Source organism: Sceloporus occidentalis, unplaced genomic scaffold (genome assembly GCF_023333645.1).
Source record: "Sceloporus occidentalis isolate IW3139 unplaced genomic scaffold, rSceOcc1.0.p SCAF_126, whole genome shotgun sequence".
Taxonomy (NCBI): Eukaryota; Metazoa; Chordata; class Lepidosauria; order Squamata; family Phrynosomatidae; genus Sceloporus; species Sceloporus occidentalis.
The window spans coordinates 2394406-2538584 of NW_028317106.1; the positions used below are offsets into that span (position 1 = coordinate 2394406).

At 42.0% G+C, this 144179-nt stretch overlaps 6 protein-coding genes and 3 non-coding genes across 9 annotated transcripts; 4 read left to right on the forward strand and 5 right to left on the reverse strand.

Moving 5' to 3' along the window:
• Positions 1-15173: 15173 nt before the first annotated feature.
• Positions 15174-15280, reverse strand: LOC149281960 (U6 spliceosomal RNA). The gene has a single exon (XR_016278006.1). It is a non-coding gene; the product is annotated as a U6 spliceosomal RNA (small nuclear RNA).
• Positions 15281-16051: 771 nt separating this feature from the next.
• Positions 16052-16123, forward strand: TRNAQ-CUG (transfer RNA glutamine (anticodon CUG)). The gene has a single exon. It is a non-coding gene; the product is annotated as a tRNA-Gln (tRNA).
• Positions 16124-16935: 812 nt separating this feature from the next.
• On the forward strand, positions 16936-17007 carry TRNAQ-UUG (transfer RNA glutamine (anticodon UUG)). The gene has a single exon. It is a non-coding gene; the product is annotated as a tRNA-Gln (tRNA).
• Positions 17008-19146: 2139 nt separating this feature from the next.
• LOC149281963 (nuclear prelamin A recognition factor) lies at positions 19147-26905 on the reverse strand. The gene is made up of 11 exons (XM_089498779.1): positions 26879-26905; positions 25488-25568; positions 24637-24780; positions 24423-24555; positions 23760-23894; positions 22088-22206; positions 21603-21732; positions 21181-21253; positions 20272-20406; positions 19796-19953; positions 19147-19388 (listed from the first exon to the last, which is right to left on the reverse strand). Exons 1-11 carry the CDS (start codon positions 26903-26905, stop codon positions 19147-19149), a joined length of 1377 nt encoding a protein of 458 aa, XP_089354905.1.
• Positions 26906-29125: 2220 nt separating this feature from the next.
• Positions 29126-30866, forward strand: LOC149281964 (cytochrome b-245 chaperone 1 homolog). The gene is made up of 6 exons (XM_089498852.1): positions 29126-29210; positions 29327-29368; positions 29898-29971; positions 30275-30371; positions 30511-30655; positions 30743-30866. Exons 1-6 carry the CDS (start codon positions 29126-29128, stop codon positions 30864-30866), a joined length of 567 nt encoding a protein of 188 aa, XP_089354978.1.
• A 1595-nt stretch (positions 30867-32461) lies between these two features.
• On the reverse strand, positions 32462-36548 carry LOC149281965 (hexosaminidase D-like). Its single transcript, XM_089498853.1, has 13 exons — positions 36541-36548; positions 35764-35881; positions 35331-35440; positions 35014-35101; positions 34762-34926; positions 34445-34628; positions 34216-34287; positions 33939-34134; positions 33702-33784; positions 33418-33496; positions 33106-33207; positions 32781-32870; positions 32462-32630 (listed from the first exon to the last, which is right to left on the reverse strand). The coding sequence occupies exons 1-13, from the start codon at positions 36546-36548 to the stop codon at positions 32462-32464; spliced, it is 1464 nt and encodes a 487-aa protein (XP_089354979.1).
• A 99-nt stretch (positions 36549-36647) lies between these two features.
• LOC149281966 (2-oxoglutarate and iron-dependent oxygenase domain-containing protein 3-like) lies at positions 36648-61689 on the forward strand. The gene is made up of 9 exons (XM_089498854.1): positions 36648-36727; positions 37372-37592; positions 42213-42288; positions 42869-42911; positions 45227-45291; positions 45941-45997; positions 49244-49397; positions 55380-55503; positions 61553-61689. The coding sequence occupies exons 1-9, from the start codon at positions 36648-36650 to the stop codon at positions 61687-61689; spliced, it is 957 nt and encodes a 318-aa protein (XP_089354980.1).
• A 12200-nt stretch (positions 61690-73889) lies between these two features.
• Positions 73890-74975, reverse strand: LOC149281967 (urotensin-2 receptor-like). The gene has a single exon (XM_089498891.1). The coding sequence runs from the start codon at positions 74973-74975 to the stop codon at positions 73890-73892; it is 1086 nt and encodes a 361-aa protein (XP_089355017.1).
• Positions 74976-122173: 47198 nt separating this feature from the next.
• Positions 122174-123241, reverse strand: LOC149281968 (urotensin-2 receptor-like). The gene has a single exon (XM_089498892.1). It carries the CDS (start codon positions 123239-123241, stop codon positions 122174-122176), a length of 1068 nt encoding a protein of 355 aa, XP_089355018.1.
• Between the last annotated feature and the right edge of the window lie 20938 nt (positions 123242-144179).

A 144179-nucleotide genomic window follows, 5' to 3' on the forward strand; every position in this document is an offset into this window, starting at 1 on the left:
TCCCAGTGACTGGCACTCCCGTGCCACTCTCTCCCAGAGTGACAGCTACCCCCCAGCACCTTCCTCGCCCGGTGACAGGGCTTTCCCCAGGGCCCCTCTCGCCCAGTAACGGCCCTCGTTTCCCAGCCCCTTCTCTCCCAGTCACAGTTACCCCGGTGCCCTACTTTCCCGGTGACAGCCACCACCCCCGGAGGCTTTCCCTGCCCACAGGCCCGCTCTCCCGGTTCTCACCTACCGCCTGGCAGCCGTTTCTCCTTCCCTCGACTGACTGGAATACCGCTTTCCGGCCGACAAGCAGCGTCCGACGTCACACCCAGGCGTGGTCTCAAAAGTGACGCGAGCTGTGAAGCGCGTGCTCGCCCAGGGGAGGTCACGTGATTAACACCTTCCTGGCCGGAGCATATTAATACAGCTACATGTAATCCCTGCACATTAACATACATGACAGTTACATGTAATCCAAGCACATTAACACACATGACAGTGACATATTATCCCTACACATTAATATACATGACAGTTACATGTAATCCCTGCATATTAACATACATGACAGTGACATGTTACCCCTACATATTAACATACATGACAGTTACATGTAATCCTGCACATTAACATACATGACAGTTACATGCTATCCCTACACATTAACATACAGGAGCCGTATATATATATCCCATGCATGTTTAATACCCTCACTGTATTACCCTCTACCACGTCTGCTGGAAGGCTCTTCCACTTATCTACCACCCTCTCAGTAAAGTAAAAACCATCAAAAAATGGATTAAATATTGCAACGCGTCTGTTCGGTTAAAAAGAAAAGATGGTTGAAAGGACTGGCAACTAACCTGTTAATTGTCCCCAGTCCTGATGGAGGACAGACACCCAAAACCTGCCCTCAAACCTCAGAAGCCGGTGACGGAGCAGCGAGGATTTATTTTTGAGGAAGAGACTCGAGTTCCTCTGAATCGCAGGAAACGGGACAGGAAGGATGTGAAACATTTTTTTTTACTTTTTTTGTCTTTCTTTAATAGATTCTCCTTCCTCTGCCTGTAATCCGCGCTCTGTACTTACTGTTACTTTTTTATTCTATTTTTTGGGGATGATCGCATTTCCTTTTTTTAATGTTTGGGGTATTTATTCCTCAAGGGTGCCGAGAGTGTGTAATTAAAACAATTACATTTATATCTAAAAATATTGTATAAATAAATGTATATAATATATGAGAATATATATGTATATAATATTCATATTATATCAATAAAATAAAAATTATATATATCTAAAAATATTCATATTATATAAATGATCTAAAATTATATATATCTAAAAATATTCATATTATATCAATAAAATAAAAATTAGATATATCTAAAAATATTCATATTATATATATTATCTAAAATTATATATAAAAATATTCATATTATATATATTATCTAAAATTATATATATATATATATATTTATAAACATTTGCATTATCTAAAAGAATATATGTGCATATTTCATATTTATATTATATCCATAAAATAAAAATTGTATATCTAAAAATATTCATATAGAAATTATATAATAATCATATATTATTATTATTATCTATAGTAATATTTATATTATATCCATAAAATAAAAATTGTGTATCTAAAAATATTCATATAGAAATTATATAATAATCATATATATAAATATAATAATAACAATAATAATATACATATATATTATTATTGTTATTATTATTATTGTTATTGTTAATATTTATATTATATATGAGAATATATGTGCATATTTAATATTTATATTATATCCATAAAATAAAAATGATATATCTAAAAATATTTAAATAATATAAACTGTATAAAAATTATTAATATATAAATATTTTTTATTTTCATCAAGCTGCTATGTTTAAGAATAGTCCGCGAGTCACAAAATGATTGGGGTCCCCGGCCTCTGCCCCCAGCCTCCCGACGCATTTTACTGCATGGCTTTTAACAGAAAAATGGACATAATGGGAAAATGAAAATGTATTTATGGGGTGAATTGGGGGATTTACTGTTAACCCCTTATATATGTAGTTAAGAGGGCACTTTAGGGGCCAGCCACTTCCATGCTTACCAAATGGCACTAGAGCTTCGAACGTCATCCCATTGTACAACGCTGCGGTATACGATGGCGCTATAAAAATAAAATATAATAATTTCTTTTAAAAAAACCAAAGTATTTATTACAGGGAAATATCGGGTATCTCTATTCAGGTCACGTCATCGGCAGACATGCTCGTTTACTCTAAATTTAGTCTGTTACCTGAGGATAAATTTTGATATTTTAACAGCGTAAGAAAACCTGTTTGGGCCAAAAAATTGTGGCAAAAAATAAAGGTCGCTTTCCGGAAGGAATCAGAAGAACGTGACTCACGAGGAAGAGGCCGCTGTAAAAATAGCAGGAGGATTCGCAGAATAATCGTTTTTTACGTTTTATAAATAAAACTAATGGAATTTCCAAATAGAAAGTGTGAGATTTGGGCAGTTTTGGGAGTTTACGTAATATTATGATCATTTTTTGTGCCTGTAAATGATTTTACCGATAGACCCTCCGGAGATAAGCAGATATGACGCTCGAAAACGTTATGACATCAGCAGGAGTGAATGTGACATCATAATATGTAATGTTACCATATATGGTAAACGCTGGGACTTCTGTACAGGTAAATCTGGCCGACTGTGTGAACGGGAACCCTTGGGGTAACTGACACCCCAGGACAATGTTTTTTCCCACGGCCGGTCGTCTACCCAGAAGCCTTTATTTCCCCCGACTGTTCTCAGGGCAGCAAAACAAAAGCGTGAGATAAAAGCCCCCATTCATCCCGAACGCAGGGTCTTTCTACGAGGCCAGGCTGACGGGGGGAGAACTCCACAGCGCTCACCCACTTAGCATCTCCGCCAGACAGCAGTCTCAGATCCGTCTAAGAATATAGTGCAAAAAATCATCCGAAAATGAATAAAATGTGAAAAAAAATTTGCTCTTTGTTACCCAAGTATTTGGAATGGGGGAAATTGATTAATGGATGAATAATAATTTTAGAATCAATCAGAGGTCACGACCTCCAAGGCAAATACTGGCAAAGACGATGGCGGAGATTCCTTCGGTTTCGGGTTCCACGGAGGTGAAGAGGTTACCCGTTAGCTTGTCTCGGCCTTGGGGGGCAACAGCGTCCTTGATGCCCCCTTGAATCCCCCCCAGCTGTTGAATGTCCATTTCAAACTAAAGTAACAGAAAAGTATTTATTATTATGATTTATTCATTTATATAGCGCCATCATATTCCGTAGCGCTATACAGGACATAAGAAGTAGTACATGACAATTTGGGCCCTGCTCAGAAGGAGCTTACAATCTAGAGGGCGTCAGGGTCTGATAATGTTCTGTTTTTGGAATGAACCCAAAATGCCTTATAATTCTCCATAATAACAATTTTTATTAGCGGAAGCCATTTTTTTTTGGAAATATGTAAACCGAAGAGGAGGAAGAACCCCTACGGGGGGGGGGATGGGGGGGGACCTCTAATCAGACGTCTCATTACGGAATTTAGGAAGCGCGTTAAGTATTATAATTACAGACACACCAGCTGCCTTCTTGGAAACCATTCCCCCCCCGCACCCCACCCTGCCTATGGTCCGTGTTTCCATGGAAACGACAGAAATATCCTGATTTGCTTTTTTTTTTTAAAAGCGTTTCGCTGTGTGAAACAATTCTCACATTCCAGGAACGAAGCCGTCACATCGTATCACATCGTATCACATCGTATCAATTCCATCTGATTTTGCATAATATTTTAAAATATTCAGTGTAAAAAAAAAAAAAAAAAAAAAAAAAAAAAAAAAAAAGGCAAAGACAAAACTTTGAGGGATTTGCATTTTTTTTTTAGCTCTGATAAATTAAAATATTGAATTGGAGACGTCACATGCAGCAAAGGAGTGGAATGCAATTTTTTTTAAATGGTGAGCCAAATGTATGAAATTTATGAAAAAAATGTATTAAAATAATAATAATAATAATAACAATACTATTAATACTATTTTTATTATTATTATGTATTGTTACTATATTATTATTATTATTATTACTATATTATTATTATTATTATGTATTATTACTATATTATTATTATTATTATGTATTATTACTATATTATTATTACTTTTATTATTTATTTTTTTCAGTAGTCAAATTATTTTATATAATAAAAAAATGTTCTATAAAAACAAAGTGATACATTTTTGCAACAAAATAATGCGATGTTCTAAAATAATATTTTACCCTCAAACTGTTTGTAACAATATTGCCTGTATATAATTATAGCTAATTTATTGGATACAGTTTAACCTGTTCGGTGCCGGGACGGTGTCGCCCATTCCTCTGATACTTAAAGAGTTAAAGTCTGTGACGAGCAGATAATGTCCCCAGAAGAACTGGCCGCAGAATGAAAAGTGGGTTCACGTGCGGAATGTGTCGGCTGAACTGTCTTTCGGAAATGTTAATAACCGTAATTAGATTGTCTGCAGCCCTCTCTGTGCAATACATTTTTACCCAAAAGAGTCTCCATTTGCGTTTTTTTCCAAAAAACATAAAATTTCAGGTTTCACAAAATTTTTCGGGAACCTGGTGGAATATCACCCTGAGAATCTCCCCCAGTCACCCCTAATTTTCCCCATTAGCCTTGAGAATCCAATTGCCCTGATAATTTGCCCATTCACCCTGTTAGTCTACCCGTGACGTATGATGTCATATCTCTCATGGGTCTGGAGCCAATCACATATTGCTCTTTATTCATTAACTGAGATAAACTAAATAAATTGGTTTTCTAGCTAATTTTTCCATTACAATTTATTGCATTGCTATTCAATTACCTGTGATAGGTTTATCAAAGGCTTAGATTGAATGTAAGGAAGTAGATAAGTGGAACAGCCTCCCGGCAGAGGTGGTAGAGGGTAATACAGTGAGGGTATTTAACATACATGCTCCTGACATACGGCTCCTGAATCTAAGACGAGACCAACGACTGATTAAGGTTTGAGTCTTTACAGCAGGAGAAACGGGCGACTAGACAGGGGCCGAATGGGGGCCGATCTGCGAGCAGGTTCTAGGTTTCTTTTTTCCAGAGTTGAATTCAGGCCATAAAACAGATAATTACAATTTTTTACATGAAAACATCTGGTGGGGGGGCAAGCGACACATTCTATAAAGGTGGATTATGTCGCGTTCAGTTGCTGCCACCTGCTGGACATCCTGTGTAAGCGCAATTTAGAGACAACATTCCCAACTGCTCTAGAATGGGGGGGGGGATCCTCATTTTTTTCCTTCATCCAAATGGAGGACTAACATTAATGCAGCCGTCAACATTCTGGGGCCCACTGGCAGCCATTAACGTGACAAGGGGTCTTATTATAAAAATAAATAAAATAATCATAAAACCATCACAGCCACCAAAAAACTGTCACTGCTTGCTGGAGCGTTCCATTGGTTGCTATGGCAATAAGTCCCCTTTTAGCATTACCGCTTACATGGGATGGGACCGGAATCCAGTGCCGTCTGATGCTACCGCTGTCCTGTTTCCCCGTTTCATTTTCTTACTAAATTAAGACCAAAAAAAGACAGATATCCCGCAATCTGATCCAGGAAGGTGGCTATGAGCGCTTCTAGGTCATGAGAGAGAGAGGGTGATAGATCAGTGGAACAGCCTCCCAGCAGAAGTGGTAGAGGCAGGGGATAGGCAAAGAAGACCTCCTACTAAATTATGTGACAGTACAGAAAGAATTTGACCTTAAATCATAAAGTCCGGAAAAATCCCAGTCCGACCAGTTTCAGAAGCCGGTTACCAGTCTCCGCATACTGAAGCTTTTATTACAGCTTTTTTGGCTGAAGGAGACGTCTGCATGAATGGCCCCTGGCCAAGCGCCCAATTAAGTCCAGCTTCAGGGTGGGTGAGCCGGAACCGATCGATTAAGGGGTATCTTAGGTGGGGAGCTGGGGATTTGCTACAATTACATTGGTATTGGGCTAGAGTGCTAGCCTTCATGACTACTTGTAACCAAAGCTACGTGACCAACCGAGGACCTCACAAGCATCCTGCAGACCAGCGGCAAGGGCTTATGTATTTATAGCGCCATCAGGTTCTGCAGCGCTGTACAATGGGTAAGAGAGCTTACAATCCAGAGGATATTCTGGCTGAGCCTGCTGGGGGTTGTAGTTCATTACAGCTGCTTGGGGTCGGCTTCTGAAGGCACCAGGGGCTTGAGATCCGAGCAGCAGGCGCTCCAGCCTGCCGTGACCTCCACCAACTGCCCAGCGTCCTCGCCATGACTTCAGCGGCAAATTCTAAACACAGATAAAAGGGTTTTATTAGGAAAATATTCGGTGTTTAGTAAACACGTTCTCCACTTCGCTGGCCGTGTGCGTAACGGGCAGAGATTTCATATCATTTCCAGGAATCCTCCGGTCCTCTCACCTCATCTTCACAGCCACTGCCTCCTGCCGCCTCCAATGAGAGAGGGGGGGGGTATTTTCAGGAGTTACCCAATCCCCGTTTTGCCCTCTGAATTTGTTGGGGAACCAACTGTTGCCTTGGTGGAACTTGGCTTCTCGATGTCTTCGGCCGGTGAGTCAATCGACCCTCAATGGAGTTCCAGACTCTGCTGTTTGCCTGTGAGATCATCGACGTCTGCCTTACACATTTATAAAGGGCCATTGGAACACAGGAGTGATGGGAGTGATAAAGGGCCATTGGAACACAGGAGTGATGGGAGTGATAAAGGGCCATTGGAACACAGGAGTGATGGCAGTCATAAAGGGCCATTGGAACACAGGAGTGATGGGAGTGATAAAGGGCTGTTGGAACACAGGAGTGATGAGAGTGATAAAAGGCCATTGGAACACAGGAGTGATGGCAGTCATAAAGGGCCATTGGAACACAGGAGTGATGGGAGTGATAAAGGGCTGTTGGAACACAGGAGTGATGAGAGTGATAAAGGGCCATTGGAACACAGGAGTGATGGGAGTGATAAAGAGCCATTGGAACACAGGAGTGATGGGAGTGATAAAGGGCTGTTGGAACATAGCAGTGATGAGAGTGATAAAGGGCCATTGGAACACATGCATATGTATATATAGAGCCGTGGTTATTGAGCCGTTGCTCGGGCCACACACCCCTCTTTTCGATTTTATTACAATGTAACAAATAAAAAGCTTTTCTGCCCTCATTGTATCTTCCAAATGATGTAACAATGTTATCAGCGCGGAGTTATCTCTCGTTCCATCTGCTGTGTAACCAAATGTAAGAGCTGTTTGCTGATTGGATCCGCACGATATAAAAATAACTAGATCTGTTATTTTGGGTCTTTCAGAGATTAATAATCACAAATAGTTAGACCGGTTTATTGCGGTTTCCATCGAAGGCCCTCCGCGGGTGTCCGGTACCTTCTTACATCACCTCCAATCACAGTGCTTCAATGGCGGGGGAGGGGCAGCATGTTCCATTGTCTCTTCCCCATCTTGCAACCCTCGATTTGCCCTCTCTGCTACATTTTGCCACCCGGTCCCTTTCTCTGTCCAGGGCCCCTGTTCCCCTCCCTTTAACCCCTTCCAATCCCCAGTCTTTCTGTAAAGACTCAAACCTTAATCAGTCATTGGTCTCACCCTCACTGTAATACCCTCTAGCACTTCTGCTGGGAGGCTGTTCCATTTATCTACCACCCTCTCGGTAAAGTAAAAAGCATGCATTTAAGAAGCATGTAGAGATGGGTACCTCTATTATTAATAAATCTTACTATTACAATGTATGCCAATAAAGGTAACAACTTCACCACGACAATGATGCTTATTCTTTAATAAATTAATCCGTAAAACATTCATATCCAAACTATGTGATTTTAGTTTTCAAGTCAGACCTGGATCTGGATATGTTTTAAAACATACATGTATAGGAGATCTACCCCCCCCTAGATACACAAAAATATCTAAAATATAATATATAAATATAATATATAGATAATTTATATAATACACAACTTATATAATAGATAGATAATATATATAATAGATAGAAATATATAATAGATAGATACTATATAATACATAGATAGATAGATAACTTTTATAATAATAATATATATAATAATTAGATAATATATATAATAGATAATATATAATACATAGATGGATAGATAGATAATATATATTATCTATATATTAGATATATAATAGATAGCTAATATATATAATAGATAAATAATATATATAATAGATAAATATATATATAATAATTAGATAGATATTTATAATATATAGATAGATATATAATATATTATCTATTATATCTATCTATAATATATAGATAGATATAATAGATAATATATATAATAGATAGATGATAGATAGATAGATAGATAGATAGATAGATAGATAGATAGATAGAATGGATAGAAAATATATAATAGATAGATAATATATATAATATATAGATAGATATAATAGATAATATATAATAGATAATATATATAATAGATAGATATAATAGATAGATAAATATATATAATATATAGATAGATATAATAGATAATATATAATAGATAATATATATAATAGATAGATATAATAGATAGATAATATATTTAATATATAGATATAATAGATAATATATAATAGATAATATATATAATAGATAGATATAATAGATAGATAATATATAATAGATAGATATAATAGATAGATAATATATAATAGATAATATATATAATAGATAGATATAATAGATAGATAAAATGTATAATACTGTTAATGCTGTTAATGCTGTAAGGGTTAATCTAAGAGATTTCCCATTCATGTGTCACACATGAGGGAAGGTGTCCTCCAGGCTCACGTGGAGGAGGTGAGTGAGCTATTGTTGGGTTGTCTAACCAGAAGGGCCGAGAACACCTCCTTTACAGAGGAGGAGAGGTGTGGCAATGAAACTGACAAAACCCCGAGCAGAAGGGCAGACATCTCCAGTTCTGGGCGCATCTTCAGGCTGTCTGCTGCCGGAACCCGGAATGATGTCCCACTCTGTCCACAGGTAAGTATCCAGTCGCCACTTATTCAGCATGTGCCGGAATTCCGGCTGTTGTGAGTCTTCTGGGCTTTTATGTGCACAACAGCTGGAATCCAGGGGTAGTTTAAACCAACTAAGTGGACCAACCATTGGAATGATCCTGGAGCAGACGCATTCCACAAGTTGCCGCAGCGACTGCACCAATAAACATAACCCCTGTGTCGTCTAACCCAAGTATTACTTTTTCTATAATCATTTCTAACACCTCTACTGGGAGGCCGCTGCGTAAAGAAATACTTGTCTCGGATTCTTTGTGTCCTCATGATCATCTGGCACGCCTCTCTTTGAACTGTACTATTAGCTTTCCTTAAATTAGGAGTTTCTTGGGAAATGTCCATGTTCTCTCTTCTCCTCGCCCTCCTCCTAGTTGGGAGAAGCAGACCAAGCTGGGTACGGGCCACACATGACATTAGTGTCACAGGGTGATGTATGAGATGCGACCAGGTGGTCAGTATCAATATATTGACTCTTCTTACCAGTGTCAGGCAGATATATGTTACTCCGCCAAATAGAGTGCAACCTTGTTACAATATGACCGCGTCCTGCTCGTAGCGGAATGATGTCCCACTGGAATCCAATCCAATTCAGTGTTGGTTACAATGTATCATTGAGTCCGTGTGATACGTTCTACAGATGGAGAGATATAAACCATATTTCCCACTGTGCTCTGTCTTAGGTGCGCCTGGCCAACCGGTCTGTGATCATATTCCAAAACGTGTTGCCATTTCCATCTGGTTTTATGATTCATGGCGTTCAGCTTAATTTTTGATGAAAATATTACATATCCCCCTATTGCAAGGTTCCGTTCAGAATCTACAGTTTCTGGTTTGTTTGGGACTCTAGAACCCTTGAGCCAATGGCCACACGGGATTTTCTTGAAGGACCTTCATGGTTGAGAAGTCCATAGACCTCACTAGAACCTCTTCAAATTAGTAGGGTTGAGATGTCCCCGATGATTTAAGACCCACCACCTGCCAGAACAATCTTGATCAAGTATCTTTCGGGAATTGTTCCTTCACTGGTAACATTGTAGCTTTTGTTCCATGCGTTGCATGAAGTTAGAGAACCAGCTGTGGTTGTATCTCTGCTCCTGGTCTTCACCGTCCTGGGTCAACATTATTCTATACTAATCCCTTTCCGGAATGAATTAGCCTGGATTCTTGTTGTAGCTAAGGATTACGACTTGTTGACTTGGGTGTGTTGTTTTGGTTCACTTGACATAGATCTCCTCTGGAAATCAGCCAGTTTATCTTGTAAAACCGTCTTACGTCTTCTAGATAAATAGATATTTCTATTATCTGGATGAAGATACCCCGTGCGCGGAAAACCCGCAAGGATCCTTTATAAGTCTAAACACCTGGGTTCTACAAATGTAAATGAAGCCGCATTGTATTGTGTCGGCTCTCGCATTTGCTTTCTTTAACCCTTTCCTATGCGATCTAGCCTTGTGTAACCCGAGTAAATGTCACTCAGACTACAGGGGCATAAACTTTGTCACCACCCTTGGGATTCAAAAAAAAAAAGGGGGGCCTGCTCTGGTGCCCACAGGGTCACCCGTGTTAAATGCATCAAGATATGACATCATATCATAGAATCCTCGATGGCCTGTATAATGTATAGTTAAATCTGCGGGCTGGCCCCTGTATAATGTATAGTTATATCAGTGAGACGCTGTGTATACTTTCAGTATATTTTTTTTCCCCGGGGTTATTTGTACATCATACATTCTCACGGGAGACAACTGCTTAGGTGACGCGTCCCTTTAAGGTTAAACTTTGCCAAGGCTAATTTTTGGCTTTTGGCGAGCCGTCCCTCCCTGTCCCTCCCTCTATGGAAATATCCGTAACGACATTCCCGAGTCTATCTGGAGCAGCAGCCCATCCCGCCGCTAGGTTTCTGTGTGTAGCGCCAGGCGGTTGTAAGCTCTTTGGCCGCACTTCACTTTCCATGTCACAGACAATGATTGGCCGCTCGCCACGGTACGAGCGACGTACCTGCATACTAGAACAGCCACGTTACCCCACAGCTGGCGAGTAAGGACATGGACAAGTCCCGTGCTCCTTGCCAAATCCAGCCGCCGGACAGACCCACGAAAGTGGTTTTGATAAGAACGGGAACGGCCGACGGCATTCAAGGACAAGTCAACCAATCGCGACACAGAACCGACCAAAAAAACCAAACCTCTGCTTTCTAATTTATATTTATTTCTTCATTTTCAGGCCAACCTGACGGAGCTGAAAGATCAATAGAGACTGTTGGCTCTTCTGCACAGCAACGAGTAAGTCGCCGTCCGACTGTCGGCAAAAAACAAATTCATTATTTAGGAGGGGGGAAAAAAAACAACCAAGAATCTCGATTTGGCTGCTGAGAATAGGATTTGGGTTAAAATGTTATTTAGTGTTGACGGAAATGATTTACAAGAAGAAGGAGGTCCTCCTGGTAGCTGCTGTGCGAAGGGCAAATCCTTACCGGGTCTAGACACTGTAGGACACAAATAGGGGGGCAAGGAAAGATTGAGGGTGTATTCACTGCCAACCCCATCGTCGGGAGACAAGCTAGAAGATTCCACTTACGTCTGCCGGGCCGGCTACTTGATCTTCCCCACTGGGGAGGACCTATTCCTAGTGGCACCTTGGCTATTGTTCTTGAGATGGCAAAATTAGCATAACAATTAGTTTTTTGAGCCTTAAGCCACCTGCCTTCTCCCTCCTTCCTCTTATAAAGACTAATAGAAGGAGAGAAGTGTCTCAAAACACATTAATGGGATAATCATGAAGATCCTGAGTAAAGGAAGTAAAGATGGCTGCTCCCATGATCTATATATTAGTTGGCTTCCAAGACGTATATATATATATATCGCTTACATGGCCCTCAATCTACCTGAATATTATAACAGTCTTGACGATTCTGTGATAAAATACAGATTATCGACTCTTTTTTTCCCCAGAAGGTTGTCAGAGGTGGTGGCCATGTCTGAAGAAGACACCAACAAGGAAAGTCCGCCGAATGAGTGTCCCGTCTGCTATGAACGGCTCCAAGCCCCTTCTATTTCAGAGAGGAGGCTGAGCTGCGGCCATTCCTTCTGCCACGATTGTCTGGTGAAGTATCTTCTCACCGCCAAAAAGGAAGGGACCATAAAAAAGAACATAATATGTCCTCTCTGCCGCTATGTGACGTTCCTCAGCAAGAGAGGACTCATTTTGCCTCCAAATCCTGGAGAACTTCACCAGATCTTGGAAGTTCCTCTTAGTCCGTCATGCCCAAGGCATTCCATTGACCTTGGGTCACCAGACACATTGGTGATCTCCACCTCGGGGATACCCGAGGCCAACAATCATCAGGACCTTCCCAGGTGCACGTGTCACATGGACCCAGAGGGGATGAGCCACTCTTGCGGCTCTCAGATCTTCATTATCAGCGAGCAAGGGCAACCGTTGGACGCTGAGGAGGTGGTCACCCCTCAAACAGTTCATCATATGGACGCCAGGGTCAGCTGTTGCCGATCACCCTCGTTAATAATAATCCTCTTATTGATATTCCTGGTGGCTGTCCTAGCTGCTGTTCTTCCATGGATATTATTGGGTAGAAAGACTTGACCAGGACTGGTCCGATAGCCAAAAAAAGGGCAACAGGTCTTGTTGTTTTGATGTCTTCCCAATAAACTAACAATTGGGGAGATTCATTAACAAAAAATATCTCTCGCCTAAACAACGCAGGGATGTCTTCAAGCTTTGGCTATCCTACGTTAAAGGCCTCCACGCTTTGGAACCCTTGGCACATCTTACAGCGCGGTTTCTGACCTCGATAACCCTCGGCTTGACTCATTGGATGGAGATATTTTAGTATTAATACTATAAAAATGTATATTTTCATATGTTTATTGAGCCAGTTTTCATTATATGAGCGAGCATTAAGGTGGAGAGTATGAAGTTGAACCATACAACACAGAAGGAGATAGAACTTTGGAGCCGACCAGAGTCTTTTGTTACAAAACGAATATAAAGATGATGAATATAAAGTTAAAATATATACATAAAAAAAAACATGAAGGAATCAAAACTGTGAAAAGTATAAATTTCTTGCTTAATTTTTTGTTATTAAGTTGTTACAATAAAGAACCTTTCATGAGCGATGATTCTATTTGATGGCAAAGATGGCAGGTTTGGGACAAGGGTGGAGTAGATGCATCTAACTACAGCGAGGTATGAATTCAGTATTACCATCCCAAATATATTAACCGATGATTGCTTTAACCCCTTAATGACAAAGACCGTACATGTATGGGCTCAAAATGCATTGTTTTCAATGGGTTTAGGGACCGCCCATTGTCCTTAAGGGATTAATTTATGTTCGGCGGGACAGAAGCCAAAGTTATTGGGTAATTATACAGAAAAAAAATTTCCAAGATAATTTTATAATTTTTAGTATAATTTAATAATGCAATTTGGGAGATTATAGTGAAAAAAAACCGGAGATACAATTATTATCTGAAATAAGTTGCGCACTAATGTTTTTTTATTTTATTTTAGAACTGGTAATAAAAACATTAGATGTTACGTTTTGACCTTTTTCTGCAGGTTTTGTTGACAATATTATTATTTTAGAAACATTTGCGTGTTGAGAATACACACTTAAAAAAAAATCACCCTTGAGATATTTTTTGGGTGTAATTTCATTGGTATTTTGGGTGTGTTTGCCTTTAAATACAGCACAATAATTTATGGAATGTTGCATAAGTATTAGGTTTAAAAAATAAATAAATACTACACATATATCGTAGATTTTATTAATATATATATATATATATATATTTGCATATCTTTTAATGTAATAAAAATATAACATTGAATTAAAAAATTAAGAAAAATCTGATTGTGCTTAATATTTGAAACCAGAAAATCTATAAATTGGTTCTACTACCTTACAGATCTCTGGCTGGACCTCATCTAGAGTAGTGGGTACAGTGCTGGAGACCCCGGAAGGGTAATGATATTCTGGAGCGAGTTCAGAGGAGGTGAACGGTTTGAAGGAGTGAAGAGAGTGAGAGGTGATGGCAGGGAGACATTTAAATACGTAAAGGGATTTAACAAAGTACAGGAGGGGAGTTTATTCTAAAGGAGGAACAAGAGACCAGAATTTAACACTAGAGGGTCAGAGGCTGAGATGGAATGGAAGGAGGTTTTACTGTACTGAGAGGGTGGTAGATACGTGGAACAGCCTCCCAGCAGAAGCGGTAGAGGCTAATGCAGCGAGGGGATTTAAACATATATGGGATAGGCATTTAAATAGGAAAGCAGTGGCTTTGATACCATCGACTGACCCAGATTGCACTGCAAGAAATGCACAAGCCGGGACAGGATATACTTAGTGAATAAATTACTGCGGGAACAGGTTATTATTAAATGCAAAGAGATACTCATTTTCCAAATGCCGCGTTGGGTAGTAATTACAGCATTTCCAGAAGGTGACTCTGTTTTATTCTGTGTTGTAATAATCCTCACCGTTTAATTACATTTCATTTTATTTATAGAGCAGATTCTGCCGCACGGAATATTTCCAGAATTATTTATATGTTTATGTGATCTGATGCTATTGCGGCAATAGAATTCCGTCATTGATCCTTTTAAAGGGACAGTATCACCGAGTATCTATGGTTACCGCAAAGGCAGTTTCGCATCAGGTGAGCTGGCTGCAGAGTGTCACACTTTTTTTACGTGAGCTAGCTGCAGAGTGTCGCACTTTTTTTTGAGATGGCTGCAGAGTGTCACATTTTTATGTGAGCAGGCTGCAGTGTCACACTTTTTTATGTGAACTGGCTGCAGAGTGTCGCACTTTTATATGAGTTGGCAGGAGAACAGTAACAGAGTTAAAGATAAAGATACACTTTTAAGCAGGATTCCAGCATATACATTAATGCTCTAAATAAACCAAAACAATTAAACCCAGAGAAAGACCCTTTAAATCCGGGACAGAATGCAGCTCTGCAGATCTTACTAAATAAATGAGGATTTCTATTAGAACTTACATACCAAAAAATATGGAACGCTTCACGAATTTGCGTGTCATCCTTGCGCAGGGGCCATGCTAATCTTCTCTGTATCGTTCCAATTTTAGTATATGTGCTGCCGAAGCAAGCACAAATCCATTACTCACTCAAACGGTATATATACTCTACAAAGCGATAAACATTTAGGTTGTGGCTACCACAACATTTTATAAACTTCCCAGACTATATCCCCCTTCACCCAAAAACCTTCTTCTCTAGTTTAAGGTTATTCCTGTCAATCTATAAAACTGAAATCTGTCAATATATTGCGCACAACACATAATAGAGTGATTTATGCAAATTAAAAGCCTGGTTGCAAGGCACTATGGGAGCTTACGCCGCCTCAATAAACAGAGCGCGCTCCCGTGGTCACATGGTCACGTGTTACCAGACGTGCACGAAAAGGCACTGGAAAGGGTTGTAACCGCGGACATTACGGTTATGTGAGTGCCTTCCGTCCGTACAGCAGAGTGGCGCAGCGGAAGCGTGCTGGGCCCATAACCCAGAGGTCGATGGATCGAAACCATCCTCTGCTAGGTATTTTGTCATCCCATTTTAAAAATATTTTTAGTATATTCTACTTCGCAATAAATATATAGATAAAGAAATAGAGTGTATTTATACATTTTTATGGTAAATACCATTTTATATAGTGCTCTATCGGCAAACCTCTAAAGCGTTCATCCCCATGTTATGGTGAGGCAGCACCATGCTAAATTTCTGTAATTTTAGAATTTTTATCAAAGAGCACCAGAAATTGGCCAGCATTTCAATGCTTTGCTCTGTCTTATAAAGAGTTAACGTTCTTTCATCATATATAGACTACTGCAGATACAGTGTGACATTTGCAGCTTCCTACAAGCGGTTCCATGGTGTAATGGTTAGCACTCTGGACTCTGAATCCAGCGATCCGAGTTCAAATCTCGGTGGAACCTAAGCTTTTACCCCCCCGCTTAAATTATTAATTTAAACTTATTCATCATTACTGTTACCAAAACATTTCACAATATTTTACCGCCACAAAGCCCTTTTTATTTTTTTTCTACATACTTACTTAATTTCCTAAATTGGCCTCTATTCTGATGAAAACAAGCCAAGCCTTGTGTGTAATTTTTATAAAAAAAATATATAGTATTTTTGCTAATCAATCAAATAATGAATATTAAAATTAAGTATGGTTATCACATCAAACAAAAACGTATAAGAAAACACCCAGTATAAGAATGCTTCATAATATACAAGGAAACAATTCCAATAATCACAAGGAGTTAAAATAACATATGATAATAATTACATTTGTAGGACTTCTATAAACATCTGTTTACATCATGCAGAAAATCCACCCCTGGGGGTATTATATTTTTTGGCAGCTCTAGCAAAACAGAACAGTTTTAGGCAAAAACACCAACATTCATAAAAAATCTAAAGATAGTATATTGAACAACATATAATAACAAAGTCAGACCCCACATATACGCAGACCATGAAGCCCAAACACACTCAATTCAGATTGCCAACGCATTTTGCATGGTTTGGCTGTGTGAATCTGGAATTGTAGATTGTTTTACATAACATACAGGTAATAACAGGATGATATGATACGTAAACCTAACATGTACATATTGAAAAGTAAAACTGAGCTGGGTGCTAGGGTAAAAAAAGCACTTTTAGATCAATTTAATAATTGTTTTTAGGTAATATTATCGAGAGTGGGTCATGACCAGTGAAATTGCATTATTTACCAGCTGGTTCCATGGTGTAATGGTTAGCACTCTGGACTTTGAATCCAGCGATCCGAGTTCAAATCTCGGTGGAACCTTCAGAGGTTTTTTTACTAATTCCCACAAAGATTATAATTCCAGCTCTGCATTGAACATTGTATTTACATGCCTATTTTAATCCATGCACATAAAACCAACATATTAAAAAATATATTTAATGTGCATTAAAAGGTTTGCAGGGGAATTTGTGGTTGGGTAGATTTGAATTTTGCCCCCTTGACATTATGAATAAAATAAATAATAAAGTATATTTCAATGGGCCAGTGTCTCTTTTGTATATTCACCTAATTGTCTTTATAACCCTCCCCCCAAAAATATTGTGGATAACCATGGTTTTAGGTACTTTGCTCATTTCAATAAACACTAGGTTATAGAATAGTAATTTAGATTAGAATTTGATGGAAGATAAGAATAACCTGATCAGTTTTTTTGTTTCTAATCCAACTCCCTATGAACGAAAGACGTTGGGCACCTTAGTGTTTGTTTACAATATATATATTTTAAAATAGCATTTTAAAGTAAATAGTTTTAACCTTAAAATTTGAAACTTTTTTTTTTTTTTTTTTTTTTAGATGAGGAGAAAGAATCAAATTGGTAGAATTTGCATTTAAGATTTTTAATAGAGAAAAATGTCATCATACAAGAAATACGTAAATTTAAAACGATGAAGTAAAATAATTTTATTTTGATAGAACAAAAAAAGTCATATAGGTATTTTGTGCTCAGACTATACATTTTATATGGTTTTACCCCAAATTCAAATGACAATGTCAACAGATACGATTATTGGGAATTTATTTGCTGCTTGGCGATGTATGTTTTTATAAGATTAGCTAATTTTTCTTTAAATGTTACCAATAAAACAGAATTTGCAATTCGCATTCCTTCAGCATACTAAGGGATTAAAATATCACTTCCCATAATCCTCTACTTCTTTCATTCTCAGATTGACGAGAAAGACTTGAAGTTTTACAAAAAAAAATTATTTAAAAAGAACGAGGTCAGGTTTTTTTTTTTTTTTTTTTTTTTTTTTTTTTTTTAATATATGCAAACATGATATATGGACAAAGTTACAATTCTGTTAACAAAAATCGACACAATGAGTATCACATCTGCACCTATACTTATGTTTTTTTTTAATTTAATCTTTTTTTACTTTTTATGCTAAGAGTTAGCAGCACATTGTCGTAACTTAGTAAAGAATACGTTTCCAAGAATCAACATGCTGTGGCCTCTGACAGCTTTAAGGAAGCATAAAGGTTAAATAATACAGAACCAGTAGCCAAAGATTACTTAAAACCACAAATGAAATAAAACAAAAAACTACAGATTTCCCAAGAGCAGATATAAAAAGACATTTATTTTTTTTTATAAATAAGAAAATCAATGCATGCATTTACCCTAAGGGTGATGCTAGGAGAGCAGGACTGTGCCCTAGTACCAAGACACTTGGGACACATGCAGAAGGATCTTGAAGCAGTTATGTAGAGCACCATTTATTCTATAGGTAATTGAATGGACGTTAAATAAACCCTGCGACTCTCAGACCAGAGTTCATGTTAATTTATGGTTTTTTTGCCTGGATCATGCATGGCAGATTTAACCCATTCTCTGCTATTTACAGGAATGGACTGGTGGTGAAAACTGGCTCTAGCACTTTACGACTGACGGCTGATATGCACGTGGCCATGTGCTATACACACGGGGCCACGCAATACACTCTTACATTGGCTGCCGAGACCAGTTTTACAGAGTGCAGCCCTCAAAAGGACTGGATGAGCCAGATGGGAGGCACCATAGTAAGCGGGTGGCATACAGGGCACTGTGCCTGATGGCCAGCCCCGACCTGGCTGAGTATACCGAATATACTTCCAGCAAAGGGTTTCTAGCAGCATATTGTTAATATTTTCACAAGGTCATATGATCATTCACTCATTCCAGTTGCGCTTTCCGCTCAGTAGAAGACTTTCCCCAACCAGATATTAAAATAGACGCGGCCAACGCGACTCAAACATCACTCAAGCTGGCTTAGGTTGCGTCATCCTAGAACATTTGAACGCCGCCGACGACACGGTGGTACAGGACGGCCGAAGATTGTTAAGAAATCCCGAGTGGGAGACGGTACCCGCACCATTGCATAGAAAGGTCCTAATGTTGAGTATGTGGTCGATGTACCGTCACCACTTCATATCCAGTTTAGCTCCGGTATGCGTGGCAGGAACATATTTGGTGTGCAGCGTGTCCCTGGATTTCTGAGACTCTGCTCCCTCCAGCCAGCTCGTGTACAGCTCCTGAACGTGCGGGTTACTTTCAGGGCTCTGCACCGGGACGCGAGTGAAGACTTCTTCCATCTCATGCAGCAGGGCTCGCTCCGGTTTTCCATCTACGGTCTGAGCCTGACCTTTTCCATTCAAACATCCTGATAGCGGTGAAAGAAAACAACCAGCCTGCAGGGAGCTACTATAACTATCACAATGTTAATTTACCAAGCTCAGACTGGGAGTAGTATGCGTGTGTGAGTGTGTATGTGGGACTAAAAGTGTAGCTCTAAGCGAACACCAACTTTATTGAGGTCCATGGAACTAAACTCAGGAGACATTTGGCAAAAAAAATAAAAACAAGTTTCTCCCTAACTTGGGGTAATTCACAATAAAATCCCCATTTCTATTCTTGGGAACCCAAACAGGACAAGACAAATACTTATCAAACACAATCTTTGGTATATCAAACATGATGTATTTTATCATTCAGATGTGCATTTTTAAAAGAATTTAAGATTCTAAAAAAACCCCCAAAAAAACAACCGCATTGTGTTTTAATTCTTACCTCCCGGACACGCAAGGACCTCCACGAAATGGTAATGAAACTTCCCCTTGCGCAGTTTGAGGACCATGTTCTGAATGTTCCGGAAGCCGTAAGCAGCCGCAAAACGTAACACAGTTTCCCCGTCTTTTTCAAGGCAAACCTCTTGGAAGTCCTTGTTCCTGAGTAACCCAAGAAAAAAAAATAAAAAATTGAATATAGATCACATCGGAATCCCGTGTCAGCCCACACAGGAAGCTATAACCCAACTTCCTGTTCTCTCCCTGCGTTGTTTTAGCAGACCCTCCATGAGCCTCTAGCGGTAGAGATTGTTCTCAGGTCCCTCTGTAAAGCTATTATGACAAATATCTCCGGGTGAGGCAGCCATTTATTTTAAACCATGCGATGGGGCAACAAGATGGCGGCTCCCCCACACAGGGATGTGACCTTTTTATAATCGGGGGTCTCTCGCCCCGTTCCCATGAAGTTTGTTCACTTACTTTAAGGTTTTGTATGTAATCTCCTTTACATCCATGTCGAACAGCTCCTTGGCTGCATGCCTGAATACGTGTGCCAGGTACCCGTCGGAGCTGGTGCCCTCATGGCGAACGAACTGACAGGAAGTTCCACCAAACCTACGCAGGAAGCAAAGACGAAGCTTGATTCCAGAACATCGAGGGAGACAGTCGGCCTAAGGCATGAATCAATCAGCTGATCGACTCACGACACAAAAGAATGACAATGACATCCGTGACACCAGTGCTCAAGGTGATTCAATCACATGGGCCTTTTTTAACCCATAGACAGCCTGACTACATCGCTCTATCCTCTGTTGCGGAGGTAACGGGAAGAGGATTCAACCCTTTGCTTATTAGGCTCGTATGCCATTTGATTTATTGGTATAAAAAATAAGTAAAAAGCAAAAAACAAACATTAAATGTGTTTGGCTCTTCGGTGGTCTGGCTTCCACGTGGCTAGGATTCGGCACATTGACTATGTTTAGGGCATAAATGCAGGCACCAGGGGTACTTACTGGTAATGAGCCCCGAAACTCGCTTTCTATAATATAAAAGTAATAATACAAATAATAAAACATAGAAGAGAGCCCCCTCTACAGAAATGGTTTGCCCCATAAATTCCCACAGCAAACACCCTGTGATTTAGCAGTTGAACCGGTCCGCGCATGTTTGGAATTCCTGCTGCTTTCATTGAGCAGATTAACGTGGAGGCTGTGAGTATTTTCCATAGCAGCAAAATCCCCTTCAGCCTTAACTTTACTAAAATATCTCACGAACCAGACGCAGCCAGAGCTCCCCAATAGGGTTTCTACCATCAATACCCCCAAAAGGCACCCCAAAACACGCAAGCCGCTCATGAACATGTTACATGTGCCTGTGGGAATCACTCACACATTTTCCAAGGGGGATTCTTCTACCTCCTTCACAGATGTATTCTGCTGCTCCATAATCTGGATGACCTCTCCTAAAACATGGAAAGCAAATTAATAACGTTCCTCAAGAATGCAGCAACTCAACAGCGCCTTCTGCTCCCAAATTGTACGTCCAGAGTCCGTCGGGAGGCGGATGGTGCGCCTAATGAGGAAGAGGTGTATGAAGAGGCGGCTAATGATCCTCAGAAGCTCAACGTTTCAGATATCGCTTTGTCTCTACTCTTGGGGAAAGTCAAAGGAAGCCAATGTGTCATTTTATGATGTCATAACTCAGGTACCAAAGTCTCTACAGAGCAGGGTGCTCAAAATGTATTATAACACGGGATACCTCACGGCATAGACTTGCTCTATGGTTTATTTAAGAAGCTATAAGGTACCAACCTGACGTCAACACGCAGTCCACATCACGGCACTTATAAAGAGCAGTATAATAATCTTCTCTCAAGGCTTCCATCTTTCTGTCATAGCAGGGGGCCACCGTCAAGTGGAATATTTTATCAGGAGATAAATTCTGGTTAAAGAAAAAGAATTAAAAAAAAAAAAAGGGCTATTCAGATTTTTAAACATTTAAAGGCAGATGGAATACTAATTCTCAGCATCACCAATGAACACTCACAGACATTTGAACTCCTGACTATTTTCTAAGGGGGAACCAGTTTTCTGGTGCACTCTTTACTTCCTGTTACTTGTCATGTCTACTTCCTGCTCACAAATACTTCAAGAGCTAAGCCAAAACCAAGCAGGGATTTTATTTGTGTTTCTTTTTAAGGAGTAACCCCTGGGAGAAATCCAGACCGTGATTATATTTCTTATCAGATTTTGATTGTTTCACGTTGGCCGACGGCTACATGTTTCGCCCGACTAACCTTGTGGGAGGCAAAGTATCCTTTGACCAGAGATCCCATTATTTGTTGAGGGGACTTGGCCGTGCAGACGTGAGGAGTCACTGAATCTCCTAAAACCCTCTCCGCGTATTGCACCCAACCTGGGAGAAATAAAAAAAAAATAAAAAAAAAATATAATAAAAAAATTAGTTTTTAAAAAAATAATAAGATAAAATGATGGATGGAGTGACGGAGGCACTACAAAAGTCACAGCAGGTTAAGGAAGCAACGACAAGGAAAAGGAACATTTTCACGAGGAATAACCGCCTGCACCTCCATACCGCGATCAGAATAAAAATACGTAATTAGTATTCAAATGGCTAAAGGGGAGATTCCTTAACGCATTTAAATACAGAATAAATATTGGGAGTGAGTCATATAAGTTACACCATAAATAGAAAAAAATAAATAAAAAAAGAACTTATCAGCTTTGTGCATTCACTACAGAAGAGTGCATTAAAGGGCTTTGGTTTAAGAGCTTACAATCTAAGCCCCCCCCTGTTGTTTTTCTGGAGCTCTCACAGCTGCCGTTGCCAGCAGATTTCAGCTGTGTCACTATTTGCTCAGGAATGGGACTCTCCAAGCCCGGGCTCACATGACGTTCATAGCGGTAAATGTACACAAAACGAAAGCAGAATTGAGCTCACATCGGCAGTTTGGCTGCCCGGGAACGAGCGGCCGCGGCTCCGACAACAACTTATTCCAGAGCCAAGTTTCACAATGCAAAATGTCATACTGTACCCTATGACCCAGAGTGCCCATTCCAAGCAAAAAAAAAAACATAACAAAACAAAAAAACATCAACGTAACGAGTACAATGTGTACCTCGACTCACCGGCACCTCACGTAAAGACGCTTAGGGTCAGATCTGTCGTTTTACCCCAACAAAAGAAACTTTCTTATAGAGCCCAAACTTCATGGTCTAACCAGTGTCCTCTCCTCGTGTCATATAAATAAAACTACAGCTTACAGTTCCCCGGTGATAAAAAGTAAAAAAAAAAAATAAAGTTTTTATTGATTTAATAATGTTGGATAAGATAAGTAACCGGATTGATGGGAACGCGGTTGGTCTTTCTAGTTTGAGAGCTTAATAGGTTGGTGGCTAAAAAGTCTACTAATAACCAACCACTGATTGGAACGCAGTCTGGAAATAAACATTTTCTCCGTCAGGTTTCCTTAATCCAAACAGAAACCCCCTCCCCCAGAGAACAGGCAGGAAAAAAACAAAACAAAAAAACCCCGCAAACCCCCACCCCCCCCCCAATCCTGCCCCAGTGCCGCAGGTTGCCGGTGTGTACACAGCCAAACCTTTATTCCATGTCAAAGTTGCCAACCCCCAACAATTTGTTACGCCATAAACCATTGGCAGAAACACCTAATTAACAACGCATGTTAAAGGTTTCCTGGGCACTTCGACAATGAAGTTGCTGAACGCGTATATTTTTGCCGAAGACAGCTACGGACAATTAAAAAGGACGATGAATAACAAAAAAGCAATTTCTCATCAGGCAACGTGTTTCTCATTTTACGTCTTTTTTCAATATTTACTTATTTTTGTATGACCGACATGGACATAGTGGTAAAAAAAAAAATAAAAAAACATCAGGTCATGGAGAACCCCATCAGGTCATGGAGAACATAGAGAACGTCTCACCTGGACATGCAGAAGCGAACATGGGAAAGGCGCGTTCGTCCTGCGTCTGGCGTCTAAACCGCTGTATGAAATCCCTCTGAGTTTCCAGGATGCTGAAATCTGCGGCAATTGTGGTATCTAGAACATGATGGACGCCTGAGGGGGGGTAAAAAGAGAGAAATATTGAGAAAGAGTTAAATTTCCTTTAGTATCTGACCTTATAATTGAGGACTTGGAGTCATGAAAGACCCAATCAGCAGTAACCATCCAAATTTACGGGTTTTAGGAGGTCATGAAACATCTAGAACATTTGCTTTCAATAAAGCAGAATTCCAGGTGGACATCTCACTTTATGGACCATTGACTTCACTTATGGCCCATGTTACATTTTATGTATCTGATCTCTAGGAGGAGCTTTGGACACCAATTCATTGAGTTCCATTAGGATCTCGAACAGAGAATATGGGCTACAGATGTTCTACTTTGTAAAGCTGGCCACCAGAGCGATCAGCTAATGAGTTCCAGGTCTTGGTCATAGTAACGGTGGGACAGAGAACGGACAAGAAGATGGAAACCGAGCCGTGGTCTGCAACTTCAAAGACTGGCCTCAAGGCAGGGGTGACTGATGCCATCTAGAAATTAATTCAGCACGGTTTTGGAGATTTAATCCTTTCGTAGGCTTACCGAGGCTCTTTAGGAAACCGCAAAGCTTCCTGGTCGCTTCACAGACAGACAGTCGGAACTTCACAGCGAAGTAAGGCACGGACTGCGGACTTACGGACGCTACCACCAGCCTGTGCAGGGACGTGTCGCATTTCTGTGGGGATACAACGAGTTAGCGGAAGGGTCACCATCGAGAGATCCGTCTTTTAAAAGAGGAGAACTCAGCATTTCTTGCCTTATTAAGATTTAATATCCGGAAAAGCTCCTTCTGGTTCTGGGCGAAGATTTGAGCCCCTTCTTCTGATGTTACGCAGTTTCCGCACGCCAGGCAATCGCTCAGAAAGATCCGCGTTTCAGCCAGACGGTGGAACTCACTTTTCTGGTAGAGAAGATAAGGAGATGTTCCGTCAGTTCTGCTGAATATCGCTAATAAACAATACTAGAAGGACCAAACCACGAGCAGATACAATCATGTCAAAGTTTCATTCATTCATATCTGTAACAAGATTGATCTATTCTTGCCGGTAGGGGCTTGAAACAAAAATAGACACATAGGTTGGATGTCCATGTTGCCATTGCAGCAGAAAAAAAACCTCTTAATGTTCCTGTAAGTTTAATTCATGAAAAAAAATATTAAAATGACCGGGAATAGATTAAAACCTACACTATATATACTTTAAGGCATCTTATATGTAAATATAGAGAACCACTTTCAAGACAACTGAGAAGAAACAGAGCTAAGGAGGTCTACCAGGAAGATCAGATGATCAGGGTCGTTATATGGATGACCCTCTTCTTTAAATGTATCTTTCACCCATTGTACCCAATGCCCCCACACTGGATTCCACAGTCCCACAGAAATAAATAGTTGTTCCACAATCAGCTGATATGACCGTCTACCATTCTGCCGAGACACAGGGTTATATCTGAAGCGATGTCTCCAGCTTCCAAGGGCCGGGGAAGCAGCAAGGCTTGGTCATGGGTGGCAAGCTCAGATAAGTCAGGGATGGGTGTGTGTCCTAGAAGAACACACGGAAGGTCACAGATAACGGGGCAATCAACGGACTAAGTCAATCCAACTCTCACCTCCTCTCCTTCGGCAAAGGCGGCCGACAACGGGTCGGAAACCTCAGGATCCTCATTCTTCTTCTTCTTTTTACTGCATTCCTGGGGAAAGAAGCAAATTAAGGAAAGCGCTTAACCACCCAACCGCTTCTCTACCATCCAGAACAGCTTTTAGGCTCTAGGAACTCTCTTTCTCCAACTGATATTTACCAAAAATTGTCAAAAGTTACTAATTTTTGTTTTAATGAACCCAAAAAAGATCAAAGCAGGAGGGACCAGCCTTTACTTTACAGAAGACCCATCCTTACCCCTGAGTGCCCTGGGATGTTTTTCTTCCAGCTCTGGAATCCAATGGGTTAAAACTTAGCATGAAGAATAATTTATGCAAATCGCTTCTAGACCAATACTATATATAATATATATATATAAGCTGATACTATATAGTTCAATTTATTAAATACACGGAATATTTATTGTAGAAAATGTAGCTATAACCTAAAAGGGCATCAAATTATTTAACCTGCGGATAATAATAATAATATATTTAAACAAAAATGGCAGTGAACTGATTAAAAAACAGCAATTCTGAGAAAAGGCTTTTAACAATTGTTGCCATTCTAGAATCTTAAAGTATTTCCAAGAGTTAAAGAAAACTTGTGAGTCTTGACCTAAAACCCAAATATTTGCAACAAAGTTTCACATCTGTAAAAAAAAGACTGACTCCTGCATTCAAAACAAATATTTTTTTTTTATTTAAAAACAAATTAAAATAAACAAGCAAACATATCCACACGATACGTTTTATTTGCTGTCGAAAAATATTTTGTTGCTCAACCAGCCTGCATACGAACCGATAAAACTTTTATAAAATACTTATATTTCTAAGTTAAAATACAATCATAACCTAAAACTAGAAGATCTGGGACTTCAATGTATTGTATGGAGGTTTTACGTTACTGGGAGGGTGGTGGATAAGTGGAACAGCTTCCCAGCAGAGGTGGTAGAGGGTAATAAAGTGAGGGTATTAAACATGCACGGGATAGACATACGGCTCCTGAATCTAAGACGGGACCAACGACTGATTAAGGTTTAAGTCTTTACAGCAGGAGAAACGGGCGACTAGACGGGGGCCGAACGGGGGCCGATCTGCCGGCAGGTGAAATGTAATGTTGGTTAAACATCACGCCGCGTCGTACAGAGCTTTTATTACACACAGTAAACTAAAAGCGCTTCCCCTGGGTTTATAAATTACAAAAATGATCAAAAATCATGAAAATAGGCGATAAAAATAGGCAATCTTGTTGGTAAATTCAGCGTAAACTTCTAGATGGGGCATATCAAAGCTGTGAGTGCGGGAAAGGGTTAACCGGTCTCACTCAATGAATAATCCCCAAAATGTGCTCAATACATACAGTTTTGGTGCAGTTTTCGCACTTCATGGTGGCGGCTGGGCCCGGGGTCGCCTCCGTCCCCTCTCTGTTGCCCCAGGGAGGTTATTTTGGTGGGGATCAGACTGAAACACTTCCCCCTGTGCTGTCAGCTCGGCCTTTGTTACACTATCTGCCTCTCCCCCTCGTCTTTCTGCCACAGCCTGCTGGCCAATGGGAGGTGGAGGAGGCAGGGCGCTGCGCTCCAACCCAGCTGCTTTAACTTCCACTCCATGCGTGACTTACACAACACGTCACGTGAGACAGCTTTAAAGCCACAGCACACAGGCACACTTCACTCATACCTCCCCTGTGTCCCTGTTTACTTTGGCCAGTCCCTCTTTGAGCCTCAAACCTCGCCACAACTCTCTCCTTCCCAGATGCCTCTCTTTTCTAGGAATGCTTGCTGAGTATGAGAACCGTAGAGTCCTAAAAGAGAGCTGACCCCGAATTTTAAGCAAAACTCAGAGACATATTGTTTCCATGCAATTAGCTCTGTAACATATTAGCGTAGAATTCGAAAAACAGAACCTCCCGGCAGCTCGGACCCATCTAGACTCAAACCTTAATCAGTCGTTGGTCTCGTCTTAGATTCAGGAGCCACATGCCTATCCCATACATGTTTAATACCCTCACTGTATTACCCTCTACCACTTCTGCTGGGAAGCTTTTCCACTTATCTACCACCCTCAGTGAAATGTGACCGACTTTAGCATACGACCCATCCTAGCTTTACGTTATTGCCACATAAAGTGCGACCCCTGGCGGTCAGATGTTGCAGTGCAAGAGCCTGGGTGAGTCATCCACTATCCCAGCATGCCTTTGGCTTTTTGTCTCTATGATCAGGAAGTACAGCCCCTCAGTCTAGGCAGACCATAGAGAAGAGGCAGGTATGTATCTATGTATCTGTGTGTGCGTGGTTGTGTTTGTGTGTGCGCGGTTGTGTTTGTGTGTGCGCATGAATGTCTTGCCACCTGTCAGCCTGGGCTGGAATAACAGAGTCAGATACATTGTAATTGTTGGGATAGAAGTTACTTTTGTTCCAAATTCCGTTGATGTTTTCTGTATCAGTTCTTGAAAAGAAGAGGCAACCTCATCCGACTCTTATCTGTTGTTGATCGAAAGTACGGCTAGAGTCCTGAAACGGATACATTTCAATGGCCGTACATCTGGGGAGATTAAACTGGATCTAAAGGTCTAGGTGGAACCGGAAAAAAAATAGAATAATTTGTACAGTAATGACGATTATGCTTCTAGAAAGATAAACCGCGTATTGGGGGAACCCATTCCGTTTTTAAGGGATGAACACTTTAATCTGGAATGGAATGATGAGGTCTATAAAACGCATTAATTGTTACACGTAGCGTATTCCAGTTCGATGCTTCCCCTTTTTCAATTTCACAATAGGCTCGCCCATTAACCCTCGCCCGGTTTACAAAAGATTGCATTATCTTTGTGATCCATTGTGCAACCCGCTGCTGCCCCCCCCCCCACCGCAGTGGGCAATTTCATTACTCCTAAGAGACTTTTGTGGTGCTATAAGGGGTTAATAGTAGTGAAGAACCCAAACATACAAAATTGAAATGATACATGAGTCCTTGATCTTTTCATGGTAGAGTCCCTCTTAATTGTCCCCTTTTTCTCTTATTTACCACGTTCTTCCTCGTGTTTCTTCTACGTTCTTCCATGTTACGTTTTTCTAGCTTTTCTCCTCATCTAACTACTTTCTTCACCCCTTTCCTGTTTTCTGTTCCTACCTCCAGCTGTATCTCCCCCTAAGGTCTATTCAGAAATGTGTTAAGGTGAATCGAGTTGACTCTGACCAGCTCGTACGTGTTGAGTGTGAATCGACTCATCTATTCACTAATCTCGAATGTCAACTAGAGCACAGTTCGAGCTGACTTGACTCAATTCAACTTGACTGCCAACTCAAGAAATCCCTCTAGAGACCAAGCTGGTCATAGACTTGAGTTCCAAATCAGCTCGACTCCATATGAGTGGGCAAGTTGACCTAGAACCCAAACCCAACAAGACTCCCAAGCTCAAGAACAAACTCAACTACTGACTTGACTGTGACTCAAGAAACCCAAGTCAACTTTGAGACTCAGTGATCGTTTCGACGGCTACCCAACCCAACTCAAGACTCCGTGGGACTCGACTTTTTGTGAATAGACAAGTATTGTATTAGTATTGCCTCAAAGCTTCCGTTTTTCTCCCAGATCCAGATCCATCATGTATATGCAAGTGGAGAATCGGACGGGGACCCTTTTGCACTTAAAAAGGAGTCCGAGCATACGCTCCTGGTCTCTCCTAGTTGGTGAGTTATCCTATCATTTCTGTATAATTGGATTTCTTATAATTGGATTTTTAAATTAAAAACCTGCCGTTTTATGTGTTTTTTGTCCTATATTTAAATTGAATTCTCTCTTGCAGGCATCGGGTCTGTAGGTTTGGCTGCAGCTTATTTTAGCACGGGTGAGGTTCCTTTAAACTTACTTTCTTTCCAGAACAGGAACACTTCATAACGACGATAATCATAAAAAAATGGCTAACTAGTTTTGGATATTTTGAACAAAATGACTCAACCGAAATAATTTGTCCTCCTCTACAAAACCGAAATAATTTGTCCTCCTCTACAAAAGACATATAGGAAAGGCACTTATCTGCTAAATGTTGCCGAAGGGCCTCGTGGAAGCTTAAAATTGTATCACATCAGCAATAATGACAACATTCGATCGTTGTCATGTGTTTGGTGCAAAAAAAGAGGAATCGAAACATTTGCTCTTTTCATAAGTATTCGTTTCCTGCGCTCACGGCACATTCTAGAATTACTGAAAAGTAAAAACTGTACTTTTTCTGTAGCTCTCTCTGTAGTAAAAAAAAATAAATAATAAAAATAATAAAAAATAATAATAATAAAAAAATAATCCACCAGCTGATCGAGCTTTTACTTTACCCGTTTTTGTGCGGAAAATACTTACGGGATTTCTCGTTTTTTTGTCAGATACATGGGCGTGGAAGCTGTTCTATGTGGCCGGCTGTGTATTTGTCGCTATACAGAACATGGAGGATTGGGAGGTAAAAGCTTTTGCTTGCGTATTCTATACAGATGCACTTTTCTATCGGCTTGTAAATGCCGGTTTTAAAGAAAAAAACTTTGGAACGACTGGGTAGGGATGAAGAAGTCTTCTCCATGGGTCCATCGCTGGACATGCATACATGGTTTTGGACATCATATCTCTTGTCTTCAAACGGTTCCATGTACCCAAAGGGTTTAGACAAAAGTTCTTGGGATGAGGGCCCCCCCCCAGAGATCTTACATGGGTCATTATGCCTTTGTGTTGTAACCTGATGGTTCCCCCCCTCTCCTTCCCGCTCCAGGAAGCCATTTTCGATAAAAAGTCGGGGAAGCTCATTCTGAAAACATTCAACGTGTATAAAAAATTACTTACATCATGGAGAGGAGGTCAGGAGCAAGGTAAGAACACAATATATATATTTTTTTTTATTAAAGAGATTTCTGACCGGTGGGTCATTCATAAGGAGCAATTGAGCCACGAGGAAGGTTAAGGTGGAATCCGGCGCGGCGTCCATTAGTTTTTTTTTCCTTTTTATAGTTGTGGTGAGTCTCAGTGAGATCCGAGCTGTGAACGTGGAGGAGGAAAAAGTCCGATATTTTGGAAAGGGATATCTGATCATTCTGCGATTTGCCACTGGGATCTCACACCCGCTGACACAGAGCGCCGTGCTGGGAGGCAGGAGGTAAGGGAGCCGACGTTCGTTTATTGCCGACGTCCCAGGGCTGCCATGTGAGCATCGTCTGATTCTCCCTTCTGAACTCTCTTCCAGCGACGTAGAAGCTGTGGCCAAACTGCTGACGACGTTCCTGGAGCTGGACCTAGCAGAACTGAGAACATTGGCCGCGGAGGAGAGCAGCGACAGCGAGGGCAGCCTGGACAAAGATGAAGAGTAAGAGGTCCCAACACGACGGGGAACACCAGTCCATTCCACCAGTCCATTCCAGCACACACAGACAATTCATTCTTGCAACTCTAACCCGGTTCCTGATAACCAAAAGGACACTGATTTTCTTGGGGTCAGCGTCCCAGTGACACCACAAGTCCTTCTGACTCCTTTCATCTACATTCTTGACACCAAAGACGAGCGAGACATCTTAAAGGCAGCTTAGCATTGTGATCCGGTTAAGCCCTCTCAATGAAACCGAAGAACATCCCCCTGTTTTATACAACACAAGTTCTTTATGAAGTAGCAAAATCCAAAATACTACTTTTTCCCAAAACACAAAATATTCAAATGATTCAAATATTCAAGTTATTCTGCAAAACACGGAAAACACAGACCTGGCCTCCGAGGAGAGATGATCATGGTGGCATCGTTTCGATCCTACCAAGCGCCATGGCTCCGGGATCCTTTTGAAGAACGATACACGTTTGCCAACAGCCATCAGAATATTAGAAATTCCGAATTCTATGGAATTTTAACCCTACTTTTTTCCCCCTTTTCTCTTTACTTTTGTATTATTGTGAGCCTTATTGCTGGGTTGGAAGGGGGGGGGGGATCTGTACGGTACTTGAAGCTCCATGTGCATCCAGCGCATCTCCCTGATAGTCACAGGTACTATAATAATAATAATATACTTTGCCAATAACCCTGTGCTTTTATATTAGCTGAGCGGTACAATATTTATTTCAGCCAAAAAAACCTAATATTTGGGGAAATATGCTTTTTTTTTTTTGCAGGATCCTTGGTCGTTAATGAATACGCAATGCATGAGTGCGGATATCTCTTCGTTACTTCGTTTTTAAGTCATAATATTTATTAAGCTTAATTACACTGTAGGTGTATTTATCTTAGTGTTATCTATATGGGGCCTTATTATAAAATATTAGATGCAGGCGATCAGTGCCTTCTCTTGGTAGAATGATTTAAAACGGTTACACATTCTAGGTTAAATTAACCTAAATTGTCATTTTCAACCACGTTTTCCCAGAAAAGTATAAGTAAAAGATATTTTTAAGGAATTAGATCATAAGTAAGGGGTCACAGGTCGCAGCCCCCTGCGCTTACACCTGAATAGTGCGTTCATCAAACAGAATATACATTCCCATTGATAAAAAAATCTGAAAATGTAGTTAAATAGTACTACTTGCTTCCCGAAGTATCCAAACTGTAACCTACCAAATGTTTTTATGTATATTTATAACTTGCTTCACTATTTGTATGACTTGAAACAATGCACACAAGTGGTGTAGCTGTGGCTTTTTAATGTTCTTGTGGTTTTATACAGTGAATAAAGTATTATACAATGCCTGCTTTGTTCCCTGTTGTATGCTTATGTCGTTATTGTCCGTCCCGATTGTTTTAGATTTGTTTTGCCCTTTTTCTTCCTCTTTATAACAAAATTATTAGGAAAATTGTGGATTTATACTTCAGGAGAAGTCCTCTTAATGCTCTCCATACGTCTTTCTGATTAAAAAGCGAGTGTTATATTGGAGGAAATAATCTAATCTCTCGGTTATGTGCAAGGAGGACTCTGGGGCAGCAGTCTTATGTTAGGTTCTCCAACGCAGAGTTCAGGTCGCCGACCAGTTCGCGGAGTTTCATGAAGCATGGCAGGACATTCTCTTCCATCCATTCCTCCGCAGTGTTTGGGGGATATATCTGGAGCAACGCTTTGTGGAGTTCTTCCAAAACTGGTGTCCATCTAGACACGAGGCTGCGGAAAAGTAACATGAAACAGATTGAATTCAACTTAACGATGGCTACATTGCCACATATGATCTTCTTTAAAAGTGATATAGAACGAGGCGGCAAAGTAACTTCTTAAAGATGTCATAATGTGTCTCACGATTACGGTTATAACCACCTGAGTGCCTCTGGCTGGATCTGCTGCACCATAATAGGATGGATCATTTTCCTTTTCCTGTGATAGGGACTGAACCAGCCTGTGAGGATCCTAAAATTCCAAACAGAGAGAGACTTGGGTATGAGATTCCATCAACACGACATTCTATAAACACTGTATTTATTACTAATTTTTTACACACAAGTTCAGATACGGCTATAAACGTTCAAGGTTTAAAAAGTATAGATTTGTGTGCCTTATACCACTAAAAACTCATTGATTATGAAGCGGTGGTACCAATAGAGAAACATTCTATAGTGTCCCTTCCACCGCCGTTGGTACTGACCTGTGGCCCTCCAGAAACTCCTTCACCGATGGCTTCAAGAAAAAATAGATTTGTGTCACGAGTCCAAAAACCTCACTGCCAGGAAAAGTACCGGAGAGATCGCTGTTACAATAGAAATACTCTTGTTAATGACCATTGAAGCTTTATAAATATAAAAACAGAGTCTTTCCCTACTGCTTCAGCCTTCCGCAGCTAGGTCCATGGATAACGAAACCACAGCAAGGCTCAGATCAACTGAAAAAGCTATATTTCCGAGTGGTTTGTGGAATTGGGAAGCACCCAGCTCGAGGTCATTGATTATGAGAAGGTCACCTTGCAAAGCTTTCGATATCCAACTCTGACATTCCCAGGATGCTTTTCACCCAAGCGATCGCCTGCTCTGAACAAGAACCTGAGTTGGGAGGCAAACAAGATTAGAAGATGGATATTTACAAGGGGGATCCCTGATCTATTCCAATAGATGGCAAGAAATGGATAAGGAACCACCATATTTGTTTTGGAATGCAGGGACAAAGCACAGAAGACACCAAACCACAACCGATCTATCAGAGGGGAAATCAATTCCTGTTAAAATGAACACCGACAAATGTCATTACCGTTCTTCAGAGTCTGCAGACACACGGCTAGGGACGGGATTCCCACCGGCAGAAGCTCGCACAGCACAGAGAAGTGGTCGTACCTGCAAGGTGGAAAGAACAGACGGGTCCGGAGGCATTGGCGATATATTTGGCCAGATTGTTAGTATTAAACCTCTTTTTTGTATGAAAGAGTGCAGAATACAATGTGAGGTCGGTTACAACCGGGGAGGGGGGATCAGTTGGGACTTCTCTTACCTCTGCCACCCCGTCAGTGCTATCCCTTTCAGGGCTCCATACGGCACTGCCGCTGCCACTTGTAGCCATCGCCTGTGGTTCTCCAGGTGATGCCCGATATGGGTCAGCTGCTGGTTGGCCCCTGTGGCTCCTTTAAATGCACTGGCCAACCAAACCTTGTGAAAGCCACATTGCCTGTATTTCTCCACAAGCGCGACTACGAGAACAAAAGGATGGGTTAAAGTCCTCAAATCTCGACGGTTACATTTTCCACTCAGAACGGTCAAAACTGACGTACTTCTGTTTTCGACATCCAGGTTCGAGGTGTAGTCCCAGATCATTGGCTGCAGCAGAGACGGCACTCCAGAATCTGCAGGTTACAGCTTTTATTAAATAAACGATGCTTGAATTGCCAAAGATCCCATCCCCCGATGTGTCTTAAAACGGTCAAATAACAGATATACATTTTCATATTTTAGGAATGGAAACATATTTCTAAGTTCACTAAAGTGGTTCAACTTTACCACCTGTCAGGGTGTGGACACTGGCTCCACGAAACATATCATCCCATGCGATAGGTGTGACGCCCGTGAATGTGGACGTTATATACGTAGCCACGGCCTTCAGGTGGGACAGGAAGAGCTCTTCCATAGTAAGGGATCCATTGGAAAGTTTCAGTTTGGATTCCTCGCCCTCACCAAGGAAATAGACCTATAGATGGGAGGTGGGAACATGACTACACACAGCCGACGACACACGTGCTATTAACCCCCATCGAAGGGTTTACAGTAGTTAGGGAAATGTGTGGGTCAACCGAGTCATGTCTGCAGCTTCCTCCTCATACCTCATCGGAGCCGATATGGAGCCACTGGACGTCTGGATGAAGTTCCATCACCTGTCGGATCATGGCTTGGATCAACTGCCGAGATTCTGCTTTGTGAGGGTTCAAGCTGTTTGGGTAAATCTGGACCTCTCTCAGGTGAGAGAACTTGCTGTGCTTCAGGACGAACTGGAGATGAGAGAAACCCCCAAACTTAGCGTAGACATCAAGCCACCGAGACCATCTGAAGGCGCTCTGTACAAACCCTTCACCTACCTCCATGTGGCCAAATGTCTGCACCAGCGGAATGACTTCCAAATTGTGGAGCTCAGCCAACCTTAGTATCTCTCTGATCTCCTGAGGGCTGGGAGGGGAACGGGGAGATTTCATTATCAAGCTTCCCATCCGAGCAGAAAGTTATAGACAGAGCTAAAGTTAGTGGATTATTATCTTATAATGAACAGGAATGGAAGATAGAACTTTGTATCTTTTTGACATAAATGAATCTTTACACAGAAACATCCCTCTTGTTAATATTTTTAACCCTGCAAATTTGGCAAGACCAAATATCAAAGTATCAGACCAGGTGTTACCTGTATGCATGTGCAGCCCTGAGAGGGAGCAGCTCCCCGAAATATGGAAAGGTATCTTCATATTCTATGAGCAAACCATTTGCTCCGAGAGCAGAGAACAGAGGAAAAACCTAGAGGACAGACACGGTCAAGGATTAGGCAAATTAAATATTGAGTATTTGCATAGGAGACCCCCAAAATGACTAAGAAAACTCTGGACTTTTCCCCCCAAGTCAATCCACTTCCATGTCCCACTGACGTTCCCTCGCCTCCAGCGTGCTACTATGTTACAAGAAGACAATGAGCGGCTCTGAAGGTTCTAGAGTGCAGGAATGCTTGGGATAAATTATTGTCCAGCTGGTGGACTGGTTCTAAAGCATCGCGTCCATATCCCTCGAGGAAAGCAGCTTTCCACATTACAAAGTTGGACCACTGTCCTCACTCTCAGTGTTACCTCTGCCAGATAAGCCACTTTTGGCGGGGCTCCCTTTAGATCCAAATGAACCAAAGTCAGATCAAAATTAACTTTTTTGGTTTCTGACGACTCGCCGCCGTCTACGGGGAACTTCTGCCTACAGGAGGATAAGAAAGCATTTTATCAATGACGTTTATTCTATATATTCTTATAATGACCGTAAGCAGCACGCTGTCTGCAGGGGCCGATCTACTTTTCCTATCTCTCTGCACATGAAGGTGTCATTTTAATAAGCGGCAGTCCGACGGCCGGCGACCGGACCGCCTGTCGTAATATGACCTGCGCTGGCGCTAGTACCGGTAAACCAGACATCCTCACAGCTCGTGTTGTTGGTTCTTACTGGGAATAGAATGTGTAACTGGGAGAAGTGGGCGCAATGGGACGTGTGGATGTTTATTTAACCTCCGCTATACTGGAATGTGCGTACAAATACATACGATTGCACCTTATGAGTGTAAATGGTTATACTGGGAACTAGAAGAGGGACACTGGAACCTCTAGCAGTCATGCGGTGCTGGGGAAGCGAAGCTCACTGCATGCAGTTGTGGTTTGCAATGGATTTACCAGGGGGGTGTACTGGGTATAATGGGAAGTATTCACAGGGGACATAGTATGCAACATGAGGGGCCTGGGAGAATTCAACACGATACTGGTTTATACTGGCGCGCTGTAGGAGTCCAACACATGTACTGGGACTGTACTGGGACTGTACTGGGGCATAGGGGGTGAACACAGGGGACTGAGCTCTGCTCTCACCCATCCATGCCGCCGGCTGCTCCGCCCTCGATTGCTTCTGCCTGACAGAGGCCTGAGCCAATGCGCGAAGCCCACGTGTGAGCCCTGAGCGAGGAGAACTCGTCACCATGGCAACCAAGCACCGACGGCGGACCCGAGCACCGGGAGAGGCCGGGGATGGTGGACCCAGGCCGGGGGATAAGGCCGGGTGAGAACAGGGAGTGAGGGGGAGATCGGGAGGGTTCACATAGGTGACGGGGCAGTTAAGAGTACATGGGGGTAATGCAATGCCCAGGGCTGGGGTGATGCTGCACACATAGGGCATCGCTGGGGTGAGTGAATGAAGAAGAACAGCCATTGGGGGTAAATGAATGAAATTAGGGGGTAGCAGGAGGCTTGTGATGGAATTAAAGCCCCTATCAATCATCCCACGTGCTTTACCCCATTGGAAAAAAATCACCAATAAAGGTTTAGCAGTAAAATTGATTTTTTTTGCCCCAAAATGATATGAGGTATCTTTTTTAAGACGTGCAAACAGGCTTTTACCAATATTGCTTGATTTTCCATCATTCTGACCTGTGCTTGATGCGTCATTTCTATAGGATGAAACCCTATGGTTACATGTGGGATTGCTGCCTAACTGGGATGTTACCCGTTGGGTAAAAGGCATAAAAGAGCCAGCCCACCATACCAACAAGAGGGGCCGAATTATATTCAATTGTGTGACATCACAAGCGCTATCCGAAGTTTTTAAGTACCTTGGTGAATACGTCTAAAATCCAAATATCAGGATGCCCTGTTTTTAATGCGTTTCGAACAAAACTCAACTTTTAATTGTTTTCCCCTCCACAGCATTAAAAAGAAGCGGAGCCAGGGCACGCCATGGAGACAGATCCTCGTCCAGAGTTCCCTGTACCTTGTCGCGGGGCTCGTGGCCGGATTCTTTGCATGGGGTTATCTGCGAGGCGATGGTTCCGCAACGGAGGTCTTAGCGGCACAAAGCGAGACGCTGAATCGGCGGTTCTTCCAGGTTCCCTGCTCTGAAGATTACAATAACCACAAGAGGTTTCCAGGTAATTGAACATCATACTAGCCAACTGTCTCGTGACAACAAATGGGCTCCTTTAAGCAACCAATAGCAAGTTACTTGGCTTGCGGAGCAGGTCTGCGCGAGGAGCTCCCTTTTCATCACATCTTGAAGGCGACTTTCATCAGTTGAATCCTTGTTGTCCAGCTGAGTGACAGGAGGCAAGGAGATAAATCCCCCCATACTTTGAAATTGTCCCAAAAGGCTGCCAGCACGGCATTGTAATGGTTAATCGTCGTGGCAGAACCTTAATCAGCGCGTTTGTTAATCCCCCTGTGCACGGCTCCTCTTATTCCTGATTCCTCCGTGTCTCCAGCTGTTTAAAAACACTTAAAATGGTTCTCTTGTAGTTCATCTCCACCCCCTCCGACATTAAGTCACATGGAGTTCTCATAATCAGCAGGACTGGCTCCTGAGTATCGGGGTGATTGATACCGAAATAAGAGGCCTCGCTGGGACCGTTAAGAGGATTGACGTGTTTGAGAGCCTATGTACGATGTCAAAAGAACCAGAGAGAAGGTGGAGGTGGGGTAATCATCTCGCCTTTGTACGCTTCTCTAAAAGCCGGGTAAACCGTTACCTAAACTGCCCCAAGTTTATATACCCGTGTGGGGTATAAAAATCACCAATAAAGTGTATTGCACAGAAAAAAAAAGAATATGCGTGTGACATTGGAACATCACGTGAAATGCAAATGAATTATTTTCTTCTGAAATAGTTCATTTGCATACATGGCTGTGTGATGATGTCATAGCCTTTGCAGTGACAATCACTGTTTTTTTTTTTTTTTTTACATTTAGTATCAGTGAGTTTTGGGTCATCCGTTTCTGGATAAAGCCGATTAGGAGTCAAGGAACCCGACTCGCTGCCATTTCGTGTTGTAATTGACACATTTTATATTCTTGTTTATATAGTCGGAATATATATAATAAAAAAAAAATCCCATTTGTTTTGCATAAATTACCCATAAAACGGTTATTAATCTGCCAGCGTTTCTGGAGACAGGTCAGTAACAAATCATTATTCTTTTGGGAAATGTTAAAAACATTCTCAGCCCAGTTCCGACCTCAATGACTTTCAAACATTCCATTATAAATGAGTGATAAAAGTTTGAGGTCACTTAGAAGTGTCTGTTTTCGAAAGGAACGCACATTTTGTCCGTTAAAATAACCTGAAAAGGATCAGAAATCCAGCGCAGACGGGGTTTATGCTGTAAATGACTATTGTAGCCGGAAACGGCTGATTTTTTATGGAATCTCTTCATTGACGCTCATCACTCCTAATCACTCTCATCACTCCTGTGTTCCAATGTGTTCGCTGATCCAAGATCAGGTTTAAAAGGCTCATTGATGGTTCCTCATCAGGTAGAATTACAGGACAGTTTGTCCCGAGGTCCTAGAGTGGTAATAAGTGTTATCTCGTGGCAGAATAGGAATTTAAATGGACATATTTTTGGATACGAGTAGAACTGATGATCAAAGGACCAGTCTGGGAGATCTCATTAGTGGACAGGGAGCTCGCTGATCTTCATCATGGAGCAATATTCCAAACCATCCGGGTGTTCATGGAAAGCCGTCGGAGGCTCAGCTGCCGGTATGAATGCTCATAATTCTGATTCTTCTTGCATTATTTTCCTCCCCTCTCGCCTTTCATTGTCACGCAGCGAAGAGCAGACAAGCGGCTAAAGTGGAGGAGCAGCTGAACTGGAAGAGTGTCACCCCGCATCCTTCGGGGAAGATCTAATGAGCTCTTTAGATAAGAGGCAGATGTATGGGAGTTAATGGGAATAATGGCTTTATCTGCCATCTGTAGAAAAGCGGCTCTGCTCCCCCCCAGGTGCCTTTGTGCAGAGGCTGGATATGGCCCTTGTGAGGTCCCGTACAGCCTTGCACGTTGCACACCTGTTCCAAGGAGAATGTTGCGCAGATGTTTTTGGGGCCAAATATCGAAACTTAGTCTCAATATGTACCGTTTATACTTTCGGAAGTATGCGTCTAACCACATGTAATAGACGGTCGCAGCTAGGTGATGCTCCACTAGGTGGCGCAGTTGCAGCATTTGTAGAAAACCCTGCAGTGCTGGAACTCTGCAGATCATTGCGTCTGTAACCCTTTCAGTGTGATTTGTTTTTTGTTTAGTTCAGAAAGTGCTTAAAACAAACATGTTTGCATATATAAAATGCTTCATTATGACATCAGGAAATCCTATTTCCAAACAAAACGCGCACCACGGCAGGGGCCCGCAATCTGACGCTTTACTGAGATCGGCGTCTGCACATCACACCCTCTGTCCCGGCAGACGATAAATGACAATGATAAAGGATCAAAAGGGATTTTGTGAGAGGGGATATAGAATTGGTTCTGGATAACTTAAAGGGGTTAGAGCTGTGGATACTATGGGGTTCAAGTAGAGATCTAGGAGGAACAGGATAGAGAACGAGGTGGTTGTGGAACCCAGCGAATACCTGGAAAATTAATCAAGAACTGGATAAAAAGGAGCCAAGGAGACTTTTAATTATATACGGTTAAAACAGAGTAAGTAGCAGCGTCAGAGCTGATTCTTCTCTTCCGTATGAATGGCCAAACTTTATAATTCACTTATATGTAACGATTGATTGCTGCGGCCTTTAGAGGCTCAAGTGACCCAGATAATGTTCTGAATGGCGAACGTACCAAGTGTTCTAGATCATATGATACCAAACATCTGCTTCTCGGAATTAACCATTTAGTGACTTTCATAGCCAAGTCAGGCTTGCTGCGGCTTATCAAAAAAAAAAAGAAACACGTTTGTCACTCAGAGGTCTTTACAATTATTCAACCAAAGCATTTTTAAAGAGAACGCTAAAAGAGTCCTTAGAGTAACGTATCAGACGTTTCATATGTCAGCGGTACCCAGAAAACATATTCTAAGCTGTGAATTAGCACACACGACAAATCTTCCCTATCAAACATTCTGGATTTCTTTACGTCCGCGTTATGACATAGTGCAATACGTGTTTGCTTTATAAATCAAGAATATTGGTAATATTATTCATCACACGGGGAGCGAGGCAGAGCTGCGTAGTGGGACAGCAGCCTCGCCAGAACAGCTGCCGGAGGCATATGTACTACATTAGTCAATTTGATCCAGAAAACTTTCGCCTTTGGCATGGCAAGAAGGAGAGGGAGATTGCAGAAATAATTATTTTGCAGCAGGATAAGACGCTTGCGTGGATTCTTCACACTGCTAACGCAATACCAAGTTTGCTTTTTAGATTGTAAGCTCAGTGGGACAAGCGTCGGATTGCCGTCTGCACCTGTTGGGTTCCATAAACCCAACAGGTGCGATGGTTTGCTTTACATATACATATAATATATAAAAAAAGAAAACTAAGTGCACTTAATATACACATACACATACATTCACACACATAAGCATACATTCACACACACATTAATCTGCAGCATAATGTTGGAAATTACTATTGTAGCTGGAAACGGCTGGTTGTTAATGGAATCTCTTATAGGCGTGCAGGGGCCCTTTATCACTCCCATCACTCCTGTGTTCCAATGGCCCTTTATCACTCCCATCACTCCTGTGTTCCAATGGTCCTTTATCACTCCCCTCACTCCTGTGTTCCAATGGCACGTTGAGATCGCTGATCCAAGCTAATTTAACGTTTTTTGCAATTATGTTACAGGGAGAAATGTCCTTGTTTTCCATTAAAGAGCTAAGTGACCCCAAGCCGTTAAACGGTAGTGGAATAAAAGCATTGAAAAACAGTAATTTGCAGAACCCCCCCCCCCCCGCTAGAACCGAGAGTAGAAAAACAGCAAATTCTACCTGTTTTTCTCACTAAGAATGTTCTAGCGAGTCTGTGGGTTTAGCGGTGCTGCGCAGAGACGTACGAGCGCCGTTTATCAGCAGTCACGTTGGGCGCTTGGCGATGGGAAAGTGTCAGACTAGCAGGAACGCAGCCGCCGTATCTGCCGATCAGTGTCCCTCCGGACCGCCATCTGCGAAGCCGGGGAATCAGAGGTCCGGCAAAAAATAATCATTTCACCCGTTATCCGCTGTTTGCGCCCCGCAGGGATCTCACTTCTCCCCATCTCAACGTTCTTGGCAAACGGCACAAAGATCTCGTGCTGGCTTCAAATTAATTACAGCTGCTTGGATTTAATGGGAATTTTCATCCCGTCCCACCGGGTGGTCATTAACCTTTAATATTCCGCAAAAGACCCCCCCCCCCAGGTCACGGCTGTGGAATGTGTTGCGTGTTTAGGACAGGCAACGGTTAAATACGATACCATCAGTTTTTGTATCCCTCTGTATTCTGTATCATCCTCTTCCCACCCACATACCGTTTCTAAAAATGTATATTTTCAAGAAATGGATAAATGCCAGAAAAGTTAAATTATGCCAAGATGTAAAAGCTTAGGAGAGAAATGGGATCCTTGTGGCGTCCCCCCGGGAGTTTTTTCTGTTTTCCTTTTATAAGATTGAATTTGGGGTTATTTTCATATATTTAAGTCTTCATAACCAATTGCGCTGGATTTCTACCCGTTACGGCCACGGCTGACTCTAGTTATTGAATAATTGTTTTCAAACCAAGCTCATTCTTTTTCAGGCTGCACCCCAAGGACATGCGGCCGAGCGGTGACCGATTCTGTTATAACACTCCAGGAGGCAGAGAAGATGCTAAGGTAGGTGAACGCGTGCCTATGATACCCGCCGCTAACATAGAAGCTGCCCCGTTCGGCCCCATTTAGTCATTGGTCTCGTCTTAGATTCAGGAGCCGTATGTCTATCCCATGCATGTTTAAATCCCCTCACTGTATTACCCTCTACCACTTCTGCTGGGAGGCCGTTCCACTCATCTACCACCCTCTCAGTAAAGTAAACCTTCCTTCCATCCCATCTGACCCCCTAATGTTAGATTCCGGCCTCTTGGTGTAACTTTTCTCCTCCCGTTCTGTGTCAAATCCCTTTATGTATTTAAATGGCCCTCTCATCACCTCTGCCTCGCTTCACTCCTCCAAGCCGGACATATTCAGATCCGTTAGTCTTTCCCGATAATTTTTATTCTGCAAAGATGTACAAATAATGTGAAATAACGTTAACGATGAGTCCTTGTCTCTGTACATAGCACCAGTACATATCGTTTTGATGTCTATTACCCCGGAGACCTGGCTTTTAAATCCAGGCAGAGGTTTTGTGTTTGATTGACATCTGATTGTAATATTGTTTTCTAAGGCTGTTTGCTAATTACGCATTCTCTTGCAGAATAGCTGAAGCCGGTTTCTCCCTAGGAGGCTCTGAAGGAGGGGTAAGTACGGCAGATTAGCGCCCTACGAGTCTTGCACTGGTGGAAGAAATAGGATACTTTTTGTATTCCTGTTGCCATGGACACCAATTGACACAACGTGGGGTTCGGGATTGCCTCTTCTTTGGAGGTGGTCTTTTTTTGCTAATTTGAACCCGATGTATTTTACCTCCTAGAGTTGTTACTTTAAAGCGGTCGGGTTTCATTTGAAATAAAACATTTTACAGTAAAGTATCCTCCATAAACCCAATTACTTGTGTTTACAGAATAAAGTAACCAATATGTGGTGTTGGAAGTCCACCTGCCAGCGCCGGCAGCCGTCTTGACTCACATCACATCTTTATGAGCATTTGCCGCTTCAACCTTTTTTGGTAAAGAGGGGGAAATCGTTATTTATGCACATGCCAATTAACATATATTGTTAAGAAATGAAGCTGTCCCAAGGAAGCGTCTGAAGGGCTTTCTGAAGGTCCTGGTGGATTTATTGGATTCTTCTACACTATAAATAACCGGCGTTCCTCGAATGCCCTGGACGGTTTCCGTACTTCCCGATCCGGGGATTTTTAATTAACATGGTCTTAGACACTGATCACAACACATCATGGAACAAAACCCTGGGTAAACGCACTAGCTCGGAACGGAGGCTTTGAAAAGCCCAGCGCAGAATAATAACGCCCGCTAATATACACGCTACACGTCAGATAACATTTATAGCATGTGTGCTATGCGATGGTGGTCGTATGGATCCTTCTCCTCTTGCCCCATATGCAGGTTCACGTTGTTGTCAGTGCCGTCGCAGCGCTTTAGGAAGCCCCGTTGGATGATTGAGTGTCGGTGCAGCTGATCAGAGAGAGGGTTATATGGAGTAATGGGAGGGGTTATATGGAGTAATGGGAGGGGTTACAGGGAGGGGTAAATGGAGTAATTAGGGGTTATAGGGAGGGGTACATGGAGTAATAGGAGGGGTTATAGAGAGGGGGTATATGGAGTAAAATGGATGCCATAGGGAGGGTTATATGGAGTAATAGGATGGGTTATAGGAAGGGGTACATGGAGTAATAAGGGGGTTATAGGAAACAAATACTTGGAGTATTTTTTTTTTCTCCAAATGTCTGACCCTGACACCAAGATTATTGTTCCACATTTCGCTCAAAACAACAGCATTTCTGAGCTCTTTGGGCCGCACTTCCTTCCCGCATCGGCTCCGTTCCCCCGGCGCAGATGGCCGTTTGTCCTCGCTTCAGATTTTCCCTTAATTTCATTTCTTTCGGTAACACTTCTGTTCCCGCTTCCGTCTCGCTCCCTGCCGAGGCTTTGCAGAAACCCCTGGCTAACTTCTGAGATGGAAAAGATTTTACCAGCTGTGAAATTTTCTCCTTTCGTTTTCCAGCCTCCCCGCTCTGATTAGCAAATGGAAGTGTTTTCCCGCTGAGCCCCGAAGAGTTTAGTCTGTTCCGTTAAAGATTTCTCTGTTGTTACTCCGTAACCCCGTTGCTTCTTTCCGTCAAACCTCACTCCTGGACCTGGAGCCGGTGTAAATGCTCATTTTGGTGTTTTTTTCTTTATTTTATTTTATTTTTAGACCTTTCAACTCAAAATAGTAATTTCCTCTATAAATTTACAGTTATTAAGGCAAACAATTGCCTCGAGGCTGGATGCTGCACAGTTAGAACAAGAATATCCAAAAAAACACAATGTACCAAAATTTGCGTCGTCTCCGGGGCAGAAAACACAAAGCTCACCCGTAGCTGGGTATGTTTCGGCACCTGGTGCAAACGAGACCTGCTGTGATTGCATCTAATATTTGGAGAATATATTTATTTAGAAGAGATTCTACTTTTCTTAGTAGCCAGAGAAAGCTGCTCTTCGGGCGTTCACGATACGCAAAACACGAGCGCACGAAACCAAAAGGAGCACTTTTAAAAATGGTATTTTTAAAAAAAATACAAAAAGAGGGTCCTCAGTATTCCTCCTCAAATTTATGGCAAAATAGGAGCTTTTAGTAGAGAGATATTTCTTTATTTTTTAGTGCATGGATTTCTTTTGTTATTTCCATGTTAATTGTAAAATTAGAGGCTTTTACTGCAAATAACCACTTATGAAACATGTTCAGCTGTTCCCTTTTATTTCGCATAATTCGCAGATGCTGAACGTCGGATATTTCGGGCTGCATTATATTCTTTATCTCGTTCAGGTTTACTTTGTGAGGTTGCCCAGCATCGTCTTTTTTGTCAGTGACCGTTACATGAAATACCAGTCAGAGCTGTAATGAAGAATGAGGAAAATAACAGGTTTTCTTTTCTTTCTCCCTCCGGCAGGCATCGATTCTGGATCTGCACTCCGGAGCACTGTCCATGGGGAAGCATTTTGTAAACATGTACAGGTGAGAGACCGATTATCTCAATAAAGATTTTCTGTTTGTAAACAAAATATTACCTTGCGGTATATTAAATTAGAATCATGCAGTATGATGTCATAGCCCAATGTTCTGCTTCAATACATTACATGGTGGCCACCTCTAACCAATGAAGGTGTCTGGCTTTGAACACCTGGAATATTGGGCGTACCTACATATTTATTTCCCTCCTTCCGTTATCTGGCCCATTTTTACCTTCCGCCCGAGTATCCAATTGCTTTCCCAACTCCCTGGCCACTCAAAGTATAGGTTCCTCACACCGCTGAGTGATTTATCACCAATTATGCAGCGTAATAGCCTATTTAATGCACGTCATGCAGTCCCGGAAGATGAATTGTGCTGTTCCCTTAGAAAATGGTGTTTCTAACTATCAAAATCATTCATTTTCTGATTACCAAAACAGACTCACATTTACTCCCCCCGTGTCTCTCGGTTTCTGACCGGCCGCATTATCTTAGGTGCAGTTCTGTTCTCGTTGTCCAGGGTTATCTGAATAGCCTCTTTTTGTAGAATGTGCTGGAATGTGGATTTCGTTCGCTGTTTTTCCATAAATGTATTTGCATTTAACCTCTAGCGCCAACAATCTTGGAACATGCCCTTCTTATCGTTTCCGCAGGTATTTTGGACCAAAAGTCAGAGATATCTTGACCGAGGATGATTTACGGCTCTACCGGTAAAATTTTGCTTCCAATTTGAATATTGTAGTGTGTTCTCTGTATGAGAAATTATCCCAAGTGTCAGAGATGAATTTATATTAAGAGCTCATCCTTCCAGTTACTTAAAACCAGTTACTAAGTATCAGAATTAATCTGTAATAAAAAAAAAAAAAATCCCCAAATGCAGAACCTTATATTTCCATGTTGAACCTCATCGACTATCAACTCAGCGGACCAGTGTGTTCTCCCTGCACAGAAACATTATATATTTTTTTTAAATTTATTACAGTAGTTAAAAAAAAAAAGAAACTGTTTAAATGCCCTATTCAAGGTTGATCTTATTTAAATTTATTTAAAAAAATCGGACAAATAACAGACTCTTGACGTAGTCCACTTTTTTTTTGTCCGAGTGGAAATTGTTCCTTTTATGACAGCCTTCTTTATGTCTTTTTTTTTTGTAACAGCCGCCCGCACGGCCTCGTTGAATACAAATCGTTGCCCTTTGAAATTAAATCTTTGAAACGCGTTAAAACTCGAATGGTCGCACCGGCAGCTCGATTAGAAGCCGCGAGAGCCTCCATATTCATTCTGAGTTATTGTAACGTCCTTTCCATTAATCAATAACGTCTGGACTTCAGGCAAATCGTCGGAAAGATTAGACGGAAATTAATATATTTTTTTAATCGGATAACATAAATTGTACGTTTTGTTCCTAAAAATCTATTTCTAGCATTTAGTAACATTTATATTTGTGATGGAAACTTGAGATTCGTTCCTAAATAAAACCCAATAGCTGGTGCTTATTCTAGCTGTTGATGTCGAACCCAACTGCATCCCCCCCCCCACCCCGAGGCACTGACATTAAGGAAATTAATCACCATATTTCACAGTAAATTCATCCACCGTCTTAATCGCCTACAGACCAATTTTCTTTAGTTCATAAGTCTTTGGTTAATGACCTTTTAAAAAGAACTCAGTTGAAGAGCTTTCAACAAATAGCTTTTGGTTTTCAAACAATGTTTCCTTATTTTAGTTACATTCTATCTCTTTAGCATTCCATGAAGAGTTTCTGTACTCGGGGTAGTCGACATCCTACTTCGGTTTCAGGAGATCAGAGCGCCTTGTGATGTTAAATTTCCTTTACTAGGACACGGATGCAAATACTTTTTTGATTATTACGGGCAAAGCGTATCCTTTTCACCGTCCGCTCGGTTTGTATCCATGTCGTGGTAAAGGAAGACGAGGAGGGTTGGAGCTTCTGTTGGTTAATGTGTCCTCTTTAATACAAGGCATTATTTTCGGTATAACGTACCGTTCCTTGTAAAGAATAATAGAACGCGCTGTCCTCAGATAGATCTCCTGAGCCTTTATTTGAGGACATTGTTTACGTCCCAAAGGAAACCCCATGGAGTCATTCTAGAAAGGTCCATCTCGGGAAGCCAGCTGTGAAGCCATCTGCAGGACTTCACGCCACCGACGCATGGCTTTTCTTGTACGTTACTTCGGAGATGAGCTTTTCTTCTTAACGGTAATCTATGTCTTGCCAGCGGGGTCTTAACTCAGCCTGCTGGGGTTGTTCTTCTCTGATCAAGGTACAATTGATCGACAAGAACATTTGGGAATCCGTCGAGGCTACAGATCATTGCACGATGGGGTACCAGAGGTCGCCTGTCCACCTGAGTTGTTGTACAGATATAACACAGCCTTACAGCACTAAATAGGTCCTTTTTTTATTTGCCGTTGCTATCAGACCCTCATCAAATACATGCCCTTGTAATATGTAATGGAAGACAACATATTTAACCCCTAGCATGACCTGATAATGTTAGATTTGGGTTCAACCAGCCTAGGGTAGAACTCACAAATAACTTAAATACCAGTAGTTGATATCTACATAGATTTTCTTTATTTTTAGGAAAATTAAACCACAACTATGTTGATTGTATTGAATAACAAAGTAAATAGTCTTCACAATATAAAAAAAACGCCCAGATTGAGAAAGGTCTTCTTCATTCCTGGAATGACTTTGTGTTCCTCGAATGCTTCTGGCTCCAAAGCGTGCGTTCAAAGGGTTAATCAGCCTTTGCCGTCGTTAAATTACCCAAAGACTTTCCTATCGACTGAGAGGCATTTGTATAAACTCGCTCTCGAGACTCCTTTAAACGTTATAAACCGTCCATTGCGCTGTAATTACCGTTCAAGCAACTAACCCGTTTAAAAGCTCAATTCCCGTTTAATTAAGTCAATTAGCACCCTGGATTTTGAGTGTTCGGCCATGTTAAGCCGCCGGCGGGGCGCACGTTGATTAACTAGATTAATCACTCGCCTAGTTTAAAGGAAGAAAAAAGGATAACCAGCGTCCTAATGGGCTCGAGATATAAACATTGGCCGAAACGAGGAGAAAAAAAAAGGCATTCTGGTACAAGAAGAAGGTCCATCGCACGAGAGGGGCTAAGTGCTCTGCTCGCGCGTGGATTTACAGTCTGGACTGGAGAAGGTGGAGAGGAGATAAAGAAAATAGAGATTTGATAGCAATTGAGGCGATAAGTAGGGATTTTAGTGTCCCTAAAGGACGCAGAGAACCAGACAGAATTATGACGCCGGGGTCTTGGAGCGGCGTTATGATAAAATATTTCTCAAGCAAAGGATTCTACAAATTACAAGCGAGGAGCTCGTTTCAGATTAAGTACGAAGGATCGTGCTCGGAATTACTTAAGGAACCAATATTTTAGTGGCCGCGAAGCGCTGTCATTGAGACACCGTGTTCTACGCAGGAAAGTTCTTACTTTTACTAAAAATAACGCAATTTTTTTAGGCAATTATACTGAAAGTACGGGTTTCGGAGCAAGCGAGACAAGTCCTGTGGAAAGTATAGGCCTGGTGCTTATGGTTTGCAGGACCCTGGATTGTCCCAGGAACCTTATAGTCTGATAGAATGAAGAAGACACTATCCCAAGGAGCTGGGCAGCCTTGTTCTATACCCCCAGATTGTTCTGGTCCCGGAAACGGACAACCTAATGGTCTAATGATACAATGTGAGGTCTGATCAGATGGCCTGGAAACTCCATGTGTAATGGGGCATCCCTAATAAGCCTACAGTTATGTTTCATCAATGAATTGGCTTATTCCAGTAGAAGGATCGGAGACGTACAGACCAAGCAGGGAATAAGGAGACCTCACATTGATGATGGAAGAAGTGGTTAGATTCATTGTTTGTCTCTCGTCCATTCCCCGATTCTCTCTTATTTCTGTTCATTCTGCAGGGAGGTGAGGCTGAGGATCCAGGAGGAGATCGCCAGGACCTTCAGTATTAACGCGACTTCTCTGTACCTGACCAAGCCCACCTTCTTCTCCCGCATGAACAGCTCCGAAGCCAAGACTGCGCATGACGAGTACTGGCACCCCCACGTCGATAAGGTGAGAAGCGCTTCCCCAACCCCCCCCCACGCATACATTTCAATATATTTGCGGGCTAAGGACGGTGACGATGCTCTCTGATAATTAATTTGGAATTTAAGCAAGGACTGGTGGGAAAGAGACAGATTAACGAGAGAGGAGGCAGCTCCTTGCCCCCACATCGTGTGTTTTTAGCATGTATAACGCGGTCCTGCGGGGAAAAATAATTGAAACTTCTCCCCAGGCATATTTCTCCAGGGGGGGTCCGTAGATTCACCCAGTAATGGAGGGCATAGGTGAGCGCCTCTGTGATGGAAAGTAGTGTACACAGATCCACCGGTTAATTATTTTTTGTCTTCCCCGGCCTTCTAACAAAGTGCGGCTGTCAGATCGGTTAAGCTGTTGACTTTTGCTAGTTAGCAGAGTCTAGAGGCAGATACGTCGCCGAGGGAGTTTGCCCTCTAATTATTGCCCCATGACCTCTCTGCTATACTGTCCAGCCTCATCACCCTGACCATCTATAATTCCTAATGCCTTCCGATTAAAGGATAGCTGCCGAGCTGCAGAAAAAAATGACACTTTAAAAATAAATAAATAAATAAATAAATACTGGTTCCCCAACAATAAGTGACGCTATAGCCATCGATTTTGGGAGATTAATCACTTTCTTAGCTGTTTAGCTGCCGGCTGCCCACCTTAGAAGGACAATTTGTGGGACTGTGCAATTAGATTTTTCTAGATACCGTACTTTTGACCCAAACCTATAGATTTTTGAACCGCGCATCGAAACCCAGCAAACAGGTTTAATCAGTCATGTGAAGAAGACACGCGGACACGGGACAGGCCGGCTGTTAAAGCGTGTAAATATATAAGGAAGGCAGTAAACCATTACTCAGTGTCAGAGCCTCCTCTGAAACGCCGTGCGTGAGGGGGATCGGGGCGATTAAATAAATACCAGCTCTTTCCCTGCAACCGTAATCACGACAGAGAGCTCCCCCCGGAGCTACAACGAGCCTTAAAGCTTCCCAGCGGACCTGACTTCCCCGCCGCACGGTAAATAAACACTGACAATTCTCTTTGTTTTGGTCGATCTATTCTGTGAATATTACTGTCCCCCCCCCCCAGGGAGCGGTGAAGGAGGGGGATCAAGAACTTCTAGGGAATGTCAGGCCCCTCGTGTCCGACTTGCCATTTATTATCTTTTTTTTCTTCTTCTTTGGATTCAGGGCTTTGTAGAAATAAAATGTTGACTGGACATAAAACATCACTGGACATTTTCGATAAAAGTCATAAAAGTTAAATAATTCAACACAAAACGCGACTATATATTTTAGCATTTTGGAAAGTGCTAAAGAATTTTTTGCGATTTAAAACCCGATATTATAAGGAAAAAGAAATGATCACAAAAAAAAACTACACATGTAAAATACCCCAACACCTGGCTTTTTTTTCCTTTTTTTTGTTGTTTTTTTTAGAATTTTAGACACATTATCAATTATTTAAAAATTTTTTCCCTGCTTATTATTGAGAAGGTGGCTCAAAGTTAGATGGCACCTGCGCACCGGTTGCTCGGGTCGTTAAGGGTTTCTGGTTGGAGGTTTGAACGTTCATGGTGGCTCGTTGCCATCGAACGCCGGCTGTGTTGGCTCGCCCGCCACGTGTTGGATTGCCAGCCCATCTGGTCCAACCAGGTCCCTTCCGGCTCTGGCATCTCTCTGCATCGGGGAGCGTACGATGCCAGCCAACGCTAATGTGCTCTCTTCAGACAGTCATCTGCTTAAACTGCTTTGGTGGAAATCCATAAACCGCAGACCCTTTAGAAGATTATCCTGGACACCGAGGCCTGTCTGCCCGGAGCAGAATGTTTATATTCGTGCTAGAAACCAGTCAAAATAACGAAGAGCCTCAAGAGGGATCAGATGAACGTCCAACCCAAAACTTCCTTGCCCTGGAATCGGCAGGAGATACGAGAAATCACTAGTTCATTATTTCAGTAGCAGAAATAAAATACACGCACATGGAAAACCGAATGACGTTTCCTTTTAGCGAGCGCCAAGGAGGAAAGGAATATTTATTTTAAACCCTGAAATCCAGCCCGTGTGTCGGAGGACGGGAGGAATGGCACGGAAGGCACATGCGCCTAGGCCTTTCTATATGCTGTCTTGGTCTATATCTGCCTGTAACTCGTAGCCGCTGCCGCGATGGGATGAAAGAGAATCCTAATCTTTTTTAATCAGAGAATTTCGCCCTGAAATTTTAATCTTGGATTAACATAAAATGTTAACCTTTTAGAATGTAGAATATAGCAGCAGACTACAGGTTGTATCTGTTAAAGCATGAAGGATGATCATTACATTTCCACATATCTTTAATATATTGTGGCCAAAGAGGGCCGACGAGCAGCCCCTGTGTGCTTTGCTTCTTTGGTCACGTCTCATTAGCAGAGTGGATACAAAGTGTCGGGCAGCTAGTAACGCACCTGGCCAGAAAAGGCTATTTCAGCACGTGTGTCGGTATTGATACGAGCTGCCTTTTTTTGAAGAGCCGAAGTCTCCTTTGTTCCATCGAAAGTGACCCATAGGTGGTCATTTTAAAGTTGAAGATGTAACTCTTAACCTCCTATAAACAGGAAAGAATTCATTTTTCTTGGGTGTTTATATGGAACGGTGTATAAGGGTGTGTAACGGTGTGTAAGGGTGTGTAACGGGGTGTATAACGGTGTGTAACGGTGTATAAGGGTGTGTAACGGTGTATAAGGGTGTGTAACGGTGTATAAGGGTGTGCAACAGGGTGTGTAACGGTGTATAAACGGTGTATAAACGGTGTATAAGGGTGTATAAGGGTGTATAACGGTGTGTAACGGTGTATAAGGGTGTATTAACGGTGTATAAGGGTGTATTAACGGTGTATAAGGGTGTGTAACGCTGTATAAGGGTGTGTAACGCTGTATAACGGTGTATGCGCATAAATGTCCATCCAGCTACTACTCGGAGAAGAAACCTTATCCGAGGGTCCTCAGCCCAATGAACTTTTAGTAAAGCATCAAAAATACAAAGCGTTGAATACATAACCCAGCAGCCACTGTGATTTTTATGGCCCCAGAACAAAATATATAATATATAGTAATTCTTAATTAGAACCCAGCATTTCTCAGGTATCAGCTGTTTGAGCAAATTATAGCAAAAAAAACCCATTTAGCTTGAAAGAGTTGTTTCGTTGGTTAGCGTTATTATTAATTAGACTGAAATATGTATATTTGAGTATTGATGACGCCTTGAGCTAGTGTTCAGGGGGCTGTCTACAGAAATGACTTTACGTTTAACCCTTGGATCGTCGCTGGGTTGGCCAATGAAACGCCTGGCCGCAAAGGGCTTCGGTTTAAACTGGTGCCAAAGGGTTAAACCAAAAGGTGAAAAGAGAAACACATTTATGGATCGCTGGCTTTAATATAATGAGTAGACCCGTTGAGGCGTATATATATATTATATATAAATATATATTCCTGAATGTAGAGCAATTGCCCGTGAATCACAGCAATCAATGCTTTGCACCGTTTCCTACCCCTGCAAGGGGCATGTGGGTAAAGTAGCGTTATCCAAAGATGTCTTAACCCCTTTTTATCCAGATTGGGGAGAAGCGTGTCCTCCGTCACCCCGTGAGCGTTATTCGGTGATTACATTCCCTGGAAGGTCAGTAGCCGCCTGCTTTTGAGCCTCGGAAAATAAGGCTTTTGACGTCCCGTAAATGAAATTCTAATGATTTTCACAGCAATCCTTGTCCGGCGACCCGTAAGATTAGACAATCGATCAAGTCCTACCCCGGCGACCATACTTAGCAATAGATCGAGGCGGGTTAATTACTATTTACGGGATCCATGGCTTCAAAAATACAAGACAATTCAATGTCATGCTGTCAATCTTGACCCCCAAAGATTGTGTCTTTATGGAGGTGGAGGAAGGGACCACCTTTCAGAAACACGGAACGTGAGGTTCCTCTTTGTCACTTAAGACGCGGTTACAAGAAAACTGATTGGTCATCACCTGACCTTAGTGATCCACACATAGCCGGCACCGGGGTGTAGAATTGGGAAGGGCGCCAAACCGGGGATAATAACTTGAGCTTTGTGCAGTTGGACAAAATAACATTTCTTTGCAACCACAACTGCTGGATTTATTCACGTGAAAAAGTCAAAATCTTCATTAAAATAGACCTGTCCCCCTAGGGGGAACGTTAAAAAAAGTGGATATTTTTTAAAACAATGTAATGGTTCCGCTTTTCGTATGGAGGGGAACCAAGAAGATCCAAGACTTGCTTGGTTTAGGCCAGGAAGGGTCTAGATATCCTTTCAGAGGTTGTGGCTCCAGGAGAAGAAGACCAAGGACCCGTTGACCATCTGTGGCCTTACAATGGCACAGGCCTTCCACCGTAGAGCCGTTAACCCTTCTGACACCTTGATACACGTGTTAGATTATTATTATTAATATTTCATGTTTAGTTCTGGTGTTAGGGGGCTGGGCAGAAGAAAACAAGTGATCTCAAATAAATGCTTTTCCCTCGGCATTGAACGTTACGGTGAATAGAAGGCGCTTTGTGCATGGAAGCCGCGCGTACGCATTAGGCGTATGTAACATTTCGAGGGCATTAAGAGCGAAGAGTGTGAATGGAGGATGGATGTTTTACCTCTTAGCTATTCAAATGATCCAAAGGCACGTGGGTCGGAGAGGAGTCACGCAAGGTTCTCTTCCTTAGCAAGTTACCGATGCATGAATTTTTCAGCGGTTTGATTAATCCTTTCGTACCCGAGAGGTGCAAAAGAGAAACGCCTTGGAGAAGTCCACTAAAAAGAAGGAAAAAAGGGCAGTTTGCCAGCCATAAAACACATTCGGTTTTTAGATGTTAACCCTTTCTCAGCTTCTCTTTTTCTGGTCTAACAGAGAGGTCCTTTAATATTTTGCGAGGATCGTATCGTCTCCTAACCGGGTATTAGACCCATTCGTATCAATGTATTTTAATATGTATGTATACCACACAGGGAGGCATTGCTGGAGCGTTATAAATGGATGATAATATTAATAATTAAATAATATCCTCCAGGCTGCGCAAAATAGCGAGAAGCTAGAGGATCTGTGGGGATTTGGCAGCAGATGGGAGAAGGTCAGGTCTATGAAATCATGTAATCATTAAACGTGTCGGAGGAGTGACGCATGCACAATCCTCAGGATTTCGGAGGAGCAAATACATAAAAAGTTTCCTAAAACCGCTTCTCGATTTCATGTTCCGAGGAAGAAACCCGTCCCTCGTCGCTGTGTCTGGGGGTAAACGGGGCAGATGTCACCTCTCGCCGCCCTGAAGGACGCTCAAGCAGTAATTAGCAATCGATCTTTTTTAGAGCGGCTGTGCATTTTATCCGTAGAGTAGATGCGTCTGTAATTTACTCGAGTGCTCACATCTGGCTGAGGACCATCGAGATTGTCAGAGATGACAGCATTTCTCATAATCGTCCGTCCCTGTGCCACAAACGCCTCCTCTCACCAGTGATTACTGTGTTAACTTAGGAGCGCAAGGTCGATTGGGTTTAACCCTGTCACAATATATGTCAGTTTGCCCGGGCAAGAGCGAGTATTCTTGGGCATCCTGGGAGTTGAGGTCTCCCAGCATCGGGACACTAACCTGTTTCCTACCCTTGCCACGCGCTGCCACCTAGAAATCTCATTCTTAAAACCCCTAACCATGTTTACCAACTCATCCTTGACCCTGTTTAAAATGCCATGTAGTGCTCTACCTATTTAAATCACTTGCTGTATTAACTTCTCCTGCCTCCGCTCGTAGGCTATTTAATTAAACCATCAGCCTCCCTTGGGGTCTCTTTACTCCAGCACCAAATCGGCCTTGCCTGCTCTTTCCAAAAAGTCAGAGTGACGATTCAAAGCACTAACGACCCGGATTTATTTGATTCCTTTTGAAGTGGACCGCGTCGCGTAACCTGTTCCTCTCTGCCCCCAGGTGACGTATGGATCATTCGATTACACTTCGTTGCTCTACTTATCCGATTACTCCAGAGATTTTGGCGGGGGGAGATTCGTATTCATCGACAAAAGCTCAAACAGCACGGTGGAGCCCAAAGCTGGTGAGTAATCCGCAGGGATATTTATATTGCCCACCCGACGTAAAGGTTCTACGCGATGGACTCGCAACGCTTGAGGAAAATCCCACTTCTGCCACCAATTCTTACCCGTTTATGACCTATGGCACACGTAATATTTAAAAGTTTAATGTCAAAAGTATTGGCAGCTTCCAAATTCAAAGCTTAATGTGTGTTTGCAATCATTGAGCAAATATACATTAATGTTTTCCACCATAAACCTTATTATGCCAATTTTAGACTTAAAATGTTCTCTTAATGTTACAAATTGTGATTATAATACGGCTTTTGTTTTATTCATACTTCATGTTTTCAGCTCACGCCAGGGCTGCAAATCCCGGTGAAATATTTGAATACGATTTTTGCATACTTATTATTATTATTATTATTTTCCCAATTCATTTGTTTTTCTCACTGCTTTGCGAGGCAAAGATACTTTGGTGCTCATTCCAGAAAGCCCTCTGAAAGAATTGCAGGATTCTGGAATACAGACAGATCACTCGCGGACGAGGCTTGCCGGGTGATGCATCTCGGACCTTGTAATTTATTGACCTTGTTAGAGTCCTTTGCCGTTAAATTGTACCGGGCATGAGAGTGACGTTTCCATAGAAACTGATACATTTGTAAATAAGGGTATTTAGGATTGCCTTTTGAACGATCCAGAGGGAACATTCGATGAGACTTTTTTTTTGTACATAGTACAAAAAGTTGTTTTCCTAGTTATAAAGAAAGGATTATTGAATCCAAATGTCAGCATTTTCAGATGCCTTCACCCTGTGCCAATACGTCAAATAATTTCTGCCGAAATAGCCCCAAATATTGTGCATTTTACCAAATTTCATGTTTTTTTCCACCCTGAGGATTTTTTTTTCAAACCTCATTAATATTACACAACTGTTTCCAAAACTGCTCACAATATATATATATTTTTATATATATATATATTTTTATATATATATATATATATATATATATATATATTCTTATTATATATATCATTTTTAAAAAGCACTGATTCTTTTTTGAGAGGAATTTAAACATAACTTCATTTTTTCAACCCCAAATTACTAACCTGAAAATGAAGTAATAGTAATATTTTAACCTGGAAATGTTATTCTAATAGCCTATTTTCTTCTTTAATAATTCTAATCAGATGCGTGTTTTAACCCTTTAATGTTGAGGGCAAGCAGGTAATTCCACCCTGTTTACTCTCACTTTAAAACCTGTATGCGACCCTTCTTTGGATAAAATGTTGATTTATGTTCTTCTCCCTTTCGCTTTTGTCCGGGATGTCAGTCTTTTCATTTTGGCATATAATCACCAACGTTGGAAGCAGAAGTCTCCACGGTAATAATTGCGGAACTTTTCGATAAACCCGGCCGCCTGGCAGCCGCTAGCTTGACGTGTGTTCTAGAACAGACGTTTCTTGGCAGGTACAGAGAGTCCTGCTCCCGTTCCTCCGCGGCCGCTCGATACGTTAGCTGTTCATTAGCTAAAAGTAATTATCATTTCATAAAGTTTAAAGGCACAGCAGACTTAGGAATCTCCTATTACAGCCGGAGCAGACAGTCGTAAAACATGGCTGGTTGCCCTCTGGAGCCATTATGGGTGTATGGACTGGGATTGTCATCTGCGTCAGGGTGTGTTAAACGCGGAATGAGCCGTTACATCGTACATAACTCAGGAACATCTTAACTAAATGGAGTCCTCCTCGATTAGACAGTCTGAATGATGTCATAGTTTGGTAACTGCAGTTACCTTTACTGGTTAGCGGAGCACGGAAGGATGGGAAGAGGGAACGGTGCCATTAGGCACATAAATCAGTGCTAGGCGTCCAGGAAGATGGGTGCCGAGCCTTATGGGATGAAACCTTCCCCCCTATGAAGCCCATCTATTAAATTAAACGTCAATATATATTATCAGTATATATTATATATCATCAATGGGCTATATTCACGCAAACTACAGCTAAAATACCAGCTTTCCTTAAAAACAGGATTTAAAACAAAATTATTTATGTAGACAGCTCTCCAATATTATCAGTTGAATTAATGTTTTTATTGGGCCGGAGGAAGCAATTTTGCTTTGCACTTTTTGAGCATTTCCTCCAGGAAATGAGGCGTGCGAAGGGAAATTCCTTCCCCCAGCCAACTAAAAATGGTACCAAACTAAGACAATTCATTCTAGCTTGTTGCACATTTCATTTTTTATAGAAAGGTATTTTTTATTTTGGCCTCAGTTTCCTTGAAGACATTAATCTCTGCTCTGTTTACTGGCTGTAATTACACGTTTAATAGCTTAAACCCTCCGAGGATCAATATGTATTAAGAAGCGCGAGGTCTCATTGAGAGGCAGATGGAGTAAAACCAAATTTATCACCCTCGCACAGAACGGGCATGTTGATTGTTACAAAAGGGCTCGGATCACAATAAACTCTTAAATTAAGTATTGTGCAATTAATATGTAAGTAGAATTTTGGTTGGGATTCTCATGCGCGGAATAACAGAAGTTCAGACACTACGTGAAATAATCCCTTCCGTTGAAGCATTTTGTCCACAATTGTCATACCTACCTGTCCGGCCGGGGTCCCGCGGTGTTCCTCGCGCACGTCCCCCTCGTGTACTGACGTGCGCTCGACACGCACACGAGGGGGTGTGCGTATCGAACAGGCACGCCTCCCAGCCACTGACAGCCCTGATCGGGCTGCCGCAGCATATCCGCAGCGATCGGAGAGACGATCCGCCGCTACATGCTCGCGGCGCCCGACCAGTGCCTCTTCTCCCTGTGTGGCGCTTCCACGTCGCTCGCGGCGGCAACACAAGCAGAGAGGACTTGGTGGTTGATCCACCGCCCGATCGCCGCTGCATGTCCACGGAGGCTGTTTACATTACCTCCCCTGCCTGTGTGGCGCTTCCGCGTCATTCGCAGAAGTAACACAGGCAGGAGGTTTTGTTGTTGCCATCGCGACGACGCTATTATTGCGCCGGTCGCGATGACGTCATCTTACCTGCTCTCCCGCCATTGGCTCTATTTAAACTTCCTGGTCCTATGTTTCCTTGCCCGTTCAACGAGTCCATATTATTGTTCTCAGGGTGTTAGTGTTGCTAGTGCTTTCTGATTGATTTCCACGTGTACCAGACCTCGGCTTTCGTTCTTCTGACCTTGATCCTGCGCTGCCCGTTCCGACCTCGGCTATTGTTCTCTGACTTCGCTCCTGTGCTGCCTGCCTCGATCCCGGCTTGTTTATCGGATATTCTCGCCATTCCTGCATCGTGGGTCCATCACCTGTGGTGCCTGATCCTGCGTAACACAAATGACATTCTCGTTAAGCCAAACAAATCCCATATCCCTTCCTCCATTCGCGCTCGCCCCATTCTTATTAATGTTTCTACATTAAGTCAATCAGAAGCCACCCGGGGGAGATGAGTACCGTTAGCCGCTGCGGCCAAGTGCACTTTGAAGGCAGACGGGGGAAAAAAAGAGAAAGCCGTAGTATAATGGGAGGGAACATTACTAGAATTATAAAGAGTCCTTTAGGGAGAGACGTGTCACGCTCTAATAACAATCCTGTCTTATTATGAGAGGTTTATACAAAGCTGGAGCATTTTATAACTGGGGAGGAGAGGCCTTCAGCAATCACCCGGATTCATCATTCAAAAACCTCGGAGACTATTAGCAGAAGAGGACCTCTTTAGCGGCGATGCTCGCTCTTCAGCTTGCCCGGCAGAATCCTCAGATGTCTTTATCTGCACTCTTAACGTATTCTAAATCTAGACAGCCTCACCCACAGATCCAAAACCAATTGCACGACATTACATTTATTCGTGGTGCGCCGATAAGATACATTTTGACAATAAGATGAACACGTACTAAAACATACTGGTCCAGAAGGTACAGAAGAGGGCGATGCTTAAACCGGAACGGACGGACATACCCAGCAAAAGCCTATTGGGGAGAGTCCAAGTTAACGGTATTTGGGCTCAGATAAGGCTTAGGCTAATGGTATTAGAGAGCAGCAGGCGTTAAGACGTGGGATTGAGTATTTGGACTTGGTTTTGGTAACAACGTGATATTTGTGATCTTATATTTTTGTCAGCGTTCGTCTACTTTGCGCAGTGTTGTCGGGGGGCGATCTGTCGTGTAGAAGCCCTGTGATGAACGCTGCCGGGCGTTCTAGCGCTCATCGAGTTAAAACACAAAGATCGCCGCAAGCAGCTCCCCCCCGTTGTGCCTTAATCTGTCAGCAAAAGTCTGATTTAATGTCTCATTCCCGGGGTGCCCGAGAACCAACAAGAAGAAGGGGGCGTCCTCCGAAACCAGATGGAGCGCTTCAGGGATAAGCGACGGCAGGAAAGAAAAGATCAAACAGAGACAGAACATAAACACAGCGTGCGCTACGGCTCGGTGCGGAGACGCCTAATTGAGCCATTCCTGAAAGCTGCGAAAAACTTTCCTGCGTCTCCCCGCGCCGACGTGTTTATGCTCTTAAAAGCTCTGCCTGTTTTTCTCTAGCTGGTTTGACGGATAGAGCGACGCGGAAAAGGCTTGGATACCTGTCGTCGTGGGACTCGAGTTTCCGTACCTTAATTTCGCATACAAATTATGGGATCGTTTTTCATTTTCAATTTTATACGGGGGGGGGGGAGGCAGACAGACGCATACACATGCGCGACAACATTAAAAACTTCGCCACAGGGCCGGCACGTGGGTGGATTTCCTGCAATTATATGTCTACGTTCGCCTGCCATTACCCTATAAATATATAACACTTCTCTGTACGACGCTTCCTTAATGTATCTAAAAGGTTCCCCAGCAATAAATTGTATCTTTTCATCTTACACAAAAGAAGAAAAAAATCACAAATTAAGATTGTAGACTTTTTGTTATATTTGTGCCCAATCAAATATCCGCAGTTCTCGAATCTATTAGTATGATATATAATAATAAAGCTTAAAACTGGCCTTTTGGCCAACGCTCCAACCCCCGGAAGATTTCAGTGGGGTCCAGCGCTCCTGTTTGGTGTTCCGGTTGGCCAAAGAAAGCATGGAGGGTCCCATGAAGGTGTATAGGTCGCAATGGTCCATACCTCTTTCTGAGGAGTGGGGAGTGCAGAAGACCTAAGACCCAGTGGTCCATTATGCTTTGCGTTAAGGATTAGAACCCCCCCCCTGGTGCACCTATAAAAGATAGGTAACTATAAATATAGAGACCTCTTTTGTCTCTTAGAGATGAGCACTCATGGCTTCTTCTAGGACGCTCCACTAGGATTGATGGACTTTATGCTTCCTACAGAAAGGTCTTGACCCAAATCGGGTCAAAACGGATCCTTATGTTCTCGAGTGTAGGCATTAAAAATCGTCCATCTCAAGGATGCGCTGAAGATACGCATCTTCCGTGCTCCTTCACATGCCGGTAGTATACACACGTGTTTGACTGTACTGCCGTGGATGTGCTACGCAGGGCAGTGAGCCTACTGACCATGCTAGCTCTCACCGTAGTGTACTCATCAGGGGCATCCCACCATATTCAAGACCATGGAGCAGGTCCTAGTCAGCTCTCCTGTGATCCTCGTCTAACCCTCATTCAGTAATACAGTAACATTCTGGAACCTCATTCGGTCACATCCCGGTGTTCTGTGCAGACATCTGCTGATGCATATTAAGGCTTCTCACGTCTCTGCTTCTCACGATCTACATTGTAACCCTATCACTGCTAGACTGGCTCGTCACCACCATGTACCACCATGTAACCCTAACACTGCCAGCCCGGCATCACCATGCCATCTCATAATGGAGCCCTATCACTGCTACGCTTTTAATCTTTGTATAAGGAGCCCTCCATCATGTGACTCTCCCATCAGCACTGGCACCATCATGCAAACTTTGTTATTTTTTGTAAATGTGTAACATAGTTTGTTGTTGCAAAAATACTGTTATTGTTTATTTTCTTTATAATACAAAAAGAGGTTCTTCAGGGGTTTTCGGCAGAATGCAGCCGGCCATATTCTCACTTGTGATCTGTCCTTTCCTCGCAGGCCGCCTGTCCTTCTTCACATCTGGATCAGAAAATCTCCATCATGTGGAAAAAGTCAACTGGGGAACCCGATACGCCATTACTATCTCTTTTACTTGCGATCCCGACAAAAGAATTGAAGACCCGACGTGGACGTGATACCACATCTTCAGAACTTTCGAATCCAACCACGGAATTGACAATTCAGGCGATATCTGATGGAAATAATAAAAAAAACCCACGAAATCAGTGTCTACCATGTATTTCTGTTTCTTCTGTGGGTCATGTAACCGGCTTTAGAGGTTTCTGCTTGAGGTTAGAATGGTTACTTCCATGACTAAGTCAAAATTGTCAGCAGGACTATTCTAGATGGCACAAAGCCAAAGGAACTTCGAATGTAATACGATAGGTTTGGTTGTATATATATTGTGTACCAATATAAAGCTGCACTTAGAAGTTCTGACCCACACTTCCTGTGTTTGGGTTTTTAGAGACGGGTTCAAAAGGGAACTTTCAGGGTTGCTTAACGAGCATTTCCAGAATACAAACACTCTCCGCATTCATAGTTTTCCACGGAAAAACCAAAAACAAAAAAAGGGATGCAGTGCGAGGTTTTTATTACAGCTGAGTACTGGAATTCCGGTGGTCGTTGCTGTATTAAGACTCAAACTTTAATCAATCCTTGGTCTATCCTGGATCAAAAACCAGACCAAGGAGTGATTAAGGTTTGAGTCTTAACATAGACCAGTAGAACCATTTCCAGCACATCTTCCGAATTATTTCATTTTACTTTTAAATATGTTGAATTCTTTGATTTTGGCTTCTTTCGGACCTGAAATTGTGTTTTTTTAAACTTTTTCCCCTGGAGATATTCTAAAGCCCCGCTTCTCCTCCTCACCGCTTATCTCTGTTCTGCATTCTTGTGAGCCTCCGGCCGGCTGTCCTTTTGATATGGCCGCTCTCTACCTGTCGAGACCCTGCTCTGTCCTCTTTGTGTTGCCCGTCTTTCTCTCCTGACATCGCCTGTTCGCCATTTGCTGGTCCTGCAGGAGGCCGCTGATGGAAATCGATGTTTATACATTATTCATGATATATTTTTGTTGCTTGTGGACGGCGTGATATCTGTCTCGCGTTTGTGGCTAAACCAAAAAATATGCATGAATGCAATTACCTTGAAGAGACTGAAGCCGCCAGAAAATTGTCTCTAATGAATGCCTATAACTGCCAATGAGCTTTGCTCTATTCTGCTGGTTAGGCCGATAATATAAACGTGCGCTTGCCTGATTGTTTCTGAAGAGCCCACAGTTTTCACAGCTGGTGGATGGTTTAATTTTGAGAAAATGGTTCATTTTCAGATGTAATTCCACATTTGGCCACAGGGGTGGACTGGGATAACATGCAACTGTTTTTCAGCATTGGTTGCAACCGGCTTGATTTCTGCCCTTCTTTCCTCCTCTGATGCCCCTCTTTCCTCTCCTGCTGCCTCTCTTTCCTGCCTTGCTGCCTCTTTCCTCTCCTGCTGCCTCTCTTTCCTCTCCTGCTGCCTCTCTCTCTCTCTCCTTACCTGCTGGCTGTCTTTCCTTTCCTGCTGCCTCTCTTTCCTCTCCTGCATCTCTTTTTCCTCCCCTGATACCCCTCTTTTCTAAGAGCCCAGACTGTTTGCTGGGTACGAGGGTATCACAGGGTTCTGCAGCCCTAAAAGCCGCAACAATGTGTATAAAATGGGTTTATAAATTAAATATGTAAATAAAGTGCTGCCCTGCTTGTCTTCCATTGGCTCCACAATGTCCTGATTGGAGCGCTGCCCCCAGCCACGCCCCTAAACCAAGTGTCTCTCCAGGGCCACTTGAAACATTGGGCAGTACGGGAATGGGACTTCTCGTCTTCCATTGGCTCCACAGTCTATTAGATAGAGACGTTATATTATACGACTATGGGTCTCTTTCATGTCGTTCCGGTTCTCTTTCTGAATGATCTAGATGCCCCGATCGATGCAGGTCGCTGAATCACTCACCAATTCTATAAAAAAACACTTCAGTTTCCCAATTTTCCGACTTCAAATACTTTTTTTTTGTGGTACTTGTCTCTCCATCGTCTGATAACATTAAAGGCAATCAAATTTGTTGAAGTACTCAACATGGTCTAATGCATGTGAGCTCACAAAAAGTCATTTTAAAAAGTACATTTTCTATATCTTTGTAACTTAACGAGACCCACTAAGCTCTTGAGTGCTAAACCGCTTCTGTTTTTTTCCAGTATGGGGAATAGCGATTTCGGAGGTGCTCCTCGCAATATCCTTTTGTATTAAGGTCCGAATATATCCCTTTTGGATAAAATTTTCCTTTTATGTATGATGCATCGATTATTCACATCCATTTAAAGTCAGGTCAGCCACGTTTAAAATAATTTGAAATTCCGAAATTAATTTTTTTAAGATGGACACTTGATAAAACGTTTCCACTTGCCTAGGGGGGAAGGCCATTTTTGTTACTCTCCTTACTTCCTGTTGAGTATAACAGCTTCCTGCTTGCGATAACCCCCTTTCTGGTGACGTTACAGAAGCAGAATTAAGTGTAGCCATTTTGGGGACATTTTCCATATTTGGCAATAAATTGATCTCAATGGGTGTGTTATCCTGACGCTGATTGGCTGCTACAAGCACGGAAGGCGCGTTTTGCTGCAGCTTCTACCTAAGGTAAGTAACACCGGAGCTCTAGGAAAACCCTGTTAAGCATGAGATATTGCAGAAAAGAAGCCGAGAGGGGCTGTAAGGAGCGCCCCCTCTGGCCACCGTTGTAGTGACGCTCCTCCATGGCTTTATAAATGACACGGCTCTGTTACAAATCCTTGTTGTACTTAGAAAGTAAGCAGACTTGGCATTTGTCTTTTTCAGAATCCCTCGCCTGGGAATTCTGATTTTCTAGTCACACCTGCCACCTCCGGTAAATAGCCGCATTAAGTAAGATAAAGCACTCGGCCTTATCTTATACGGAGACTCGGCCGTCTGATTTAGTTCACTTAAGCCAATCGATTCTCCTGTGGCTTTCGCTTTGTCACAATACTCTGTGTTTGTATTTCCAGGAAGAATCCGTGGATCAGAAGCAAAACCTACCAATAATTATTTTGGTTTGGCTACCGTCACCCTGGACCCTTGCAAAGAGTGTTAGGTGGGCTGTGAAGGGCAGAGAGAACCTTTTCCTTCCTTCTTCCTCCATGCCTTCTACGTCGCCACGTCCAAATAACGATCATAAATCCCGTTCTTGCACCTGTACAATGTGTGCTCCGTCCCTCGCCAGCTCCACACATCAGAAAGCAGCCCATGTGTATAATTAACATAGTCTAGAAATAGTACACGATGAAGAATTCATTACTTCTGTTTTACTTGAACTAGTGTGATATTATAAATAAAAGCTCGAAACATTTGAACTCGCGTTGGAAGGACTAGCTGTCGGATCCAGCCGGTTTAAAAAGAAGATTCCAGTCGTTGACTCGCCATGACCTCGTCTTCGTCCAAATGTGGAGCTGCAGCTAAAGAAAGCTAGAATTCCAAGTTTTAAGGCAGTTTTGCTTTACCGAAAGGATGGAAAAGCCTCCCAGTAGAAATGGTAGAGGGTAATACAGTGTGGGTATTAAACATCCTTGGGATAGGGATATGGCTGCTGAATCTAAGACGAGGCCAACGACTGATTAAGGTTTGAGTCTCTACAGCAGGAGAAACGGGCGACTAGACGGGGGCCGGATGGGGCGATCTGGCAGCAGATTCTGTCTCTGAGTTCTTCCAGCCCAAACGTGCTAAGACGGACCACCCTTTGCACCCAACTAAGTCCACTTGACCCTAAACCAATACTCTATCCACCTTTCCTACCAAGCTCCATTCAATATGGCTGGTCCCGTTGACTTACAATGAATAACTGCCAACCCAAAGAGTTAATCTCTTCTCTTTAGGTCTTCCCGTCTTTCCATGAATCACCAGCCCCCCCCCACTCCAATCCCACTGGCTCTTTCTCGCTTCCTTCAAACAGGTATAAGAAAAGACTTCTCCGCGGGGTGACACGAGCACAAAGCCGTCTTATAAAACGGTAAAACGCAAGGATTTGGAGATCCTTTATAAGTCTCATTACTCCCTCCGCGGCGTACGCAGCTGGAAATTCAGTTGTGATGATCTAACGGCAAATAATAATTTGCATCGGGGGGTTCCCTAGATGGCTTAAAATATTGCCACCGGCAGCGTCCCACTGGGAATAATATCTTTAGAGATGAACCTTTTGATACACTCATCTTACAGAATATCTTGGAACGGCCAAGTGTTATAGGAACAGTAACGTCAAGATTTTCTCGAAAATTATTAAAATTAATTAAATTATTAAATAATGGAAGCCCATTGCCACGTTCCTCTTTGCTGACGTCACCATCCCAACCAAGGTTGGATCTTACCTAGGAAACGGACAAGATGCTTTTCACCGATCCATTTAAAAAAAAAAGTAGAAAATAAATGAGTCGCTGTCACTTTAAATCTATAATTTACGTTCCGAAAGAGCGTTTGAAGCCGAGCTAAAAAATATTTCTAGATACATTCGTCCTTTCTTGCTGTAAGACATATCAATCATTTCAAAGGCGGATAAATATTTCTTATTCCTGTTTCTAGACGTTGGGTGGTTGAGGCTGAGTTGTTCCGCGTCTGCGGTGGTTGATAGACATTCACATAAACACGTGTGCTTTATTAGATTTTTAAAGCAGGAAACACGTTTTTAATTTAAAGAGAGATCTATCAAGAATTGGGCAAAGCCGGCGTGAAATCACCTTCCTATATATCCCCACGTAGTCTACATTGCCTGTTATTCTATTCAGGCACATTCAAGAGGTCATCGGTTTGCCCCTTTGGTCTTTAATTCCATGATGTCATACTCTACACAGATTTCCATGGATTTGCACGTGCCGTCTGGGTCTACGTGCCTTTTAAAAGAGTGGATTTGAATAAGATGATGTCATAAAGCTATCATTTTACATGAAATACCGATAATGTGGGACTACAAGTGGCAGCCTCCTGAAGACCATTAGGTGGTCATCTTGTTGATTATTATGTGTTCTCAGTTGAGTGTCTCTCATCTCCCTTTGTATTTGAGTTCTGGACTCAAGACATGATACCAGCTACACAGGACCTGTGAGGACCAGAGAGTTCTAGGACTTATGTTTGAGTTAGTTGTATTTCTTGCTCAGAGGAACATGGTTTGGAATTTTGGCCATAGTGCCACGTTGATGAACAGTTGAAAGACAGTTTACTAAACTAAACTGGTCTACATCTTAGGTAGGTGACCACACCGTGATCCCATTGTCCATTTATCCATCAAAAGAGTCATGAGGGATACATTTGGACCATTTGCCAGCCAGCCAGCTAAACATCAGAGGTTTCTTGAAATAAGTTGTGGTGGTCGTCTTCAAGTTCTGCCACCGACCCTTACTGGACCTTATCCTGAGTACAGTCAGCGAGCTGAGCCAATTCCTGTTGATTCTAGTCTGATTTTAATCTACTTTTAAACTATTTAACCCTTCCAATCCAAGTTAGTAACTACCTTCAAAAGTTTAATGTTCGATAATGATCTTTATTATTTACTAATATTCTGGAGAAAGACCCACTCATATCTTGAACGTGTCCAGAATCTTCTTTTACTTGCTCATCATATGCTCTCTTCCTATGGATATACCCTTCCCCTCCCAAGTTAGACGTCACCACGCAATATTCTTCTTAGCAGGGTCAGGCGTTTTGCCCTCCTGTGCCTATTGTTGCCTCGCATCTCCCATAATGCCGTGTATCATGACCACGAGTCATCATGCGCCCAATAATTCCACCCCAGGACTAGGCAGAGGTGAAACAGGTTCAATTCCATCAAGAAAACATGGATATTAAAGATGCAAAACCCTTTTATCCGTTAAGGCTATACCTTGACAGCTCGAGCTACAATCACACAGCTCTGGATGAGATCTCTGCGGAGGCAGCTTCTCGCTCCATGCGCAAGAGAAATCCCTACGGGGGCAAAATTGCAAAGCCTTGTTATAAACCCTTTAATTGTGAGATTTCAATACAATTTGTCTTTCTTATTGCCTGCTCTGCAGAGCTCACGACAGGTGGGGAAACATCTGGATGTGGAATGATTTGTTTGCAAATGAAAGGGAGTCTTTCCATCTGCTGTAATATAGGGGTGTTTGTGCACAAATTTCTCAAGGAGCTGCTAAACGCTTAGTACCCAAAACTGGTGATTTTAACATAAAGGAGGAAATAATGGGGAATAGTTTGTTAGGTCAATATTAATGATTGGAGGAAATATACATAATCATTAAGTTAGATACTTTGTATCAAGACCAAGGTCACCATCTGGGGGTAGAACCTGTACCTGTGTGTGGGACCAGGGCAAGAAGGCTGTCCCAGCCTCCCTAATCTGCCAGAGACCCTATAATTGTGGTCTGGAACCTGGGACTGGGCCCTCATGAGCTTTGGGACCCAGGTTTTGCATTGTGGTGGCCACATTGCCAGCATTGGACAAGGGACGGTGGGAGGAACATGGAGTATTTGCTAGAGCATGGGGTGAGACAGTGCAGGTGGACCCCAAGATTTTTTATGGTGGACCTGATGAAGGAGGTGACATCAAACTTGGACCCAATGTTTCCATCCAAAGAGTTCCTCCAACCATGCAAAGGTTCTCCAGTTTTTGGCAGAGCAAATTGTGTATAAAGTTTATGGAAATTCTCTAAAACAAAGGGATTCCTCCGTCAGTTAAACTCTCAGATGTGAAAGGGCCAGACTCGCAGCTCTAAACAGAACTACAGATTACAAGGTTTCGTCATTTAATGATTTATTTGGTTTTACATTTTCACAAGTTCTTCAAAATAAAATCTGACAAAAATGTCCCTGATTTTGTAAAGAAAACCTAACCTAAACCTAATCATGGCTTCCATTAAATGCACCGATTATCAGAAATATACATTTAATAGCACAAAGTCCAGCACAATGGGTTATCGGTATGCGTGAGATGCATTGTGGGTAAACTGTGGTCCCATCACGGGAACAGTGAGACTTTCTTCTCTTGGCTGGTGGCTTATGTGGGTTCTTCAAAGAACTACAATACTTAACGAAGTTTAGGAAATGAAAGTTGTTCAAGAAGACCTGATTTTTTTCCATCAAGGTTGGGACTCATCAACCGAATGCTGGAAAAAAACCCCATTCCTTGTAGAAACCGTAACTCATCAAGATGTCTTCAAGAAGAGTACCGAGCTGAGACATAAAAAGAAAACCAACGAGTGGGATTGGTAAGATGGCACCAAATCAGTTTAAAATGTGAAGGAACCTTGGCAGTCTAGGAGCCATCTAAGAAGATTTGACCCAGATCCTTGAATTAAAGGGGGTTCTCGTGGCGATTGCCAAGGTTCCTTCCGATTCCAAACGGATTCGCTGACATGTTACCAGTCCCACTCATTGGTCTTCATTCTACGTCTTAACTTAGTGCTCTTCTTGAAGACATCTTGACGGGTTACGGTTTCCACGAGGAATGGTTTGCTTCCCCAGCATTGGGTTCTCCAAGCGGCGAGTCCCGACCTCATAACGAGCTGTTTAAAGGTTAGTGTTGTGAAGGGTCAGCTGATTCCGACGGTCGCAAGTAAAAGCAAAGAACAAGACCTGTTATGATGTTCTTACCTGTGCTTTAGGCTTCCAAACCTTCAAAAAACTTATTGGATAAATGGCGGCATTAATCAGGAGGTAGCTAACCGGGGGGGGGGGGGGGGGGGGCTCTCTGAATAACCCTGGCATAATGGCTTCCAGAAAAGAAATGTTGATACATAAGTTCTAAAAATCCTAAACTATCACTGAGGTGGGAACGTTCGATGTCATATGAAGAGGTTCACCTTCAGTAGATCAGTTTATTTTTTTATTATTTCAGGATCATTGCCAAATGATTCCGGTATCGTTTTTTTTACTAAAAAATGTTTCTTTCTCTACAAATGGATACAAACATAAACATTTATTCAGCATTGATGTCATAGTTCCAACCCTCCCGTAACGTTCTCGTCCGCGGTGGAAAGTTTCGCCTGAGATGTTTTGTGCATGGTCCAAGGTCATCTGCATCGATTGCCCAAAATATGATTGTTGCCCCATCTGGTATCTGAAAACAAGACGAGGGAGGCAGATTGTTTTTGGGTGCAAGAGATGTGGAACTGTTTCTTCTGGTCTGTAGGAGCTCGTATTGTGGCTTCTTTCTTCTCTGGCGCTGCCATGTTGATGGAGACCCATGGTATGAGGTAGAGCGAGTGGTTCCTCGGAGAAGGTGCCCCCGACGGCAACATTCATAGAGATAGACAAGGGGTGTTTTCTGGAAAATAGACAATGTGGGTTAGCAAGGTGGTCTTACGTTTCTTTATGTAGAGGAAGAAGGGTAAGGATGAGGGCAGAATGTTGTTGAATGGAGGAAGACGGGGGAAAGGACATCAGGTGATTGAGAGGGAGAAGGGCACTGAGAAGGAGTAAGAAGGGCAGGATGAATGGGACGTGGGAAGGGTGAGATATCAGGGCAGAATGGAGGACAGAGAGAAGGGCAGGAGCCGGTTTAGAAGAAAGAAGAGGAATGACGACAGAGAAACTAGAGCCCTCCACCCGACCCCTCTCCTCTCCGGACCCCCTTGTGTGTACTCTTCTCTAACATCTCTGTTTAGCAGGCATGGCGAGCGGTTTCCGATGCGTCTGCCTTCTGAATATTTCATGACTCTCCTTCATACCGCTTTGGATTAACGAGCCTTTGGGGTCAATGTGATAGGTTTGTCCTATCGGTGACAGAAGCCGTGAGCTGTCCTTCTCTCCACCATCACCCCCTTCTAACTCATCGAGCACCTGCAGAAATTAACCCTTTTTTAAATGGCCACCGAGACAGCGTCGCCTCTATCAGGCTCTCAGCGGGGTCTCGAGTGACTCGGTGCCGGTGCCGTCATTGTCCAGTTCTTTAATCGTCGGATCTATTTTGGGAATCATCCGTCTGCGGAATGCGGCATTAGCCGGTCCTGCCTCTTCGGGCCGGTGGTCAATGCATCAAAATATCTGCATCCGTCGTAATAAACAAGACGACGGGAGAGATGGCACCTCTGTGTGTCCTGCAGCAGAGGTGATATATAGGTGATATATATATATACTCATAATGTAAGGATCTATGAGCTCCGGGCCGACCGTGGCTTCCACTGCAATGCAGCGATTCTCAGACAATAGAGATAGAATGCGTTATACAAATCCTATGACAGCCAGCCAGCCAGCCAGCCGTCAAACATTAAGGATGAGCCATCACCCTCAGCTATAGGGCAAAGTCTGGTTCGGATTTCTATACATTGCAATAAAATATCGCTGGGAAATGTATAGATCAACAGCATACGGAAGTCTTTTGCACAGCTGCCCCCCCCCCCCATTGCATTATGGGAAGAGCACTCGGGTTTTAGTCTAATATCACATTGTATCTCTATGTTCGTCAGTAAATTAGCTGTAAAATAGCCATAATTTAGATATAAAGTGCAAATTTGTATAGAAAAATATTGACATTGTGACATCACAATACACCCTCATATGCTAATTGTAACAGATCATTTGCATATTGGGCTACATATGAATTTTATACCCCAAAAACTACAAAGCCCAAGTTTTTGTTTTTTTAATGTATAGATTTGTTTGGAATTCTGATAAATAATCATTTAGATTTGGGAACGAGCCAATCAAAAGACGCCTAGCATATACTGATGGGTATTTGAGAATATGAAAAACAAGATGTTTTTTGGCGTCTTCAAAATAAAAATAAAAAACAAACCAAATTTTGGGTTATTTCAGAAGCGTTGGGGCCGTTCCAATCCCAATTAATAATTATGGTGATTGACCCTGTTTAATAGGCTAATTACGTTAATTGAGGCTGTAGCAGCCGTCGGGTAATTTCCCCGCTGTCATTAAATTATACAGAATAAGTGTTTTTGAAAAATTATTTCTTAAAAGAACGCCTTTCCGGGGTTCTTAATTCTATTTAATGCGATGCGATTTCCTCCGCGATGTTTTTTTGAGGAATTAAAGTGCTACAGCGGGTAGAAAGTAACGTCTCTGCTGGGCTGCCACCCCCAGCGACATAAACTCTAAAAGCTCGCTGGGGGGGGGGAGTAAGATGCATAAAATCCCTTTAGATTTATTATCGATCGAAAAAGGATGCGAAGCGAGTGAGAAAAAGCCGAGGCGATTATTTACCGTCCTATAAAAATCCTTTTTAACTGATTTGACAACCTTGAGCGAACGCCTTCCCGGGGAGGAAAAAAAGGAGAGCGCTTCTCAGAACTAATGCATGAAGCGAGGTGTAGTGGGCTTTAAATTATATAGCGCCGTCATATTCCACAGCGCTGTACAGCAGGACATTTATTAACCCAAGAACCTCGATACATTCAGAGGAAAGAACAAAGTATCAATTTCTGCTGCATTCCAATCACAGGGACTGCTTTAAGGGGGTGTGTTCATGGGCGTGTCCGGGAGGCGGGGCTTTACAAAGCCTATATATAGCTGTGACTTTTTGCCCTATTGATCTGATCAAAAGCCAAATAAAAACAATGTATTTTATTTACACAATTTTATTTATAAACAAATTATTGTGAAACACAATAAAAAATATTTATATTTACATCAAAAATCACCCTGGGCTGCCAATCTGGCTGATATCGCCCTATAGATTGCGTCCTGCAGCAGCCTCCCAGCAGAAGTGGTAGAGGGTAATACAGTGAGGGTATTAAACATGCATGGGACAGGCATACGGCTCCTGAATCTAAGACGAGACCAAAGACTGATTAAGGTTTGAGTCTTTACAGCAGGAGAAACGGGAGACTAGATGGGGGCCGGATGGGGGCCGATCTGCCTGCACTTTCATAATGATACATAAACTCGCATATCAAAGGTTCTCTGTTGCCGTGGCGATACCCTGTGTTTATGTCATAGAAATAGGTGATTTAATTTGCTCCCTCTGCCGTTGCGAGCATCGTTAGGGCCGCACGGCTAACGGACGCAAACATAGCAACGAGGACTTGCTCGTTACACCAGAGCTATTTATAGGCCTAAAGGGGAGGAAAGGGTTAATGGAAAGGCGCAGCGCCGCGGTGGGAACCTCCGGCGGGAAAGAAGATTCAGCTCGAAATAAGACCCTCGGCGGAGATACAATAGAGATACGTAGAAGGAGCCCAGAAAGGATCCCGCTGTTTAAAGCTAGCATTTTATTTACATAATTTAACTTAGGCAAACCTTGGATAGACTCTCATTACCGGTATAGGATGCAAATTTAGGGTTTGTGTATAATTTTCTCTCTGTAGACAGCACGTCGTGGGCGCGGATATTCACGCTGCCCACACACCGGCATCCGAGCGCCGACAGCGCGCAGACGGATGTAACATTTAACCCTTAGATTTCCCTGCAGCATGTATAGGTGAAAAGCTCGCCATTTCCTTTTATAACCAGGACACCAGGAAGATAATCTTCGCTTTAAGAGGGGGGGTTAGATATGGTAGATAAGCGGAACAGCCTCCCAGCAGAAGTGGTAGAGGGTAATACAGGGGGTAATCCAGTGAGGGTATTAAACACGCATGAGATAGGCATCCGGCTCCTGAATCTGATTTCTGCCCAAAACCCTTCCCGGAAATAAACTCGAAAAGTTTCACTCATTTATAATTTTTGTTTGGAATTCTTAATTATCACGTGTCACAGTAGCAGATGCGGATAGGTTGTCGCCATAGAAACTGATAAAAGCTTCTTCTAACGTGTTTAACCGTTTAGGGTAAAGACTAAAATCACCGATCTCTTAAGGTGTTTTTTTCTTTTCTTAACATACCAGAAAAAGAGCAATTAATATTTTGTCTTAGTGGAACAGCAACCTTTAAAGCGCCGAATCGGGCGCAGCATGGAATTCACCTTCCGAGTTTAACATACAGAATATACCTGGCCTTACCCAGAAGCCTGCTCTTCACCCCAAACTAGATCATGTTCAGTGCAGGCCCTTCTGGAAAGCAAGGGGTTAACACATTTTGATACTGAAAACAACAAAATAAAAACAATGGGAAAAAAAACAATAAAAAGGCAATAAAAGGGCCTGGGAGGGAACTTCTTCACCCAGCCCACATTCAGGAGATTAGGGCATCCCATGGGAAATGTGACCATATTTTTGGGGGGGAGAGGGGACACCTAAATCCACTTTTTTTCTGCTCAGTTTTGCGGAGGTCATGGGAAGCCCAGGGTCAGGTGTGTGGACCCCCTTACCTGTTCTGGGTGTCCTCCTGCAGTGGCATGGCAGCTGCTGGTGCAGATCGCTCCCAGATGCCCCTCATTTAATCTCCCTGACACCTGTCATGATAATCGACTCCGAGGCAAAGTCATAGTGGTTGCTGGAGGACATTGAGCGACCCCACGAGGAGCACTGCAAGGTGGCCCCTCTCTTCTTGAAGGCAGAGGTGAACCTGTAAAACTTCTTGTGCCTGTTTCTCAAGTACTCTCTGTAGTTCTTGGTGAGTAAGGTGTACAGGAAGGGGTTAATGCAGCTGTTGCTGTAGGTCAGGCAGGTGACCAGGTAATTAATGCACTTTTGGGTCTGGGAAGAGAGCTGGGGGGTCACGTCATAAAGTCTGACCAGCTGCCAGATCCAGAAGGGTAGGAAGCAAGCCCAGAAGACCAGGACAATGCTGAAGATCATGATGAGGACCTTCTGCTTGGGAGATCTCTTGTTCTCCTTTTTGTTCACTGGGTTCCTCTGGGACTCCAGGTAAGTCCTGGCCAACCTGGTGTACAGGTAGCCAATGATCAATCCTGGGGCCATGATGCTGGTGCTGAACAGGACAGTCAGGTAGATCCTGTAGGCTTCAAGGCTCCAAGTTGGGGCACACATCCTCTTTACCCCTTTACCCTTTCCCTCTGTTAAGGTCACCATGATCATCATGGGCAGAGTCAGGAGGAAGGACAAGGACCACACAGCCACAGCCATGCCCTTCCTGTAGCTCTTGGACCTCCTAATTGTGTCCAGGGGTTTGGTGACTGCCATGTACCTCTCAGTGCACATGACAGTGAGGGTGAAGATGCTGGCATGCATGGTGAGAAGGTCCAGGCTGAGGAGAATCCTGCACCCAACGTCCCCAAAATACCAGTCCTTGACAAAGTAGGTGCACACAATGAAGGGGATGCTGGACAGGTAGAGGAGGTCTGCCAGGGCCAGGTTGATGATGGAAATGTACATATTGGCCGCATACCTCATTGAGTGGCACATGACCACCAGGGTGTAGACATTCCCTGCCACCCCAGCCACGTACATCAGAGACAGGAGAGTCCCAAAGGTGCCGGTGATGATCAGCTCATCCATGCTGGAGCCTGTGGGGTCCACGTGGGACAGGTTCCCCGGGCCGGAGGACTTGTTCTCCATGTGAGTGGCAGAGGAGCCGGCCCGGGGAGGGGACCTTCTTCAGGAGGAGATCGAGGTTTCTCATCAGCCTGAAAGAGCTAAGGAGTGCAGGGGGGGGGGGGGGGGCAATGTGACGTCAACTCCTTTCTGTCTGTCTTCTATCTCCTTCTATCTGTGTCTGTCTGTACCATTTTCTTCTGTCCCTTATCCCCTTCCTTCTTTCATTCTCTTTTCATTCGTCCTATCATTTTTCTTTAATATCTTACGTCCCTTAAATTCTGCTACTTCGTTCCCTCTCTTCTTTTTCTCTTACTCTCATTTTTCTTTTTCATTCTTTTCCTCTCCCTGCTCTCAATTATCTTTCTGGCTTTGTCTTTTCTTGTTCTCTTTAACCATATTTCTCTCTCTCTCTCTCTCTCTCTCTCTCTCTAATTTGACCCTTTGAGTACCAGAATGTATATACTCATTCATTCACCCTCTCTCCCTCTTTCTCTCTCGCTCTCTCTTTCTCTCCCTCTCTCTCAAGACTTAACCCCTTGAGAACCAGGTCCCAATTTACTCTCCACATCCTAGGATACAGAACCAATGTCTATAACAGCATACATTCACCATCATTTTCTATTTCTCCTTATTTATAAATCAGTTGTAATATTTAGAATATTTGCACTGAATTAGTGATAATTGGATAATGTTTTTACTAATAGCATATAAACACCTGGAATAACACAGGATGCTGGGCATGTTGGTTTAAATTAAAGTCTTATATTTTACTTTGAAATATCTGTGGATTGGGGGGAAAGTGTTTCTGGTTACTGTGTATGAGAGTTTGCTGGTCTGCACCACAAATGGTTAATCCTAGTTGCATTATATAAGAGAAAGCACTGGCTCTGCTGTAATTAATTTTACCAAAAATGTATTTTATTTTATTAATGGATTATGTAATAATACCAGGTACTGACCAAAACTGTATTAAAGTGGCTGAGCTGTTATATAGGGTAATGGGAGGAGTTATAGGGATCTGTTATATAGAGTAATGGGAGGAGTTATAGGGAGCTGTTTTATAGAGTAATGGGAGGAGTTATAGGGATCTGTTATATAGAGTAATGGGAGGGGTTATAGCGAGCTGTTATATAGAGTAATGAAATGAGTTATAGGGATCTGTTATACAGAGTAATGGGAGGAGTTATATGGAATTATAGGAGGGTTTGTAAAGCTCAAACCAGGATTTATAGGGAGGACTAAATTTATATTTTCTAGATGAATTTTTTTGAACGTTGATCCCTTTGTTTGGCAGGAATGCTTGTCGACTATATATATATATAATATAATAATAATATATATATATATACACACACACACACACACACACACACACACACACACAGTATATAATCTCACGCCACAATATATTCTCTTGTCATTGTTGGCGCAGCACAGGTAACAATACATGTAAAGCTGAGCGGAACTGCTGGCCCTTTAAAATTCTTAAATACAAGCCCTCTGGATTTACAGGGAAGCTATTTAGGCAGAAAATCATTCATATTGCATGAAATGATACAATTTATTTGCCGTCTGGTTGTGTATCTCTTCCATCCCGCAGGAAATCAAAGCATTGTAATAGTTCTAGAACCATTCCAAACTGCATCTCAGGGAGTGTTTCATCCTAAAAGCTGGTGCTTCTCCTTTCATCCCATGACGTGTAGCTGCGTCCGATTCCTCAGCTCCATCACCTCTGTTGCATTTCGCGTGTCCTCTCCGCGTAGGAAAATAATACAAGCAAAAGTCTCTTTGAAAGGCAAAAAAATCCTCGCCAGGCTTCAGAAAATATTTTCTCTTTCTGATGATAAATCTCTCTGTCCAAGAGAACTGCATTTTTGCTACAAAGTCATGCTGGTCTTTGATGCTCTTCTAGCGGCTTTTGATGAACATGAAACGTTAGATGAATTCCCGCCGCAGGCCAGGCTTCTGAATACAATTTGGGGTTGTGATAGAGCGTTTGAGGTGAGCCTTCTGTGGCATGATGGATTGGAAGCTCCTACGAGAACTGGAGGATGAGGAATCCGGAACAGAGAGGACGGTGAAATCACTAATCGCCCTCCCAGCAGTGAAGCTAGAGTTTAAGGGTATTGTGTAATATCAAAAAGCACATTGGCCGTTAGTTTAAAGTTCATGGATTCATTAGGTTTTGTAACGGAGAGAAATTGGGTTGATTTGTTGGATCTCGGTTCTAGGTGTATCTTTGCTGTCATGTGCAATCCTGATTGCAGCTCTACAAGTTCTAAACTATCCTTGGTCTCCACTTGTAGCTTTAGCTTCAGTACTGAGTATGATTTCCATAAGAAGTTACTGGTCGGGTGATGCCCAATGATCTAGAATATTTTTGTGGTTTCCATAAGAAATTCTCTGGTCAAGTGTTGTCCAAGCATCTAGAATATTTTTGTGAACAACCAAGTTGGTCCCTAGATAATTAAATATAAAAAAATTAAAAAAGGTACAAATTCACCCAATTTTGGGTGATCAGGCTCTGGTTTTCCCATACCTCACTGATGTCCCATGTGCAGTAAGGTCATGCTCCTGGGAATCTCTAAATAGGTCACAGGAATAGACAATCATGTCCTTCAATTGATACCCTTTCCAGGGCATGGAAGAGAAGCTGATGATGGAAGGGATGGACCCTGCTGGAAATCAGACATTTTTCCTCCTAGATCAACCTCCTCGAGCTGTCATAGTCTATTTCAAAATATCATCAAGAGACTGGGATATTAATCCAAAGCAATAATCTGCGCATTCCAATGACGTTCCCGGTAATAGCGGAAAGTTTGGACTTTTATCCCAACGTTTATTTCCAGTGGTTGCAGACAAATTGACGTCTTGTAATGTTGGGAGGAAGAAGCAGCTCATAAGAGGATGTTTTTGTCATTAGAAAGTGATCTGTATAGCAGAGGTTGGCTACGAGAGAGCAGAATTCCTGTGGCCGAGGCTGGCATCGTTTGCACCGGGTCAATAGGATGGAGCAGCCGCCCCTGGCAGATGCGGACCTTAAAGGGATATTGCGCAACAATAATACATGAGGTGTAATAAATGTATATAACACATGGTGCCCTGTGCCACAAGGACAAGGAACTGTCAGCAACAGAGGAAAGTGAGATTGGAGAAGAGAATTTGCAGGGGCGCATGATGCAGGGATGATGGGAATGGAGGTTTGGGTAATAGAAGGGCAGAGGAAAGGTTAGTATAATAGAGGAGGAAGCCGTGGGTTTTGGATGAAAATATATTGGTCGCTGAAATGCTTGCCTTCTACCCCTATGTACTCCACAACCAGTCTTTTACCCCACATCGGGGCATTTATGACACCCCTGGCACTCCTAGGAAGGTAGCCATTCGCACTCCAGTAAGTGCACAGCATTATATTTATTTAGGTGAAAACAAATGCCACTGTTTCGACCTCGGTGAGGGCTTCCTCAGGTAAACACAGTATCTGCTCCCGCCTGTGCCACCAGGCACTTTATTACAGGTATTTGCAGCAGGGACAAAAGAACTTTCTAGAATGTTGTCTATATTATTCAAAGTCACATAATAATAGAGGTATATTTGTATCATTTCCAAATTGGTATAATGGCTGATTCTCAACTTTTCACCCCAAAATGCAATCCCCGGGCATCATAAGATGTTCACTGCAACCTTGCAAGGAATGCTCATTAATCACAGGCACTCAAAGAGTTAATTAGAGTGAACATGTTTCAGTAGACACTCGTGGAAAACCACCGGCCTTAACCCTTTGCATGCTGTGGACTCCTGCAACGTACCAGGTCTGTTTTCAGGTTAGACGATAGGGGGCGCCCTAGAGCTGCAGAACGGAAGAGAATATTTTTCTTCTTTTCTCGTTATTGTGTCTAGATGCTAAAGGTGGCTGAGCATTTTGTGAGTTGTAGTTCTCAGAGGTGAATAAGCGCATTTTTTTCTTTTTCAGAATAACGCCGTTCAATGATTTACATAATAGGGAAAAAATTCCAAAAACTAGGAAATGTGTTTTTACCTAAATAATCGTCTCCTAAAAATAAATAGATACGTTGTAGTCAGAATCCGGACAGCCGCTCACTGTACAGATCTTAAAGAAGGAGCTTAAACGAAAATTTTGGATTCACATTCTGATCCTGAGAATCTACCCCCCCCATGGATCTGCCCCCTGTCTACGCTAGGAACCTACCCCTTCACCTTGAGAATCTACCCGTTCACCCTGAGTATCTCACCTTTCTCCGTGCAAATCTGTCCATTTACCCTGAGGACCCCCCCCCCTCCCAATAAATGGGAATCTGCCCCATTCACCTTGAGAACTTACCCATTCGCTCTGAGGATCTACCCTTCTCCCCTGCAAACCTACCCATTCACCTTCACGATCTGCCCCTTTCCCCCAGCAAGTCTACCCATTCACCCCCATGATCTGTCATTTTGCCCTGTGAAGCTTCCCATCTACTCTGAGTATCTGTCCCCCCCCCGTGAACCTACCCATTAACCCAGGGCATCTGCCCATTCCAACCGAGACTCCAAGACTATTGCACTTACCTTGAACCGAAATGCCCAGTACCTGGGGACATGGACAGATCCCAGTGTTGGTGGTAATGGACACTTACTGTGCAAGCCCCTTAATATAGTGAGCGATATGGAAATGGTGGATATTTTGCCGGCTTGGCCGTGATATCTCTCACTCCCACACACTCTACGCAGCTCTTCATTAAAGAGACCTGTTTGTTTTCACGGGGTCCTGCTTGAAGCTCGACTTCCCAATTAGTGGAGTTAATGTTATCAGAACTGTGTTGATGGAAAAGATATCTTTGTCATGACCATTAAATGGATGAACCAGAGGTTAATGCAATAAATCTAATAGATTGTAAGCTCACATGACCAGAGCCCTCTTTGCTCTCCTCTCCCATTGGACCAGTAGGACTTATGTTTGTTCATGTCCTAAATCATTTGGAATGTTGTTCATTTTAATGTTACTGGTAATTTTGTATTCTCCCGACGTTGTAATAAAGCTGTGGAGTCTGTTGACGCTCTATAAATAAAATGTAGTAATTAAAGTAAATGTAGATCCGATAAAGGGTTGAATGTAAAAAAAAATAAGATGATGATAAAATTGAATTTGTATTAAAAGGAAGAAGGTTCAGTGTCACAAGCGCTGTCACGTTCTGCTCTTCAATTCTTCACCACGGTAAGACAACCAGTTTGATGTCAGCGAAGGTCGCAGCCGACACTGTGAGTGACCAGGAACATGGAATATGACAATGACAACTGGGGGCTTTTCCCACCCATGCACGAAGCGTCTCTCAACAAAAATAACAACCGTTCCTTACGCTCAAAAATCCACTTTCTGGCCTTCAGCGCCAAAAGAAACACATTTGGGGATAAAATGCTGTCACGTTTTTGTGGTTCTGTCCCAATTATTCAAATCGTGTCGAGGCTGGTGACATTTCTTGGCGTTCCTTGTGGTTTCTTCTTGTTCTTCAATGTGAAATCCACATTTCAGAGGGAAAAATGTGTACGTGTTTCATGTGTTGCCAAATTGTCAAGCTATTTTATACCAGACGAGATTGGATTCACATTGTGCTTGCAGGAGAGCATATGTATAGACAGAACTTCCTCATCACCTCCCGCGCCTTCTGAAGATGGCGTAGGAGGAATGGAGGTCGGCCATGCATGGGACTGCAAAAAGGAAAACCAGTCCCTACTTATTAATAACATAATAAAGATACATTTCACGTAGCATTGTATGGGATCAGGTCCCCTCTCGCTCAATGATGTCCCAAGCGTTGGTCTGATGATGTTGAGGAACACATGGGAACATCTAAGTGGGAGACTAGGAAAGACGCAGTAACTGCAACCCTTGCGTTATCCTACAGAAAATTACCAGGAGTCCTCACAAATTCAATTTTATTGACCGTAAATAGGTCCCTTGGGTTCTGTTTCAAAGTTCTGGGTCAACTGCCCTGCTCGGACATCACATCAACTAGAAGTAGAAGGAGGCCTTGAGCTTTACCACAGGACACCTCCAGCTCCCCCTTTGCAGTGTCTGGGGCAGATGCGACTCTTGCCCCGTGAAAGTCTTGGCCCTGACAGGAGACTGGGTGAAAAATCGAATAATTCATGTATTCCCCAGCGTTCGGCGATGTTCTCCACCATCTACACAACGGCCTCCTCGGGCCATCGTAAGAACGTCTTAGAGATGCCGTACACGATGTCCATAATACTTTATTATGTATTAACTGAGCGCAAGGGAAGCTTTTTTCTGTTAATAAAATTTATATACACAACAACAACATGGCATTACACCACCATATCCAACAGTAATATTAAAACATTTTGAAGCGCATTAGATGGCGACTGCTGTTTTTATTATAAGGGGCCGGTTACACCAAGGCTGGTCCTATTGAAATTAGATATTTTTTTTATAATGTATTTTTTTTAAATTAACTTTTATATTTCTCTTCCACTTGGTATCATTTTTAATATCCTCCAACATTCTGTTTTACGATCCCCTTGTCTTACATCTCTCAATTCCCCTCTTCCCCGAGCTTCATGTACTTTTAATAACATCAATAATTCTTGGCGCTCCGTAAACATTCGCAGTAAATATCGTTTTTGCGCGCGGTTCCGTCTGGGGGCGATCTGGGTCTCCATATTATTTTGAGTTTTTCTAGGGGAAAGCTCTTGGTCATGAGCTCTTATTCCGAGCTGGAGAAGACCATCGAGGGATGGTAATCAGGGGCCGTTTCTCCATCTGGAAAGGATGAGGACGGAAGATTAAAAGGTCATCTGCACAGATTAGATAAAGTGCATATTGGCAAAAAAAAAAAGGACTTGGGACGTGGATCAATAGATGTATGGAGGGATAGTGGGAGTTCTGTGAAGGATTATACAGGCGGATTGGAAGGGTTTATAATATAATATAATATATAGGGTGAGGGAGGGCTGTTTCTTTATAAGGTTCCATGAGGTTTACAAACTAGATACTATTTAGGAACATCCTTGTAAGGGTCACAGTTGAAGGACACATAGGGGCCGGGCAGATGCCTGGTGGGCTGGTGGCTTGATATGCCCGGCCCATGCAGCCTTGTATCCAGCCAGTGGCTGCGCTGACATCATTTAGTGGCCACCGGCCTTAAAGCGCCAGGGTTGCCTTGTCACCCCCCAGTCTGGCAACTGTGTTAATGGAGGGTATATATCTTTTTAATGACCATTAAATGGATGAACCAGAGGTTAATCCAGTAGATCGAATAGATTGTAAGCTCACTGGACCAGTAGGATTTATGTTTGTTCATGTTAGAAATAATTTGGAATGTTGTTCATTTTAATGTTACCGGTAATTTTGTATTCTACGAATGTTCTTCACATTCAGGAAGAGACCAAAATCAAGCATTTTGTTCACGATGTTGATCAGAAAACTGATTATTTATTTAGTCTGTAAATGCATACAGTCGGGGTGAGAAGCAGCTTCCATAGAAATGTAAATCCTGCGCATGTTCCGTTTCCCTTTAATATTATTTTTGTCTGTGATTCCTCGGCGCAGATACTGATTCTGATGAGAAGCGGAGAGTTCCAGCAGCTTAAGTTATCAAATGACACAATTTGTCTCCGCATTGTCACAGTGTGTAAATGTTACAAGCAGAAGCAGACCTCTGAAAAGACACCGCGGATAATCCCACCGAGATTGTAACAAATTTCACGGCCCTGAGACAACACTGATAGCGGAATGGATGATTGGCCGGGCTTCCTGGATAAAGCTTTTCCATCTCTCCTCAGTCCGCTGGGTTTCGCCTGCCGTGTTTGATACGTACGGCCACAATCATTCTTACGAAGGCTAACCGCAGTTGCAGGGATCTCTGTCCAAGTTCTCGTCTGGCTCCAACCTTTCCTACGTGGAAGACCGTGGACAGTCTGCCAGAACACAATACGATCCTTCTGCGACAACCTTAACTCTGTGGTGCTGGACTCATCTTTCAAGGGATGAATCTAGTGAAAACCTGTAACATTTATCACTGATATGATTTTCCACAGCAGGGGCAGGGGCCGGGGGAAGGGGCAACGGCAGGGGCAACGGGCAAGATGCCTGAGACATGAAGACAGTGGCCAAAACCTCCGCTTCACAAAAATGGTTTAAAAGGAATTGCATAGAAAGAAGGCACAAAGATTCATCTAGAGAAGATGCCACCCCAACATCTGGTGGGTCATCTCATAAGACGTTGGCCACCAAACCCAATAGAACAACATCAGAACAATCTCGCCTCCTGCAAAGCCTGCTCGTGTTCCTCGTCTTGGATTCAGCTTGTGGTTTCCTACTCGGGTCCACAACCTCTGACCCCCCCCATCTCATTAACTATGGCTGGAGACCCTGCTTTAGAAGATACTCATGGCCACCCAACAATAAAGACTCCAGCAAGACGATGCGAGTAGATGGCTATGACTCGGGTTCGCTTCCCCAAGACAGTAAGACTCACGGAAAAGAGCTGATGAAGCCTAAAAGCTGAAGCTATCATCAAACTGATAAACTGAAGACCACGGAATTCCATTTACAGCAACAAAGTGTCTACGCAGCACTAACGATAATCAAATTACTGTGAAAAAAATAAAAAAGTACGTTTTTCTTATCTACTTTCTGAATTAAACAGAAACCAGACACCTTTCCCTTGACTATATCCATAGCAAGAGCAGATTTCATCTATCCGGCGACCTCGGAATGATGCCGTGTCGCGTTAAACGCTCGCTTTGTGCACAGGTGATGCTACGCTTTCCAAAATCGCACTCTCTGCTGCGTTAAGCGAATAATCCCTAGCAGAGCTGTGATTCTATTATCTTCTGTGGAGGTTTAACTCAAATAAAAAACAATACAGATCATTTAAGAACCTTTTTTGGTTCCTATGGCAACAGTGCCTGCTTTTGTGTCACGTGACAATTAAGTGTTCCTGATTAAAAAGGAGACAAAAATTGGACGTAATTAGAGATTTATTTCGCGGAAGGACTGGAAATGATGTTTCCGATGCGGAATTTCATTACAATAAGCAGAGGTGGGACAGCACCTTTAATGGGAAACCGTCACATTCCAAATGATCGGTAATTCTCAACAAAACAATTTGCGATTGGCCATTCACGATCAATGTTCTTTATCGTGGCTGAAGCCGCCTAAAACCAAAAGGCTGGCAATTGCCTCCGTTAAGTGCATTTCACACTATTGAATCATTCATGAGATATTTCATAAAATCTTTATCTAAATTGTTGACGTGACCCATAATTAATTCAAAAAGCACAATAATGAAATGACTCTTCTTTCTTGCCAACATTGCTTTATTGCAACAATACATGAGTCGTTGTTTTAGATTTTTTTTTCCATAATAAGCGATGATATTGTTATTAAAAAACCCAAAAAAACTCCAAAATGTGCAGGATACATATTTTATGGAATATCTCACGAGCGGGTCAATATTTTGGGTAAATGCAGGCAAAGAAACAAACAATGTAACAATCTTGCAAGCGTTAACTAAAAAAAAAAAAATGTTTCACTTAGGTCTGCAACATGGAAGAGAGAAGAGAGAAAGGGGATGTTAACCCCTTAATGACAAAGCCCGTACATATACGGGCTCAAAATGCATTGTTTTCAATGGGTTTCGGGACCGCCTATTGTCCTTAAGGGGTTAAATACACAAAGGAAAGGAGAAAAGAGGAGAAGAGGAAAGGAGAAAGAGAAAAGAAGGGAATATGTAAATATATAATGGAATTAATCAAAGGCCAGGAGGGACGTTTACTTCAAAGGAGGAGGAGGAGGAGGAATGTTAGAACAAGAGGCCGTAATCTAAAACTAGAGGCTCGGAGGCTGAGATGGAATGGAAGGAAGTTTTACTCTACTGAGAAGGTGGGAGAGAAGTGGAACAGCCTCCCGGCAGATAGGTTTCTATGTTTTTCTCATGACCAGAGCAAGTGTTCTTCACTTGTCCAGAATCACTGAGCTCAGGGTTCTCCAGAGTTCTCCGTCCAGAATCACTGAGCTCAGGGTTCTCCAGAGTTCTCCGTCCAGAATCACTGAGCTCAGGGTTCTCCAGAGTTCTCCGTCCAGAATCACTGAGCTCAGGGTTCTCTACATTTCTCCGTCCAGAACCTCGGGACAGTAAGAATGTCCGGGAAAGTAATGATATCTGTCTCAGGTATTTATTGAGTGTCGCTAAATTATGGCCAATCTACTGAAAACATCTGAATCAACAACGCTACGGCCTCTGCGCTGCGGCCCCACGGACGCAGTGACTCATGTGAAGAAGAAATTCATTTTTGTTTCTTAATGAGCGAAAACTCCGATAATGAGCAGTTTTTGCCCCCTCTGACTGTCACCATCCGTGTCTCAAAGCAGAATGACGCCAAGATCACCCCCCCCCCCCCCGGAGATAATGATGAATGATGATGAACCCTGGAGATATTACCCTCTGCCCCTGGAAAGATGAATGAGCGATGTCTCCGAGAACCTGAGAAACTCTCCGGCCAAACTCAACGAGAAGCCAATCAGCAGGGAAATGGTGAGACGGACTACAGATGGAGAATTCTAGAAGAAGTAGGAGGGGCTACAGGGAGGGTGAATGGTGTAATAGGAGGAGTTATAAGGAGCAATAGGAGGGTTATAGGGAGTAATAGGAGGGGTTATAGGGAGTAATAGGAGGGGTTATAGGGAGGGAGGGAGGGAGATGTGGGAAAATATGAGTTATATGGAGTAATAGGAGGAGGTTATAGGGAGGGGTATAAATAGTAATAGCAGGCGTTTCAGGGAGGGGTATATGGAGTAATAGATGGGGTTATAGGGAGGGGTATATGGAGTAATAGGAGGGGTTATTGGGAGGGTTATATGGAATAACGAGGGGTTATATGAAGTAATATAAGAACTCTGTATGGAATGCTATATTCTTTATAACATGAATATCCCTTATCCTGGAATCCAATTGTTAAATAAAAGACGGAGCTAATTAATCGGCTTCTCGACGGATTATGAGCAGAGCCGTCGGGATCTATTAGCAGATTGTCTTTAGTCCAAAAATAAAACATTTAATCTCATTTCGCACGTCAGTCTTCTTCAGGCTGCCATTATTAACAGACCTTTCTTCTGAAATCTGCAGAGAGGGGTCGGCGCGATGCTCCTTAACCCCCCTGAGCGCAAACTGGTGTCAGGCCGGTGAATTATCGCTTCCAATCAGCCTTTCATTACACATCCAGGAGTTTGTTACTTTGTTATTTCACGTGCTGCCGGTCGGCGGCTCTCGGGGGCGAGGGCTTTTTTTTTTTTAGACTTATTTAGAATTATATAGCAAAGGAATAGCAAAAAGAAACCCCCTAAAATGGAAATCTACGCTATTGGATTAAAAATAATGACGCAAGGACGGATCACACAGTTGTTTTGTGATGTCACTCGACGGTCACCATCCAGTCCATTGCATGCCTCCCGGGGGGGTGGTCATTTCTTCTAACCCCCCTCTTTTTATCAATCATATACCTTCTTTCCTTTTCTCTATTACATTTTCCCCCTTTAAAAAGTCTGTTTTATTGCCTTCCGCAGGACGCCAGCGATCTTGGCCGCCAATGATACCTAGAATGTCCTTAAAGCCCTAAAACGGTCTAAAATCCCTCTTCATCGCTGTGTTTACTTTTTCTGTAATATTATAACTGCTTCTCAAGCAGCGAAAGGATTAAAAGACGAGGAACTTTCCGCCGATCACCGACGCCTTGTTTCCTGAGCCCTTTACCTAATTATACGCAGAACGCATCTGTCTGGAAATCCCAGAAGTGATAGTTATTTAATCACAAGCTTTATTTAATTTATAGACAAATTTTCATGTAAATAACAGTAAATTGGACGGCATAATTTACTGGCTTAGATAAAGCCCAGCGTCGTTTCGTAGAATCCTGCCAGGCCGCCTTCGAGAATTAATGTGCGGCTTTTCTGGAGGAAACAAAAGAAAGATGAATGGCTTTTTGGAGACCGACGGAGATACTGCATGTGCTGATGGGAAAGGGTTAATTTTATTGTGCTATAAAAATCTAAAGCCAGAAAAAAAATGCTGTCTTTGCGTTTTAATAACTGCTGCTTGGAGGCGCGATAATGTAAGTCGGTGAACAAAGCAATGTTTTTGTTACGTTATTTAATGTGAGTTCGATAATTACTGGCATTCTAGCCGGAATCAGGGAGTTCAGGGTTCTCTAGGGTTCTCTGTCCAGAATCACAGAGCTCAAGGTTCTCCATCCAGAGCCGCGGAGCTCTGGGTGCTCCAGGGTTCTCCATCCAGAATCACAGAGCTCAAGGTTCTCCATCCAGAGCCGCGGAGCTCTGGGTGCTCCAGGGTTCTCCATCCAGAATCACAGAGCTTGGGGTTCTTCAGGGTTTTCCAACCAGAGTCATGGAGTTCAGGGTTCTCCAGGATCATGGAGTTCAGGGTTCTTCAGGATCATGGAGTTCAGGGTTCTCCAGGATCATGGAGTTCAGGGTTCTCCAGGATCATGGAGTTCAGGGTTCTCCAGGGTTGTCCATCCAGAATCACAGAGCTTGGGGTTCTCCAGGGTTCTCTGCCCAGAGACGTTCTTTTGCGTATGTTCTTTAACTGTCCAAAACAAGTAATTTCTCTTAAAGGACTTTGGAACGTACCTTGCTCTCTCGCGCATTGTAAGGTTACCCCCGGCCACTCAGGTGAAACCTTTGCCACAAAGTCCATAATGGTGCATGATCCTACCCCTGCCCTACTCGCAGATCAGTGTTTGCTCGCCTGCATTGGGATATTAACAGGAATCCATTAAATCCATTAGTAGGGCTGGTTGCGCACGCATTATGCAGCGAAGATCTTAGTATTGATTGATACATCTGAGTCCGTGACATTGTAACTCTCCAGATCACAACGTGACAATTACTCAGTGTCCTTCTACAACACAGTCCATAATAAATTGGCGTATTGCTGGTTGGCTTTAGAAGATCAATTAGGGCCAACGTGCCTTGTCCTTTTTCAAATGGTCAAAGTGGGCTACATTGGTTTTAGGTTTTACTTTGGGTAACTTTGCGACCTGTTGGCATCTATTTGTATGACTGAGTGGGGCATTTAGAAGAATAATGGGGTTTATTTACACCATTTAGTTTATAAAGCCGTTTCCTGCTATTTCTATACACATTATCGGGGCTTTTAGGGCTGTAGAACCCTGCGATCCCCTCATACCCAGCCAACATTCTGACCTCCTAGAAAAGAGGGGCATTAGGGGAGGAGAGAGGGGGGCATCAGGGGAGGAAAGAGGGACATATGGAAGGGATGTATCATACCCAAGGAAGTAGAACTTTAGGAACTGGGGGGGGAGGGTGATTAGGATATCAAAATGAGAGATAATTCCACGTACACCATAGATCTGTTTGGAGCTGAGAGAGATCAGAGTAGCCCAGCGAACGATCGATGTCACGGTATGCAAACCTTTCTGCAGAACACGCACGTATTCCTTATGTATAAATCACCAGCTGGCCCCGTGTGATCTAAAACCACACAGCACAGGGTTGTTCTGGACACCTGAGCTTGCACTCTAGAGAGAGGTAATTTGCGAGTGCGCACTTTTACTGCAGTGCAGACAATTTGCAGACTCCCAGCAAGGTGGAAACCTCTAGGAACAGCCGGAATAGGATTCTTGTCTCTGTATAATTTGCTTATTTCGCAGAATAAGCTGATAAGAGGAACAACGCGTGTTTTTTTTATTGATCTGTATTGAAAAGACCCTGCAGCAAAGTTTAATTGAAAAGTACAGTTTTGTCCCCAGACACACTATTCATTTCTTTTCTTTTCTGTATATTAATATAAGAAAAGACCGACGACCTAGAAATACAAAGCGGGTTTAATGAGCCATGTGGCTAGTGGGAATTCATGGGCAACCAGACAAGAGGTGGGGTGGGATGGGTAAGTTATGGGGGATATCGGGGCTGTTATCCTGTTACTATAAAAAACAATAAATAATAATAATAATATCTATTTTGGTGGAGTTTCCGGTATAAGTGGCATTCTGTGCGGTTTTTGGCTACTTCTGCTTTAAAAACATGAAAATGTCTAAAGGGCCAAGTTTCCCCCTAAGCGGTACGTGGGAACCTGCTGGGGGCTTTTTAATGAGACTGAAAATAAAACCAGAAGGTGCCGAATAGAAACATAGACCCTGCCGGCAGATCGGCCCCATCCGGCCCCCGTCTGGTCGCCCGTTTCTCCTGCTGTAAAGACTCAAACCTTAATCAGTCGTTGGTCTCGTCTTAGATTCAGGAGCCGTATGTCTATCCCATGCATGTTTAATACCCTCACTGTATTACCCTCTACTACCTCTGCTGGGAGGCTGTTCCACTTATCTACCACCCTCTTAGCATAATCAGATCCTAGTATATCCATTCTAGATCAGAAACAGCAAATCTGACATTACTCCCCACTGCAGTGGAGTCAAATATATATTATATGGTATTATATGAACCTCTAACGGAACCATCTGGACTCCAACCATAACCCAAGAGAGGTGCGGCGACCATCGCTTCTCTTTACCAACTGATCTTATCAACGATCGATCCCCTTCTCCCTGTAACATCACTCGGCTTAACGTTCCACTCAATGTTATACTCAACGGCTCCAAGATCTCAACTCTTCAAAGCCCCCCTTCCAAATCTTAATCTTACCCCCCCCCCCGGGCTCCCGCTGAGCTAATGAACCCGTCAATCAATGACCAGAACCAATACCCAGAGTATCCCTGAGATAATAACCCGGACTCGTTACAAAGTCTCCTTCATTATATCATACAGCTTCTGGGCAAAATCTTAACTGGATCTACATTCTGTTCCCATTGAGTGCCATTTAGTGGACCTGTCCCTAAAAAGGTTGATAAACGAAGAGCTGATCAGAAAGTCTTTAAAGCTTTAAAAAAATAAAAAAAGGGCGCGTTCTCCAGAAATATCCAGGAAGCTGGATCAGGATTGGACGGATAGATTTTATATTTTTTAACCCCTAGCAGCCTAGGACCCCAAACCAGAAAATTCCTGATTTATTAATCATCTGCTTTTCAGTCTCCAGAATTAAATTTTTTTTTTCTGGATTCTGGAGAACCTTTCGGTCTAACGCGGACACTTAATGAATGTGCGTTCCCATGATTACCGCACGTAGCTGTGCACGTGTCACAGCCTTCAATATATTCCGCAGCGTGACGGCGTCTTAAAGCTACGAAGCGTTTTCTCTTCTGCTTCCAGATAACCCCCACCAGGGCATTAAAGCTGCTGTTCCACATTAATCAACCCCCTCTAGTATCTAGAATTTTCATTGAATTATTCAAATGCTTCAAAACACAAAAAACTGTCACGTGACAATTCAGCATTCCCCCAAAAATAATGAATGAAGCTAAATTTTACAAAGCCCACCCCGTATCTACTACTACAGGACGGCTGTCCATCAGAAAGCTCCCCAGTTGCCACTGAACTATCACTCTCATCATTCTAAAGCATGCTGCCACAATCTAGATGGGATCAGAGAGTCGTGAGAGTTTTAGTTCAGCGATGTCCTAGCGGTAACCGTCTGGCTACCTCTAAGACCAGCTACGATTAGAGACGGTAACAGCAATTACTTCCAGGCAATTACCCCAAAGCCCAGGAACAAACAGCGGCGTTTGCCTCTTCTCTATAAATAAACCAAACTTCCACTCCCTCCACCCACTGCAATTAGTCTGAGGGGTATTAACCCCTCGTCAGCTGGAGAACTCCTGCACTCCGTGAGCCGGCGGGCTAATTCTAACCAATTGTCAGCGAGCGCCGGGCCGTCCGGGTCTCACTGGTCACCGGCTACAGTCACCTAATCAACAGGACCCGACGGCTAATGAAATTAAATATTAATTGCTAATTATCGTCATTCAGTGTCTAATGCGGAACCCATTACCTGATCTGATTTTATTTTTATTATTATTATTAGTATTGTTTTTATTATTATTATTAGAATTATTGTTATTTGAATTATTATTGTTATTAGTATTGTTGTTATTAATATTGTTATTATTATTATTATTATTATTATTATTACTACTATTATTATGATTAGTAGTAGTATTGTTATTAACATTGTTGTTATTATTATTATTGTTATTATTATTATTTTCATTATTATTATTATTGTTATTATTATTATTTTCATTATTATTATTATTGTTATTAGTATTGTTGTTATTAACATTGTTATTGTTATTATTATTATTAATATTATTATGATTAGTAGTAGTATTGTGATTAACATTGTTATTATTATTATGCTTTATTTAACAATTTAGATCTGGGGTGGTTAACAAATACATAACAACGATACAGCTTTACACAGACCGATCTAACCCGTTCGCTGTTTAATTTCGTTCTCTTCCTCTGTGTATTCCTGGTACTAACCCAGCCGCACTAGCCGTCGCTACCTCTCCTGGACGGCGCTTCCTTGCATCCACTACCTTTCAAAATCCATAAGGAGCTACCAATATATCTCTCTGCATACTTCTGAAAGTCCTGGCTAGTTTTCCCGTCTGCTTGGTTGCAATGTCGGCGATAGGGATGATTTTTCATCGTTTACTTGGAAGCATTTACTATAATATTCTAATTTAACCCATACATGTGTAATAACCCCTGGGTATGATGTCATAGATCCTGCATGGGGTATGTTGGGGGTCCTAAGCATTTCTGGGCTGCAATAAAAACTCTCCGGGAGGCGTGCTGCACAAGGGGTTAAAGTCCATCTGAATCCACTTCCGTGGCGCATTTAGCTACTCGCACCCTATTAACCCTCGCACAATTGTAGTGACAGGCGGACAGCTGGTGTTTATCACGGCACATCTGTATTGTAGATAGTGGAAATTGAGGGCAAATGTACAAAACGTATCCCTGTTTGTGTCACCACTTTATAATCACAACAGACAACCCAACACAGCAATATCGTGAAGCCCCGCAGGGCCGGGGTATTAATCAGAGCGGCTTTTTAAGTGAAGAGAATGCTGAAAACAAGTAACAAAGAAACATAGAACCTGCCGGAAGATGTATTGTCACTGTATTACCCTCTACCAACCCTGCTGGGAGGCTGTTCCTGTGATGAATCAGTTACAGAAGCCAGTGCCCCTTTCCATGTTTCGTGTTTCCAATCAGAGGAAAGTGTTAAGTAATGAAAACCTATAGCTAAGGAAGGAAGACATTTCTCATCAAAAGAAAAATATGAATAACTAATTCAGCATTTCCTGTGTTCTGCAAGAATTTACAGAACATAAAACATAACCTCCGGGGGGGAAACTAAACAAAAAATATGAAAAAAGAGGAAATTACCTTGTGTTGGCAAATTTACATTTTTCACATTTTCTTTACATAAAAAGATAAAATGACGTTCTTCTGAGAAATCCCGGAACTAACATGCAAACTCACCCTAACACCATTCACTCACACACACATAATAACATGCAAACACACTAACACCATTCACTCACACACACATAATAACATGCAAACTCACCCTAACACCATTCACTCACACACACACATAATAACATGCAAACTCACCCTAACACCATTCACTCACACACATATTAACATGCAAACTCACTCTAACACCATTCACTCACACACACATATTAACATGCAAACTCACTCTAACACCATTCATTCACTCACTCACACACACATATTAACATGCAAACTCACCCTAACACCACTCACTAACAAACACATAATAACATGCAAACTCACACTAACACCATTCACTCACACCCATAATAACATGCAAACTCACACTAACACCATTCACTCACACCCATAATAACATGCAAAGTCACACTAACACCATTCACTCACACACACATTTTCTTACCAATTTTCATTAGAAATGTAAAAATGATCATTGTTACTGTGACAGAAAATTGTGAAGGGGATACGTTGGCCTCCCCCATCACCACTACTTATACATGTTCCTGATTTCCAGGTTTGTTGGATCCTATGGAATCTTGTTCACTTCTTTGCTCATGGAGAGTTCATTCTGTGGGCTCCTGACACGGTTTATAATGAAGTGAGATCCCTTTCATCTCATCTTTAAGGTAACTTATGAGTTAAAGAAGTCACTTGTCCTGTGTTGCAACTTACAATGTATTTCTGTCCCATGCAGTGGAAGACACTTTGCTAAATACTATCTGGTGCCAACGCACAGAAGAGCTCCAGTCTCTTAATTAATTGAGTGCGGTATTTACACAATGAAGTCACTTCTCTGGGCAGCGTGACAATTCTCCTTGTCCTTATCTTCTGAGCTGCAGAGGACTATGGGAATTCTTAGCTAATATTTCTTTTTGTTGGAGATCTTTGTTGAATCCCTAAATCCCACTCCAGGGTCATCTCAATGCCTGGCATGGGGTTTGGGGGAGATGTTGGTGGTAACCTTGTTAGTGAAACCCCAACAACAAAATAATCTTAGACCACCCTGCTACCTCTTGGGGATGAACCAATTAGTGATGCCTGGGTGCAGTTTTTTTGGGGGCCTCCCTCGAACTCACACACACTTACTTACATGCAAACTCACTCTAACAGCATTCAATAACACACGCTAACACAAAATACTAATACACACACTCATGCTAACATGCACACACTGTAACATCACATGCTTATACACACTAACACCATGGAGTGACACATATACTAAAATCATATGCTCACACACCCACATACTAACACCAAACAGGAACACACACTAACATCCTATACTAATACACATGCACACACTCACTCTAACACCATACAAATACACTCCCTCTCTCCCTCTACTCCTCTCACCCAAGCCCCTTCTTCCCCTCTCCCATGTTCAGAGCAGCTCTCACAGCTCCCTCTTACCCATCGTGGAGCCCCAATACTTTCTGTGTGAGCTGCCCCGCTACTACCTTGGAGCGATATAATACGCTATACATCACCGCTGGGTGCCTTGGTTACCCGGTACCTCAGCGCCCGCCTGGTCTTCGTTTAATTGCCCCCCTATATTCTGTTTGTCATATAAAGTGTATTGTATCGGATAATAAAGTTGCCATTTTTAGCTGATGGATGGCGAGTCCAGGAAATAGAAATATTGTATCTGTGTAATGATCAGCGAGCGGGGATCGCAGCATCCGATAGACATTCCCCTATCTACTGAAACGTCGATCAACAGATGGGGATGAGTTTACAGGGATCAATGCTTTACCGCTGATGGGTCCAATGCGCCAGATATATGGGGGCCATGATGTCTGCCTGGGGGCAACAAGGACCCCCAAAACCCTTCGTATCATTTATGCAGAAATGTGCAATGTTGCCAGAATCATCACTTTTTAAGTTTAAAACATTCTATTTTAGCGCTGAGATTCATTTTGTCTGTCTTGCGTCTGAAACCCTCCTTTCCTCTCCCTGGAGGAAGAAATATCTTATTGCAATGAATGTTTGATGTGAAACACATATTGAGGTTTCATTTTAATTTGTAAAATTGCACTAAAATCTTGGGTTTTTTAAGCAAAATCAGAGTCGCTTTGTTGTTCAATTACAATTTATATTTTATATGTTTTCTTAAGGGTTTCTAATGATACTGTTGTTTTTCAAACAAAAATCCAGCGTTAGCTTGTGGGGTCAAAGCACCAGCTCTGTTGGAGGCACATTGAGGGCAGTTCTTCTGATTTTGGGGGTTTTTGAGCCCTGATGGGGGGATAAAGACACTTGAAGATGGCACTTCTGATATCTTGATAGGCCTTCAAAGCCTCAGACGTCTCTTCATCAGAAGTCACCTGAAGGTGACTCTACACTTTTGTAGACCCCAGTATCTTGGACCCATGGAGGTAACTGGTTATGTTGCCCAACTCTTAACCAATGTCTGGATGAAGGTTAAAGAATGGACAGACTGGCAGGCGATGGGATGGGAGCAGAAGAGCTATTGCCAAGTTTTGATTTCCATCGCTGCGACATCCAGTGGTTTGTGATGTCACTATTGGGTCATCCTTTGTTAATTTACTCTAAAGGCTTGATTTATTTTGTATTCCAATATATCCTTTCCTCTTCTTCTGCCTTGTTCCCTAATCTAGTTGGGGTAATAGCAGAAGTGTTAATTGCCCCTTCAGAAAGCTCATCAAAGAAAAGTTTTTGGGGGGTCAAGGAGGCAACGTAAATTGGACGGGATGCAGGTGACGGAATAAAATTCAGAAGAGGGAAGGTGAGACCCACAGGAGAAGCCACTATGGGAATCACGTTTCTATTAAGGATGAACACATGATGGGCGCACGGCCATAAGAAATGACACCCCCAGAGGTAGGAAATCAGGGCTGATCCTCAACCAAACAGTCAAGAAGCCGTTTGTCTGTCCCAACACGCACACCATGACTTTTTTTATGCATTTGGAAAGTCAATGTAGCCATCGATCTCTCGTGCAGATGTCCTACTCATTGACTTGAGCTTCCGTTGGACTCCAGTCAGATATCAGATCGGCTTCTACGCATTGGAGTCACTTCTGCCTGACAGCCTGGGATTAGCGACTCAGAGGCGACACTTGGGTCTCCATAATTTGCTGAATTATAATGTATCCATTTGAACATTCTAGGACTTGTGTTCCATAAACGTTGAAGGTGCTAGACTGAATCACATCTTGGAGAAGCATGTATTGCTAAACCAATTCACCACTAAGATATCCCACAGTCACACAACCAACATCGGACTTGTTATCTCAACATGCGCAGGCCGTCACGCACCGTGTCGCCCCTCCCTATCACGTTGTATTCATTTACTCCACAAAAGACGTTTGGAAACACGGCCGCGCGCAAGCCTGGCTTTCAAATCATTTTCATTATTGCTGTCAATATTTCATGTAAAAGACCTGCCTCGATTTCATTATTCGATGGCACAAAATATAAGTTTTCGTTGTATTTTAATATATATATCGGAAATCTACGCGTTTTACTTCTCCTCTGTATACTCGGGAGCGGACACATTTACTTTTAGTTACAATGTTGCACCTAATTCTTCAGAAATTGAATGAATTACTTGACGCTCTGTGGTTGTTATATATGAAGAACGGTTCTCGTGCAAACTGGGAAGAGGTCGCTATGGCGATTACACCCGTTTTACCACTGTGCTCAAGATCTAATATTTGGTATTTAAATAAAAGAGGAGTATTATCCCTTTCCGATATTGATATATTGACTCAAATCCCATTTTTTCTTTGTTCTGTGTTTCCCACGCTCTGAAATTAAGCTGTGGGTTTTCTGAAAGGTGTTTAAATTGTGATATAATTGTTTAAAAGCAACTTTTTTCCCTTTTTAACTCGGTGTGTGCCAGATGGTACAAGCCAAGCATTCTAACTGCGTTGAATGTGTGGCTGAATGTGTGTGTATGCGTGCGTGGTTATGTGTATGAATGTGTGTGTATGAAGGTGCGTGTATGTGTGTGTGGGCATGCGGGTGTGTATGAATGTGTGTGTATGCGTGTGTATGTGTTTGTGTATGAATGTGTGTGTGTATGAATGTGTATGTATAAATGTGTGTGTGTGAACGTGTGTGTGAATGCATGCATTTCTACAAATCTATCCCTTCCCGATCCTATGAAAAAAATCACAAGGAAAGGTCTGTGCAAATAAATGTCAAATGTTCCAGTTCTAAGACGAGACCAACGACTGATTAAGGTTTGAATCTTTACAGCAGGAGAAACAGGCGACTAAACAGGGACGGATGTTTAGGTAACATGTTTAGCCTTGCTGCATATAAACAGAATATAGGTTTGGGCAGGAAAGGGGTTAAATGTTTATGTAATAGCAGCAAACACCTCTTCTTGGCTGTGTCTCATGTGATTTGAGGAAGGACTCGCTGTATGAACTCTCTGGATGACCTGGAACAGGGTCTTCTTGACCACAGGGAATGGGCTTGTGTTGGACTGTGTTCTCTGTCTGGGAAGGGCAGCTGATATCTGTTTTTTACGTTCCGACAGAGATGGAACCAGTCCCTCAAGGCCAGTTTTGGAAAAAGTAAGAGCTTTTAGATCCAACCTGTCAACCTTGGGTGTGAAGGAAAGTGTTCCTCTACGTGACGGGCTGCACTCCTCATCGTCTCTCCTGGGTGATCCTATGAGTCAGCTCTTCTCACTTCTGGACTCTTTGCCTCCTGTCAGATTAATAAAGTATTTTAAGTATTTAAGGAGTTTTTAGTGTTCTGTGAACATCATGGATAGACACCCGGAAACCAAGTAGAATTTGAAGGGTTCACTTCTTCATTCGTGTTTCCTGCGTATCTTCTCTCCTGGCTTCGGCGCGACCCCCTACGTAGAAACCATCCGAGGTTATGGATATTTATATAGACCGGTTCTGGTGCTAAGTGGAAAAGTGAAGCAGTCACCATAGCAACAAATGGCATGTCCTACTGGTTGTTCATGTTTTACCCAAACTGCTGTTTGGCCCCTCCACAGCTCTGCAAACAATTTTCTAACAGATCTTTATGGCTTAACTAGGTCTTTCCTACACATATAAGGTACATCCAAATGAGCATTATAGTTGTACACATGGAGCACATGCGCAGACACATACCTGAGACGCAGCCAAACCAAACACTCCCCGGGCATGTGGAGTCACTGTTGACAAGAGACATCTGCTAGCTCGATGGGAAGTGACCCGCGACCTTAGACACATAATCCCTTCACCGCAGTCACGAGCAGAGCTTCTGTCCCCGATTCCCAGCATGCACACGTTCACTCATCAGCAGAGCGGCTAATTATATCGTGTCATGTTGGGATGGAGATCTACACGTGTGATTCCGAGTTAATTTAACTCATATGGAAAAGCGGAGGTTGGAAGTCGATAATTGATTAAACCCACCTCGGTTCCCAAGGTTCTAAATCAAGAATTTTCAAAAATCATGTATCATTTAAGATATTACTTCATGTTGGTCTTCTGGATTCTCTTATCTACTGGGGTGACCACAAGCATTGGGGTGGCTTTACCTAGAGATACAAATGGCTCTTCCCAGGACTGGAAACTGATCTACTGGATCTATCATCTAATTGGTATCCACGAAAGACTCGTAACAACATCGTTCGAGAACCACACTCCAAGATGTCCAACGAATAAACTTGGCCGCAGGTGACATCTCAAAGGACTTCACCCTCGCTTTCCCTGTACTAGAGCCCCTACCCAGTTGAGTGGTCTGGTCAAACTAAAGTGACTTTGACCAGACGATCAATAGGTCCACGGGCCAGGCGGACGTTCCACATCTTCACGCTCTTCAAATTTTGATGTTCTCCAAGCTGGAAGAACCCCCGAAAACACCAAAGATGACGGAATCTTGTTTATATAGGTCATAAAATGTACACGTTAAATACAACAGCTTGCGTTCTAAGATACGTGATTTATTTATATTTAACAGCGCAACTCGTGCGACTGAAATATACTACCGGCAGATGTTGGGTTGAAGTCAATATTTTTTTTTTTAGCAATAGCCAGCAATAACGGTGAAAAAAAAATAAAAAAAAACGACGCCTTTAATCTGATTTTCTCACACTGGGAATTTCTGTCTGTTGACATAAATATTTAATCCCGTGCTATCAAATATTAATTGACTAATTAGGTGTTGTGTAGCTGAAGCGATATCTTTTTTTTTTTATCCGTGGCTCGTTGTAACAATCCTGCTGCGACCGCATGTAATACATAAAAATTCAGAAGCGGGCTATAAATATATCACTTATAGCCCGGAATCATTTTGGATGCAAAGTATCCGAGTGGATTGCGCCGGTATAAATGTGTCAAGGAAATATATACTAATTGCAGAAAAGTCGTTTACGGAATGCGGAATTACACATCGGCAAGGTGCTGAAAATTAACCGTTTGCTCTCCAGTGACTCCTCTTTTTTTGGAGCCAATAAAAAAACCGAGATAAAGACTCAATTCTTTTATTTTTTTTTATTTTGTTTTGTTGAAATTCTAGACATTTTTTTGGCCAAAAAAATAAAAAATTTCTTAAAAAAATAAATAAATTCAGAATAGGCAGATCGGTGGCTTTTTATGCTCTGATAATTCCTGCTCTTCTATTAGTCTGCCGCTCGACACATTGTTACCCTCCGCGATGTCTGGAATTATTAACCAAACTTTAATAAAAGAAGAATGAAAGTTAAAGTTTGACTATTACAGCCAAAAAAAATAAAAAATTACTTTTTTCCGTCTAAATATATTCACTTGCTCAGTTCTATGTTTTTTTTCCTCTTGTCCCAAGAGCTTACAGTCAAAAAGCATTATTGAAAATATTTTAGGTTTATTGTAAGCATATGGGGGTATATGATATGATATGATCACTAAAAGTAACTGCTGTATATAACAAAGGGACGTTTTTTAGGCATTACTTTAGGGTCAAATGTGTAGAAAACAGAATTAACGGATAAACATAGAATAAGCTGGCAGATCGGCCCCATTCGGCCCCCATCTATGCTCACAGACTGGTTTATGGTGGCAGTGAAATAGTGAAGCCGTGTTGCTGGCACGGTCGGCCGGCTCGGTGTAACGTGTTAATGTTCTTTATGGTACAATAGAGACAGTCGCATTGTACTCCCTCCAGGGACCCCGTATCGAGCGATGTCATTTATAAACCTAACCACGTGGGGACTGGGTCATCATTTCAGGCCGATTGCCCAGCACATCGGGCCCTTCCAGCTCTGCTCTCGTCTCTGGATGGCTAGGAGTGATGGGAATAGCAGTGCAGCAGCAGCTGGAAGTTTGCCGTTGAGCTCCCTCCTGCCGGAGTTGTAGTCCGCGCCTCGCCGGTGTCTTGCGGCGTAATTACCCAGCAGCTGGTTTATTAATTGTAATTCTGGCCGATTAATTTAATCATAAAAGTATCTCTGCTGGGCTGTTATTTTATACGGCGAGGGATCGCGGAATCGGTTTCAATTACCCCATACGACTCCTTTAGATTGTAAGCTCACATGCACGGCCCTGAAAAGCCCCCCATTCCCACCAGGAACTATGCATAAATCTACCATAAGGGCCGGGCTCTCATGCATTAATGTATATTTGTGACGTGTGTTTCCCGCCCCATTTAAATTGTACAGCGCTGCGTAATTTATTGGTGCTTAATAAATAAATGGTAATAATAATAATATTTGCACGAATTGTTGAGTAAAAACTTGTAGCAAAGATCTGGTAATGTGAGTGCAACCTAAACCTCTCCCTATAACTCCTCCCATTATGCTTTTTAACCCCTCCCATTAACCATTAAATCCTTCATATAACCCCTCCTACTACTCCCTATAACCCTATGTATAACCCCTTCCTATTACTCCCCATCACTACCTATAACTCCTCCCATTATGCTTTTTAACCCCTCCCATTAACCATTAAACCCTTCATATAACCCCTCACACTACTCCATATAACCCTCTCTATAACTCCTCCTATTACTCCCTATAACCCCTCCTACGACTCCATGTAACCCCTCCCTATAACCCATCCCACATTTCCATATAACACTTCCCACTTTTCCATATAACCCCTCCCTATAATCTCTGGTATTACTCCATATAACCCCTCCCCCTTTTCCATATAACCCCTCCCTATATTCTCTCGCATTACTCCCTTTTTGCCTCCCTTTGCAGGCAGCCGCCTGACATTGAGATGTTATAATTAACATTGAGCTGCGAGTGTCTGGCTGCAGGGAGAGCGGATCTAATTACCTCTTCCATCCGTCAAGATCGCTCTCCATCGAAGAGTTCCCAGGTTCTCGGCACATTCTAAACTGCTCTGTCATGTTCATTTACATTCCATGACGGGAAGACCCGCGAGCCCATACGCACTCACACATAACAAGCAGTCCGTCTGGAAAGGGTTTAATATCTTATTGACTCGGTTAACCTTCGGCCTCGGGATGAGCTGCTCTGCGTTAGGGGAGGATAGGAACCATCAGAAGAACCCCAAAGGGTACACTTACAGACATCAGAAACATTATTCCTCAAACCATTCCATCTGAGTAAGAGACCTCCGAGCTCCTGAAAGCTTATAGAACATGACATCTTTCTCTACGTTGGTCTAACTCATTGACTGCTGCCGTAGGATCTGAAAAAAAGCTTCTTCAAAAACAGTGTGTTTTTTTTAATGACTAAATGCTCAGATGAAAGAAAAAAATGATAATTCTGCTACAATTCTGGAGAATGTCATTAAAAAAATTTCTAAGCGGAACAGCAGCTTTAATGTGAAAAAGTTACAATTCTGTCCTGTAGTTAATCTGGATTTTCTCCTTCAACAAATACATTTTTTCCAATAACTCTCTCCTGACCTCACCATCCCCTTAATTCCATCATCAAACGCCGTCATCGATTCAGTGACTTTAGTGGAAGGTTAATGTCATAGGGCTTTGGTGACAGATCTGACATTGAAGGGTTAAATGGAAGATATTGCAGACCGTTTTCCTGGGGCAATGAGTTTGAAAATATTGTATTTGTTTCGTGTTATTGTTTCCCAAACCCAAAGGAGCACGCGGACAAAGAGAACTATATTTAAAGCTGTCCGGAGGGCCGAGGAGGCGGGGTATTCTCTCCTGTGAGTTCTGTGGCTCATTGTGTTTGAGGCCGGAGGCTGCAAAAATATCAATGTTCCGTAGCGTAAATGTAAGGTCTTCACGGCCATCTGTCCTGCGGTATCCGGCAATAAGAGCAATAAGAGCGCGTCAGGGGCTTCCATTACACCCTTCCTAGTCAGAGGAATTTTTAAACCCTCGAGTCAGTGAGGCCGGCATTTAAAGGGTATAACAAATAATGATTGTGTGCTTTGCGGTCAAGTTTTTGTTCCCTTTATCCCCCGTTTCCCACTCAAACCATAATTCCTCTTAGAACCCATATAATACCCTCTTAGACCCCTCTCATTACTCTACCCAACCACTCCCATAACTCCTCCTATAACCCCTCCCCAAAACCTCTCCCACTACTCTACATAACCACTCCCATAACTCCTCCTTTTACCCACATAACTCCTCCTCCAACCTTATCCCACTACTCTACATAACCACTCCCACAACTCCTCCTATTACCCACATAACCCCTCCTCAAAACGTCTCCCACTACTCTACATAATCCTTCCCATATCTCATACTAACCATATAACTAGAATATATATACATTACCCCCCCAGCATCTCATTTAAACTCCTCCAAATTCTCTGCATAACCTCTACCATAACTCCTCCTGTTATGCATAAACCCCTCCATAAACTCCTCCCATTGCCCCACATGACCCCTCCTATAACTCCCCCCCTCATTGCTCCTCTACGGAATTCTTGTTATTCCAACATACTGAATGTATCACATTGTAACAGTTTTCTGACACATTCATCCCAAACAGAATTCCCCCCTCCCCCCACCTTGAGGCAATATTTCCCTGGGAACCCTTCGCCATCTGTCCCATACTCCCCGACGGTCTCGCGGGCGAGAAGTCAAGGCGATCCGGCCCTTAGCTGTTATTAAAACAGGAAGACTCATCTCCACCCTAATCCCTTAATATCCGCCCGACAATCTTGACATTTCTTTCTGTTTAATGTCTTTGCCGAGAATAGTTTCCCATATACAGGCTGTAAAAATGTATCAATACGGCCCGAAATAAATACCCCCCCCCAATGTAATCCACCGCAGCCGTACTTCCTTCATCCTATTACACAAAGAGCGCCGGCCTCCGCCGTCACATCGAGGCACAGGAGAAATTTACCAAAATTGTATGTTGCATTTTTATTTTTTCATTTTTCAATCTAAAGTGCTGGAAAATTATTACAATTTTTGCACGGTTACCGCCGGATACGTATTTCAAAGCGAATGAAAAAAAAACCACCTTTGTGATCTGGTAGAGCAGCCTTCTCCGAAGATGTCCAAGCAAAGTGTGATGGCTACACGGAAACATCGGTCGGTAGAGCCGGAAGATCAAAGTCTTTTAGAAATGAAACGAGTGAAGTTTCTCTCTTTTAAATTTTTTTTTTTAAAATTCCCCAAAATAGCGCTTTTCCACCTCCAATCTGTACATTTCTGGAAAACGGCACAAAAGATGGTTTTCGCCCAAACCACCCCTACACATAAAAAGTAGCTATCAATCACTATTCTTTCAAGAAACAATCAGAATAGAGGGTGATAGTAAGAAGGGGCAGAAGAGGTGGAGACAGTCATGTCCATGTAGTAGAAACCACCACTGACATTGGCCTGTGCCCCTGCCTACTGCCCCACCAGGGCAAAACCTCCCTATAGAGCGATTGGGACCCCAACATGCAATCAGTGGGTTATTTGGTGGGTAATCTCCCGACGCCGGGCCTCAGTATTTCTCCACAACCCCCTGAGCCAAAGCCCCGACGTATTCAGGATGCGGAGGTAGGTCTCGGGGAGGACCTGAGGCTACTCCTCTGCATCAGTCCTAGTTACCCTAATGAATTAACCACCGACCTGCGCTGACCTCAGCCTGTGACCTCATTGGGAATATTGCAGCCCCCGCTGACCTCAGCCTCTCGCAAGCTTAACCCCCGATTCACCTCGACCCGCTCGTGATTCGGACTCCTCTGCAGAAGGTCTCCAAGATCCCTAAACGTTCCCCCCTTTCTAATACACCTCGGTAGCCCCAAAACTCACACGACTTACAATGAAGTAACCTTGGCCCGGAACTTCTTAATAACGAAGAAATTAATAGAGTGAGCCTTTTTTTTGTGTGTGTTTTTGCCATACTTGCTAAGATTAATGACCCGCTCTGACTCTTCGCTGACTCTAGCTGAGATGATGGATGGCGACGGCTCTCGTCCTTCGCTTTCCTGCTTCCAGAACGTTGAAGACGCTTCCGCCATCACTCTAGGCCCTTACTTGCCAATATCATTCGTTGTTTTTTTTTGAATTTTCATGGCTACGCGGTTGCGAAAAGCTTGTAATTTGTCATTAATTCCTTGTTGCCATCGAGCCGGAAATGTTTGTGACTCCTCTTTGAGGACTCCGAACGCACCGCGGGGTTTGACCCATAAAATAGCTGTTTGGGCTAATTAATTAGCGAATTAAGATTTAATACTCAACTTTCCAGTAATCCCAAAATCGTATAAAATCATATAAAATGAGACGATTACGTTTTTTTTTCCACATTTTAACATTTTTTTAAGGTTTTCCGTGAAAATATTCCCCCCGTAAGAACCCTCTGCCACCTTGTAGAATGTTATCTTTCCGAGCAGAAATCGCTAGGGGTATAAAAAAAACCAAACAACAGGCGGTTGCCATTGGCAACCAACACAAGCGGCATAGGATGCGAGGGTCTCGAAACTCATTCAGAAAAGGGAAAAATATCAGACGGAGTTTTAGTGTGAAATGATACGGTGCGGAAATTGAGCGTTTTGAAGGCGATAAAAAAAAATAAAAAATAAAGTGCAAACAGAAAATTGTTTTAAACGCAAATGCGAAGCCTCGGCCGGCGATTTCGAAACAATTGGAAAAATCGTTACAAAGTTAAAGTAATCGATTACTGGGGTCTTATTGGGGGGGTCTGCGCGATCCGACGCCTTTCCCAGGGGTCTGCGTTTGAACTTGGACCAGAGATATTAGCCCCGGAGGGTGTTAGCTGCTTCCAGCTCCTATGTAGAGTCTATGAATTCCTTTTTGTTTTTTTTCCTCCCCGCAGACACCGGCCAGACAGCCGAGGATGAGAGGCTTTGGAGCGGAATCCGTGGAAACAGCATTTTGTGTAATTTAAGTAACGTTCTGCTTACGGTCGGCCCTCGATGTCCTGGCAGATCCAGCTTAACCACTTTAGCCCCCCTTCCTGGCTGTGCTTGGCCGCCTTGGCATAAGGTCCCTTCGGGGCAACATTATACCCCCAACTCTCGGCAAGGCTTTGCTGGGTTATAGATTAATGGGATTGAACTAAATTTACCCAAATCAGTTTTTTACACTGTTGCCCCTTCACTTAATGAGGACCCCAGCTGGTAGCCAAATGGTGGGAACCCCTACCGGGGTACCAGTAAGGGCTATAGACTCTGAAGACCAAAGAAGATGGACGAGAATCATTAATTTGTGAAAAATGTAGTATTTGATCATGGTGGGAACTCATCCCTCGTCTAACTGGCCAGCCCAGAGTTCCTCAAAATCTGTCCTTATTGCCCCCACACAAGGCAGGATTTTAGAATCATGGGCATTACCCATAAAGCACCCAGTTGTTACTAAATACCCCCTTAACTGCGGAGAAGCCCAACGTAGCTGAATATTTGGTGGCCATTCGTGCTTCACACAACATATATATATAACTCAGGGTATACCTATGGGGACCTTGCGCCTGTTTCTTTGAGGATGTTACTTTGTTATTGCTCCAGTAGGTTGGAGTTTATGCTAAACAATTTAAAAATGGATGATCAGACCCGGGGAGGGTTTGAGGTTTCAGACTTCTTCTGCATAGTTATGAAGCAGGAGAAGCGTAAGGCATAGATTTGTAGAATAATGTTTTCCTAATGAGATTTCCAGGCTTCGGGAACGGTGTGCGGATTACGCAGCTCCTCAAACCCCGTGTAACGAGACCGGGGGAACAAAGCCCCGGAGCCCAAAATATTTTTTAACTCTTGCTTCGAGTTAGGAAATTTCCGCTGTTGGAATAAGACGGACAAGGAACCTTCGTACACAACTCTGACAGTTCTGGCTCCTGAGCTAAAAACATCACGTCGCCATCGTTTGGCAACATTTCAAATCATTTACTAACCGTACAATGAGAAAACGTATCCACTCAAGTGTGGTACAAGCCAATAACCCGAGCGGGTGGGGGTACTGGAACACACATCTTCTCCACTTCCACACAAAAACCACCGTCCTTCCTATACAGCATTTCGTTGGGTATTAAGTATTATTATTAATAATAATAATAATATTTCCTTTGTGGTGTCTGGAATGTAAAACCAGAGTCACTCCTGACTGATTCCAGATTTCTCTTATGTCTATTGAAGAACGGTTCTTATGGATAAGATAATCACAGCTGCTTTTTTTGGCACTTGTTGAAGTCAAGATGAAATATATCGAGGTGCTTTACCTTGTGTCTTCAGAACTCTGGGTGAGCCGACTTCTCCTGTAAATCACGACTTAGAATGTTAGAGATTTATGAACGTTCTCTGCCAAGCAGCCATCATTCACATCGACTCATCATTCTCTGTCTCCATGTTGGCCTTTTTTTTTTTTTAGGAGCCTCCTTCTGCATGATGTTACCAAATCAAAGCTTATCCCACACCTTGTAAAAGCGTCCTTCTTCCAGTTGCTTTCCCACCTGACCTTTTTCTGTGTTTGCCTGCTGCCTGCCCTGACCTCATATTAATCACCTGTGAATCTTCTGCTTGCGGGGACCCCGAGTCATTATTCATCTAGCCCAGGAATATGAAACCTGTTCAAACAAATTCCAATCATCGTTCGCAGGTCATTCAGTGAGAAGGAGGGGAGATGTTCTTCAGAAGATAGAGGTAGGACATCAACAGGAAGGGGTTGCAAATTCCTCAAATAAAGACAGTATGGTTGAAAATGGTTGGAATATGAATTGTTTTTTTCTTCTTTAGAAATTGTCATAGAAACCAAGGTACCACTGTAGATCAAATGAATGCCTCCTTGAAGAACAACCTAAGAGACAAAAATACATCCCCTGGTAGAGGATAAGAATGGAATGCAGACAAGGACATTTTGTATCGGTTAAGAGCAATGATATATGTGTTCCGTGTTCCGCATAAACAGATTGTCTCCCCTTTTCTAGGTTAATTAACCCAAGTGTTGTGGGGGCCAAATAATTTTAATTGGATTTTTCATGTTGATGATTTTTTTTTTTAACACAATTATGTTATTTTTCAAGATTTCCTAATGCAATTTGTTCCAAGTGGTATTTCGTTAACGATGTATTTAAAGACATTTGATCTCTCTCTCTCTCTGCGGTGATATCCTTATGTTCTTTTGATGATCTGTAAGAACGAAGCGATCCAGCTCAAGACCGAGCCATGAAATGCCTCGCAGGCCACATCAACGTTACGTAATGGTGGAAAAAATGCGGTGTCGAGCGGAATGGATACCAACCCAAGAAAACTTGATGCCGTGGTCCAGAAGGAAATGTAACTATTCTGAAAATGTTTCACAACGAAAGACACCAACGGTGAAAGGGAATTCGCAGTGTCGGAAAATTCAAACTCCCTTCAATCTCTTGTAGCTACTTTTCTTTGAAGTAATTGTATCCTTAGATATTCCGACCATCTTGACTTCATGGCAAGACCTTCGAGACTCAAAGTATCCAGTTTTGTGTGATTTCTGGAGGAAATGAGCTTTTAGAAACCATAACTTAAGAAAAATCCAAATAAATCTGTAGAAACAGGAATTACTGCTCTGGGGGGAGTATAGAGGAATCGGTAAGCTAGTAAAACGGTGGTGGACGAAGAGGTGACCATCATGGATCCAACCTTCTACCAGGCTTAGACTTCTACCAAGCGGTCAGCTGCCTCAAGCCAAAGTTTCTCTTTCTTTTCATATTGAATGTTCGTCCCCCAAATCTGTGTAATATTTCACGCGAGAGGGGCTTTTAATAAAGCCCAGTAGCGTCTTAATGTGCCCCTAGGTGCAGAACCCAATACGCAAATATGTTTGGGCTTCTATCGCTTGTAAGCGGGATACTTCGCCACGTCGTCCATCAAAGTCTGCGGTGGGGCCCGTAAACGCTAAGCTCAGCTTTTTTTTTGTTAATGTAGAAATTGAATAGATCAGTAGTTTCCCTTTTTTTTTCGTTTTTCAATAAAAAAAAAAAAAGTAAAACAACTATTAATTTGTGATTTGAAAAAAAACATTTTAGGTGGCCACATTTCCTACAAACCACATAACTCGCTCGATGCCAGGTAATCAAAATATTTCCCTTTCAGTAAAAAAAAAATAATCAATATTTTCCTGTCTTCTTGATGTGTTAATTACATTCTTCAATGTCAAACCTCAGGTTTCCAGCACAGAAAAGTCTTTTTGGAGAAGGAAAGTCGACGTCTCGAATGGATCCTTTGAACGTGATTGAGGATTAGGAAAGGGGGGGCTGTACACAAGAACTAACGTAGGTCTACTAAACTCAAATAGTATGATGGATTTGAAGACCTAGTGCAAAAGTGATGCTATTGACATAGCAACCAATGGAATGTTCCTGCAAAACGCCGCACTAATTGCTCTTCATGCACCCCCCCCCATGTTTTATCTGCCCCGTTCTTGTCAGCTGAGATTCAGCAGGATCTTGTCTTTTCTTTACATTTATTGCTCGGGATCCACATCAAGTTCTTTAGCGATTCAACTTCTCAGAGACTAAACGTTTCTCCTTATGACATCATAGGTCCAACAACCCCAAGACCAGCAATGATGCACTTCCCTGCAGGATCCTGACTTACCTTTACATGAGATTATTTGGAAGCCATACCAAGTTCTTTAGAGATTCAGCATTGGAAGTAACTTCTAAAACGTTGTACTTTTCTCCTTATGACATCATAGGTCCAACAACTCTGAGACCAATGATGATGCATGTTCCTTGCAAGATCTTGTCTTATCGTTACATAAAATTATTCAGAAGTCATATCAAGTAATTAAGAGATTCAGAATTGGAGGTAGCTTCTAAAACATTGTGCATTTCTCTTTATGACATCACAGGTCTGACAACGCCAAGACCCAAATTGGCCAAAATCAAGAATTTACAATTTAATGTTACCTATGGTAACTTGGGCCTTTAGCAGGAGAAACGCGCTGGGGTTTGTGGTTTGTAATACACGTTGAAATCATTGAGTTAGCAAGTTTCAATTAATATGCAAGTCACGGTTTAGTGAATAAAGCCCTTGTGTGTGTTGTACCCCCTCTGATTGCTAACACCGTGTGTGGCTTTACATAACGCACCGCAAAATGTCTATCTCCGTCCCCCCCCCCTGCCTTAATCCCGTGTTATGACATGTTCGTACGTAGGTTGATACAAAAATTGCCAGCCACTCGACAGATAGATAACACATACATTCTGAAATTGCTACATCAATTTACTGTTCCTTTTCACTGCATACAGAGAGACTACAGATTCACCGGCTGGCGGAACGCGGGTGAAATAACCCAAACGTAAAACAAGATTTCGACAAAAAAAAGGAGAAAAAATATTTAGCCAAGGTGAGGGAGGAAGCGATTGCCCCGCGATGCCCCCCCCCCTCCGTGAAGAGCGGGCATTCATTTGGCTTTTTTTTCTGATTCAAAATGAAAGGCGCGTCGTTTGCGAGAATTCCTGAAAGGAATGCACCATCGGGGGACGTTAATTAGCCGCGTCCACATCTTTAAAATTAACCAGGAAAAACAGCGCTGTTTCAGATGTCCGGAGGGCAGAGATATTTCGCCGGCTCTATGGGGTCTATTCATTAAAATCATTTTATTTTATTTTTTTATTTTGCTAAATAACAGCTGGGACTCCGTAAGGTAGACAAGGCGCTTGTGTAAAGTATCATTTCATTAAAAAAATATCGAAGACAAGTGGGTGGGACTAAAACCTAGCCCCTCCCATTTGCACCCCCCCACTCATTTTGCATTCATATGCTATTTTGTCTGTTTTTTTATTTTAGAATTTTAGAGATATAAATCTAAGACGAGACCAGCGACTGATTAAGGTTTGAGTCTTTACAGCGGGAGAAATGGGCGACTAGACGGGGGCCGAATGGGGCCAAACTGCCGGCAGGTCCTACTTTGTTTCTATATGGTTCTGAAGTCTAATTCGTATGAGTGTAGTGTGAGTGCACTCAGATTCTGTGAGTAATTCCAAAATTGACATTACTCTCACCTGCTCTAGAATTGACTCCCATGGATCTAGGTTGACTCCCATGGATCTAGGTTGACTCCCATGGATCTAGGTTGACTCCCATGGAGATGAACGTGCGAGCTGTCCACGTGATTACATCGGCAGACCAGTATTTCTTGTAGCTCGATGTGATCGGCGTCACGTTTTCTACGTTCTACTAAAGCCAAGGTCAGGGCAGGCAACAAGATTTAGAACGCTGAGTAACAAGAGACAACGATCGTATCACAGGATAAAGATATTCCCTGGAAACATTGTAACACTTCGCCCAAACCCTGACCGAGCTTCCCGTACAAGTAGATTGTCTATCACGCGGATAAAGATGGGGCAAAAGCGACCACGGTCAAAGATGATTACTTTGGGAAACGACGAGGGTTTGACCTCTGTCTCCTTCCTAGAGAATTTTACTCTCCTTGTACAAAGAAAGGATTAGCGTGAAGCTTTGGGGGCTAATTCATCAGACTCCTTCTTGACGCATCGTGTGCCCCTCTGCCATTTAAAGAGTCGATCATTTACTTTTTACTACATTTTTTTTAGCTTTTCTCCAGTTCCTGAGCCTCGTTACCTCCATGCATTAGAAGCAGCAGAACGATACCGGCAGGTAACACCGTCAGCCGTCACCGTGACAGAAAGCGAGAGGCGCGCGACAAGACCGCAATGGAAAAGAACGGGCCCCTAAGCGTAGCCTCGAAACCGTGACAGGCTGAATTATCACGCGGCGCACATTGCTTCTCGTTACCGCAAATTATTCTGGGTGACAGAATGCAAATTAGGATATTATGACCTACCCCGGTACCGTAACACGTCTAGTCACCACGCGGGTCGCTTCACGTGTACGGGCTGCACAGGGACGTCAAGGTGGACCTTTACAGGCCTCATCGATCGGCTCTGAAATCTATTTGGAAAACCTCGGAGATATATTTTATTTTGCAAGATTTGGCTCCATGGAATACGAGGAGCATCAATGACTAAAAGCAATTCTGTTTCATACGGGGGGGGAGGGGGGAATCAAATTCCATTCCATTCCAAGTTGGCCGCGTTTGTTATGATTACGCAGCGGACGTTAATAGATGTCTCCTCGACTCTCTCGTTGGATGAAAGTTAAATGAAATTAGATTTTTTTTTTAATTTGGTTCTAGAACCCGAAGGATCTGATGGACCCATTAATGCCGTAAACGTAAAAATTATTTGCCCTCCGCTTAACCCCTTCCTTAGACTGAAAACTCGTGTAATTCAATCATAGCGAATCAGGTAATTATAAAATACAGTTTTTTATTCTATTTCGTTCAATTCCTGGCCTCCAGGAAAAATCCGTAGATCGGGTCAATTGGGTCCTCTGCAACGGCCAATTCACAAATAAAAACATATCTTTTTATCATTTTTCATCAAACTTCTTCATCAATTTTTTTTTAGAAGAGTGGAAAAAATAAAGTAATAGGAAGAGTTAAGTGAAAATAAATATTTTTCTCCTTTAGCATAACCCCCCACTTTGTGGCCACCCCAGCACTAAAGAGTAATAACCCCCAGCACTGTATACAGTAATATACCCCCCAGCGCTGTATACAGTAATATAACCCCCCAGCGCTGTATACAGTAATATAACCCCCAGCACTGTATACAGTAATATAACCCCCAGCACTGTAAAGCGTAATAACCCCCAGGACTGTATACAGTAATATAACCCCCAGCGCTGTATACAGTAATAAAACCCCCAGCACTGTATACAGTAATATAACCCCCCAGCGCTGTATACAGTAATATAACCCCCAGCGCTGTATACAGTAATAAAACCCCCAGCACTGTATACAGTAATATAACCCCCCAGCGCTGTATACAGTAATATAACCCCCAGCGCTGTATACAGTAATATAACCCCCAGCGCTGTATACAGTAATATAACCCCCAGCGCTGTATACAGTAATATAACCCCCCAGCGCTGTATACAGTAATATAACCCCCAGCACTGTATACAGTAATATAACCCCCCAGCACTGTATACAGTAATATAACCCCCAGCGCTGTATACAGTAATATAACCCCCCAGCGCTGTATACAGTAATATAACCCCCCAGCGAAGAACATCAACCCCCATCTTTATTCATTTATTTTATGCCCCTAATACTTTAATAAAACCGTTCATATCTTACAGACAACAGAATGCGGACGTTGATTATAAATTATTTCTCACCAACCGTTTAAGATTTGCTGTGGGCTTCCCGTCGGCTAACGGACCCCCTACTTCCATGCCCCCCCCGTGTCAGCGAATCCACTAATGCTAGCGGGGCAGGTCTAGAGAGATCAAATACATGGAAATGACTTTATATCTGAATTATATGACTCCGAGACGCTAACGTATATATCCTTAAATGTCTATTAGCGGATAAGCAGGAGAGAGGCTTAAATCTTCCCTGTAGCGATAAAAACCCTTTTAAAATTCAGCATTTTCATTATAAACTAACATTTCTATTTATCAGGTATTCAAGTAATAAATCAAAACCATTTTTACTTCATTTTCTAGTAAAAAAAAGGAAAACAAAACCAACAAAACACATTAATTCCACTGCTAGATATGCTAAGCAAATAAGCCTTAAGAAATTGGTAATTTTATTATTTTCTCTGAAGGTTTTAATCAAATTTAAAAAAAAAATCTTATGGGGTTTTATTAAAACAACCTATCAGTGCTTGCTTTTGTGTCACATGACGATTAAGAGTTCCCAGCATAAAATAAAAAATTAGCCCCGATTTTCTTTCTTTTTTTTCGCAATCATTATTTTTTTCTAATTAAAATGCCTTAAATCTCTTTTGATTAAAAAAAAAATAAAAATAAAAATATATGAAAGATCAAAAGTTAAAGAAATGCGACTATTATCTTGAGACTCGGAATAGAAGAGAAAAATAATGAGAAACAAAAAATTAAATAAAGCCATGTAAATTTAATCCTGTTGTTACAATTCAGCCACTTTTTTTTTTTTCCAAATATTGAATGTTTTTGAAACCAGAAAATCCTTAAATCCCACTTCATTCTCCATGCCATTTAATAACGACCAGGTTTAATTGTAAATGATTGGAGGCTGGGATTTATTGAAAATGTTATCTCGGGGAAGAAAAAAAAACCAGGGCTGTGATATAAATCAAATTAATTTAAATGATCTTCCTGCTTGCCGTGCGATGGGGCTTATGAGGTCATAGGTGAGCCATTATTAATAAAGAGAGAAATAAAAAAAGGAGAAAGGCAAATTAGTGAGTGGTGGGGAGAGAGGTCGAAGACAGATCCAAACTAGGGGAGAGATTAAGCGAATAAACAGACAGCGAGATACAATCTAGAAGAAAATGAATGCTTAAACCATTGAGAATTTCAATGTTTGAGCAGAATTCAGCTTGGCTCTCCCATGGAGAAGACTCGTCGAGAAGCTCGCGGGTCTCTTTTGTCCTACGAGGATCTAAGATTAATTTCCGTAGAGAGACATCAGGTTGATTTTTGGGACGACATCACAGGGCTTCCGTGAGTTTATCTCCACCTGAAGCTTTTGGTCAGCGACCATTATTCGAGTTCTAGCTGTCTACTGGTTGGCAGGAGGGTTTAATAAAAGTAGTTACATAGTATCACTTCTGAAAAGTAACCTTCTAGCGACATTCCGTACGAACGTAGACGCTTCTATAGAAGTATTATAAAAAAAAAAAAAACCTGAACTAGTTGGAGCCTCCCAGGCATCTCAAAAGTCTGTGATTAGGTTTCCTGAATACCTATGTTACGCAGAATGAAATCTAGGGCCAAAATTAGAATATATTACCCTAAAGACTGCTCGGCATGGACCCGGAATTCTTAAATGTCACGTACAGTCTCAGGTATGCCCCGAGCAGGAAATATGTGTATACCCAATAAATCATTGTAGGGCTTTTAGATATGGAATCCAGTATATATAAGCCAACAGCTTATCAGTCGGTAAATAGAGTTTCCATGTTACCGGCCAGTCCTTCAAACAGATGTCCCCCGCTGGCCTTTTGTGTATTATCATTAAAAGCTGATATTGCTTTCCTTTTGTTCTTATCTCTTAGTCAAATATACATTTCCTGAGATCTCCGCTCAACGTGAAAAAGACAATATCATTCTGTGACATTTGTGTGTAGCGTGTCAGGCAGCGGTAGGGGTGGGTGAATGAAGGGGGTCGAAGAGTCATTGGTGTGAAAAGAGGAAGAAAAGGGGGGAGGAGGTGTCAGAGGGAATCGCTGGGAGAGGGGGAGAGGCAGGTGTATTCATGGCAGGAAGATGATACGGGGGTCAGCAAAAGGAATTTGTCAGACAGAGGAATGGATGGAAAAGGAATGGGTGCAGGGAGTGTTTGAAGAATGGGTAAAGAATGAAGGTGGAAGGCGTGCGAATGAACCCAAGGGCGGCTGAGATGAGCCCGGAAGGGGGTTGTTTCTAGGGGTATATTGTAGACAAATAGAAAGATGGGTATAGAGATGGAAACAGCCAGGGGCTGTGCAGTAGTGAGAGGGCCTTGGTTACTACGGTTCTTCACAGTGGCTCTACCACTCCTGGCCTTTGAGTCTGGCTGTAAAAAAGCCGGAAAGCTACACCTAGCGGGTCCTTTCTAACACTGCTGACATCATAGCTTGCACAGCCGGTGAAAGAAATAGTGACCAATGAGAAATTAGATAGATTTATGCCCTGCATGCACTTCCTGTTTGCTGACAGATACTCTCTCTCTTCACTTCCAGGACGGGTATAAAAATAGGGGCCGTGGCAAGAGAGTCTATTAGCCTGGGGATAGGCTCGTGATTTTTAACCATTTCTGTGGCCCCTGACAATCTCAACAACATCCTGCCCCTAAAGTGTTAACACTGGCTGCCGGATTTCAGAGGAGCCCCCCCGCCCAAAAAAGATCTTAAATATTTAGCTTTAAAACATTTCTTTTTACCAGGGACCCCATCACCCTCTACACTGGAGACAATGGGGGCGCGCGAAGAGAGGGGCACTCGCAGGAAAAACAGGGGCGACGCAGGATGTTCTAAAAATAGCTTTCCTGCCGCAACGTATACATTGTAACCATATATAATCCAAAGATATACGAAGCTAGCGTAGCAGAAGTGAACACGGCTTCCGGGACCTTCTGTCTTCTTTCAATGTCACATTCTTCTGATGCTGACACTTTTCAGTGTTACTTTGTCAACATTTTTTAAGCTTTTTGTGAATATTTTTTTGCTTCGTGGGTTTTTTTTTTTCTATTTTTTTTTTTTTGTGGTTGATTCGCTAAAACAATGCGTTTCACAATTTATTTATTTTTATACACTCCCACAATCCCTCAAATGTGTTCCCACTACCAGATTGCGCTCTGCTAAGCTCTAAAGACTTAAGATCCTTCCACTGACTTAAATGCAGCGAAATGCGTCGGCACCAAGCTAAATAATAATCTTTGAGATTGTACCAGGAGACACCCCTCCTTAATAAATTATAAGGCAAATCAAACTGCTTTGGACAAAAATCATGAAAAATAACCCTTTTTAAAAATCACTTAATATGAGTCGTCATATTTCACAACGCATTTCACAATATCCATTGTATTAGTTCTGCCTGAGACTCCTAACATCAGAACACAATTGAGCCCCCCTGGCTTGTATTACTTTTCCCCCACTCTATGCCCCCCCATCTCATCAGCTTTTTTTCTTTTTCTCTTTCTTTTTCCCCCCGACGCATTCCACGTCTCTCCTTTTTCCTTCACAAATCTTTATATTTTTTTTGTTATTAATATTTTATTCGATCTTTTTAATCCTAACGCTCTCCCCTGCTCGTGGAACTCGGTAATTAATTAGGGTCGTCTATTAACATAACAACTTTGCGAACAGAAAATAAACGCGCTTTGTCGGTAATCCTAATGAGTTCTATTAAAACTGCTGGGAGAGGAGCCCTAGGAAACGGGCTTATTTTCATTAGTGAAAAAGGGATTAGGACCTTCTATTAATAAGTTTGTAAAAGAAAAAGGCGAGAATGGGGGGGGAGCATCAAAATTAGGACGAATACTGAAACATATAAAGTCACAGTTTTGTTTTCCAGCAGCGCGGGGGATTATGTTGCTAACAAGTAATGTTTTTGCTGTCTGTGGCCCTAATTAAGCTACGGAATATGATGGCACAATCTAAAACAGTAAATAATAATAATAATAAAAATAATCTTGTATTTATTAAAAAATACCTTTAAATTGGGGATCATACCCCAGAGTCAAAAGAAAAAATAAATAAAAAAAATTAAATAAAAATGATCTTATTGGATTTTTAATGGTTTAGTAATATGTAGACGATAATAAAAATCTACGAGTAAAAATATGTAATAAAAAATATAATAATAATTTTGGATTACACACAAAGTGGTGTAATTTTAACACTTTGAAGCAGGAATTTCCTCCTGGGGAGCGTTTGTCAAGCTCTTTAAGTGAAAACAGATGCAATGTACAGAAAAATATGTAATTGAAAAGAGTATTAATGTCTCGAAAAAATCTTTACACTGCCAAGTGTGAAAAAAAATGAGATTTTGCTGTGAAAAATCGTTTATTGCCTTTTATGGTGGTGTTTTTTTATTTATTTATTTTTTTACAGCAAAAATCTCTAAAATACATGTTAAGTATCCAGAAGCTTCCATGTATTATTACAATAAATTATTATTTATTGTTTTATATAGTGCCATCATATTCCGCAGCGCTGTACAATGTATTTTCTATTTTTGCACCCTTACTACTTCATAAAAAAAAAATGGCGGCCACCGTGAGTATGTATGGCCACATGTTGAGTTATGGGTCCCCTGGCAGCCCCCCGGTTTCTTTGACTAGCCCGTTATGTCATTGTCTGTTTCCCGGCGGAGGAGATTGAGAATGAATAGATATGGCAACGAGTAATGGCTTGCATAGACATAATCATCGTTTATCTTTTATTTATGAAGCCTCAATTTATTTCTTGACTCTCCCGACCCCTAGGAAGATGATAAAATAGAGTCAGGATTTTACATCCCGGTGGTGGCTAATTGTGTTTTATTCCATATCATGTGGTTCTTTTGGGAACGGTATTTGTGGTGGGATCGGGTAATTACTTTGTATCCTGTATGCCTGTTTTTCCAAGAAATTCCCATAACAAGGTACAAGAACCGGCATGCTCATTAGAACGTTGGCACTTTCCATTGTTACACGCATAATAATACAGGTGCTGTGTGTGATGTTCTCCTCCTCTCCTTTTTTTTCTCTTCCAGACTCTCGTTCTTTGGAGCGTGAATCATCATCATGTGGATTCTGTATCCAGTCCCAGCTAGCCCTCCCCCATCTTTTTAATCTTAGTATCTAGGAGGCCATAGGACACATGCATGGGCCTATCGTTCCCACAGAGCCCCCCCAATTCATCACTGGCCTAGGTAGAAGCTCTCAAGGGTCCTACTGGATGGGGTTTTGGAGGATACAGGGTAGTCGTTGGCCAAAAGAGTCATCTTATCTAGGAAAAAAGGGGCCTGTATTCCAGAGACCTGACATAAAGAGACTAGAGTAGGCCCATTTGTATCCCCAGGAAACTAGAGCTAATTTAGATTTCTAACAATGAATGCTTATCTGCCTTTTCAGAACATTCCAGAAACTTCCAGTGTTCTTCTGTATAGTTCCAGAACCCCCAGGTTCTGCCCTGCTCCTATCCCACAATCACCAGGTTCTTACCTTCTCCATAGTTCCAGAATCCTTGGATGAAGTCCTTCTCCAACATTCCAGAATACCCCTTGCTGCCCTTCCTTGGTGTTCCAGAGTCCTTGGACGAAGTCCTTTTCCAATGTTCCAGAATCCTCTCTTATTGCCGATGTTACAAAACCCCTTAGTGTTTGTATTAAGCAGACAATTCCTATTAGTTACTCAACCCAATCGATACGTTTAATTAGATAAATCTAGACTTTACAGGGTGTAACACAGATACTCCTTTTAAACACATTGTAACATTTAAATGAGTAAAAAAGATAAATCTATACAAAAAGGATTTCCTGTAAAAATTGTGCTTGGCGTTAAATGTTTCCATCTCGAGGATTATGTAATGTTTCCCTTCTTTTTTAATGCCTTTTCTCTTCGTAATTATGTCAGGAAAGATTCAATGTTCTAAATCATTTTAGTTGAAAGAAGACTAAATAGAGGAGCCAGGACCAATTTTCCAATTTATTCTAACTTTTCTGGAGGTAAAAGGAGAAATGGGGGTTTAGGGCAGAGAGGCTCAATAATGTAGTTAACCCTGCCTTGGAGATACCCCAAGAATAATCTAGTTGACCCCAAAACGCCGTCCCCAGTGAAGGACTCAAGACTGGTCAGGGGCAAAGAGGGATCCATCTATTCACAAATCCCTTGAATTTTTCACATTTAGACCCAAAATTCATTCAGAAGCACCACATTTAATCCTGTCTTGGAGGGGACCAGTTGATAAAACAGGTTGTAAGACTAAGTTGAGTTGGCTATGAAGTTGATGGTCAACCTGCCCGTCTCTTACCAATTTTTGGGACAACTTGCCTTGAGTTGTTACATTGATTACAAACTTAAATTAACGTCTTGAGAACAGGGAGTCGTTATTCCTTCCATTACAGCTCAACTCAACCCAAAAACCCAAGTGTTCCACCTTTAATGAAGAGCCTCTTTGGACCCTACCAGCCCTGTTGGGGGTAAAAGCTGCCATGAATGTTACAATCATCGTTTCTCCAAGAGCCGACTGATAACGTGAGGCCAGCAGTGACTTTTCAGGAGTTCACAGCCATCTCTTCACCTCCGTGTGAAAGATTCCGGAGCTGTCACAGGGTAACGTTGAATGTAGCAGGTTCTTGCCCCCTTGCGCACGTCAGAACGTTCCTTCTGCAGGGTTCCATTTCAATGAAGTCATCAGAAGTTATGGCTCGTTGGAAGATTATTTTGGAAGATCGACAGAAACTTCCCCAATACGTTAACCCTTGCATGTTAATACCCAATAAGTGACTTGATTGACAGGTGTATTTTGTCACCACCTTCTTCAGCTCGTTTAGTCTGAACGGGTCGGGATAATGTTCCGGTGGGGATCTTGGTGTGCTCAGCACGTCCGACCTCGTAATACCCGCTTCAGCAGTTATCTAAAAATACACTCGATATTGTGTTTTCTAGAAGCCGGAGAAACCTTATCGTCTCCAAATCAACTCCTATAACCCTCTCAAAATAGGCACTCGGTCTTTATATCCGAGTGATTGCGCGGACGTCTATATGCCGCCGACCCTTTCTCCACCGGTACTCGGCACAACAAGTATGGGCGGATCTCTCCGGCATGCGGAGGGTTAAATCTAGAATCATTCCGCACGCGAGCTGCAAAACCACTCAGATATATCACTTTCTAGACGTCTTCATTCCGACGAGGACAATAACTTTAATGGCAGCGAATCTTTGAGGTTTTATTGCGCAGACATCTCGCGGGATATAACACAAGAACTTAACTGTTATTTGCGTCTCTCCATCCGGCTCTCAATCCGGGGGAAAACGGAGCGTTTTGTGCAGCTTTAAATTGTACATTAAAAGCTTCAACAGCCCGTCGCAAAACGCTCTAGTGAGGCGGTCTGTTTTATTAGAAAGACCAGGGCTGTCTGACCAGTCCTGATAACGCAGTCACATCCCCTACATTACATACAGACCTGCCGCTGTCTGACCAGTCCCGATAACGCAGTCACATCCCCTACATTACATACAGACCCGCCGCTGTCTGACCAGTCCTGATAACGCAGTCACATCCCCTACATTACATACAGACCATGTCTCTGCTATAGCGGGACTTTATACTCTGCAACGAGCCGCTATGTTTCAATGCTTTCGGCAACCTGGAATCCCCGCTATACGGAAGACATGACCTTTCAGCGTATTAATTTCTGCCCTCCGAGGCTCACAATAATTAAACCTTTCATCAGAAGTGGGGGCAACTTTTTTTTTATATAGCTCTGCCACTGGCATTGAAAGGGTTTCTCTATGATTACGGAGCAGGGTACCTTCCAGTACGCGAGACCCTCCTGCAGATATCGGGAAGGGGAGCGGAATGTATGGAAATGATCTTGTTTGGGAGTTCGGAGGATTCTAATTTGTGGCTTTAGCTGCCGACGGCAAAAGGACATTCAATTTATCGAAAAAAAGGAGATAGAAAATCCCAAAAGTGCGTTTAATGATGTTTGCTTAATTTATTGCCGTGGTGCATTGCAGGAAGAAGCAAACACACGTGACGTTCTCGGCCACATCTTAAAGGCATCCCGTCGCGAGCAATCTTCCAGGTCGGATCTGAAGCCTTCCAGAACGGCTGATGCGAAATCTCTTCTTCCCACGTATCTCAATTTGCGAAACAATCTTGAACTCCAGTAAATTACCTGTTCTCCCCCAAAAAACGCCTCCTCCATCTCCACTCGTCCAGCCCAATGTCTGTTTCAGGACTCGTGGGTCCTTCTAGAAAAAGGCTATGGTGAAAACATTGGGCTAGAGACCCGTAGCTGATCCAATATGGCGCCCAGACCCAATTGGACTTTGGATATAACAAAGCAGGTCCTAACTGTGGTTTATTGGTGAAGGGAGGGGCAGGGGGAGGGGCTTATTGAGACAAAATGTCTCCACGCATGCAAGGTTTCCAGATCATTAAAGCAATTAAGAAGAAATTAACATGGTGCTGTTATTTGCTACAACCCATTCAGATATCCACAGAAAACAACCGGATCCCATTAAGTTTGAGTTCTGCCATAACCAATATCCCGTGAAACATGTAGTCTAGAGTCTTTACTGATAATGTATCCCATCCATGGCATAGCCTTCCAGAGCAGGTGGTACATATTTATTTAGCAATTTACATAAGAAGATTTTTTCTTCTGACCCTATGACAAAAATGCTATCTGATTGTCCCAACCAAAAATAGTGTTCCTACCCATGTACTATAATGGTTGAAGGACAGGAGGCTGTGAGACATCACAAAGAGGCCACGTAAAGCGGGACAAAGTTCGGCGGTTCGCCAAATTTTTCGCTTAGCATAGCATTTATTCTTAAAGCAAATGCACATTTTGACAATGACGATTAAATCTCATTTGAAGAAGAGATAATTATGGAAAATCATATTATTATACATTCAATTTCTGCATGAAAAACATTTCCACCCGGTGTGGGGCATTTATTAGAGTCTTCTCAAAGAGGGGCTGCTAGGTAGGTATGGAAAACTTTCTCCCTCTTGCTACATCCCTGCGTGTCTCATCACTTCATAACTGTTTAGTAGAACCTCAATGTATCTCCAGGCTTCCAAATATAGAACCTTATCGAGTGCCGGTGTTCAACTCGATGCCTTCTTCGGGATTGGCTCTGAGATGTTCATCTCACAATGAAGGCTTGTGCCATTTAATATAGGACTTGAAATGATGGAGGGAGAGGAGATAAAGGTATGGGGAAGGGAAGCAAGGCTGAGGTGGGGGGGAGGAACCGAGGAGACATAACCCATCACTACGTGCCCTTAGACTTCTTCTGCCACTGGGGAAGTAATTGCATATGTAGTTGTGTAATCATTTCGCAAATACCCTTCTTTTGCGGCACGACCGCCTGCACAATGATTACTTTGATACTTGAAATTCACCGTAAACATTGTTTAGGCAAACGCGGTCCGGTAATCGGTAACAGATGTAGCAAGAACTCAATAACATTTCACAAGCATTTTAGAGGAGAAGATGTACAAGCTGGTGAAAATTGGAATGGAGTGTAAGAAGCATGGATACATTGTTATAGTTCATTAAACCAAATGTGTGTGGGGGGGATCACTAAGACACCAAAAGCTTGAAAGGAAATCATTGGAGGATGAGATGAATGAATGTGGTACTCGGCACCACTTAAAGAGATACAAGAACGTTGCGGAAAGGCCAGGAGCTCATAGAGGAGTGTGTGTGTGTGTGTATATACAAATGATTGACACATGACTCATAGAGGGTTTGGTGTGGAAACGATACAAAATTAGTTCTACGGGTAAAAAGAGGGTGGCATTTTGTGGCAGCTGAGATCCAGCTAGAAAGGGTTAATTGACATCAGGGAAGGAGGTAGGAATATGTTTTGCGATCCAGTTGCTAACTGGGAAAAATATTCACCACCTAAATGATTTGGCACATTCAGTTGTCAAATTTGTCACTAGGGAAACTGGCTGGATCTCCCATCGTGATGCTGGCTGAGCATGCGGGAGTGCCAGTCTGTGGCCGCCGGGGGGCTTCAATGTTGCCAATACACTGCATGCAACCTACTAAGATTTTAATACAGTCTGGACACACAGCCCCCTCCTGAACTGCTCAAGGGACATGTGTAGCCGATGTATGAAACGCGTCGGTGAGATAGGACTCCCTTCTCTTTGAAGTCTCCCCTGAGCGGCCTTAAGAACTGTTATTGCCTACTGGACACTGAGCCAGGACGAAGCTCTCTGTACATTGCTGGCTGCTGGTGGACAAAGACCTTCCAGATATCCTCTGGAAACGGTTTCTAAAATAGCCGCTGTTGTTCCAAGATCTCTGTCTGTTTCTCAGGTATTCCTTGTAATTCTTGGTCAGGAGGGTATAAAGGAAGGGGTTGATGCAGCTGTTGCTGTAGGTGAGGCAGGTAGTCAGGTAATTAATGTTCCTGGCAGCTTTAGACGAGACAGGCAGAGACTCACAGTATTGAGTGAGCAATTGCCAGATCCAGAAAGGTAAGAAACAAGCCCAAAATACTAGGACGATGGTAAAGATGAGATAGAGGACCTTCTGGTTTGGCAACCTCTTGGTCTGTTTGAAGGAGGCTGTTTGAGACACCCAATAGGTCCTGGCCAGTCGGATATAGAGATAGCCAATGATAAGTCCTGGACCTACTATACTGGTGCAAAAAAGCACAGTGAGATAAACTTTGTAGGACATCCGGCTCCACATGGGAAGGCAAATGCTCTTGTTGTCCTTGTGCACCAACTTAATCATGATGAGCATGGGCAATGTTATCAAAAATGAGACCAACCAGACGATTATGGCAATGCACTTCCTGTAACTCTTAGACCTCTTGACTGTGTCCAATGGCTTGAGCACCGCGAAGTACCGCTCGGTGCTCATGATTGTCAGGGTGAAGATACTGGCGTGCATGGTGAGAAAGTCCAGGCTGAAGAGTATCCGGCAGCCGATGTCTCCAAAGTACCACTCCTGGATGAAGTAGGTGCCCACAATAAACGGGATGGTGAGAAGATAGAGGAGATCAGCTAAGGCCAGGTTGATGATGTAGATGTACATGGAAGCTGAGGAGCGCATGGACTGGCACATAACCACCAACGTATAGACGTTCCCAGCCACTCCAACTATGCACATGAGGGATAAGATTACCCCGATGGTGCACGTGGCTATAATGTTCTCCATAGAGTTTGAGGAAGCAGGTACCTCCCATGTTGCATTGATGAGGCTGCTTAGGTTGGTCTTGAAGGGCATTTCAGTGGTCAAGGAGGACCTACCTTGAGGCTCTTCATGGAAAGACATCTTCTTGCCTTAAATTGGCTTTCTGATTTTCTTGGTCAATGGAAAGGAGCAATAGGGCATTTCAATCTGTCTTCCCAAAGTGCTTCCTGTAGGTAATAAGAAAAATGATCTTATTATCGTTCTACGAGTATTTTTCAAATGCCATAAATATAAATTTATATATATAGTAAAACACGAGCATTTCTAGAGCGAGACTGAAATAAAGTCTTTATAATCTTAGAATATATAATATATTTATGATAGTAAAGTAAGGACAATCCACGATCAGTGAGTCTGCTCATTTTGGGCTCAGAAGCTTCTACTCGGCCACCTCATATGGACCTTCCAGTGGGACTCAGTTCTAAAGATCTTGACAGGGTTCTACCAACACTCCTATGTTCTGGTGATCAGGACTCCAATTAATAAAAATAACTTCTGTTCAATAAAGCCGCGTCCTGCTGAGTCTGAGTGCCCTCAGCTGACAATCTACAAGCTTCTCGTGTCTGTCTCAGAAAGAGCGTGCCCTTTAGAGAGGGGGGAGATTGAGTTTCAACGTGTGAATCAGCCAGTCTAGTCAATACGTTAGCTGTCCTGAGGCTCCTCAGGGTGATTATATCTTCCCGTCCTTTGCTATAAAAAATAGTTACTGTTATCATGCTTTTGTCGGTCTACAACTCCCATCAGTCCCACCGCATTATAGATGGGAAGATTGAGGTCCCCAGCCCCCCCCCCTGGGCATTGAGCGACATTATACCCCCAAGCTTATGGAGCGCCGCGTTACCTATGTTACTGTAACCCACATTCTATCATAAAACAGAGAATTCCATTTCTATTATTGGCCATCTTGTAATAAAAATGAATCCTGCGCCCGGCCCCCTAATCCCCGGTTATCTATCTCTAGAAGTTAATAGCCGCGATCAAACTGAATTATTCCAAATGAAACCCGGAGACGCGACCTCCGTGAAGTGCGGCTAAATAGACCCGACTGCCCCGTGCGGCTGGACTGCCTCGTGCGGACGCGGTAATGAAAATGAATGCTTGGCTTGAGGGACCTTAAATTGCTTTTTTTCTTTCCTCCAGGAGTCAAGCTCTAGGACGTTAACCCTTTCCGGTGCAAATCTCACGCAGTAAAGGAATTTTAAAGCCATCAGTCAAGTGATAATGGAAGGTCATTTTATTGACCTGTCCTGGGATAGGCATGCTTTAACGATGGTGGGTTAACCATTTAACAACCAGATGGTAGACCGACGCATCTCAGGGCAAGAGACCCCGCTGTGTCCCCCAACTCTCTGGCAGCTTTAAAGATACCCCATGCAGCCCACCTCCCCAAACCCGTCCTCGCGTTTACCTCGATTCCATGCGGTCCCCGGGGCAGGAGGGTAGACGATTCAGCCCTTTAATCCCAAATCTTTTTTTCCCTTCGGTTGCCGTCTTCGGCATGTTTGAAGCGTGTGCCTCTCCTCTGCCTTGTCCTCCTCCGTTCTGTCTGGGTGATACCTACTGATGTAAAAAGGAACATATGAAAAATCCTCAGACTCCTCCTTACTGGAGACTCCGCCGATCCGAGGAGTCACTTTCCGAGCAGTCACTCGAGAACTGATATATATTTCTTTTTCTCCGGGGTACTTTTATTAATAAACCTTCCAGAGCACCTCCTCCCATCCGCTCCCCACCCTCCAGCCTTCATTCTAAATTAAACATTAGGGACAGCCCAGTCCATGCAGAGGGAGCCAAAGGGTTAAATCTTTCTATTAATTCCCTTTACGTAAATGATAATTTGATTGTTTGATTTTCCTGGCCCCGCTGCCTTTACAATTAGGTTTTCAAGTTGCCTGCTTAGCATACTGTGCTTTTTGAAGTGGAGTGCTACATTCTCTCTCTCTCTCTCTCTCTCGCTCTCTCTCTCGCTCTCTGTCTCTGTCTGTCTCTCTTGGATGAGCAGTTGAGCTTCTGCGTCAATTAATCATTCGGTCGGCTCCGGAAATATTTACGGTGGCAAAAAAAAAAAGAATAAAAAAGAGAATAGGGTTATTTAAAGATTGAAATAATAAAAAAAGAAAGGATTTGACAATTTGATACATTTTATCCATTTTATTTCTAGCCTCACATTTCTATTGAGATGGTTTTTTGGAATCTGGGAATTTTCTTACCACTTCTTCCGGGTAGATAAGCCAGGGGACAACTACATTTAGATTGTAAGCTTGCGAGCAGGGCTCTCTCCACCAAATGTATCGGTTTGTCTTAGTCTGTCAATTCTTGTCTTGTCATATCCCTTGAATTTATGTATTGTATTAAGCGCTGCGTAAACTGTTGGCGCTATATAAATAAAAGATAATAATAATAATAATAATAATGGAGGAAATATTGGTAGCGGAAGTCAAGCTGAATTGTTACAATGTATCTCTGCAAAGAGTTTCTAAATCATTTTTATCTGTAAACAGAACCCAAAGATCAGAAGGTCACGTCACACTCTGTATAATGAGCTTCTGGTCTGAAAGCCAATTTCAAGTGAAATATAGCTAAAGGTGGGTTACGGCATTTAAGTGTAAAGGGGAAAGTTTGTTTTAGAGAAGTAATTTATTTAACCAGATCCTGTACTGGGAGGGTGATAGATACATAAAACAGGCTCCCAGCAGAAGTGGTAGAGGGTAATACAGTGAGGGGATTAAACATGCATGGGATAGACATATGGCTCCTGAATCTAAGACGAGACCAACGACTGATTAAGGTTTGAGTCTTTACAGCAGGAGAAACAGCCGACTAGACGGGGGCCGAATGGGGCCGATCTGCCGGCAGGTTTTAGGTTTCTATGTTTCTATAAAGTCACAAAGACCGCGTATCGGAAGACAGCTCCTGAGAGTGATAAAGACAAACCGTTCAGTAACATTATTTCCATCCAATTCCTTCCTTCTAATTAAAAACCCAACAAATGACCTCTGAAATAAACGATCCTTCCTGCGGATATTCCTCCCGATGTTCTCAGCTGTGATCTACGCTAACGCCGTCACAAGAAATAAGACCCCGCGCGTGGAAGTTTGTGTCACGGAGCGGCGTGTAGAAGTGATGGGTTAGATCCTCGAATGTCTCTGACTTCCGATAAAAAAACATTTAATACAGAAAGAGAGAAATTACCCTCGTTCTCCGGGGTTCTGGGAGATAAAAAGAGAAATTCTGGAATGTGATTGTTGACAAGGAAACCAGGAATGATAGGGGCTCCGATCCTCCCAGATTACAAAGCAACCCAGAACCTGCTGGCAGATCGGCCCCATTCGGCCCCCGTCTAGTCGCCCGTTTCTCCTGCTGTAAAGACTCAAACCTTTATCAGTCGTTGGTCTCGTCTTAGAAGTGATGGGAAGTCCCAGATAGGGGGATCATCTCTTTAACCATCGAAGCTTAAAAAACTGAACAGAGTCTTCTTTCCATCGATCCTTTCGACAAGAATAGCTCTCAACACATAAAAATGTTGAGGGTTCAGCTCATTGGCTTTAGACAGTCTTTTTTTTTGCCAGGAACGGGCTAGATAGACAAAAAAGTCCTTCCCCTCTTCAGGTCTGAAGAACCAAAGCTGATCTAGATGTTCATTCATTCACTAGAACGTTACGAAGGATTTTTAAACGCATCATTCTTACGCCTAAGCCAAACATGTCCGAATCCAACATTATTCATTAAATGTCCAAAAACTATATTTACTGTTTTTGTTTTTTTTCTAGAAGACTCTTTTTTTAGAACAAAATTTTGCCCAAAACATTTTAACCACCACCGATCCAAGTCTGTCGCGTCCTCTACAAAATATGGTGAATTTCACAGTAAACAATTAGGTAAAAATGGTTAACAGCCTCGTCGATGTGGCAATCTGCCAGCCTCTTCAATGGTCTCTATGGATACTAGTTATAGCTGATATAGAATGAGAGCGGCGAGAACTCTAAATTCTTATGAACTACTTAAAAGGTGGAATTAATGGTTTTGGTCACTTGGGTTCTTGACCAGTTAATGAAACTCTCCCCCTAGCTCATTGGCTATTGGGGGAGGGGGTTCTAGACCACCCTAGGGAGAAAAGAATGAAGAAATAATTCATTTTAATTGGGATGAAGCTGGATTGGGTCCCATGTAGCGGAGATTCTATGATACATATATAGAAAACAAAAAGGGCAGAGGGCAATAATAATAATAATAATACAATAATACCAATAATAAAACATAATAATGATACAAATAATAATAATAATACAATAATATCAATAAATAATAATAAATAATACAATAATATCAATAATAAATAATAATAATAATAATACAATATCAATAATAAAAATAATAATAATAATAATAAAAAACAATAATACAATATTACTAATAAAAATAATAATAATTATAATAAATAATAATAATACATTTGACAATATACTCCCACTTACTAATGGATGGATTTTTATACCAGGTGGCCCTAAATACTGAATATTGCCCATGTGCCTTGAACTTTAGAAAACGAGTAACGTCATTCTGGATTACCCATCATTCAATTTCGCAACATTCGACATAATAAAACCATTAACCTTAATTTTATTTTTTTTAAGTATCCGGGTTTTTAACAAAGGCATCCTAGTAGCGGATCTGTTCATTAGCGGCAATGCTTTTCATTAAAAGGTAATTGAGAAGACGCTCCTTGGAAAGGATTCTAATTAATATTTTAAAAAAAATAGTGGTTTCTGGAAACTTTAACCTTAACAGCTGTTTTTGTGAAAATGTAGAAAATCTAGTATTGAAGCATTAACATTTTTAATTAATGGATGTATATCAGGGAATTCAGAGGGCACTTAACTAGCTGCGCAATAAAATGAATCTTAATAATAATAATTATAATCCTTTAAGGGTATCCAGTAGACATTTCAATAAGCGGATTACTTACAATTACCTTTTGATATAAATATAAATTATAAAAAGAAATAAGGAAAAAATGCGTGGAAATTTTTTTTAATCATAAAAATAAAATCCATCTTTTCTTTGAAACTGTAAACTGTATGGAGAAATGTGATATTTTTCTTACTAATTTTTATTATTTTTTTGCAATGTTATTTTTTGTTATGTAATAATTTGCCTCATCTTGTGTTCTGATATTTCCTGCGATTTTCACTGCCATGAAAAAAAAACGCAAATAATTTGGGACTTTCCAGTTCTATTTCATTAATAGACGTCAATAATTTATCTGCATAAATGTTTTATTTATAGAAAAAAACATTTGCAAACTCAAGAAATCAATTAAAATCAATGAAGCTGGTAGATTAGTAGTGGGGGGGGGGTTGGGGTGATTGGCACATAGGAAATACCGGTACTTACAGCCAATAAAGTTAATGAAGTAATATTAGTGGTATTACTGGCATAGTATTACTTATTCTTATTATAAGAACATACAATACTTATTATAACATAGACATAGTCTACTAATTATAACATAAATAATATACTTAATATATTATAAGACTGTACAATACTTATTATAACAGAGAATCATACTCTACTTATTATATTATAACATACTATACTTATTATTATAACACGCTAACATACTATACTTATTATAATATACGAAGATACAATACTTATTAGAACATAGAAGCATACTAAAATTATTATAACCTGCTAACCTACTATACTTTTTATAACATGTTAACATACTATAATTGTTATGACATGTTAACATACTATATTTATTATAACATACTAACACACTATACTTATTATAATATATGAAGATACAGTACTTTTTAAAACATAGAACATACTATAATTATTATAACATATAAGCATATTATATGAATTATAACATGCTAATATACTATACGTGTTATAACATACAAACATAATATACTTATTATAATATAGGAACATACTATAGGAATTATAACATGCTAACATACTATACATGCTATAACATGCTAACATACTATACATGCTATAACATGCTAAAGGGAATAAAACCCACTGTACATGGGTCTGAAAAAGACTTTGCGGAGAGGCAAATAGAGGGCATGTGACAAATTGGACTGTCGATGTTGGAAAACAGGATGAGATTGGTTGAGACAAGTTGAGCAGAGGTAGAGTGGGCAGGGTTTCCATTAAGCCCCTCCCACTTACCTCCTTAAAAATGTACACATAATCTGCATTATGGCGAACTTAACTCTGGCTACAATGTTACAAACACAATGTGAGAAGGATGCAGACCCATCTTTTGATGAAAGTTCCAGGCACTAATTTCGTCTTAGAAAATATAAAGACTCCTCTGAATGTGTAATTAATTTGTGGAAAAGCCTCCCTCTCCCAGGATAAAGCCCTGACCGTATTGAGCGAGACTCTTAAACTAACATAACATTTCCCTGAATACAAAAGGAGTCCGAGAATCAATAAAGCATAAGGTACATTGTCTGACTCCTGAGCTCCTTGTCCCCACGGTCTACGTGCTCAGATCTGCATATTCATACCAGATACACATCACGGCGCGGGACACGTGGGGAGATCAGAGCGTCCAGGAGGCTGAGGCACTTTGAGGCTGTGCAGCCGGCCTCCCAGGCCACTCTCGCTAATGCTGTCACCGCTGAAATCAAGCATACATGTACCTAGGCCTTATGAACCATAATAATAATAATGACAAATATTTGAGATCAGGCTACAATGTATTCTTGCCCATCAACCTTAACCTTGAGCATGGATGTGTAATTGTGCGCGTGTGATAATGGACTTGTAATTGTGTGTGTTATTGTGTATGTGTGAGCATGGATGTGTAGGTGTGTGTGGGCATGGATGTGTAGGTGTGTGTGAGCATGGATGTGTTATTGTGTATGTGTGAGCATGGATGTGTAGGTGTGTGTGAGCATGGATGTGTTATTGTGTATGTGTGAGCATGGATGTGTAGATGTGTGAGAGCATGGATGTGTAGGTGTGTGTGAGCATGGATGTGTAGGTGTGTGTGAGTATGGATGTGTAGGTGTGTGTGTGTGAGCATGGATGTGTTATTGTGTATGTGTGAGCGTGGATGTGTAGATGTGTGTGAGCATGGATGTGTAGGTGTGTGTGAGCATGGATGTGTAGGTGTGTGTGTGAGCATGGATGTGTTATTGTGTATGTGTGAGCGTGGATGTGTAGGTGTGTGTGAGCATGGATGTGTAGGTGTGTGTGAGCATGGATGTGTAGGTGTGTGTGTGAGCATGGATGTGTTATTGTGTATGTGTGAGCGTGGATGTGTAGATGTGTGTGAGCATGGATGTGTAGGTGTGTGTGAGCATGGATGTGTAGGTGTGTGTGAGCATGGATGTGTAGGTGTGTATGTGTGAGCATGGATGTGTAGGTGTGTGTGAGCATGAATGTGTAGGTGTGTCTATTGTAGCAAGTAGAAGCAGAAAACAGGGTTTATCTGCTTCTCTACAGAAATAGGATTCCATCAGAAAAAGAGCTTTCAAAAGAAGCATCGTGGACGATAACACCTCGGGATCTCCATGTTGCAGGAAGCAGAAGTTTATCTGCTAAACTTCAAAAACATCAGAAAACATTAAAACTCCTAAACTAAGCATTTGGGATACAAAGAAAAAGATATTCCGCAGAAGGCGGAAGCACAGAACAGCGCTTATCTGCAAAACCTCGGCAAAAAGACCTCTAAAAAAAATAATAATCGCACATAAATAAAGCAGCAGACTATTTAAGAAAAAAGCCGAAAATAAACATTACTCCATAACACCGAATTTGCATCGACTGCTACGATCTGCAGCTGGAACTTGGCAGGCTGGCAATTTATGAGCCAGTTTCTTATTTTAGTTCGCTGAAAAACTTATGAATGAAAATAGAATTGATATGAAGCCAACGCAACATCTCTCCGAGGACACTTCAAGGACTAGGAGGAGGCACAGTGTCTGATGATCCAATGTCAATTAGCCTGCGCTGAGAATCCCATCTCATCGGCCTGCATTATTTTATGATGATAAATTTCAGCCTCGAAACAATATTATCCTTAAAATGAGCCAAAGAACTATGCCATACCATAAACCGTGCCTATTAACCCTCCGTCGCCCGTCGTTCTAGAACTTATTTTGCAATAGAGAAGATACTCCTGACTTTAAGATAGTAACATAGTAACATAGTACTAAGATGCATCCTTTCTTGTGCCAACTTTCAAAGTTTTATAATTTTTTTTTTTTTAAATTAACCATTGAAATGATGCAATTTTTTTTATTAAAAAAAAATAATCCTGAAGGTCAATTCTAGTTCGTTTGAATAAAATTAACAAAAAAAAAATGGAGTTTAAATTCTACAAATTGAGTTGTACAGAAAAATATAGACTAGGGGTTTGGAAATAAAGCGTGGGCAGAGCTTGATTGGTACAGCAGGAATTGAGTTATAATTTCCAAAAACCTTACCAGTTGGAAAAAGATCAAGGTAATTACAGGGCTGGTGTAATTAAAATTAAAATGCATGGAATATATAATAAAAAAATTTGCACTCAGCACCTAAAATGTTTGTTGTTGAGCAAAGGCTTTAAATTAAAAAAAATACATGTTTTTTTATATATATATTATATTTATATATATTTATAGGGTATATATTTTATTTTTATAAATCAAGGTCTTTAAAAGACTGAAGCAGTTATTGGACAGAATGGCTGGTAAGCCCTATGCATGATCACAGGAAGTGCTTTAATATTGAGAATCCACCTTAATATTCCTAATCATAACTGTTGTTACATTGTATCTATTGATAGAGCGCCAGCAGATCCTTAGCGCTATTAGAGTAAAGTGAAAATTATGAAGATAAGATTAAAATACTTTGAGAAGTACCGGTCGGTACAAGAGGAGAAGAGGCCCCGGCTCATGCGGGCCCCTACAGGGGCAGGCAGTACCTGCTAAGCAGGCACATCCCAACTGATCAGCACTGCTGCCCATACCGTCACGGGAAAATAATTACAATAATGAGAAATATGTATTATGGGATTTATGACATTAGCGTGTTCGTGGAACCCTTTCACAGAAGGGCTCTACAGTTGTTTAGAGAACTTGGGTCTACATTCAGTCCCACATAGTAGGGTTGTCTGGGGAACGGCTAAATAGCCCATGAGATAAGGCGCTAACCCCAATTATGCAGCGCGGAGAATGTCAATGGCATAACCGTGATTTATGGGATCAATTAGCAGTGCAGGGCGAAATGCGTCTGCAATTCCGGATGAAAAATGCACTGTGAGAAAAAAAAAAAAAAAGACTTGTCAAAAATCAAGGTTTCATATGGAAAACGTCTAATTGTCAGCTCTTCAGGGAAGTCTACTTGGGCAGTCGAGTTGCGCCAGGTCCCACGGTTCTTCAGATCCACCTGAGCACTGTACTGGCAGGTCTGGAGGGACCTTGTGGGAACAGAGAGCTGCTGAGTTCCAAACTGAAGCTCGTTATTGGAAAATATGGGTTGGTGACCCAGACAGGACCTTTCTAAATAAGACGACTTTAAGGCTCCCCAAATATTAACCATTTAATAGATCATCGCACGTATTCTATTGTAGCGACTCAAGGATCTCAACCAAACGATACTGACTGTCCTTATGGAGACCATGACTTGTCAGGAGGTAAAGATACTCTGAATGAAGTCACCTGTTTTCAAGCAGGGATTGGGGAAAAAACCCGTAACATTTCTTAGTTATGAAAGTTGAGTAGCAGGCGTTCACCAGGAACATACCTATTTCTATCTAATAGGATACTTTGTAGAAATCAGACTCAACTTACAAGTAAATTTTTCATGGTTAAGCCCAACAGGACTAAGTCAAAGTCTGTCCCTTTAAATATGGAGAGTGTGCTTATTATACATACATCTCTATTAGATAGCGTATAGAGCATAAAGAGTAACATTTTAGCAGAGCGGAGAGAGAGAGAGCGCTGGAAACAGAAGCTAAACACGTGTCAGAATTTAATGGAGCTGCATTTATGGCCGAGATAAATGAAGATCTCCCATGACTGCGGCGTTCGGTTAACTGTACGGCGGAGGCAGAGCGGCAATAATTACAAATATACATAAACCACAACGAGGGATCATGAGAAAGGACCTTTAAATCGCTTTTTAAGGTGTTTATTTTTACGTGTTGTGCACATGCGGCATGCGCAGTTATATGTCATAAATGCCGTGTAGAGGAAACCGTAGAGTGAATTCAGCTTCAGATCCTCTCGCTATTTCAAAGGGCTGTGATTAGAGAGAAGGCTCTATTATGTTTTATTTACTCAATTTATTTATAAAGCCATTCCTGCTGTTTCTATACACATTATCGGGGCTTTTAGGGCTGTAGAACCCTGCGATCCCCTCATACCCAGCAAACATTCTGACCTCCTAGAAAATTGACACAAGCGACCCACTCTCCTTGGACTCCCCCGATGTCATACAAACTCTTTATTTCATTAGCAAGCAACTAAAACCAATAACTGTGCTAATATGGGAAGCTTCACGCAACTTAGTGACTGAATGACATACTGATCCGATCACATACTTATTGATCGACATCAGAACAATTGTTGAACTTGTGTATTCTTGTTGAGTAAACTAATATTTACCAATGTAATTATGTCTGGAGTATTGATCCGGAGCTATTACTTGTCTTGGCCTCAGACCTATCTCTGCTTTCTCCTGATTCTTGTTTCTTATGAATCAGTTTAATGTCTTGAAACCATCTGAAGGCCCAAAGGGTAAGAAAGGTAGTCCACCAAGATAGTCATTGTCATTCTAGAGAAGACAAGTCTTCTCCTTCACAATGGAGTCAAGAAGAACATAGATCTAAGGAGTTATGGAGAAGGCCTGGGGTCAAGTACTCAAGGTTTTGGGGTCATACCTGGAAACTCTAGGGCCTTCAAGATATGGACAAGCTCTGTTCCCTTTACTGCTGCCCATCGTAGTCTCTGAAGATACTTTTAACAATAGATTTGCTTCTCGCCATAAACTCTCTTGACCTCTTCCTACTGATTGACGTAGCATCCTTAATTGCACGCCGATGTTTTATGGATTAAACACAATGGATGGTTTCTATGGGTGGTCTTTCATGGACTTAACTGGCAGCAAAATGGTTAAAAATAGAGAGGAAGACAGAAGAATTTGCGTGTGGGGGCAGAGTAAGATTTAGGAGTGGGTTACTATCCTGGGAATTTGCAACCAAAACAATCCAGCTGGGAAAAAAATATCAAGTACATTGAATGCAAAGAATTATGTATATGTTCAAACACAAAATACCATCCCAATCATTATTACTTACTGAACTCGGCCTCGGAAAATGAATCAGCGTCATAGATTTATAATAAAGGATAAAGCCCCGATTCACATTTTTACACATTTGCCATCTATTCCGATTGGCAGAAAAGTAAAGATTTCACATAGAATCAGATGAGTCATTTAATTAATGAGGTTTTAAAGGCACGTTGGTCCAAAGACACGGTTCCATTTGGAATGATGATCTAGAACATTGTGAAGACTAGAAACAAAGTATTTCGTAGCGTTAAGTATTGTTGTTGGATATCTGTATTCTGTCACGTAATTTGTCTTCTCTGGAGAAACCTCTACTGATGGGTCCTTCTAGACAATGGAGTACATATATAATGGACAACTGACTAGACAATGGAATCGACAATGCAATACATACTGAAAGATTCTGGGATGTAAGACACAGTTGGGTTTTTTATGACATCTGTCCTATAACTTTTGGCTTGAAGATTGTGGTTCCTCAAAATGGCTTTGTTGGTAAAACCATCTCTAGCTTGGACCTTCCCATTCAATGGAGTCTAACCCCTGTCCCTTGAAATCAGGTCCCTCCTGCCCAATTGATATTGCAGAAAGTGCCCGTCTCTTGGACCGGACTGTTACATACAGATGGATGGTTCTTGAACGCTTTGAAGGCACCGGGAGGGTCCGTTTCTTTAATCTAGAGAAGAGATGACCGGAGCTTTTTTTTAGAAAATCAGCTTCGTAATTTAACTCTTTGGCCATTTTTTTGTTTTAAGATTTTAGATCAATTTTATTTATTTAATTTGAAATCCAGGTCTAGTGGCCTTTCTGGAAAAAATATATATTATAATTGGAATATTTACTACCCCTGACAGCCGTGGCAGATTAATACAAGATCTTACAGGCTAATTGGGTGTCCAGTGTCAGTGCCGCGTATGTTCATTTTTGCGAGACGCGTTTAAATGTGAATATTCGTATTTCATATTTGGCAACTTAACTTCGTTATTGTTTAGTTTTGCTGTCATTACTACTTATTATTCCGTTTTAAGCCCTGGATTGGTGATAAGGCTGATGATACGCTCTTGAACCATGTGAAAAAGTGTTTACAGAAACCTGAGATGTTTCAAACACACAATCTCTTCCGAAAAAAGTCTGTTTACCATTCCAGAAAAGCTTTGCTGATAAACACTGTCCACAACAAAAGTGGAGTACAGAAAATGCTTTGGCATTCCGAAGACATCAAAGGGGATTCTGACGGTTTCCTTCTGAATACTTCCTGGAAACCTGCCACCTAAAGTTTACATCAAACAACTAGTCTAAGGCAACAATGTATCCCTTAAAAATCTTCCATCTCCGCAAAATAACCGAAGCTATAAATTACATTATGCGCCACTTCTGTCCTTCGCCACATGGATGGGATAAGGATGGAGAAAACCTCTACGGTAGAGAAGAGAGATTATCTACGTAAATATACTTAATATGTTATTTTATAGAAATTATAATAGATTTCCCATAAAAAGGAGTGAAGAGAGACAGATGTGATGGGAGAGAAACATTTAACTACAAAAATCTAACCCCAGAGAGTCAGAGGCTTAGATGAAATAGAAGGGAGTTTTACTTTATAGAGTGGGTGGTAGATACGAGAAACAGCCTTTCAGCTGAAGTGGTAGAGGCTAATACAGTGAGGAAATTTAAACATGTATGGGATAGACATATGGCTTCTGGTCCATGAACCGATTTTTTGTAGATAAGGCTACGCTTTGATTTTTCCGTTGAGAACGTTTCTGTGGACGCTCACCGCTGCGTTATCCTCCTGCGCAGATCAGTTTCTCTCACCGACTTGACTTGCTTGCGCCTTCACACAATCGTCATGACTTTATTTCCCGGAATGAGTCAAGAGGGACCCCGTCGGATGACAGACACCTTGTATTCATCCTCTCCGTACCCACCTGTCACTCATCTCTTAATGCACTCTAACCAGCATTTAACGATGTCAGAAATTACATTCATTACTGTCTGCTTTCCAGATTGTTTGTCATACAAAATTAATTGCGCCTAATAGCCGCCAGCTTTTTTATTCAGCTACCCTTTTAGTGTAGTGTTTTCAGGAAGAGCTGCCAAGCAGAGTTAACCTGTAGTTTGCCAGTTGCAGTTTAGATTTCGAGGAGTAATATGGTGCTTAGTTTGTGTAGATGAGCCTCTTGTTTCTCAGAATCATCCAGGTAACGACTGTCCTTTTCCCGTTATAATGACTGCAATAATTCTTGAAATGTGTCAAGACAACCGGACTGTATTAACCCTTCCATTGAACACAGTTGGCCATTTAAGATGGGGGGCAATTCTAGCCAGGTGGCCCAATAAGAAAGCAGCACAAAGAAAATTGCCCCATACATACTATCCAATCTTTGACACATTAACAGAAAAGGAATGCAGAAAAAAAAACACATAAAGAGAACATGGAACTGATTTCATCAATGAATGAATTCTCCCTGAAGTCCTTGTTCTTCTACACACCCCTACTGGCTGTATCTGGAACTGCAGATAAAACAGAATAACGCTTTAGCAAGGGGTCCAAAATCATTAGATTTTGAGTCCCCCCCCCCCCCCGTCCCTGGTTTCGTAGCAGGAAAAGGAGGAAAAAGGAAAAAAGAGAAAAGAGGAAAAGAAGAGATAAAACTACATTAAGGATTTAATAAAGTACAGGAGGGGAGTTTATTTCAAAGGAGGAGAAAAGTTACAACAAGAGACCGGAACCTAAACCTAGAGGGTCAGAGGCTGAGATGGAATTGAAGGAAGTTTTACTTTACTGAAAGGGTGGTAGATAAGTGGAACAGCCTCCCAGCAGAAGCGATAAAGTTTATCAAAAGGAGGGAATTTCAATGGGACAGGTAAATCCTAGGCTATCTTGAATACAGGACAGGACCAGGACTGGGTGATATTAATCCTCATGTGCGCCTTTTGCAGATCCAATGACAGTGATACGAGGTCACCCCCAATGTAACGGATAAGCCTTCGAGGAATGCTGACAGGCACAATGACTGTTTATTAAATCAGGACAACAAATTACCGTGCGACTCTCTTCCCTGAGACGCTCCATCATTAACCCGATCCCACCCCAGCAGCTCCCCTCATCTGTTTCTGTCCATCCTACGCCTCCCCGCGCAACGTCCTCCACCTTTCCTTGGGAACGCGTCCTAAATTAATCATGAAAATATGTTCACCGACTCACAGGGCATTAGTGAAACTGCGTTAAAATCCATCATCAAGAAACACGTCACCAAGAGTTCCATGGAGTAGAGTCTCTTATCCTTCAACCCTTACGGCACGAGACGCATGAAGGTCAGAAGATGCCCCCTTACAGAGACCCCAAGGGGGACACCAATGATTTTGATGGAGCTCCATTTAATTGTTCCTGGCTGTAATAATGTATCTACGGTGGTAATAATGTATCACTGCTGGGGACTTGCGGCTACTATCTACCTCCAGTGGCTAGAAGTCACCCAAACCAACCGGTTTTCCCCATGATTGGCCTTATAGCCACGGCCATACCTGGAAATATTTCAAAGGGCCACAGTATTGAGGGGTATGTGGCTGGCGTGGCTTTGGGGCAAGACTTACCTTATTATGTGACTTTGTGGCTTCTTAAGAGCAGTTAGAAGAAGAAAGCATTTTATTGAAATAATTTTACGCCCCGAAGCACAAGGCGGGCGGATGAAAAAAAACACAGAAATCGGCCGAGTAACTTTCATTTAATATGAAACAGAATAATTAATTAAGCGATAGGGATTATTAAAAGTCATAAGCAAAAAAAAGGGACTAATTAATTAATATTGCAATCTAAACGTTTGAAAAATGAAAGTTATCCGCGCATAACAAGAAAGTACGGCATTAACCCTTTTAACGCTAAGGAGGGTTTGTGTCTAGGGATTCCATCTTTTTGTGTCACATACAGGTGTTTGCCACCTATTTCTTCAGTTTAGTTGTAATGACCTATTATTTATTGTTTTATATAGCACCACCATACACAGTAGCGCTGTACAATGGGTAGACAGGACATAACAAATAGCATATAGCATAACAACTTGGCCTTACAGAAACAACAGGTGAGGAGGACGTCTGTCTCATTAATCATTTTCTTATATTTGTGGATCACTTGTCTGTCCTATTCTCTGTCTACGAGACCTTTCTGTCTCTCCTTACCTCCGTCTCTCCGTCCCTCTCTGTCCTATCTACCTCCTTGCCCCCCCCTCTCTCGCTCTCTCTCTCCACATACCCATCATCTCCAATCTCTTTATTTTCCCTAAAACCAGTAGAGACGCTCTCTCTCTCTCGGATTTAAGAATCTCCTTAATTGAATCTAGACATTAAATAATAAGACAGAAAATCGACATCGATCTCAATGAATTGAAACGCCTGGACACAGAAAGCATCCACGGCCCCCCCAAACCCGTGGAGAAGTCAAACTCGCTTATATCTTTAGCAATTTAAAAGCCCCAACGCTGACACCCTTATCCATTATGCCCAAATGCCCTCTTTGGTAGGAAAAGGTCCCCTGAAAAAAGGCTCCGTGGACTCTTTGGGTTTAGCACTGCTTAGTAAACCAGGGTCTTGAGCCTTGTGATGGTATTAGGCCGTGGCGGAGTTGATGCTGCGATACATTGTCCGCTGTTTGGTCAGGCGCCGCTGCGTGTGATAAACGATCGCTGCGCAGGTCTTACCCGGATGAACATGGATTCTCGTATGGACGCCGCACGCGGTCTAACGCTCTCCTGATTATGGGACTCCTGAGATGTAGCGTACTGGGAAATAGGAATTAACTGGTTTAACCTTATCCGTTCACCACAGGTTTACATTTCCCCCGAAAGGTCGGGTCCTCCGTTCTTCTGGAGTCCAGGGAATTAATAAAAGGCTGGATCGTCTGCTCCGCTCCTTAAACATTTTCCTTTATGTTTCAGGTTGGGAACGACCTTGGAATGTTCCGTATTAATCATCGTTATTATTATTGTTAGGACCATTCCAGCAATTTCTGTTGGAAAATCCAGGATGTCCGGGGATTGCTACATCAGATAAATGCTTATGATTTCTCTACCAATAGGAGCGAAGCGTTTAAAGGGATCCTACATTCCTTCCCTGTAATAAATAAGTCCTTCATCTTCCTCTTAGGACACAACAACATGATCCATCATTCTTCTAACTGGGCGAATAAGCCCTTTCCAGTGGATTAATGGGGGTTCTACTTTGCATACCCTGTCACCACTGGTCCTGGTGGTGGGAAGGTATGAGAGGCCTCGCACAAACCACCGATGAGTCAGGTGTTGGACACGCAAAGCTTGGGGTACTTAGAACCACATAACAAAAGAACCTAAATCTCATCTTATGACCAGTGAAGAAGCAGAAGTAAGACCTGGTAGAAGCATGGACCTCCCGTCTACGTCAGTTGACCATCAGGAGTAGCAGCCAACATGACCCTATCCAGTTGGCAACCATGTCACGGGACCAAAGGCCCCAAAATATTTGGAACATGGACTCCAAAAAAAATTATAAACAAAGTTTATTCTCCTTACTGCTCTGAAACATTACCGTTCCTTGGTCCCAGGCACACGGCTCTGCGTCCATCAGATACAGGACCTTTTATCTCCTCTACTTTCAAAAGTGTAATTAACCCCCCTCCCCCACTGCCCCTGGTGCTACCTGCTCTACCTGCATTATCTCCCACTTGTTCTGTTCTTTTCATGTCACTGATGGCCAGGAGGGATTTCAGCCTTTACTCCTCCATGTTCTCTCGCACAACACCTCTTATCAAAGAGAAATGTTCTAACGTGACGCAGGTGGTTAACCCTTTTATGTTGAGGGTTACTCTGACCTGAGGGATATGGACGGGAGCTGAAGCGCGTGTTTTCAGTAAGAACAGAGCTGTTACTTTGTGGTTACGCTTCTGTTACGTCAGCCTCCACGTCTTAACCCCATGAGATCACACAAAGGGGGTCAATTAACTACCCCAGTTTACCAACCAGCAAATGAGCTCGAAAAACCTGCCTCTTCCTTCTTTACTTTCTCCCTCTCATCATTCTTTTGAAAATATATTAAAAATTCCAAACACGTCCTATACAACCACTGTTTGAATTTATCTTTCAGCTTACGGGGAATGTGTATGAGATTTAAAGACGGGATTTGTGAAAAAAGGTGCAATAGGGAAAGTTTTGCTTTTCCCTTTATTATTCGATATGCAACCTAATTTACGGATTAAAACCCCTCGGTTGTGCAGGAATCGGCACCGGCGCCCGCCGGCCCACTGCGCTCATTATCATGATTTTGTGAGCAGGTTCTAGTAAGCGATATATTTACAAAACAAAATACTCTCATTACTCCAAAGGGGCAACATAATGTGTCCTGATACTGCCACACAGTGGCCATCATGAGGTATTACTACTTACGATGCAAAGGTAGGAACTCTCATTAAAAACAGTAGGCAGAAGTAATAAAACATTTAAACACATGTAAACAACATAAAAAATGTTATTTATATACAAAAGCTATCACCTCCCATATCCCACCCTGTTACTTAAACTAACATCTCCCTATATTGCCCCCCATTACTCCATTTAACCCTTACCTAAAAGCCATTTTGGTTACTTTGCATGACCTCCCATGACTTCATAAAATGACTCTTAATAACTCTTCCTATTTCCCCATATAACCCTTCCATTTAACCCCTTCCATTACTCAATACAACCCCTCCTATTACCCCACATACCCCTCTCTATAACCCCTGCCATTACTCCATATAATCCTAGCCTTTAACCCCTTCCATTACACAAAACAACCCCTCCTATTATCCCATACAGCCTCTTTATGACCCATACCATTACCATACATGATCCTTCAATTTAACCCCTTCCATTACACAATACAACCCCTCCTGTTACCCCACACAGCCCCTCTCTATAACCCCCTGCAATTAGTCCATATAATCCTTGCCTTTAACCCCTTCCATTACACAATACAACCCCTCCTATTACCCCATACAGACCCTCCCTATAACCCATGCCATTACCCCACATAATCCTTCCTATAATTCCTCCCTATAATCCCTCTCATTTACCCATAACCCCCTCCTCCTATAAAAGTTACCAATGCCTCCATGTTTTTAACTAATTTATTTAATTAATGGAGATTTTTTTAAATGACCCCCCCCCGTATGTGATTTCGGTTCTGGAAAGAAAGCCCTGAAGCTATAAGCGTTAACTGTGGCATGACCTGGGCAACTATACCTGGGACCTCTCCGGGTTCCCCGACCAGGACAAGTCCTAACATTTAACCCGTTGTTGCCTTAAAAGCTCCAGAACCTCTTACTCTGACCCGTTTGACCCAAGATGAACATTGCGTAGAGAAGAACCAGATGGGGGTTTTTTTGGGGGGGGTTACCAAAAAAATCTGTATTATAAATCCCCCAGAAGGCGCATTGGCAATATCTGCGGAGAGAAGCATCCGTTCACACATAAAGCAGCCCATAAATCATTACATACGGCTTCCGGGCGATGAAAGAAAATCAATAGAAAATGCACAGTTTAAATTATCTTTATTTACTTTACTTAATTTAACTGGAGAGTAAACATCACTCCGCTATAATAACATCTTGTATATGTGATCGGTATGTGGCTTTAATCCAATTTACAGGAAGAGATGAAAATCAGCCTTTATTTTCTTAGAACATTTTTTTTTATGAGTTTTTCCCAAAAATGTAATTATTTATTAAGGTCAAATTAACGACAGGGGATCTCCGACCATTCGTTAATATTTTTTTCTTATTGTTCTGTGCTTGTAAGGTATACGTGTAACATTTGTTGCAAAATACGGTATTATTATAAGGTATTATGACCGTAAAAACTAAAAATAGCAACTCTATAGCTTTAACTGGAAAATGTAGCCAAAAAATAGGTTTTGTTTGTTTTATTTCAGGACTGAACCTAAAATAAGATATTTTTTTTTATTTTTTTTAAAAAGAAGTTTCAACTGAAAATAGCAACTCTATAAGCAAAAGCGGAAAATCTTGGCCAAAAAATGTTTTTGTTTTGTTTTAAAGAAGTTTTTGTTTTTAAAGAGAAAATGGAAAAATAGTGTAACGTAATGATCCGCTCCTCTCTGGATCCTGGCAAACCTGAGTTTAACATCAAAATCTAGAATCTGCCAGCAGATCGGCCCCATTCGGCCCCCCATCTAGTCGCCTGTTTCTCCTACTGTAGAGACTCAAACCTTAATCAGTCGTTGGCCTCGTCTTAGATTCAGGAGCCGTATGTCTATCCCATGCATGTTTAATACCCTCACTCTATTACCCTCTACCACTTCTGCTGGGAGGCTGTTCCACTTATCCACCAAGCAGAATATTTCTGCAGTAAGCCCCAGGAGAGCATTTTTCACCCAAGAGCCACCTGATCAACCACAAGATCCACCTGCATAATCATAAGATGTTTTCGTCTCCTTACAAACTGATTCCGCGAACAGACCGTGCTTCTTGGTGCTGAAAATCGAAACTTGGCGCTCCGTGCCTAGTAACCCTCACATGTGTTCATGCAAACACGATAGCAGGATAGCATTCCTGAAGCTCGGCGATGTTAAAGGATAACATCAACCCACCGATGCATAGACACGGTATACTCACCACCTGCCAGCTCCAGCACCGGCTCCAGCACCGGCTCACGCAAGAGGTTCAGCGGCTAATGCTAAAGTTTAAGGGGGTTTAATGAGACCCTCATGGCCTGGGAGAAGGTAGAGTTGTACCCTGTATGCCCCTTGCATAATGAATTCACTTTTTCAGAATATACTAAATGGAGTATTATTATTATTATTATTATTATTATTATTATTATTATTATTATTATTCCTTGTATTATTATATGTATTATTATTATTACTTTTAGTGTTATTATATTTATTAGTGGTAGTAGTAGTATTATATTTATTATTGATTAGTATCATTATACGTATTATATTTATTATTATTATCATTACTTTTAGTATTATTATTATTTCTTAAAATAATAATTAATTATTATATTTATTATTAATTAGCATACTAATAATAATAATACTTATCATTTTTATTACTATTATTAATATTATTATTATTATTATTTATTATTATTGGCCCATAAAAAAAAATCTAGACTTTGAAAGAAAAAAATTAAATAAAAACTAACTTTACCCAGCCTGATGTTTCTAGAGAACCGTCCACTGTTAGAATATAGATTATCTATAGCTCAACTCAAGAAAAAAAAAAGCCCTGAAAAACACCCTCGCATATTTCAACTTGTAAAAACAAACTAGCTGCAGTTTTACAACTATTTATAACACGAAAAGATAAGAACATTCCATTTCTCTGAAGCGCAATGTTTAAAATGTTTTATCGCCAACATCTCTAGTTTCGAGCTTCTGGTTATAAAAAGTATGTTTTTCAAATGCCGAAAAGAAAATGGTAATAAAAGTTTGTCGGAATTATCCCATATCATGTGGTTAAAGTTGAACCGTAGCAATAAAGAAGTTTCTATAATGTCTGCAGTCTACTCAGGTTAATTCATGAAAAAAATATGAATTTATTGGGGTTTTTTTGTTTTAGTTTTTTTACAGATGTAATTATTTTATTTCAAAATTCTTTTAGCAAATCTTTGTCAGAAGTCAGATTTAAATTTAC

Bases quoted from the DNA above. Each gene is read 5' to 3' on its own strand.
- LOC149281968 (XM_089498892.1), bottom strand. From the start codon at position 123,241: ATGCCCTTCAAGACCAACCTAAGCAGCCTCATCAATGCAACATGGGAG.
- LOC149281965 (XM_089498853.1), bottom strand. The intron at 35,441-35,763 runs GTAACACTGAGA...TCTGTCCTCTAG, and splicing joins AAGTGGCTTATCTGGCAGAG to GTTTTTCCTCTGTTCTCTGC. The intron at 33,208-33,417 runs GTGACCTTCTCA...CTATTGTAACAG, and splicing joins GATATCGAAAGCTTTGCAAG to CGATCTCTCCGGTACTTTTC.
- LOC149281966 (XM_089498854.1), top strand. From the start codon at position 36,648: ATGGCAACCAAGCACCGACGGCGGACCCGAGCACCGGGAGAGGCCGGG. The intron at 36,728-37,371 runs GTGAGAACAGGG...TCCCCTCCACAG, and splicing joins AGGCCGGGGGATAAGGCCGG to CATTAAAAAGAAGCGGAGCC. The intron at 45,292-45,940 runs GTGAGAGACCGA...TCGTTTCCGCAG, and splicing joins CATTTTGTAAACATGTACAG to GTATTTTGGACCAAAAGTCA.
- LOC149281964 (XM_089498852.1), top strand. From the start codon at position 29,126: ATGTATATGCAAGTGGAGAATCGGACGGGGACCCTTTTGCACTTAAAA. The intron at 29,972-30,274 runs GTAAAAGCTTTT...TTCCCGCTCCAG, and splicing joins AGAACATGGAGGATTGGGAG to GAAGCCATTTTCGATAAAAA. The intron at 30,372-30,510 runs GTAAGAACACAA...TCCTTTTTATAG, and splicing joins GAGAGGAGGTCAGGAGCAAG to TTGTGGTGAGTCTCAGTGAG.
- LOC149281967 (XM_089498891.1), bottom strand. From the start codon at position 74,975: ATGGAGAACAAGTCCTCCGGCCCGGGGAACCTGTCCCACGTGGACCCC.
- LOC149281963 (XM_089498779.1), bottom strand. From the start codon at position 26,905: ATGAAGTGCGAAAACTGCACCAAAACT. The intron at 20,407-21,180 runs GTGAGTGATTCC...CTTCCTGCGTAG, and splicing joins GAATCCCCCTTGGAAAATGT to GTTTGGTGGAACTTCCTGTC. The intron at 19,954-20,271 runs GTAAGTGAACAA...TGGGTTACTCAG, and splicing joins ATTACATACAAAACCTTAAA to GAACAAGGACTTCCAAGAGG.